We start from the raw sequence: 117,427 nt of genomic DNA on the forward strand, positions 1-117,427 counted from the left end.
ACCCAAACTCAATGGGATCCTCCATTAGATTTTAACCTTTGCTGGATCCAGGAATTAGAAAGGACTCAGGCACATGGACATAGCCAGGATTTTTCTTGGGGGGTGGGGAAGAACCTCAGTTTGCTATGTATTTTTATTGAATTTTATTTAGGGGAAGGCAGCTGCCCCTCCCTTGGCTACGCCCATGCTCAGGCATCATTCAGCCTAACCCCCACCCAAACTTATAACACTATGATGTACAGTGGTACCTTGGGTTAAGTACTTAATTCGTTCTGGAGGTCCGTTCTTAACCTGAAACTGTTCTTAACCTGAAGCACCACTTTAGCTGATGGGGCCTCCTGCTGCTGCCACGCCGCCGGAGCATGATTTCTGTTCTCATCCTGAAGCAAAGTTCTTAACCTGAAGCACTATTTCTGGGTTAGCGGGGCCTGTAACCTGAAGCGTATGTAACCTGAAGCACATGTAACCCGAGGTACCACTTCAATTACATACGTAATAGGAATAAGGGGAAAGCGCTGATTGAAACATTTCTAATACTTACTCTTGTCCATATCTAAATCATGCAAAGCTACATATCAGGTCACAGATTCTGTTTAGAAAACAGTGGGGTCAAACTCCCACTGTTGCCTTGGAACCCAAATCTTATTGGTTTCAGGGGTTATACAGTTTATATCAACAGTAGACAATAAACAAAGAGCGGGTTATCCAAATATTTTCTGTTTACTCTTTACCTCGGATGGTGGTCTCCCACAAAGGTCTATTGGAGATTTTTAAAATATCATGAACACTTTGAGTGCAATTTTCAGTTGCATTCTTCTGGAAATCCTGGTATGGCAACAACAGACGTACCCTCTTGTAGCCCTGCAGGTTTTGTATGTATTTCACATATGCAAAGTGTTTCTTATCATATATTTGTTATAATATGTGTCATAGGTGTATGCATTTTACAAACGTGAAGCATTGCTTATTACATATATGTATATATTAAGCTTTCTTTCTACTTCTTCTTTGGTGATCACTCATAGCCAAGTAAGATTGTCTTCCATAAACAAGGTTTTAACAATGAGGCCATAAGTAACTGTGGAGGCCAATTCTGGATCCACGCGTCCTTCCACAGTGGGGACATTGGTTCCCTGGTGGGAGTTGATCACAGTGTGGATTTGCCAAGCGTGCCTTCCTCTTAGCACGTTAATATACCTATTGTGTGTCCATTGTTAATCATCCTCAGGTGGACCAACTGAAATCAATGGATGAAGTTTCAAGTTTTAAAACACCTGCTGAAAAGGTTTCTACAGTGGTACCTCGGCTTAAGTACTTAATTCGTTCCGGAGGTCCGTTCTTAACCTGAAACTGTTCTTAACCTGAAGACCACTTTAGCGAATGGGGCCTCCTGCTGCCGCCACGCCACCGGAGCACGATTTCTGTTCTCATCCTGAAGCAAAGTTCTTAACCTGAAGCACTATTTCTGGGTTAGCGGAGTCTGTAACCTGAAGCGTCTATAACCTGAAGCGTATGTAACCCGAGGTACCACTGTATTTCGTCAGGCTTATGCAGTCCATCTTTCCATAACAGTTAGTTGGTCTTTGTTGTTTATTTCGTTCCCTAATAGTTAGCTGATTAGTTCTGATTTAAACGCTTTTAAGTGTGTGTGTGTGTGTGTGTGTGTGTGTTTTAACTGTACAATTGCTCTGAACCACTCTGATAGTGCTGCAGTATATAAACCTCTTTTTTTAATAATAAAACAAACTTGCATCGATTAATTTTAATGTGTCTGTGCCCATTAGGGCTTAGTTGACTTATCACCGTGTATTGTAATATCCATTGCACACACCCACAAACACACGCCTCCTGGTTAAAAGCCCACCCTCGTTATCAACACAGGTTAAGTTTATTGAAACTTGGGTTTTACAGCGCTGCGACCAAAGAATAGGACCCTTCTCCTCCCACCCCCCCAACTCCCCTTCGGCTTATGGAACCGGCGGCGAGGGAGCGAGCAAATGCGCGCGCTCCTCCTCGGCGCCCCCACAGGCCGGCGGAGGCTGCGCGGGGTTCGCTCTCCTGAAAAGCAGAGGCGCGCGCGCCGGGGCGCAGCCGGGAGGCGAGCAGCCGCCAGCTCGGTCTCCCAGCCGCCGCGCGAGGGACGCTGCGTGTTTGCCCGGTCGCCTGGCCCTGCTCCGAAGTGGCGGGAAGGCGCCGCGGCTGGCGGAAGAGTCGCTGCCTGTGGGGTTGCTGCGTGTGTTTTTTTGGCGCGCGTTTTGGGAAGGCGCCGCTTCCGACGGGGAGACGGGATAAAAGGAGGAGGCTGGTGTCGCCGGGTCGCCCTCGTGCCAGCCTCGCAGAGAAGGAAGGAAGGGACTCTTCGCAGGTAACAACATTCCCCACTTCTTGTGCCCCCGAGGCACATTTGGCTCTCCTTATAACAGGGCAGTCCCAAGCACGGAATACGAGAGAGAAAGCCCCGCTGGGTTAAGAGGACGCCTACTTCTGAGTAAACGTGTTTATAGGGTTGCACCGCACGCGTGTTGCATGCATCCTGACGATGTCTTGCCATCTCTGCACCCTCCCTCTCTTTCAACCCTTCACACACACACACACACACACACACACGCATCTCAGCAGTCCCTCCTTATTCAGCAGTCCCACAGATGGTTTATTTTATATTACAGAGCCGTAGCTACGCGGGTGGGGGGCTAGCTGTGTTTTGTGCCCCATGTGAAGCTTCCAGAGGGGGCGCCATTGAGGCTTCCAACTCTGTGTGTGTGTGCACAAATGCCAAACTGGCTTTTTGACCTGGGTTAAATAAAGCCTAGTTTCACCCCAGTTATGTGTGTGTGTGTGTGTGTGTGTATAATTATCCCACCCTTCTTCTGGGGAGCTTATTATATTTTACTTTCCCCACCTTCCTATTTTGTCCTTCATGTTGAGGTATATGGACTACTTCTAAACGTTCAGACGATTCTCCTTGGGCATACTATATGTCGAGTTTTCCCCACTCCGCTTCCCAATATCCCTTGACCATTCACACTAATCACTGTAGGAGTATCGTTTTCCCCATGGCTTAGAATCTAAACATTCGTCTTTCCTTTCGAAGCATCATGCCTTAAGTGTGCAGTGTTTCTACACCATGTCCGGAATATGAGGAGACACAGAATCTGAATGCCTGATTCTGTTGATTGAAATAATTTGACAGAAGAGCATCTTGAGTTTAGCAGATCGCTTGGCGCAAGTATTGTGTGGCCCCCATCCTTGCATTTGTTGCACCCAGCAACAAATCATACACTCAAGCTGATTCCCACAACACGCATTCTGCCATTTGTGACATGCATGCAGCTTGTTTCCCTTGACTCATCAACTGAATATGATTTGGGTGTTTTATAACATGCATTTTCATGAATTTAGTAATTTTCTTTGCTGTTGTTTTTTTAAGTGTCCTCCATTTTGCCCAACAGAGTTAGGTAAAGTAAAATTTGTGCCCATGGTATTTGAATCATAAATGTAATGGTTAGAAGTAATCACTGGACGTTGCAGTAATGACATGTGGGAACTCACCCATACTGCCAGAGCAAGACGAAATCAAATGTCGTTGGGGCAATAGCTGAAATCAGCACTGGTATGTGTGTTCTGAGGCAGTGGCAAAGAGCTCTTGCAGAATTTTTGAATTTAGGGAATGCTGTTTTTAAGCACTACTTTTATAAGCATCTGAACATTCCATTTTCATATTCTCACAGCTCTCATATATTAGAATGTTAAGATTTATCGCTATGCAAGCATGTCATAAAGATTTGATCCTATCAGGTGATCTGGATATATTTCTGTGGTGTTGCTTTGAGTGAACTACTTTACATATTCTAATAAGCATCTCTTTCATCTTTTTAGGGCTGAGTCTTCAATCAAATATTTGTTTGCCTGGTTCAAGATGTGAACTATTCACCCATCCACAATGCTCACAGATTACAATTTAATTCCAGCTCTAGCGTTTTCTTGGACAGACTAGGTATATTCAGCTGCAAATATCTTGCTTTCAAAAATGCTTTTCCAGCCTTGACTCATATCCATCACTTCTTTCTAAATCGTGTTTTCAAACTCACGTTGCCTATGTCTTATATGCGTAGGGCTGAATATTGGGTCGCATACCATGAGCAAAGAGATCATGGTGGGCGGATAGACTTGCCTTGATAAAACTAGCCTAAAATAGTCAAGCCGTGCCAGAAAATAATGTGGAGTCCTATTGAACTCACATCTGCACTCAAACAGTCATGGAATTAGCATGTGTCCTAACCTTAATTTATTTTTGCCACAAAGTCTTCTACTGAACACGCTTCAAATAATAATTTAAAGATGATCTACCATAGGTAGGTAGCACAAACTGGCATGGTTTCTATTCGTGGGTGATATTTAGCCAGAATATAACCTCAAGCCATTCAAAACAAAAACAGGAATTACCCAGAAATTCCTTTTTTCCTAAACTTACTGTTGCATTTTTCAATGCTTCGTAAGAATGTATAATCACCCCATTGTTACCTGAATCGCAGGGGAGCAATTATCCTCATATTTTTAGCAATCTATAATGAAACATTTAATTGTATCAGAAAAAGCTGGCTATTCTACAGCACGTAGATGCATTTTTCAATGCTATTGAAATATTATTGAAATACTATTGAATATTAAAGGCCTGGAACACTCACTGAAAGGCAGTTTTAATCAGCAACAGCAAACTGGTGCATTCTTATTAATTTATCTTTCATATCCATTTTTTGTGAGCACTTGATGAAATCATCTAAAGAAATATGGGTGTAAAATTAACTTTTCTGTTCAAATCAATGGGATTTACAGTGTGCCTACTCAGAAGTTAGCCTTATCGAGTTCAGTGGTGCTTACTCGCAGGTAAGTAGGTATAGGACTACAGCTTCCAATGCTCTTAATGGTGGTTTCATTGAATGTTATCATAGAACAGTTGGATTTAGAACTATGCCCAGTGACAATAAAATCATTCCATGTGATTCATACTTTTAATCCAGTAGAGGTCACTGTAGCTCAAGAGGCAAAACATTCAGCTAATTAAAAAGACAAACCAACCTCAGACTTTATATCTGTTGTACTTATATTAACCTAATATTTCACTTCTGTCACCTTTTATTTTAATCAGATTATTTAAACTGCAGGGCGAGGGGATGTGTCTGCTTCAGAGCCACACCTCCCTGTCATTTCACTCTCTCTCTAGGTTAGGCTGCCAGTGCTGCTTCTGCTAAGGAAATCTGGATGCTAAGGGGCCAATTGCAGGTGGGCACAGCTTTCTATAATGTGCCAGAGGACTTCACCCCAGCTGGTGTGTAGCGGGGACTATTTGTGAATCCCCAACATAGTACATCACTTCTGTAAAATGTAATAATATTTTAAGTACAGTGGTACCTCGGGTTAAGTACCATATTTTTTCGCCCTATAGGACGCACCGGCCCATAGGACGCACCTAGTTTTTTGGGGGGGAAATAAAGAAAAAAAATGATCCCCCCCCCCAGCTGTGGGGGAAGCCCGAGCTTTTAAAAACGCACCTACCGTAGTTTTTAGAGGAGAAAAGGATATCTGCCCAAAGTGCGCGGCGCTTTGCTTCAGCGCACTCTGGGCAGCTGGCTGCTATCCGCAGCCTAGGGAGCCCTGCAGGAACTCCAGCGGGCTCCCCGGGCTTGCTGATAGCTTCCTGAAGCCTGAAGAGCGAGAGGGGTCAGTGCTCACCGACCCCTCTCACTCTCCAAGCTTCAGCGAAAGCCTGTATTCGCCCCATAGGACGCACACAGATTTCCCCTTCATTTTTGAAGAGGAAAAAGTGTGTCCTATAGGGCGAAAAATACGGTACTTAATTCGTTCCGGAGGTCTGTTCTTAACCTGAAACTGTTCTTAACCTGAAGCACCACTTTAGCTAATGGGGCCTCCTGCTGCTGCCACGCCGCCAGAGCACGATTTCTGTTCTCATCCTGAAGCAAAGTTCTTAACCCAGTGTAATATTTCTGGATTAGTGGAGTCTGTAACCTGAATCGTATGTAACCTGAAGCATCTGTAACCCGAGGTACCACTGTACAGTGGTACCTCGGGTTACAGACGCTTCAGGTTACAGACTCCACTAACCTGGAAGTAGTACCTCGGGTTAAGAACTTTGCTTCAGGATGAGAACAGAAATCGCATGACGGCGGCAACGGGAGCCCCCATTAGCTAAAGTGGTACCTCAAGTTAAGAACAGTTTCAGGTTAAGAACGGACCTCCAGAATGAATTAAGTTCTTAACCCAAGGTACCACTGTATATCCGTTAACTTTAATCACCTAATCCTATCTCCCTGATTATTTATTGGGTTGTTAAAAAAAGATTAATTCATATATACCATATATGTTAAAGTGGATAAAGGATCAGTGGCAGTGAAAGCAAAGAAGTACCTCAGATTTTCATATTAATTGGGAATGTACCAGTCCTCAATTTATGATCTAGAACTGTTAGCAAGAAGCCTCATCTCATCCTACTAGCCTTGTAGTTCCAGGCTTCAGTAAAAGAAGCACAGAATTATTATAGGGGAGGGGGGATTATAAGGGAGAAGTGAGCTATGCTTGGTAGTGTTCCCACGCCAAGTTTATGTTGTCGTTCCCCACTTACACACACACACACATTTAAACATTAGCAGTTTTCATCATCAAATGTGTAACGTTAATGAAAAACAAAATTTAGGGCTACTGTGGAGTGAGATAATGTGCTCTCGAGCTGTTCAGTGCAGTGGCGTAGCGTGGGGGTGCAGGGGGGGCCGGCCGCACCGGGCGCAACATCTGGGGGTTAGGGTTAGGGGGCGCAAATCCACGGGTTAGGGGGCGCAAATCCACGGGTTAGGGGGTGCAAATTACTTGCCTTGCCTCGGGTGCTGACAACCCACGCTACGCCACTGGTTCGGTGTATGGATGAGTGTAAAGTGTGCAGGATGGGGAGAGCATGGTTAGTGTCCACTGGATGCAGAGTATTAACAGTTCCAGCCTCTAGGCATGTTACTTCATGCACAGAGAGCCAGCCTGGTTGGAAGCAGCACTCGGATCTCTATTGTGCTGTGTGTGTTCTGGGCAATGCTATACTCTGAGCAAATTGTACTCAGAGTGATGCTGGCGAACCCCATACCAGACAATTGATACTGCTGATCTCCAAGAGAGGCAGTCCATTTTAGCGCTTTGTATATAAAGCCACTGGAAGCCGTCACCAGGAATAATGGAGTGAAGTGTCACCAATATGCAGAAGACACGCAATTCGTGTATTTCTTCTATCTGAATTGGGAGAGGCAGCCCAGGTTCTAGACATGTGTTTGCAGACAGTGAGGGACTGGATGTGCCCCAGCAAACAAATCCTGAATCTTGAAAACAATTGTGAAAAGACAGCGGTGTCATGTGTTCAAAGTTCTGGCGTTCAGGAGGTGAGAAGATGGCCTGTTTTGCCTCCTAAAAGCTTCTTTTATTTATCAACAAATAAATATTTGTATACAGTGGTGCCTCGCAAGACGAAAAGAATCCGTTCCGCGAGTCTTTTTGTCTTGCGGTTTTTTCGTCTTGCGAAGCAAGCCCATTAGCGGATTAGCGCTATTGGCAGTTTAAGGGCTATTAACGGCTATTAAAGGCTTACGGGATTAGCGGATTAGCTGCTAAAAGGCTATTAGCAGTTTAGCGCTTTAGAAAAAGGGGTTGGGGAGCAGAAAAAAAACTCAAAAATTTTCGTCATTTTCGTCTTGCGAAGCAAGCCCATAGGGAAATTCGTCTTGCGAAGCGCCTCTGAAAACGGAAAACCCTTTCGTCTTGCGGATTTTCCGTCTTGCAAGGCATTCGTCTTGCGGGGCACCACTGTAGTTCAGAATGTAGCATAGAATCTGAAGCTCCAGCCCTAATACACAATGTGCAAGATATTTAACAACACACCCACCTTCAAATTTGCCTCTTTCTCTGCACCAAATCTTAATTTCTGCAAGTAGTTTATTATGGCTGTCACACAGCATCCCTCCTACTTCCAAGTCTGTATAATGAAACCATGTGCACAGACATTCTCAGAGAGGAATGTTATGCTTGACATAAGGCTGCTGCTAAAAATAATGGCATATCTGCACTGAGTTGTCCTTTTCTTCTATATTTATTTGAGAGATTTTCTGTAATACTCTTCAGCATTGCCAGTCCTGGGTGGGCATTTCCATATGGATTACATCATATAAAAGCTTGGAAATCTAGATAAATTTCAATATGTAAGCTCCCTTGCCACATTTTTTGATATAATCCCATAGGCTCCACAAACAGCAGCCAATGATGTGGTGCAAGGGAATGCCTAGTATTATGATGTCATCACATGGGATTACTCCTTCTGCATATTACCAGGGGAGAGGCAAGAAATGAACATGGGGGGTCCCATTTTAGGTTGCAGCCATATGTTGTATATAAGGCATAGTTCTTTCTGCCTTTGCGGATTTCCAGACTTTGAAACTCTCTTCTCCCAAGGATAGAAAAAAAGCATGCATATTTTTATCGAAGCAAGCAAGAGATAGGCAGGGGATTCTTAGAGGTTCCTGGTACGGTAGTTAACTGCTAGATTCCCTTCAGTGTAATGCTAATGGATGTGCTCATGTTCTATCTACATGTCCACATGTATGTTTATGGAAGTACAGTACCACTTTGGGAGTCTTTAATCTGGACACAGAGGCTCTTGTGTTATGCTGCTCCTAATTTAATATTGCCAACACAAGTCTTGTTGATATGGGGAAAATAGCAAGAGCCACGCACATTATTCTACTTGAATACTGTATTTACATCAAATTTCGGGCCATAAGTAAAATGGCTTTGCGGCTTAAAGTGCCAAGACAAAAATGCAAAATAGCAAGATGATTAGTTTTTACCCAAAATCCACATTGCCTGGACCTTAAGCTTAGTTACTGATGTAGAGATACAAATAGATGGAGAGGAGAGATTTGCCTTTAAGGGGCTGGGAGGGCACTAGGGAACCAAAAGGGCTGCAGTGGAGGCTTAAATCCACAAGAGGAACATGCTCCAGTGCAAATCACTGGAGTTGGGATAACACAATGGTTGAGACTGGGGAAATGAGAGATAGAGGTCAGAAAGAGATGGTAATAATAACTTACCTGAAGGAAGAGATAAGTTATTTCCTGAGTTTCAGCTTGCAGGTGCACAGTCATGACTTGAGTCTTGATAAAAATTTATCTGGTGATTTGAGTCTCTCAAAGAATCAGCCAGCTGCCTCTGTTTTCTGAAACTTTTGGTTCCGTTGTGGATGGGGTGGCCAATAAAGGTGGCCTTTAGCTGGATCTGTCCCCCAGTGTTTCTGGACAGGGACATAGCTATTTTCTTTTATCCACTGGAGGAATTCACCCTGCTTTCTATAAATCCTTCTAACAATGCTCCAAAAATGGAATAAACTCTGGCTTATGCGTCTCACAAGGATCCTGAATAAACCCAAAGAAAGCAGCAAACATGACTAAGAGAAGGAGATGGGAAAGATGGAGAAAGGATCAAGCTAAATCTGAAGAAGTTCAGCTTCTGCAGCCATCCTTGGGAAAAAAGAGAAGCATGGAGAAGCCTAGCAAGCATTGTACCCATGAAACCAAAGAGGTTGGGGATTTGAGGAATGCCCAGTTATAGGCAAGGGACTTCCTGTTGGGCATCTACTCTAATGCAAAGGGTGATCTTGTTAAGGACAGGGCTAGACGCAGGACACAGGTCTATCTGCTGGCATCACAATGCGGTTTTCCCACTGCAGAATTTCTGCATGGTCATGAAAAGATTCCTAAGCCACTCGCAGCATCCTTCTCAAGTGACCACTCAGGAAAGAATGGAATGCAAAAAGGGTGTTTAATCTAATTACCAGCTTGCTGGAGGAAACAATTAGAGAAAACTAAGGGATGCAGGTGGTTCTGTGGTCTAAACCACAGGGCCTAGGGCTTGCCTATCAGAAGGTCGGCGGTTTGAATCCCTGCGACGGGGTGAGCTCCCGTTGCTCGGTCCCTGCTCCTGCCAACCTAGCAGTTCGAAAGCATGTCAAAGTGCAAGTAGATAAATAGGTACCGCTCCAGTAGGTAGGTAAACGGTGTTTCCGTGTGCTGCTCTGGTTCGCCAGAAGTGGCTTAGTCATGCTGGCCACGTGACCCGGAAGCTGTCTGTGGACAAGCGCCGGCTCCCTCGGCCAGTAAAGTGAGATGAACGCTGCAACCCCAGAGTCGTCCGTGACTGGACCTAACAGTCAGGGGCCCCTTTACCTTTACCTTTAATGGCCAAATAAGAGTGTATACTTGCATTAGATATAGAAAAAAAATCTGGAGATGCGTCTAGCCACCATATGCTTGATGACACACCTATTTTAACCTAGCATTTGACACCTGGACTTGCCCTGTTCTTCTGAATAATAATAATAATGCTTGCAACTATGTTGTCCCTGTGACTGCTTGCTCCCATGCACCGCTTGCTGCTCTGAGTTGTGATCACACCAATATGGCTTTGTTACTTTGCAATTGCCCTGCACTCACTGCTCTTGCCAAGCCAGAATAGACACACAATTTCAGGGTACCTGCAGGGTTCCAGCTGATCTGAGCTTCTCAGTAACAGTGGGATGAACAGAAGTCAAAGAAACCCATGTAAATTCCCCTGCAAATAGTAATTATTTTAAGTTTTTCGCCCCTCGTTGAAGCATTAGTGCAGCACTAGCTAGTTCGTCATAGATTAAATTTAGCCCTGCCTGTGTTGCCAGTGAAAGGCAGTGGAATGTGAGATGTGGCCAACCATGTAAACAAGCCCAGCCACGCCTCGAATATCTTCCACTCTAGATTCAAGTGGAGAAAATCATTCTATAAGGCAGAGAGAGTCTGATCCTAGTTAGTTCAGCAAATCGTACTGCTTTAAAATCTTCTAAGGTAAGTCTTTCACATATGCTTGGATGTATATATGTTATGAGCCGTAACTAAATTGTACGTGTCCTTTTCTTGTTACGCTGCTTGCAGTTCTGTTAATCTTCCCTTTGGGCCTGTTATCTTAACTTCAAGCACCAAACTTTACGTTTAATGTTTTGTATATCATTGCTGATTTAAACATTGGTAGAGCTTCAGCTTAGCAAAGCAAGTTTTCTTCATTGCATTAAATTGCATAATACCGTATTTTTCGCTCTATAAGACGCATCAGACCACAAGACGCACCTAGTTTTTGGAGGAGGAAAACAAGAAAAAAAATATATTCTGAATCTCAGAAGCCAGAACAGCAAGAGGGATCGCTGTGCAGTGAAAGCAGCGATCCCTCATGCTGTTCTGGCTTCTGGGATAGCTGCACAGCCTGCATTCACTCCATAAGACGCACACACATTTCCCCTTACTTTTTAGGAGGGGAAAAGTGAGTCTTATAGAGGAAAAAATACGGTAGATTAGCAATATGTTATTTTTATTTTTTTAAATGTTACTCTTTTCTTTTGGGGACAGTCTGATTTACACAGGATGAATGGTCTCTGCACTCTCCAAGAAAACTCTGGCTTATTTTGCCTGATAGTTTTCCTGTCTCCCCTACCCACCTCCTCCCCACCCCTAAAACAAATGGCTGCAACTACATGGATAATTTTACATGGATTATTTTCTTACTAAGAAAAATATTATCATTTTTATTTAATAACAGAATTTCACTTGTTCTTGTCACATATGGATGTGAATATAAAATCTTGTGCTTCAGTTATATGCTCTTTTAATCCAGTGGTATTATATACACATATGTATCAGTAAGGATCAAGCTAAATCTGAAGAAGTTCAGCTTCTGCAGCCATCCTTGGGAAAAAAGAGAAGCATGGAGAAGCCTAGCAAGCATTGTACCCATGAAACCAAAGAGGTTGGGGATTTGAGGAATGCCCAGTTATAGGCAAGGGACTTCCTGTTGGGCATCTACTCTAATGCAAAGGGTGATCTTGTTAAGGACAGGGCTAGACGCAGGACACAGGTCTATCTGCTGGCATCACAATGCGGTTTTCCCACTGCAGAATTTCTGCATGGTCATGAAAAGATTCCTAAGCCACTCGCAGCATCCTTCTCAAGTGACCACTCAGGAAAGAATGGAATGCAAAAAGGGTGTTTAATCTAATTACCAGCTTGCTGGAGGAAACAATTAGAGAAAACTAAGGGATGCAGGTGGTTCTGTGGTCTAAACCACAGGGCCTAGGGCTTGCCTATCAGAAGGTCGGCGGTTTGAATCCCTGCGACGGGGTGAGCTCCCGTTGCTCGGTCCCTGCTCCTGCCAACCTAGCAGTTCGAAAGCATGTCAAAGTGCAAGTAGATAAATAGGTACCGCTCCAGTAGGTAGGTAAACGGTGTTTCCGTGTGCTGCTCTGGTTCGCCAGAAGTGGCTTAGTCATGCTGGCCACGTGACCCGGAAGCTGTCTGTGGACAAGCGCCGGCTCCCTCGGCCAGTAAAGTGAGATGAACGCTGCAACCCCAGAGTCGTCCGTGACTGGACCTAACAGTCAGGGGCCCCTTTACCTTTACCTTTAATGGCCAAATAAGAGTGTATACTTGCATTAGATATAGAAAAAAAATCTGGAGATGCGTCTAGCCACCATATGCTTGATGACACACCTATTTTAACCTAGCATTTGACACCTGGACTTGCCCTGTTCTTCTGAATAATAATAATAATGCTTGCAACTATGTTGTCCCTGTGACTGCTTGCTCCCATGCACCGCTTGCTGCTCTGAGTTGTGATCACACCAATATGGCTTTGTTACTTTGCAATTGCCCTGCACTCACTGCTCTTGCCAAGCCAGAATAGACACACAATTTCAGGGTACCTGCAGGGTTCCAGCTGATCTGAGCTTCTCAGTAACAGTGGGATGAACAGAAGTCAAAGAAACCCATGTAAATTCCCCTGCAAATAGTAATTATTTTAAGTTTTTCGCCCCTCGTTGAAGCATTAGTGCAGCACTAGCTAGTTCGTCATAGATTAAATTTAGCCCTGCCTGTGTTGCCAGTGAAAGGCAGTGGAATGTGAGATGTGGCCAACCATGTAAACAAGCCCAGCCACGCCTCGAATATCTTCCACTCTAGATTCAAGTGGAGAAAATCATTCTATAAGGCAGAGAGAGTCTGATCCTAGTTAGTTCAGCAAATCGTACTGCTTTAAAATCTTCTAAGGTAAGTCTTTCACATATGCTTGGATGTATATATGTTATGAGCCGTAACTAAATTGTACGTGTCCTTTTCTTGTTACGCTGCTTGCAGTTCTGTTAATCTTCCCTTTGGGCCTGTTATCTTAACTTCAAGCACCAAACTTTACGTTTAATGTTTTGTATATCATTGCTGATTTAAACATTGGTAGAGCTTCAGCTTAGCAAAGCAAGTTTTCTTCATTGCATTAAATTGCATAATACCGTATTTTTCGCTCTATAAGACGCATCAGACCACAAGACGCACCTAGTTTTTGGAGGAGGAAAACAAGAAAAAAAATATATTCTGAATCTCAGAAGCCAGAACAGCAAGAGGGATCGCTGTGCAGTGAAAGCAGCGATCCCTCATGCTGTTCTGGCTTCTGGGATAGCTGCACAGCCTGCATTCACTCCATAAGACGCACACACATTTCCCCTTACTTTTTAGGAGGGGAAAAGTGAGTCTTATAGAGGAAAAAATACGGTAGATTAGCAATATGTTATTTTTATTTTTTTAAATGTTACTCTTTTCTTTTGGGGACAGTCTGATTTACACAGGATGAATGGTCTCTGCACTCTCCAAGAAAACTCTGGCTTATTTTGCCTGATAGTTTTCCTGTCTCCCCTACCCACCTCCTCCCCACCCCTAAAACAAATGGCTGCAACTACATGGATAATTTTACATGGATTATTTTCTTACTAAGAAAAATATTATCATTTTTATTTAATAACAGAATTTCACTTGTTCTTGTCACATATGGATGTGAATATAAAATCTTGTGCTTCAGTTATATGCTCTTTTAATCCAGTGGTATTATATACACATATGTATCAGTAAGGTTCATTCTGTTGTATGTGATGCATCAGCCACAGTTGAGCTCTGCTGACCTAAACTGTTTCCACAAATGACATACAAATTCTCCCAGGCATTTAAGCAAGGAGCCTTTTGTATTCATGCAGGATTTTTGTGACTCTGGAGGTGGGGCTAAACATGCTTCTGCAGCCAGACAGGATCATGTTCTCCTTTAGTTCAGTACAGTGGTACCTTGGGTTACATACGCTTCAGGTTAAAGACTCCGCTAACCCAGAAATAGTACCTCGGGTTACGAACTTTGCTTCAGGATGAGAACAGAAATCGTGCTCTGGCGGTGCAGCAGCAGCAGGAGGCCCCATTAGCTAAAGTGGTGCTTCAGGTGAAGAGCAGTTTTGGGTTAAGAACGGACCTCCGGATCGAATTAAGTACTTAACCCGAGGTACCATGGTAATACCATGGTAATACCATGGTCAAGATTCAGCTTCAGTTTACTTCTCTGCATGCTAGCTTTTGTGCATTGAGCTATTTGCAGGAGATCAGGTGAGCACAGACCCTGGTTCTTTGGTAGGGTTAAGCTTATTACACATTATGTCCAGCAGTTGGACAGTGGAATGTCTCTCTCCATTTCCTTCCCCCAAATCCGCGCCAGAGGGTTCCTCAACCCTGTGGAGCAGATTTTGAGGAGGACAGGAGGGCTGCAAGGGCCTGGAGAAGAGGGGGAGAAGGAGGAAGTTCCATTGCACAAGGAAACGTTTTGCACCACTGTAATAGTAAGCGAAGTCCTAGAATTGTGCTCTAGAAAAAGAAAAAATCCTGACAAGTTAAAGTACTTATTTTTACTTAGGGAGCAATTCTTTATTTTTGGTAGTGTTTGTCTTCCCGGCTTTTAAATAATTAAAATAGCCCTATCTTGCTTAAACAGAGAACAGCATGCTCAAGTAATATATTGTAGTTTGTAGCCTCTTATTTCAAAGGAGCCTGTGAGAGGCATTTAATAATCACATCCCACTCTTTTGTGGAACACTGATAAAGGTAGAAATGCATTTCCAATGTAGTGAAACACCATGAGACATTATTAATGCAGTGTCACTGCAAAACTGATATTTAGCACTCCCATATGCTTAACTGGAATTTATTGTTGCTTAGTCGGTAACAGCACAATCATATAATGCCTATTCCTAAGGATGCCTACTCAGAATTAAGTCCCATTGAGTTCAGTGGGGCCTACTTGCAGATAAACAAGTATAGGATTGCAAACTCAGGTGCGCTCAGTAGCACGGAGGTCCTTCCATCAGCTTCAGCTGGTGGCCCAGCTATGCCCCATTTGGCCAGGGATAGCGTAAGTACTGTTCATCTATGCTCTGGTAACCTGTAGGTTAGATTACTGCAATGTATTGTACACAGGGCTGCCTCTGAAGACAGCTTGGAAGCTTCAGCTGGTGGAGAATTCAGCAGCCAGATTGCTCACCAAGACCAAACAAGATCTGATGTGCACCCCCTGTTGTCTCTCCCCCTCCCCCTTTGCTAAAAGGAGCCACAGGTAGAAGATTGGGGCAGTGGCACAATGAAACCCTTTGCAAAAGCATGCCTCTGCCAGGATATAAGAGCTTTTTTCAGAGAAGGGGCATGCCCCAAGTGCTTGTGAATATCTCCACAGTTATGGCTGGGGGTAGGCCCCAAAATTGGGCATTCTGTAGGTGGAGCAGGGTTGGGACAGAGGACTTGCTGGATCCATGACCCCTTTATTCCTTGAAGAGGTCTCAGGATCAGACCTTCCCTCTGTGGCAGCCTGAAGCTAGTATAACAGTTCTCCACGTTATTGGAATGGAAGAGAAGAAAAGGAAAAAGAGATGCACGGCAACGCGGAAACCCCTGCTATGCCAGCCTCCTACTCTGACTTGCCAGGAGCCAGCAGGGCTTTGAAAGCTGCTATTTACCGCTTCGTACCCCTCCACATCTCCACATCCCACTTAGGAATGCACTCATACTCACTTTGTTGTTGAGCCTCATAAATATTTACTAGAAATTCAAATATGGGTTTGGAAGACTCAGGGCTTGTTTGCTGATGAGTTTCTTTCGGGGGAAATTCTCACAAGGATTACATCCGGTCCCTATTGATTGAGTTCTGTAGTGGTGAAAAGTTGTTTCTTCTTCTTCTGAGTGACACCACAAATAGCATTGTGGTGGTGATGTTAACTGATTGCAACACTCCTTGCGCTAAATCCTTAGCTCAGGAGCCTTGGAAAACCCTTTCATGTCTCTCGCGATCCCTGCGGTGAGCTATCTGCAGCTGTTTTCAACTTGCGTATATTGACACAAGGAGTTGCTCATCTGTATTTAGGGCTTCTCAAGGCTCCTACTGTAGATGACAATAGGCTAGTTTGCATGATATGTGCCTGCCTGTCTGACAGCCCTGATGCATGGATGGGAGTGAGCAGACACATCGCCCCACCCACTCACCTAGCGCGTTGTTCCCTTCTTATGCACACTTGGACGGATTGCCCTGCTTCCATCTATACATACACAGGGGGGGGGGGGGAAATCCCCACAATCCATGCACTTTGTACGTGCATAGCTAGAACCTGGACTGATGCCACAAGTACAGATGGAGATGGTGCACCAGAGGGATCAGAAACAGCTGTGGGCACTTGATCCCCTCCAAAAGGTGGGCCACAATCAAAGTGGCTGGGGCTCAAAAGCCTGGCTTTCTTTTAGATGACTGAAAAGATTAGCACCTCAAAGAGTATTATGAAACAGTGTGGTTGTGCGTAAATATTTCACATTAACTTGGCAGGATTCTGAAAGCAAGTATTCTTCCTCCTTTATTGTTGTGCTAGCAGCAGAGGCAGTGCAAACATACAGTGCTAACTTTTAACAGCAGGTAGTGCACAGTAGGAATCATCTTTATCTTGTAAAATTGGTTGGTGATTGTTATTTGAATAGTTGGGCATGAGACTGAGAGCATGGGGAAAGCTGGGGTTTCTGTACCTTCTATATGGGTGGGTTTTTTTTGTAAACTGTTCAAAGGTTCTCTTACAATCCAGTGGTATATACATTTTCTAAAAAAATACAAGGTGTGACCAGAAAATTCGGCGAACGGTCACAGAAATCGGACAGTGAGAAATATTTGAACATACATACCTTACAGGCCTTCAAAGTAGGCCCCCTCTGATACAACGCACAGTTGACAATGTTCGTAGAACTGTTGGAAGCTTCCGGAGAAGTCCTCTTTTCATACTGCTTTCAGTTCCCTCATCACAGCAGCTTGGACATGTGAAATGTTGGAAAATCTTTGCCTTTTCAGTGCAGATTTCAGTTTTGGAAAAAGAAAGAAATCCAGTGGGGCCAGTTCGGGAGACTATGGAGGGTGGGACAACTCAGGAACGATTGCACACGGAATATGCAATTCTTCCGCCATCATTCGGACGGACAAACGCCAATCCTGCATCAATAACTCATGAACTCTGTCGACATTTGAAATATTAAAAAAAATTGTCCAGTAGCAATTTTTTTATATATTTCGACTGCGTCAGACCAACACGGCTACCTACCTGAATCTGTCGACATTTGCTGCCATTCTGCTCGTTGACGGTCTGCCAGACCAAGGGTCATTTTTGATGGTTTGCCGCCCTTCACGGAAATGCGTAAACCACTCATACACTGTCTTACAAGTTACAGCTTCGTACACAATTGTGAGCATTTCGTGGGTTTCCGATGCTGATTGTATGCTCACATATTTCTCACTGTCCGATTTCTGCGACCATTCACCAAACTTTCCGGTCACACCTTGTAAATAAAGTAAATGTGATGGAATCACTTTGCTGACTTGCTCATCTTTCCTTCTCTCCAGCATCCTATTTGTGTTTTTTAAAAAAGGGAAAAAATGCAAGCTCTCTGTATTCAGTTCTGAAGTGCTGTCAAATGTACATTCAAATGGAGTTTTCATTTAAGTGAGAGAAGAAGGGAGAGGAACATGGGCTGAGATAAGTCAGCACTAGATCTTGTTGGGTGGATAGTCTCATCTTATGGTTTCGTCACTGCTTGGCACTGGACTGGGTTGCATCTGAGAGGAGTACTTCTTGTTGCTCTTTTCCTTTTAAAGAGAGAGAGTGAAGTTCTTGCCTAGCTTCCTGACTGCTGGGTCCTTTTATGCTTTCCATGCCGGTTGTGATGGCTGAATGGCTACAGGTTAATGAATGAACAGTAATCTACAGGTTAATGAATGGAAAACGAAAGGGAGAATCTTCTTAATGAGCAATGAAAAGAAGCTAGAAGTAGTGGTTTTCTTTATTAGCAACCAAATTGAATTACCTCTTCCTCCCCCTGCCCCCAAAACTTTTGAACATTTGCTTTAAAAAGCCCATTTCCTTGCTCTCTGGACACACTGTAAGTAGTGAAGTTCTACTGTTGTTAATTCAAACTGTGTAGCAGCTGCTGTGGCTATTATTAACCAGCAATGTGCCTGGCTATTTTCTCAGTGTGTCATTAAATAAACACGTTGTCAAGTCTACTGACTTCGCAGACTCTAGAAATTTACTTTTAATCATTAGTTGTTCAATTTCCAAGTTTTAAACTACACAAACTTAGCTTCCTTGGGGAGTTTTAAGTAGAGGTTGGATGGCCATCTGCCATGCATGACCTAGCTGAGATTCCTGCATTGCAGGGGGTTGGACTGGATGACCCTCAAAGGGTCACTTCCAACTCTACAATTCTATGAGTCTCGTTCATTTTGAATATAATCCAAGAAAGCCCATGCTTTCAAAGCATGTATGTTAAGCAAAATTCATGCTGGAACGTAAATGTCTAAAGATAGGAGTTCTACATGTCTCTAGACTGCCATTAATTTTCAGCCCAGTTTTTTATAGCGGCATGGTTGTAAAATAAAGGTTCAGCCATAGGAGTCGTTGAATCTTTGAGCTAACAATAGTTGTTGCAGCTCAATGTTACACATCATGTTACATTGGTTTTGCAGATTCCTTACTCCAGTCGTGGGGTAGAGTGTCTCCATATTCTTCTTCCAATCCTATTCACTTTAAATAGGACGTGCATGATAGCATCAATATATCCATAAATAAAACAAAACCCTATAAATTACATATTACATCAGAAGGAATTCATCTGATTTATGGGTTGCATCCATATAAGTTCTACTAAGAGTAAAGATAAAGGTAAAGGGACCCCTCACCGTTAGGTCCAGTTGCAGATGACTCTGGAGTTGCGGCGCTCATCTCGCTTTACTGGCCAAGGGAGCCAGCGTACAGCTTCCGGGTCATGTGGCCAGCATGACTAAGCCGCTACTGGCAAACCAGAGCGGCGCACGGAAACTAAGAGTAGGCAAATTGATATTAGTGGGTCCAAATCAGTCATAATTCATTAATTTCAATTGGTCTCCTAGTGAGCCAGATATGTGTCTCTCCCTACCCCACAGATCAGCTTTTGACAGGGAATGAGGTCACCCACCTGTCAGTCATCTGACATCATGATATCAGGAGACTGAAAGTTGGGTGTTCCCTCCTTCATGTAAACATTGACCTGATGGGGTGGGAACGTGCTGGCAAATCAGCACCCAACAGGATTGACCACCACTCCGCTATCCATCAGCTGAAATCACCCATGTGGTTTGGCGTCCCAGCCCAAATTTGACCTCCTGGTGGGCCAGTATTGGCCCCTGGGTCAGAGGTTCCCACCCCTGCCTTCAGCTGTCAGCATTTCGGGCAGGGCCAGCCCACCCATTAGGCAGATTGAGTAAGCAGCAGGGAGAGACTAGAGGACAGAGCTGTGTGCCCCCATACAACCTGCTAGGTACCCCTAAAAGCTAACCTGCTTCCCTCAGGTGTGGTGGAGAATGTTGTCCCATTTGCCATTGTTGAATTAAGGTTCAGCTGTCAGCCTGGTCAGCTTCTGTACACAGTATAGGGCTCTGTCATCTTGTCCTTTGCCTCAGGTCACAAAATCTATTGGATCAGTCCCAAGTTTGAACAGTACAGAGTTGAGAATATGCACAATTTAGGCCTAGACTCTCTTATTCAATCCATAGGCAATATCTCATAATCTAGAAAAAAGACCAACGGCCGTCATTTCTAAAATTTACAGCCAGCAGTTAAAGCAACTTGCATTTTACCGGGGGGTGGGCGGATGGGACAGCACAAAGCAAGCATAATTTTAGAGCTGTTACCTGATTAAAGGAAACCTTAATCATATCATTCTAGATTATTCCATCAAGTAACTTTTTGTATTTTTAATGATGCATGCATTGTCACAGCAGACATCGTCTCAGAAGACGTATTCTCTCCTAAAAGGCAGAGTGCTTCTTTTAAAAGATGCTTGCCATCTGCAAATAATGTTGTGGGGTTTTCCTTCTTAATTGCTTTCCAGTTCATTAGGGGCAATTTTTAAAATCAATTAACGTAGCTAAGTAACTGGTTATGCATTGCAGTCCAAAACATTTTAATGATTTTCTAATGATTATTTTTCTCCTCTAGCAGATGGTACGCGAACAGTATACTACAACAACACCAGGTACTAACCTACAGAGACCAGAAACGCAATATGTCTACAACGTGGGCATCTATGGTTGGAGGAAGCGTTGCCTTTATCTCTTCGTCCTCCTCCTAATCATCATCCTAGTTGTGGATCTTGCTCTGACCATTTGGATTCTTAAAGTGATGTGGTTTTCTCCAGTAAGAGTCCTTCATCATCTTTTTTTTTTTTTTTCATGTGTAACTATTGTCAGAATAAACTGCACTTTTAACCTGATAATTTCATGGCAAACCAAATTGTAAATAATGCATTTGATGTCCCTAAGGTAATAAATCAACTTCTGATCCGTAAAGGGTGCTAAGAAAAGAAGTATTGCAGATTTTCTCATTTCCACAGAAATGCCTGTTTCCTCCCCACAAAAAAGGAAATTAGGGGGTTGGACTTATTTTTTCATGGCTTCAGAATTTCTGGAAAGTTTACATCTCTACGGAACACCACTATAAGGAAGTGCCTATTGTGGTTCTTCCCACCCCACCCACCCGATGCTGTCTTGTTGTAATGTTGTCATAATCTTTCCCCTCTTTTCTCATCTGGTCAGGGTTCCTCTTGTGCATTTTTATCCATAGAATCATAGAGTTGGAAGAGACCACAAGGGTCATCGAGTCCAACCCCCTGCCAAGCAGGAAACACCATCAGAGCACTCCTGACATATGGTTGTCAAGCCTCTGCTTAAAGACCTCCAAAGAAGGAGACTCCACCACACTCCTTGGCAGCAAATTCCACTGTCGAACAGCTCTTACTGTCAGGAAGTTCTTCCTAATGTTTAGGTGGAATCTTCTTTCTTGTAGTTTGTATCCATTGCTCCGTGTCCGCTTCTCTGGAGCAGCAGAAAACAACCTTTCTCCCTCCTCTATGTGACATCCTTTTATATATTTGAACATGGCTATCATATCACCCCTTAACCTCCTCTTCTCCAGGCTAAACATGCCCAGCTCCCTTAGCCGATCCTCATAAGGCATTGTTTCCAGGCCTTTGACCATTTTGGTTGCCCTCCTCTGTACACGTTCTAGTTTGTCAGTGTCCTTCTTGAACTGTGGTGCCCAGAACTGGACACAGTACTCCAGGTGAGGTCTGACCAGAGCAGAATACAGTGGCACTATAACTTCCCTTGATCTAGATGCTATACTCCTATTGATGCAGCCCAGAATTGCATTGGCTTTTTTAGCTGCCGCGTCACACTGTTGGCTCATGTTAAGTTTGTGGTCAACCAAGACTCCTAGATCCTTTTCACATGTACTGCTCTCAAGCCAGGTGTCACCCATCTTGTATTTGTGCCTCTCATTTTTTTTGCCCAAGTGCAATACTTTACATTTCTCCCTGTTAAAATTCATCTTGTTTGTTTTGGCCCAGTTCTCTAATCTGTCAAGGTCGTTTTGAAGTGTGATCCTGTCTTCTGGGGTGTTAGCCACCCCTCCCAGTTTGGTGTCATCTGCAAATTTGATCAGGATGCCCTTGAGTCCATCATCCAAGTCGTTGATAAAGATGTTGAATAAGACCGGGCCCAAGACAGAACCCTGTGGCACCCCACTAGTCACTCTTCTCCAGGATGAAGAGGAACCATTGATGAGCACCCTTTGGGTCCGGTCAGTCAGCCAGTTACAAATCCACTGAGTGGTAGCATAGTCAAGACCGCATTTTACCAGCTTCTTTACAAGCTGTTTGAAGAAGATGGGCATGATACCCTGGTGAGAATTTTAAAAACACTTGAGTAAGAAATGCAGTGAATCTAAAAGCTTGGAGTCTTTTGTCATTGCAGATTGGAATGGGATACCTTTATGTTCAAAGCGAAGGACTTCGGCTAGAACGGGAGTCAGAATTTTTATATCCTTTATATGCCAAAGAAGTTCACTCTAGAAAGGTAAGCAAGTCTGCAATATTCTGCTCGCACACACATTCGGGCTTAAATCCCACTAAGTTGAGCGAGGCTTTCTAAGCAAATACGCTTAGATTTGGGCTGTAAGTCGGGTCATCAACAGGTCGTCTGAAAATTCGCAATGGGTACATGTCATAAATTATCATCTGCAAGACTTATGTAGGTTAAAGTCAGCAATGCATTGTGGGTCTAGAGAGGGAGCTGTTGTCAGTCTGGATTCATTTTTCAATACACCCAGTCACATCAGAAGGTGCTAAAACCAGAGACAAGGTCAAGAGTGACCCTGTCTTGGACCTTAGGATGAAGGAACTGATAGCTCATTATTGTATTTAGCTTGTAAGAGGCTGTGTACATTTAAAGTGCACCCCCTCAAAGAATCCTGGGATCTGTAGTTTGTTAAGGCCGCTAGGAATTGTTGTTCTGTGAGAAGTGAACTACACTTCCTATGATTCTTGGTGGGGGGTGGTGGAGAAATGGAGGAAAATAAAAAGACACAGGTATCATAGGAGCCAACTCCTAGGGTCTGTGGGAGCTTTGACCCCCCACAATAAAATATTTGAGGAGGCTGGGCCCCTGCAAAGTTGATGGGCATTCCCATTCAAATGGTATGTGTGTGCACTGTGTCATGTGATTGATTATGTGGGGCAGGGCTTACCTGGGCCCCCACAGTATTTTATCCAAGTTGGCACCCCTGACAGGTATATTCAAGGAGTGGTTTGAATGCTTTTGAACAGGGCTGAGGCAAGCAGGGCCTGCTTAGTTACCCGTGAGTAAAACGTTACTCATTTACCAAGGCTATCATAGGCTACTTGAGAGCATTGAAGGCACTAAGATGTTTAGCTTTCCCTGTGGTGAATATCTGAAAGTTTTCTAAATTTGCATCTCTTTCTCCTCATCCCTTAAACTAGGACTCATCTCTGCTTTTGCAATCCACTCATAATGTGACTCTAAATGCACGCAATCCTGATGGGAACGTCACAGGCAGATTAAGTGTGGGTAGGTTTAAACTACGTTTCTTCAGTTTGCATTTTGAAGGTTTTGAATACAGTGGTACCTCGGGTGACATATGCTTCAGGTTACATGCGCTTCAGGTTACAGACTCGGTTAAACAGACTTCAGGTTAAACTCAAGTGAAGCCAAGAAACAAATTGTGATACACAAGAGCCTTGAAAACCAGTACAGTGGTACCTCGGGTTACATACGCTTCAGGTTACAGACTCAGCTAACCCAGAAATAGAACTTCAGGTTAAGAACTTTGCTTCAGGATGAGAACAGAAATTGTGCTCGGTGGTGCGGCAGCAGCAGGAGGCCCCATTAGCTAAAGTGGTGCTTCAGGTTAAGAACAGTTTCAGGTTAAGAACGGACCTCTGGAACGAATTAAGTACTTAACCCGAGGTACCACTGTATGCACATTCTTTGTGGTGATCTCATGTCTATCCAGAGGCCATACAAATGGTCTTGGATAGTCAACTCAAGTAGGGCTGCTGTCCAAAAGGAGCAGAAGTGAGAGAGTGTCAAATGCAATTGAATAGCCACATCCAGATATAAGGGGTAGATCATTAGGTTTCCTACACCCCTTACAAAATGGGTGGGGGGATTCATGAACTGACATAAATTCTTCCCTGGTTGGGGTGTCTTGGCATCCAACATCAGGCCTCTGTCTTCCCCCTTGGAAGGAGATCCAACGCCTCCCATCAGGGAACACAAAACTGCAGGACCTGCAAAGCAATTCTTTTAACCCTTTCCTGGGAAAGAAAACCTGAGCTAATTGCTTTAATCTTTGTCTCCTCCTTTGGAGATCTTCCCCAAGCTGTTTAAGCCCTAGAGAGGATACCAGTGTCCAATTTGTACAACAATTTACGTGATAAGCATGCTACACTGATATGGATTAGATATGGACTAGTTAGAAATTAAGCATGCAGTTTTATACACAGGGAGTAGGAAAAATTGAACACAGTGGAATTTTCTTCTGAAAAAAGATGCATAGGATTGTTCCATAAGATTTATTTATTTATTTATAAATAAATAAATAAATAAATAAATAAATAAATAAATGCCATAAATCAAATGCAAGCTGTAATTCTAAGGGGTGATTCAGTTCTACACTATATCCATTCTTCTCCACTTTTCACAGCAGAGTCACATGTGCACATTTTTGCATAGTGTGTTCCACCTAGCTCAACCCCAAAGTATTTTTCCCTTTTATTTGATTAGGAAAATTCTATTTTTTCTCCTAATGAAAGCTGGAAACTGGGACCATAATCTACAGTGCAATCTTATACATCTCTATTCAGACATGAGTCCCACTGTGTTTAGTAGGGCTTATACCCAGGTAAGAAGAAATAGGATTGCAGTCCCAATGCCCTAAACTTTATAAACATATTGTTATAGATCTATGGGTGTTCAATGTTCAGGTTTAATCAATGTTAGAATTTAATTAGAATTGGTACGTTAGAACAGGGAAATTGGGTGGACCCACTTATAAGCCTCTGTTATTAGCATATATGAAAACTAAGTCAGGCAGATATCTTAAATTGTGACCCTTCCTTAATCTTTGGGAATCAACATGAATCAGGTGTTTATTGAACTTAATTTCCTTTGGGGTAATGAGCTGTTAGCAAGTCAGAGGATGAGAGTGCAAATCCCATTTCCAAATGGGTGGGCTTCCTCCCTCCCTGAACACAGGATTTCCTTTAAAAGACAATACCAGTGTTCTTGGGGTAGGAATGCTGTGGACCCCTGCATTGTAAGCTTCATGTGTGTAAATGAACCATATATCCTAAAGACGCCACAGTCTCTGCTGTGCCTTATTGTCCCACAGGAAACAGATCCTGGGTTAAAGTGCTCCTGGTACCCCTGGAATCTATAACGCCTGCTCAGAGATAGGGGTGGTGTGTCACAATATATTGTATCATTGGCAGCTCATAAATGCAACTTAAGAAAAAGCAAATGATAATGGTTCTGTTAAAATCCTAGTAATTCTTGTGTGCTTCTTAGGCCCGGACATGGTACAATTTGATGGTCAGGAATTTCAGATCAAGTCCATGAATCTGGATGGAAAGCCTCTGTTTACAGTGGATGAAGATGAAGTTGCAATTGGTACAGACAGACTTCGAGTGACAGGTTTGCATGCAAGTGTAAGAAACAGCTCAAAAACATCCTTTAAGAAGACGTTCTTCTAAAAGCAAAACAAACTCACTGCTGCAGAAAACAGTCATTCATTAACCATAGGTTTCACTTTCTATGGTATTTTGTTTACTGCTGGCCCCAACTTTAGTTGATGGAGACAAAATATCATCTTCAAAATTTCACTCACACTGTTAAATGAAAGCACTTATTTCAGTTTTATTAATTTGTTGGTAGAATAAAGATGACAGTCTCTTAATTAAATTTCAAGAAGCTGACGCTCATAGGAAAATGATGCAAGTTGACTAACAACCCTGTTCTAGCAAAAACAAGGAAGAGTATTGTGGCAGCTAACAAATAGCACAAGCTTTTCTGGATGAGAGTCCATCAGATACATGTGGTTTCAGGTATATATACAAAAGGGAGGGGAGGCAGGAGGAACGGTAAGTACTGAGGTCAGAGGAAAATGAAATGCAAAAAAATGGAAACAGTGACCATTTAAATAGAGGTAGAATCTACGTGAAATAAGCAAAATGGTTGTATTAGCATATATCCTTATGATATAAACACCACATCATCTTATGTTAATAACCCACCCTCAGGCCACATCGGCTTCAACATAACATGACATCCGTGTAAGATCCTAATATCTCACAATCCTACAAATGAGTCTTTGATTGCTTGGAACCTTCCCTCAATGCAACACAGAATGGGATTTCCCCATCCTCCTCATTATCTCTGCAGCCCCCCCCCCCCAAAGAAAAACTACTTGGGAGTTGGAGGGCCCTTGGTAATTGTTTATGGGTTATCTTGTGGGGTTGCAAATAAAGAGGGAGTTGTCCCCCTTGCACTTTTAGCAGATGGGCCATAGCTTTGCATGCAAAAAGTCTCAGGTTCAGTCACTGGAGTCTGTAAGCCAGTGTGGTGTAGTGGTTAAGAGCGGTAGTCTCGTAATCTGGTGAACCAGGTTCGCGTCTCCGCTCCTCCACATGCATCTGCTGGGTGACCTTGGGCTAGTCGCACTTCTCTGAAGTCTCTCAGCCCCACTCACCTCACAGAGTGTTTGTTGTGGGGGAGGAAGGGAAAGGAGAATGTTAGCCGCTTTGAGACTCCTTAAAGGGAGTGAAAGGTGGGATATCAAATCCAAACTCTTCTTCTTCTCTTCTAAGTAGGGCTGTGAAAAAAATTGGTATAAGACAACTTCCTCTGTTGCTCATATACTCAGAAGCTCCCTATACGGTCAAAGCACCAGTAGGTAGAAGCTTCCAACACATGTTTAGGTAGGTAAAGGAAAAGGATCCCTGAATGGTTAAGTCCAGTCAAAGGCGACTATGGGGTGCGGCGCTCATCTTGCTTCAAGCCGAGGGAGCTGCCGTTTGTCCACAGACAGTTTTTTGGGTCATGTGCCCAGCATAACTAAACCGCTTCTGGCACACAGAGGACCGTGTCTGAAGCCAGAGCGCACAGAAACGCTATTTACCTGTATACCAAATCTACGTAGGACAAAGGATCACAGAAACGCCTTATGACATGTGAAGCAAGTATCAGAGGTTTCCAAGACCATATGCAGTTTGAAAATGCCTTCCCTTAAGGCTTGAATTTGTACACACATTCCACGAAGGTCAGTGAACCTGATGTTTTGTGAGACCTTTATGAGGATCTCCTACCGTACTTTGTTTTTCCCCTTGTAAGGGGAAAGGGGAGCTGTCTCTTCCCTCTGACACCTAACAGCCACAACTGGTTTGTTTCCTCTCTTCCAGGGCCAGAAGGAGCTCTTTGTGAACATTCTATAGAAACACCACTCATTAAAGGTGTTAGAGGTCTTGACAACGCTAAAGAGCTGAGGTAAGTATTTGTCTCAAAAGCAAATAACCTCTTATGCATTATCAGGCCCTGCATGGCCATATACACAGTATGTCAAAATGACAAATAAAAAGAATTGATCTGTACAGGTGTATGTACAGCTTCATGTAACAGAGGAGGAATCTGATGTGATAGCTCTGTCCATGGAATGGGATTAGTTTTACGTGAAAGTCACAAACATGACCATATTAAGCTGCTCTTCCAGAGTTAAAATCGGGTTTTCTCTGAAGCTAGTAACCCAAGTACCTAAAGGAGCAATTCCTTGAATATCAGCCATCTCTGGTCCTACATTCTTCTTGGAGTCAACTCTGGGTTCTTCCCAGTTAGCGTTGTCCCAACAAGGCCTTTTCAGTGGCTGTTTCCTATCCATGGGTGATGACAGTCAGGTATGCATGCAGGAGCCAGGCCCTGTGACCAATAGGACTTTGCAGGACTGGGGCCTTCCTAAGTTTGTTCTGAAGAGGCAAGGCGCAGCCTCACAGGTGAGGCCGATTGGTAACTCACAGCACCTGGTGGTAAAAGCTGGGAAGGGATATAAGGTCAGCATTTCCCTTCAGCTCTTTGCCACAGCAACACGCTTCCTGCCTTGCTGTGTTTGGCTTCTTGCTTCCTGATCCTTGAACCTCGGCTTCGTGACCCGTGGAGCCCTGACTTTGTGACTCCTTGTTTCCTGACCCTTGGCTTCTTGACTCCCAGCTCTCTGGCCCTCGGACTCTTGGCTTCCTGACTCCTGGTTTCTGGACCCCCATTCCTGCTCCCACCCCGCCATCTTGTCCCCGGTTCCAACGTCCTCAGCTGGGACTTTGGTCGCCCGTGAACCAGACTGTGACACAGACACTGGTTTAGAATTGAGGCAGCTGCTTTGGATTTAGGTGGGAAAGAGAGATAGTACTGGATGTCATCAACATCCAAACCCAGAAACTCTGGACAACCTCTCCCAGTGGTTTCATGTAAATGTTCATTAGCACGGGAGACAGAACAGAACCCCGAGGGACCCTGCAGGCCAAGTGTCAAACAGGGGTCGTTCCCCACCTCCAGCACCACTTTCTGGGTTCATCCAGGAAGGATCAGACCCACTCTGTAAAACAGTGCCTCCAAGTCCTGTCTTAGCAAGCTGGCCCAGAAGGATACTGTGGTTGATTGCATCAAAAGCCACAGAGAAGTCCAGCAGCACCAACAAGGACACACAGTCCAAATCCTGGCGTAAATCATCCACCAAGGCAAACCAAAGCCATCTTTGTTCCACAACCGGGCCTGAAGGCAGCTTGAAATGGATCTAGGTCAGGCATAGGCAAACTCGGCCCTCCAGATGTTTTGAGACTACAATTCCCATCATCCCTGACCATTGGTCCTGTTAGCTAGGGATGATGGGAGTTGTAGTCCCAAAACATCTATAGGGTCGAGTTTGCCTATGCCTGATCTAGATAATACATCTATAGGGTCGAGTTTGCCTATGCCTGATCTAGATAATACATCTCCTCCAGAAACCCCTGGAGCTGAGATGCCTGTTTAAAGGTGCATAATGCACTTGTTCAGCAAAAACATGTTGTCTCAAAAAATAGAAGCTGTAAAACAATTTCCAAGCATGGAAAATAAGCTCATGTAAGAGCTGCCCAGTTTGAAGAGGCCTGAAATGCAAACCAACTGCTTAGACACCCACCCACAGGCTGGTCATGCTAGCCAGAAACACAATGGAATGTGTGTCTCAGAGCTGCAGGCTGCCCACACAATGTCCAGATCCAGATCTGAACTAGGCTGGGCTGTTACATAAATTCCCTATGGCAAGAAGCGGCAGCATGAAGAAGCAAGTTTGCTTCTGTCCTTCTCAATTGCCGGGTCTGCCTTGCAGTTTTGTTTGCTGGTGAGGAAATGCACCCGGTTACATTCCCCCACATGTTTAGGGGAATGGCTTTCGGTAGCTGCCAGAATCCGACTGCTCACCACATCTAGAAAAGGATTTTTCTCATGTTTAAAGCAGCAGAGATTCTGGGGTTTCCCTCCCCCCCCCCCTTTCTCTTTCCAGATGTGGCTTGGCTCACTTGCACGAGCTACCTCAAGCTGTTTGCCTTGTAAACTAGGTTCCAGGGCCATGAAGTAGTAGCTGTGCTAAGACTGTGCTGAAAGGCTCTCAAAGAAATGAACAAGGTGAATGGGGGCACGGGTACAGTGATGAAAAAATAGTGTGAAACAAAACAAATACTCTGGTTATAATGAAAGAGACAAAAATTTGAGGAAAGGATGCCAAATGTTTTGACTAGATAAGAGGTCAGCAAACTTTTTCAGCAGGGGGCCAGTCCACTGTCCTTCGGACCTTGTGGGGGCCGGACTATATTTTGGAAAAGAAAAAAAATGAACGAATTCCTATGCCCTACAATTAACCCAGAGATGCATTTTAAATAAAAGGGCACATTCTACTCACGTAAAAACAGGCTGTCTGCGGGCCAGATTTAGAAGGCAGTTGGGCCAGATCCAGCCCCCAGGCCTTAGTTTGCGTACCCATGGACTAGATGAATCACAGAACAATTTTGCCTACAGGCATAGCTTTTGCCCTTAAAAACCAGAAGCAGAGTGCCAAACAAAATAAGTTTATTCCCTGCCTTTCTTCCAGTATGGGGCTCAGTGTGACATACGCAACAGTCTTCCAAACACTCTCCCATCGTGGTACTGACCACACACATGCATTTTTAGTTTTGGTGCTTCCTTTGCTTTCGGGCTACATTCCAGTACTAGTGTTGCCTATATTTGGCTGGATTGTGAATACTTGTTTGCATTCAGAAGTGATGCACTTCCTATTGATTCCTCCATTGCAGAAAGTTGGGCTAGATGACCCTCTGTGTCCCTTCCAGCTCCACAATTCTATGATTCCAAGTTGATGTCAAACTGACTGCTGTCCTTTGCTGCCACCTTGTGGCACTACTGGTTTCCAAGGCTCTTGAGTATCATAATTTGTTTCCTGGCTTCACTTGAGTTTAAGGTTTACAAAGTGAGAATTAATTTTGTGGCTTCTCTTTACAGAGGTTTTAATTCTCAAAGCTTATTCAATCTGTACAACATGTTTTACAGCAGAACCAACTCTCCCCCTATCCAGTTCCTGACATGAGTCATCCACTGGCAACCCAAGCCAAATAGATTCACCTTGAGCACCAGTTTTGGCCCCTAGGCCTGAGGTTTGCTAGCCCTGATTTGAGGGAGTAGCGTCTTTAGCAGGACCTGTCTGTAAGGGAGCTCCCTGAAAGACATTGTGTGCCTCCATCTCTCTCAGCTTCTCCAGGGTTAGCTGCCTTGGCCTTAATGGAACAAGCTCATTGCAGCAAGCCCACACTTTTGCTGCAATACTGCAAAATCTCATGGGAATCCCACCCACTCATTGGCTTTCCACTTTTCTATCCTTGAGTTGCTTCATGTCAAAGATAATGTATTGGATTTATGTGGCGTGGGGAATAGGCTTTTGTCTGCAACTTCAATAACTATCTTTTAAAGATGGTTGTATTTTCACTCCCCTAAGCTCTGTTCCTTATTGCCAAAACCTTTTTTACCTTGTGAACATGGTGGGGCAATTTGCTCACAGAGGAACAACTTTCTAAATATATCCAGGTAGCTAGCTACTCTACAGAGCCTGTGACCCAGGTCGTTGAGTTATGCTACTCAAGTTTAGCTTCTTAAAAAAGGCATGGCACACACACACTGCTACAGTCCTAGGACTATTCAGGCAGTAGAGAGGATTCAGCTGCCACAACTACACCAGGAATCTGGCACAGGCCACCACCACATCATGGAACATTGTCTTGCTGGCTAACAGTAACTTCTAGGAAGAATCAGCTGCCAGGCTAGAATTCTAAACTCTCACTTGGAAGTCAATACCCCATTAAATCGGTATCACTTGCACTAAAATAGCCATCATCAACACCTCTTTTTTATTTAGGCTTTTGGATAATGTGAAGCTATTGTGGCCTGTTGCTGGTTGTTTCATCTGATGCATTCTGTTTGAAATGTTTTTTAAAAGTTTATATTTAAAATTGCCTTACGGTTATTGATTTTACAATATGGTGTTGACCTGCTTTGCATCATGTTGTTGTTGTTGTTGTATTATGATGGACAGGCTTATAAATTATAAATAAATGCAATAAATAAAACCACAATTTATTAAGATGTTGAGATCTTCCTTCTGGTTTCTTTCAGGCTTGAATCGCCAACTCGGTCTCTCACCATGGATGCTCCACGAGGGATTAATATTAAAGCCGAAAGTGGGACTATTACGGCTCTTTCTCATCTGGATATCAAGTTGCAGAGCAGTGATAGCATGGTGAGATTTTAATTATTTCTTAATCTACCATCAACAAGCGATCCATTTACAATTGGTATTCAGAACAACAGCATTGACATTTCAGACATTGGGCTGTCTTCCTACCAGTTTCCTGCTGGTTTTAGTTTCAGCAAAATATGAGAACTATGCTGGCCCTAAGTAATTGGTGATTTTCACAAAGAGCCAACTAATCCCTTGCAGTGCCTGTGACTCCATTTTATCTAAATGTATAGTCACGCTATCTTGATGGTGAAATTGCCAATCAACGTATTCAGAACTCAGAACTATCTAATATTCCATTCAGCTGTTATCAAGTTCCCATTCTAAAACATGAACATTTTCATTTGCTTCATTTCCCGGCAATCATAGAGCATTTTGCACTCAGTTATCTTGCCCTCCATGAAGGAGCTTGGTGCTGTGGGAATAAAGTCTACTGACACAAAGCCCTATTGAAATTTGTCTTTTGCATTGAGGTCTCAGCCATGTTTCACGTCTGGGCTATGTTTGCTAAGGTGTCAGCAACCACACAAAAATTAAGAGTTTCCCCAACTTGGGGAATCGTCAAAGGTTTTGTTTAAATTTGCAATGTGGCTACAGTAGAAATTAGTTTTAAAAGGGAACCTCTGATGTACATTTAATCACCACAATTGAGTCAACGTTTAATTTACTGGGCCCAGCACATGTCAACAGTTCTATGTAGGGCTGGCTCCAGTGGGTTCTCAGGTCCACAAAACTTGCACCATAATAAATTAACCTTTAAGATGCCACCACACTTTTTGGTCCGAAGTTACTGCTACACAAACAAATCCATTCGTGTCTGTCTTTCTTCCATGCAGCTTATGCTTAATGCTGGACTGCGGCTGCCCAAATTGCCGCAAGGAACAAGCGGAGATTCTGAGATATCCTTTGGGCTCTATGAAGTCTGTGTTTGCACAGATGGAAAGTTGTACTTGGCAGTGGCTGATGTCGTTTCCACTTGCCTGTATTATAGTCAGGCTTGCGAGATGAGCAGCTAACACCCCACGCTGCGTGCTTCCAGCCTGCTGCTATTTTCATGTGGGATTCGGTCACATACAGGCAAGCTCAGGTTTTGCATTTGAAGTTGGTGCCCTTCCACACGTACCCATTTCCCCAAAACTATCAGACTTCTTGTGACATGGGAAAATGCATTGGAAAATGTGAGATAACGCTTGCCGTATCTTCGTATAATATCCCCGCAAACAAATCAGAATGAATGTCAATAAACAGCTTGTCTGGACTACTTTCTTTGGCTGTTTTTAGTCAGGTTTTGTAGTAGCGTCTAGAGTCACTGATGCTACTACACAGCACAGAAATGCAACATTTACATTTAAAATCGAAATGCATCAAATTGAATTGTATTCAGCATAGAACTAAGGAGAACATTCCTCCAACCTTCCAGAGCAGATGTGGGGCAGTGCAGGTCACACAGGAGAGAGGGAAAAAGTCCCATTGGAATAGCGTTAATTCAATGCAAATGTTTAGCTGAACACCACCCAAAATATATGGAAGCAGGTCTACCAAAAGTGCATGGGGGCGGGAAGCTCTACAGCAGAAATGGAGAACCCCAGGCCCAGGAAACAAATACAGTGCCCCAGGCTTTTTGCTGGCCCCACTCCATGTTCTTGAGATCTTTTGCCTGGCTGAAATGTGTCCTTGAACTGTGATCACGCCTTTTGCTTGTCTGTCTGGATGGAGGGATGCATGGATGGCTGAAATGTAATCTACTATACAAAGGCCTGGATGGAGAGGAGTGGGTGGGTGGATGCAGAGACCACTGTCACATGCATAGTGGAATGTACTGTAGCTTACTATGCAAAGGATGAGAGTCAGGCCCATTGCTCTGCCCCGTTTTGCCTCCGACCCCATCCACCACTGGCATGCAACCCCTGGAAGACTGCCCACAAAGCAATACGGCTCTCAGATTGGAAAAAGGTTCTCTAACCCTGTTGTAAATGCAGAAAGGGAAAGGTAGATGAGCTGGGCAGTTCTTCCAGGCACAATTCCCCTTCTCTGCTACTCCATATGGTATGGCCATCTGAGGTCCCCTGCTCTGGCTTGCTTCATGGACCACAAAGGAAGAGAAGGTTAGCCCTGAGTACTCTTTCTATCCGTTAGTCCCCAGAAATAACTTCTGCTCATCCTTGTGAGGCAGTGCTCTCCGCAGCATATAAAATGAAACACAGTAGAAAATACAGGTTAAAATTGATTTATCACAACACACATGGAATAGGCTTCTTTCATAATTCAGATTTGTCATCGACCCTGGATTTGTGAACTTTAGAGGTTAATAAATATGCATTTTTAATGTTGCTGGGCTTTTTATATTAAAAAACACAAAGTAAATTTACTATGAACGTCCTATGATGAAATTATTTGTTGTTTTTTTAAAAAGATGTGGGCAGAAAAATATGAATATACTGGAATAGTTAGTTTGAGATCATGATGGCATTAGAATGAAATAGCCTCTGCATGAAAAAGTAAATCTGCAATGGTTCGCCAAAAGCAATTGGGGTAGTAAATCAATTAATAGACATTTTATCATCACAAAAAGAGCAGCAGGGATGGGAAAGAGGGCCTGGTTGATTCACCAAAGTGAGTTCTCCCCCCTCTGCTAAAGGTCCTGGTGAAAGAAGTCTCATATAAATATACATAAATATTCAACACACCAATTTGAAGAATCTTCAAGTTTATTATTAAAATCATTTTATGGCACTTAACAACAGAAATAATCATACGGCTTTGCAACCAGAAGGTTCAAAGCCTAGATTTTCTTGAGATATTTTCTACACTGAAAGCCCTTTTATTATTTACACATTTTCTTAAAGAGCTTTTGTCAACTATTTTGTCCTTCTGTATTGCAATAATTTTGGTTGTAATTTATCTAACCTCATCTTACTCCTATTTTATTTTACATTCTTTACATAAAATTATAGTTTCAGTGTACTAATCAAGTAAATAATTGTGACAGTTAGGTAATAATGGAACATAAATACTATCCACAGCAGCTTTATTTTACATGTTGTCATGATTTTCTTTACAAATATTGAATAATTTACATGGCATTATCAAAAGTATTACAATTTATAAAAGAAAAATTATGAACTAAAAATCAGACATCTCATGTGCCACAGTGTGAGACAAAATCAAAAAGCATAACATTGCAGCACCATTTAATATGTAATAAAAAATTATCCCACCGTATACCAAAATATTTTACGACATTATACTATTTCCAAGGATGGCTCATGAGAAAAATATATAAACAAAACAAAAAGTTGAAGTAAGACGACTACTTAAAAAAAAAAAGAGTTTTGGTGTGCAGTTTCCGTTTCAAAAACCCTAAAGAAAATCAAGTATTTTACTAGGTAATGCACATGCAATTCTCATTCAACAAAAGATGTAACAATGTCAAAAACACATAAGGTATGTTATAAGAAAATAAGTCTTGTGTTTAAGTCATCAAACATTAAGGAATAAAATACTGTGCTGTGTCAAAGGTCCCTTAGCAACCTCTGATGTAATGTTTGATGTAAAACTGCAGCAAATCTATAAATCAGATCCTGCAGATCGTATTACTGTGAGTGAAATGAATGTCCATAGCAAACAAATGAATACACAGAATGCTTCAAAGTGACTTTTCTCCAAACTTTTCAATTCCTTAAAAGAGAGTAACATACTCAGTCTTACATTAGTACACTGAAAAATGACACCACCTCATACCATAAAACTGAACGGATGCAATCTGGGGATACATACATATATATCTCTGCACATACAAACAGATTTTACCGACATAGTCCTAGGCTTTGGTTACATAAAGTGCAGTTCAGCCCTGTGAATTTTACCGTTGTACTGTGTACATAACTATATTTTACAGCTCAGTCTCCCTGCAAATCTTTAAATACATGTTCTACGGTTTTGCTAATAAGAAGCTGTTGCTTAAAACAAGATTGTGTAACATTTAAATCCTGTGTACCTTGGGCTGAACAAGATGTTCACTACCAGATCCGGGGATGTCATCAAACTGTTGCAAAGCAGCAGTGGGGAAGCACAATTTACAATGGAGAAATGTCTGAGAGCAAAGAGCCAATTAATCCTTCTGCCTATCACTTTCCCTTTGCAACATGCCCTCATGTTCCCCAGTCAGGTCCCAGGCGCTCATTTGCTTTGTTACAGGAGAAAATGGGAGGCCACAAGAAAGAAGTGTTGGGCCAAGGAAGGATTAAAAACTCCCATCAAACACTTTTCTACTGTCAATCGTGTCCTTCCCCGGCTGCTTTTGCAGCAAAGCATGTTCAGTGATAGTCGAGTTTCCCAAATCCAGGTCTGCCATGGAACATCTAATTTGGCCCTCATTGCCACAGAAATATATGCATTTTATTTATAAGCTGCTAGGAACTGCATAGCTTCCAAAGTACAGTAACTGCATGAGTAAGTCACATTTTATTCCATCACATTAGTATATAGCTTTTGCTAGCAAAAGTGAATTCAGATCTTATCGCATCTGTGACCGTGATTTCCTCCCCCCACCCCCACCGCACAAGAGGATGACTCCCACCCCTGTCACACAAAGCTGTATGGTTGGTTGCATGACACATCAAACAGTAGCATGCCACCCAAAAACAATAGCTTGGAGAAAACTGGCTGGAAACATGGCATGTCTATATGAAACCACCATGTCTTTAACCTCATACCTTTTGCTGTATAAAATTTTCAAGTTTTATGATAATGCATGCTGTACACTCCATCACTCTCATAGCAACTTCAGAAGTGAACCTGTCATTTGGAATCTGCGGAAAAGGAAGGAGGTCTGGATAGCGAGTTTTTAAGCTATCGACTCCATATGCTTCCAGTGTGTGGACATCGTTTGTAAGGCCTTCAAGCTGTTGGCTATATTCCTCAATCTTTTGTGCCAGTGCAGTAGGTTTCACATCTTTATCAGACTTGCCCCTTACGGCATAATCGGCAGCAATCAAAGCAAGCTTGGTAGACAAGTAACATTTAAAGCAAACCCATTCGTTGGCATTTTTATGAAGGTCATTTCTTGCTGCTGAAAAGTTTGCTCTAGCTTGCCGTAACCACCTACGAGCCTCAACAGGATTTCCAACTGACTTGAACGTAGGTGGCATAAAAAACCGCTGGGAATATGAAGGACCTGTAGAAGATGGACATTTCTCTTTAGACTGTTGTCTTTCAGATTTGTGACTCGTTGCTTCCTGGTTCCATGAAGTATAAAACCTTTGAAATGAAAATTTGTCTGATTGAAATCGAGAAGCTGATGATGAAAATGTTCTTCTGGATGCCCTATCTGCATTTTGGTCAATAAAAGCCTGCTTTTCCAATCTGTTGATCTCATTTTGTAAATGCTTGAAAACTTCGTTGGCAATATCAAGGTTCTCTGCATTTTTGTCTGGATGCCACTTAAGATACAGCCTTCTTATGATCTTTTTCCTTTCAGATTCTGGAAGCTTCCAAGCTTGTTCCATCACAGATGTAACTTCCCTCAAAATCTCTGATAAAGAATTTGCTTTGGCCTTTTTGGGAGAATGATGTTTAGATGAAGAGGAGGAGGAGGAGGTGGAGGATTTGTGGCTCTCTCTTCCGGGAAAATGAGGAGGAATTGTTCTTGGCCCATGCGGTAGAAATTCCGTGGGACTTGTTGGGGTAGATGGTGCACTGCCCCTGCTCTGAGAACTTTCATCAGGCCTTGAGAACTTGTACAAATCAAGAGAGCTCACGATCTTGTACTCGCTGTATCCAATGTCAATCTGATAAATCTTGCCCAGGAAACTGGAATTTTCATCATCTTCCCTTTCTACTTCTTGCACAATGATAGCATATGTATAGGTGGGATGGTACGACCCATAGATATCACCGCCTTCAGCATCGACAAGATAGCCAACGTATTCACCAGGATAGAAAACATTCATTGGATCCATAAGAAGAGTATAGTGGATTTCAGTTGGTATAGGAGTGCCAGGCATAGGTAGTTCAAGCTTTGATGGTTCTGAAGAGTCATACTTCACACCTAAACTGTCAAGCTTCTCACTAATTCTATAAATATCATTGCAACCCAACATAGCAATTAAATAGGATGTATCAGAAATCAGATTATCAGTTGCAGATTTCAGGGTCATTGCTAATGCTAGAAGGAAATTGATGTCTTTGCTATCGGAGTGCTGTATATAGAGCAATATTACTGCATTTCCATATCTCTTTAAAAAGGCGAATGTTTCACTTCTGCTGTGAGGAATAGGAGCAAAACCTTTTACTCTCAGTGTTGTTTGCAACTTCTCAAAACAAGAAACTTTCAAGCCTTCTCTCAAGGTTTTGCAAAGTTTTATGGCTTTCTCTTCATTGGCTAAGAATGCATTGTCATTTTCGTGTTTCATAATTCTAATTAGTCCCGTGATGAACTGTTCAGAAGACAGCAGTAACTGGAGCCTGCCTTGGAGAGAACAAAGTGCTCCAAACTGACAAATTTTGGGTGACTCTTCATCCAACTGCTCCTCAAGGATACTGCTGAGGAGACGGGGTCGCAGCTTCTGGGGAAACAGCATTATCAGTTTGGTGTGAAAACCATGGTCTTTTCCTAAGTAACACTGGCTAAGATCAACAAGCATTTGAACACCAATGTTTCCTTGTATTCTACTTTTGTAATGTGGTGCATCATCAAAAACTAAGATGCTTGATTTCACCAATCTACCATCTTGGCTTGGAAGATAAAGAGCCAGATCTCGCACATTTTCAAGCTCATTTCTAACCTTCACAGAATCATTTTGAAGGCTTTTAAACAGGCCAGAAACAACTCGTTTAACAGTACGCATTTCATTAGGATCAAGCTGTTTTCCTTCAGAGTTCTTGAATATGCGACTCAGAACCTCAACATACTGCTTTGTTGAAATAACATCTTCAGTGCCTAAGTGTTTAAATAGTTGGTGGAAGGTGCCAAGTTCTAATGGAAGTTTGTACAAGTAAGGTTTGAAGTCAGATTCATACTCAAGATTTATTACGACTTCCTCAGGCTTCAACAGCTTCCAACCTTCTTCAACCATTACAAAAGCAACCCCCCGAAGCTGAAACCGGAATTCTCTTTTGTCTGTACTAAGAAATTCATAGATGCTCCTTAGGACTTTAACCCTTGTTTTTACCATATCTTCATCCAAAGTTGTTATATTACATATATTTCTGCAGTTATTTATAACTTTGTCTAGAGGCGGGTCCAAGTTCACATTAAGCATAGTCAAAACCTGCTCAAGTTGTTCCTGTGGACCAAGACTGCTTCCTTCTTGTTCTTTGATACTTAAAGGCGTAGCTTTTTCTGGAAGGATAGGACACGAAGTCCAAAGGAGCTGCAAAACATCACTCTGTTTGAATTTTGGGTTTACTTGGGCTCCACTGAACTTTATAAGAGGGAGTGTTCCATTAACCTCTTGATACTGTGGATGGAATCTTACAATTTCTGCCGGAGCACGTTCTGGACACAAGAATGCTATTAAAGACAATTCTTTAAGGAAGTTTCCAGATAGCAAATCAGTTCTTTCTTGAAATATGTGATGAAGGAGGACATCCACTGTATTCTGCAGTGTATCCTTAGTCCAGTTTTCAGTGTTGGCTCTCATACTGATCTCTTTAGCAAACTGCAGTAACTGCTGCTGGGAAATTACATATTTTAGTCCCATATTTCGGAGAAATGCTACCCATGATGCAAGGAATGCAGCACGGTTTTTTGGTTTTGTGAGCTGCTCCAGTTTCTTAAAGAAGTCTTGGGGTATGAACAGCTTTTCGGGAAGCATAACTTCAAAAACTCTTACGGTCCTATCATAAAAATGTTTTGCAGGTTTTAATCTATTGCACGCATCATGAATTATCAAAAAGCTCTCTAGCTTCTCAAACAGCTGTTCCTTTATTTCTAAAGATTCTTCAATGCTAGAGAGCCTGTTCTTTAAGTAAATCAGATGTTCTAATTTTGCATCATAAGACAGACTTTCAATCTTTGGTAAAAGATGCTTCAAATAAACTTCAAGGTCATCTACTGGAACACACCCAAGTACAGTGTACAGGTCTTTTAAATGGATTTTCTCTTCCAGAAAGGCAGCTGAAGATGATTGTGTCCATCTATCCACCTCAACAGAGGGGATAGTTCTTGTGAGTACATAACATGCTCCACATTTTGAAATGCTGATGTATCGTCCACTGATAGATTTGTAGCACGGAAGCGACCTCAAAATTTTAATGTCGTCCTCAGATGTCAAATGACTTAGGTTGCAGTTGAAGTACATCAGGAGGGCCTCAAAATCATTCTCGGCTAATTTTTCAGTCTTAAATGTTGATGTCTGAACCATGTAATGTATGGCTTTTAAAATGCTTGAAGGGTTGTCTATATTTGCTGTGTGTCCTGACAAAAGGGGCACTAGAGCATTGTCCTTGGAGCAAATTTTGTTCAAAGCAAGTTGAATACAACCAGTTTTCATCAAAGCATGAAAAACTTTATCAGTCTGAGAATTTGGGAACAGAGCTATATGCATAAGACTGAGCGGAAGCAGGACATCGCAATCTGGTACAACAAGCTGATTAGAGGATACGGTAAATTTTGTACCTGGAAGCAATGCCCAGTCCTTCAAAGTATCAACAACAGCATCAAATGTTGGTTTTGCATCTTCCTGGTCATCTTTCACATTTACAGATTCACCAATAAAATGCCACGTGTTCTTCAGCCATGATTCACTTGCAAAATTCTCCTTCCATCTCACACAACCTCTGGTTTTGTATTCTCTTGGCAAGACAGAAGGCAACAAATCAGCAAAGCTGGTAATATCAAAGACTTTTGCTACATTGCATTTCAGTAAAATATTGCTGTACCGCAAGTACAGTGTGTTCATAAACAGATCTTTACGAGACGGAATCAGTTCATGATAGGTAGTTAAGAATTTTGGGCGCTTTGAATCAAAAATTTGCAGTACACTATCAAGTGTAATGAGCAGAGGTAATCCTTCAATGAGGATTTCATTTTCTTCTGTGTCTTTAAAACAGTAGTCAACAAGAAGTTTTAAACTGTGGAAAAGCTTTAAATTTGTCTGCTGAAGTCGACAAGGCAGCTTTCCAATGTGGCAATTAGAATCCGGAGAGGAAAATGTCATCAAAAATGATCGGACATCAGCTGAAGTCACATAGCTCACTGGAATATCTGCATCCACAAGACAGTGATAAAGATTTGCAGTTTCATCACAGCTATAGATCAAGTTGAAGCCAATTTCTAAGAGGAGATGTTTGAGTCTATACACATTTTCTGCTACTGTTTTGCGTGTTGTAATGTTGTACTCTACATTTTTGAGGTGTTGCAACTCATCTTGTAACAAATTGTCAAAGAATGGCCTAGCTTTGCTTGAGGTAGACATATTAACCCATGTAATGATAATTGCAGAATGCAAATCAGAGCCATCGACATTTGGAGCTCGCACAACAGGTAGGAGACGTTTGGATTCCTCATGAATGCAGCTGTAAACTGCTTTCACTAAGCAATACCAATCAGGCTGCAGGTCAAGTCTGTTAACGGGGAAGAAGGACAGAAACTTTTTCAAAGTGTCTTTCACTGTATGCATAGATGTGTTGTGTAGCACAGACACTGTTGGATCGGTACCTTGAAAGTAACGTTTCTTCAGCTGAATCAAAAGTTCTACATAGGCCGGTGCAATCAATGCTGTCATTAAACTATTATTCCAGTCACTTCGTACTCCAACTCCGTTATCATCACGCCACAGATTTCGCCTGGCAGAATCCAGGGCAAAGTGTCCATTCACATGAAATGGTAACCCAGTTTCTAAGGACAGGGGTAAGAAACAAAATGCCCTATGAGGTTTTTTGTAGTTGTGAGTAATACATGCAGCAACTCCCCCTCGGGGGAAGAGAGTAATGTCCTCATTCTTATGAGCTGATACAACACTCTTGGATACCTTTTCAATGTTGGAAAAACCTGACCTGTTGCAAATTAACCAGGCTGTGAGGTTACCTTCAGAGTCTTCAGTATCCATAGTGTAAGTGATTTGTTGCACAGGTATCTTGCTAAGCTCTTTCTTCTTAGTGACACTGTCAATTACAGAAGCATGGAATTGCTTTCGTTTCAGTCTATCGCCATCAGTTACTTTTCCTGTTACAGAATATAACACATTAAGTGCTCCTGTTGTTTTCTCTATTTCACAAATAGAAATTTTTTCCATGTGGTTCAAAAACATCAAGAGTTCTGCTCCATCTGTACGCAGCTTATCTAGAAGATTTTGCACCATTCTGTCTGAGCACGGCACTGGGGAGATTTCGGACGTTTTTGCCATTTCTGTATTGCGAAGTGGAAATCTAAACATTGTGCAGTTTTCTAGTTTAAAGTGATCTCCTAAATAGAGATCCAAGACATCTGAGAACTGTGTTCTGAAATCGGCATCCAGGTCCCTAAACATGCGTCCTGGACTAATTGATGTTGCACCTGGTGCATATCTGGCATGAGGATCAAAGATACAAAGAATATCATTACCAGAAATGAAAGAAGGACAGTCAGTTATGTGATACACGGAATTGAAGCCTATACCATACTGGCCAGTTTTACATGGATTGCCTTCTTTAGTGCCTTTTCCAAGATTCTGAATTCCTCTAATGTCATCTTCAGTAAAAGGCTGATTGTTGAAGACGCACAGTGCAGGCCCTTGAAGTGGAGACCATTTTTCATCAAATATTCTATCAACTGGATGTTGTCTAGGATCAAACACAAAGCAAACTTCTGTAGCTTTTGCATCATCTGCGTTCTGAAGGAGCTCTTTCAGCATTTCTTTTTCTGATGGATATGCATTAAGAATACTTTTAATTCTGCTTGTCAGTTTTTCTTTCTGCCCAAATTCAGTCCCAAGGGTAGTAAAACAAATGTTTGATGCATACCTTTCTAAGGCTTTATGTCGCTTGGGTACTGCTCCAAGCTTTACTGCTACTTCTCTAGGGATGTCGGCATGACAGTACTTTACAGTTGTATCTTTCACTTTGATCCAAGGGCAGTCATTGTAACACAAAGTATTAGCATGTAGAAGGGCAAGCTGAGTATCCGGTAACAATATCTCGCCATACTGTTTTTCACAAAATTCTTGCTTCTTTTCTCTGATGAGGCCCCATATTCCTTCACTGATGATTCTCCTAGAAAGCTGGAAATTTTCTTCAGTCAGTGGTTTAGTTCCTCTTTCCTCATTGATTAACTCAAGAACCAGAGCAAAATCTTCTACTGTAAAAGCATGACGCACGCCTACGCTTTCAAATAGCTCACGAAAGCTGTTTCTGTATTTATTAGCCAGTTGATGGAGATATGGCGCTGCCTCAAAGTTAAGATGAAAAGACACCTTTGTGGGGTCAACATAGCCATTTTCAACAAGAATGAAACTGCAGTTTTTCAGCTCTTCAATTATGATTGCTTTTGTTGCTCCATTTTGTAGCAGGGCATCATGGAGATATTTATAGCAAGCATTGGTGATGTTTTCTTGGTACAAGGTAATTCCATCAAAGGACTTTGCAACTTCTTTCAGCTGGTTTATAACCATAGTAACAGTTGGTTTCTTAAGCAAGCCTAAAAAATCTTTGACTGCCAGAGAAATGTTCCCACAACCTTTAAAGGAATGGGAATTTTCATTCAGGATTGGTTTTAACAGACAAACTATATCTTGATAATCAGCAGTGAAAAGGTCCATCGCTGAAAACATTGTCTCAGGGCCAAAATCAGTACCCTTCCAGTGCAAAGAGAAGCCTGCTGGTTTTGTGAGAAATGGCAGAAATGGTATTGTTTGGAACTTTGCAGCCAATTCTTTAGCTCTAGGATCTCTGCATTTAATTTTTTCATCTATGAGACTTAACAGAATACTGCTTCTAAGACAAGCTGAAGCATGATCAGTCTTGTTGATTTCTGCTACAGATTCGGCACGTTCAACCAAGTCTTCCCAACAAATATCGTCTTTAGCCATACCTAGCTGAACTAATTTGACCAAAATCACGGGGTTAAGGTAATCTTGACTGGTGCCATAGGGAAATCTTCCATCTTCTTTATCGTACAACTTTGCAACTCGACCTTCAGGATGGATCAGTCTTGAAGGTTCCACCAGAGGGTGCTCAGTCAAAGAACAGGGAATACATGGTGTAACACAGAGAATTTCTGAGAACTCACTAACCTTTTCACTCAGAACATAGTGCATTAAAGGATCACGAAGCTCTGCCTCAATCTCTTGGATATTTGGGAAAAAGACTTCAGAAAAGAATTGCCTCTCTGAAAAAGTATTATCTAGTAACACCTGTTTACACCCTGCTTCTTCAAAGCCTGCTTTGACCCAAGATGGAAGGTCTACAGCACAGAGATTTTTTGAGCCAGTTTTTTTAAGGTACTTTAGAAAAATATTAAAAGCTGCAGGTCCTATGTCTGGACGTTTCAAGAGTGAATCATCTAAGAATCTCACATTCTTCATAGACACCCAAGATGAACCATCAGAGAACACTCTGATCCCTTCTTTGCCTTTTGTGTGAGCTATTTCTTCATAAAACCCCTGACATATGACCGAAAAATCATCATGCACTAAGTCAGGATCAGGCCATACTGCATAGTAATTGTAGTCATTTAGCTCCCCACAAACTGCCATGTTGCGTAGAACCACAAGAGCTTCTAAGTAAGCTTTTACTATAACATGCCGCATAAATACTGTGTTCCACCTTCCTTTTGTGTCAGTTTTCCATATCTCTTTTCTGTTTGATGTAACAGCAAAAGAGCCATTAATGTGAACAGGCAGACCTGTTTTGATTCGAAGAGGTAAATAGCAGAACACTTCTCCTAAGTTGCTACAATTGGGTTTCACAGTCCATTTGTGATCCTGTGCTTCAGATAGCATAACCCCAACTGATCCACATGGGACAAGTCCTAGCCTTCTTCCACTTTCCTGTAATGAGAATTTTAAGGCCTCCCCAGTATCCATGCAAGAACATATAAGCCATGTTGTAGAGTCTACTGTTTTTTGTGGCAGTTCATCAGCAGGCCTTTTTGTCTGTCCAGATTTAGCCATTTCAAAGAAAGAAACTGTGTCATCTTCTGGGCCTCTAAAAACTGGAGAATGCAAGTCAGCAATCCGTCTGAACACATGATGAAATTCTTCCACTGTTATCTGTAATATGCACGATGACTTGGGTGATTCCGTAGGAAGCTTTTTTGTGCTACTGTTGCAAGTTTTCATGAGTTTGGCAGCTTCCTTGAGAACACTGGTAACAGGGGAAGTTATTGCTTTGGACAAACACAGATTTTTTTTAATAGTCACAGTCTCTTGAGCTACACCAGGGTTGGTCTCCTCGGACTTCAAATACTTCAAAACCATGGAGTTTACACACTGAGTAAAAATTATCAGTCTATGTCCACAAATGCTAAACTCATCCACGAGAGAATAGATGTCTGCAGTATTGTAGCAAGTACTGCTGACTTCACTCACTTTAGCCTCCTGTTGTGTTCTAAAAGAAAGCCTGAAAAGTGTCCCTTTGTAACTGTAAGGAGCCTCCACCGTCAACGGGAGCTGACAACCAAACACACCAATAAATGGCTTGAACTGATTAGGAAACTTTCTAAGTCTTTTCTGTTGCTTACTCCAATTAATCTTGATCCCAGGATTAGACTTGTCCCTTATATGTTTACTGAGATGATTGATGTTGGGATCAAACATAATCATAAACTCTCTGCTCATGATGATCGGAATATCCGTGATATGGTACACAGAATTAAACCCCAAGCCAAATTTTCCAACTTTGTCAACTTCTGCTCTTTTAAGAGACTCACCCAATCGAGTTATATTTAGAAAGTCAGAGTCAGAAAATTCAGAATTGTTGAAAGACCAGAGAGCTGGCCCATGACAAGCTGCCATTCCTGGATCCAAAAGATTTTCTCTTATGTCATTATTTCTCCTCATGTCAATCAAAAAATTGCACTCCGTTGCATTAGCGTCGTCTGCATTTTGAAGCAGCTCTTTGAAGATATCGGATACAGAAGGGTATTCTTCCAAAATGTTTTTAATTCTTACAGTGAGTGGTTCCCTTTGACCCGACTGCTCAAATCCCATGTTTTCTGGATTTATCAACCTGGTACTAAGACATGGCACATTCAACCATTCTGCAGTTTTCATGGGTATATCTTCATGAACCAAAATTATTGGCTCAACAGCATCATCTAGCAAATCATTTAAGTCTTCAACCTTGATATCACAGTAGCAGCATTCATGGATTGGTTTCATTGTAAGCTTGTAAGGTTTTTTGCTACAATATACAGGAACAGGTGTATTTAAACTAGCTGGAATTTGACAGCTGTACAGCCACCTTATAATATTCAACATAATAGAAAGATTTTGCTTGCTCTCTTCTTCTGTAAGAGATTGTTCACTTTTGAGGTATATTTTCTGAATGACCATGGAAACATGGTCTGGTGTCAGCTGCTCAATTGACCCACAGCATTTGAACAACTGGTGGAATTTAGCCATTGTTTTTGGCACATTATGTAGATACGGCTGAAGATCAAGATCATGTGCTGACTTTATCACTGCTTGAGAAAACGAACAAAAGGTTTTACCAGTCCAGACCCAGGGAAATTTCAAGGCTTTAAATGATTCTTTTCCTTCATCTAAGTGATCATTCATGAAGCCATAAATCTCAAGCAAAATGTGCTGAAATTGATAATAATCTTCATCACTAAATTTTTTAGAACTGTGCCAGTCTACGACTACTTTGAAATGTTTTAACACTGATTTTATGTTAGGTTTGATTGAGATCCCCAGTGCTTTTTCAACATTTGGTCGGACACCTTCCACAAGAGGAACAGAGGAACCTACTAAGGTGGCCTGAGATAAGTCACACATTTCAGGTGGCGAGCACAAATTGCAATGATCACCTTTCCAAATTAAGGAACTTGGGTAATTTGGAGGTCTTTCCTTGCATGCTGGAATCCATTTGATTTTTTTCAACATTGCTTTTGTTTCAGGTGTATGAAGTAATGGATAATTTTTGTTCAAAATCGTTAACAAAGTTCTGGCTTTCCTTCTAAGTGCATCTTGATTTGTACTAGCACAGTCCTTCAAGCTTTCAATTTTTTGAGATACGCTCAAAATGTCTTTCTCTTCCAAGTTGCTTTCACTTTTTAGGCCTATTAATCTCAAAGAATGAAGAGTATCAGCAGATGTTTTAAAAACATGAGGGGGAAAGCAATGTTCCTCCTCCCCATAGAACATATTTTGTAGTACTTCTACTTCGGGATCAAAAAGTTCACTAGCTGACACCATTTTCCCTTCAGAAATTTGAATGAATTTTAGTGGCGTCAGCCAATCCAGCACTTCTGCATTTTCATTTTTTAGGAAAGTTAGATTTTCCAGAATCCATAGCATAACTTTTGTTGCTTCATCGTTACAATAAAAGTCACTCTGAATATCTTTTAAAATAAACTTCATGCAATCTGTGCTCTTTAGCTGGTCTGCTTTTAGTATGTTTACTAAACGAATGGTAGCTTCGTCACTGCTGTCAACTAGTGAAACAGAGAGTTTTATATCAGGTGGAAGTTTGGCAGTGTGATGCAGTACCTTACAGCCTTTCAATGCAGTAAAAGTAATTTCTTCATCAAGTGATTGTTTAATTCTCCTAAATATGATTAGCTCATTAATTATTGATTTTTCTTTTTCCGTAGTATCAGTTAAACTAGCAAGGAAGTTTCTAAGGGCATTTTTGTATGATACAGGGAATGATGCAACCTTATTGGTCAATTTCTGTATGGAAAGTTTTTCCACTATTTGCAAAACTACACTTGGCAATGGGGCATGTATATATTTTTTTAAAAGTGGATGTTGTATAGATGAGTCTAGTTTCTTAAGCACAATCCCACCAAGTTGTTCAATGATGTCGGGTAAAAATTCTGGAAGCTGAGTTTCAGATCCATCTTCTAGAATAATTGGTGATGGAGTCCTTAATCTAATAAGTTCCATGACTTCTTCATCCCCATCTAGTACTGTTTTTGGGATAAGTGGCATGTCATCAAACATTGACAAATCTTCAGAGAAATGTATATACAGGTTCTTCCATACCATTTTAAGCCACAAAACAGATGGGTGCTTTTTATCTTCAGAAAGTGGAAACCATTGTACCACGATGTCTTTACCAGGCCATAAAGAATTTGTAACTTCCTTGATGAGCCGTGCAAATCGTTCAGGGTTGAGAAGCTGCAGCTGAGTGCATGCTCTTCCTGAAATAAAAAATAAAAGGTATTAAACTGAGTGACATTTAGTTAGATTTTTGTTAAAACCATAAATTGCCAGTGAAAAAGAAAAGGGCACCAGTTATTTTAGAGTTGTTCTCTAATAGATCTTCTGCTTGCTAGGAAACTGTCACACTTGGCCTTGCTGAAGGCTTGCTATGATCCACAAAGGGCCATGGGATAGTGTGCAAAGTATTTTAACAACAAGCCAAGACTTCTTCTGATCAAAAAGGTTAGTTGCTCTTTTGAGGCACACCTTTACTACAGCCATGGAAAGAGGCAGCTGCTGGTACTTACCCTGACACCCTACCGACTAATTACATTATCTTCGGATGGCAGACAATAGGACAAGTAGTCTACCACTTCATCATTGTTTCCTTTCTTAGCACACAGCATGTGTGGTACTGTTCTCCATTAGTCCTGCACACTGGCGCAGTTCACGTCTAACGTTAAGCCAAACCATGGCTTAGCAGGAATGAGCAAGCATGGACTTCTGAAGTAAGGATTACGGCTGCTGCACTCCTAAATCTGTACAGAGCAGCCATTTAACCCAATGTGTTAAGCCAGAAAAAAGGGTGGTGTTACTTGAACCATATTTTAAAGGCTTGTTTCCCATCCACCAGGCTCAGGTTGGCTCAGCCAACAGAAACCCCACTACTATAGTTGGGATCTGGTATAATTATACTGTCCTTTCAATGATCACTATAAGTAAAACTTGTATTTAATATTCCACAACACTCTGTGTTCTTGTGTATAGCAGTGGATCTGCTTCTATTTGTCTCTGAAATACTTCTCTAAGCATTCCCATCACCATTTACCAATATGACTTTGCTTTTTTACACTGCCTGCACATATGGTAGAAATCAAATTAATTCCAGACAAATCCAGCATTTTCCCTCTCTTGATTTACTGGTCATTTTACTTTTTGATAAAGTCTAGTACCATTGAGTTGCCATTTTAAAATAGTTTTCTTTATAGATCACAGCAACTGAGAAACTGGAGCCCTTTTGAAACAGAAATTGCCACAGCTCTCTTGGATGTCACTATTTATATATTTATTTTATTTCAGCATACAATTGTTAACTGTGTTCTTATTTTTTTTTAACAATCATTCAATAGATCTTTGAGAAACACCCTGATTTATTTGATTTTTAGCACTGTTTCAAATTTATTCCAACCCATGCTGATTTCCTGGTGAAAATTAAAAAGAAAAAAGACACCAGTGCTATTTGCTCTGTTAGGAAAAACCTTACTTGTACACAGACTGTACACAAAAGGTTGTCCTTAATGGGGCAAAACACAGCTGGGGTGGGGCACTTTTCATTGGGAAAATGCTACAAGGGAAAATGATTTTTTAAAACGCTTCCCAACACAGTGGTACCAATCCATATTAGATCCCCTGCTATTTGAAAAACCTAAAAAGTTAGTTCAATCACAGAACTATTATCATCTATAATATTGCACTCTGTTAACAAGCACCTAAAGTATAGACTGACGGTTGGTCCAGATCAGCACAAGAAACACACACAAAATGCAGACAATACTAGACAAATCCAACATTTCTACCTCTTAAATCAAGACTGAAATTAATACTGTATTACAGGTTGCAATTTGAAAAGGTCTCTCAATGTACACCAGAATAATACTACTTTTCCACCTAATGGATCAGTGGAATTTCTTCTCCTGTTTTTACAAAAAAAAATTCACAGAAGTATAATTGTTTTCATTTTCAATATCCACCATGCAACTACCATTCCAATCATGCAAAGACAGATATGCAAACAACTCATCTTTCCAGAAAATCATTTGACTCATTTTATCACTACACACCTGCATGCTATTTTGCATTCCTTATGCAATCTAAAAGGAAGATCTGAAGAGAGGAAATGACTTTTCTACAGAAGATTTGTTTCTTCTACATTTTAACTGTAGAAGTGAACCACCCTTTCAAAGCACTTTTCCACCACTTCCTTTTGTCCTAACCACTATTTTAGTGTCTTTGCACAGATGCATGGAAAAACAATGCAAGGAGAACAAAATGGAAATTGTAAAATATCTACATATTTACTATCTACAACTCTACTTATGGATGAGCTTTAAATGTTGTAAAAATATTGGAAGTTGCCATAAGATAAATTATGGCAGGGGCAAACAGACTTCAGGCTTATGAGATCTGTTTTACTAGAACCCCAAGATCCACCAACCAGAGGAAGGTGCAAATTAGTCGTGGAGGTGGAGCAGCATACTCAGAATTAAGGAACACACTAAACTTAGGAATCTGTACGCATTACCAGAACTGAGCTCACAATCCTGTCACACACAAAGTATCCCTCCCCCCCCCTTTCTTTATCTCAACAGCCTAATTTAGAAAGGGGGGTAGCCTTATTGCCATTTTAAAGAACTGCAAGTCAGAATCCTTGTTGATCCACTGCAAATCACTCAGAGATATGTGGGAAGATCCCATTGCGTGCCCAGGCGGAACACCCCCCCCCCCGACCCCAGGAGCCACCTGGGTGGAATGAATGACTTGTAACAACATGTTATGGGATTAAAATTGGCTACAACTTTATTTAAACTTTCAAATGTAGTAAGACTTTGGCTTAGGAATTGGGTGTTTATCCCTCCTAGTCCCCAGGCGGGGATCTGAGGCACATCAGGGTTATCATATCTGTCTGGTGAGTGGGCTGGCTCTGGAAGACGTATGTTTACACAGAGAGGCCACCCCCTATTTCACCACAACACGGGGGGAGTGCACTGACAACTTATCAGTGTATGGCCAGTGACTCCCCACAACACAACCCCTTTAACGGGGAACTCTGGGAATTGGGCGGGGAGGCGTTTTGCTACGGGGAAGGCGAAACCTGCCAATGCAGGGAAAATGCCTTCAGGGTCCTTTAACAGCCACCATCGTAAGACCATAGCAGCGCCCGCATACCTGTAAAGAAGTGAACCTGCAATAAAGAGTATAAACAAAGGGAGGGTAGGGCGGGTGAAGCTCTTGAGCCGACTGAGAGCTCCCAAATAAGCTTTACCCACTTATGTACACAAAGAGCGGACTGGAGTGAAGACTACTCCTTCTTGGTTTGCTCTCTCTTGGCTCTGCCTCCGCCCTTCGCAACTGGATCATTTTGAACTGAGGTTTGGCAGGAACCTCAAAGGGCTGTGACAAACGGAGGTGGACCAGGAGCGCTCTGCCGGGAGTCTCTGAGGATTGGGGATGCTGGACGTGGGCATGCAAAGGGCGCCCTCCAGTTATGGGGGAGAATGGTTACACTTCTGCTCTCCCCTGCGATTAAGAGTTTGTAATAAAGGTAACCCTAGATTTTATAATTTTATTTCTTAGACTACTAAGACCACCTGAGGGGTTGAATGGAATCTCCTGCTACCACCTCTTAGGATTATAACATGATTCAGCCATGATAAATTGACACATCCTATGCCCTTTTAAAATGTGGTGGGGGGGGGGTTGGGGGGCGGGGGGGTTATTGGGTTGTTTTTACTTTGATTATATATTTTGTGCTTTTGTGCTTTTATATTTTGATTTTGTTTTGTGAACTGCCCTAAGACCTCCGGTTATTGGAGGCATATAAATTCTATTATTCTTATTATTAATACCATGATTCCTCTTGAAGTGTTAAACTAGCATAAACTTGCACTGTCACATGTGCCACATTATATTCATTCTGCACACATAAGAAATTTATATTTTATGCCATTGCTAAAGTTTGGAGATCTTTAAATCATAAAACTGTAGATCCTAACTTAATCGAATATTGGTATATTTGTTCTGGAAGCTAATTCTCATGAAAAAACCTGATAGACAAGTAACGTGAGCAAAGAACCAACAAAAAGTCAGATTTTCTGTAACTTGGTTCAATTTTATTTAATATGAACTTCAAAAAAAAATGGATACAGACCACCAACTTCTCACAGGGACTTATGGGAATATGTTTTTATTTATTATTTGTATTGTATTTGTTTGGCAAGATGTAGCACTCTTGAAGGCAGGAAGATGTTGTTTGTTCATTCTGAAAACAATAAAAATTGTTTAAAAAATAAATTAATATTTTAGTGTGGCAGCACCTACATTTTGGAACTCCCTGTGTACTAGGATCAGACAGAAATCTTCATTGTACTCTTTTAATAACTGCTTAAAAAATTTTTGTTCAGGCAAGCCTATCCAGACAAATAGAGCACTTCCATGTATTTCAATCTCTTTAGCTTACTGTAATTTTTAATTATCTTTTGAACATTTTAAATACATGTTTCAAATTGTATTTTAAAACAATTTTAAGTTTTAGTCTTTTTGTAAATTAGAGGTGTGGCATATAAATTTTATGAAATAATTCTCTAGAGAACTTGAAGGGCACAGGAAGTGAGATAGGAACTTTTTTGCTTTTTATCTGGATGTCCTGTTTATTGTTGTCTTTCTCTTTTATGAATAAATTGCAATATAATTTTTAATTAAGATACATGTCCTATTGCATCAGCTCAACTTATACACACAATCTTTACAAAGCTTTTATAAATCTATGTGCAGTTCCTAGTGGAACACTTTACTAATTCAAATTTGCTCATAATGAAAACTGTTGTGTATAAAACTAAGTATGAACCACATATTGTATAGCATTCACAAGTTTCTTCAGCTTCTTGATAAATATTCTTATAACCTTACAGAATTTATTTTTGAAATATGTCTTTAAGCAGTATTAGTATAAGTAATTAAAATCTGAAAAAACCACAAGTGAACCAGGGCTGTAACCATTACCATTCTGGAACATGAGTCAAGCAGAACAACCAGTAATCAAACACACACAAATGCTAGACTTTTGTTCAGCAATTACTCAGACAACAGTCCTACCTGAAAATCCCCAGAGAAGCTGTTGGGCTAAAATATAATGAAATGCATTTTAAGGAGGAAATGAAGATGATAATAATAATGACACATGGCAACTATGATGTGTGCCAGAGCAAACTGTAACTGCAGTGATTTGTCCATTCTTTTATACAGTGGTGCCCCGCAAGACGAATGCCTCGCAAGACGGAAAACCCGCTAGACGAAAGGGTTTTCCGTTTTGGAGGTGCTTCGCAAAACGAATTTGCTATGGGCTTGCTTCGCAAGACGAACATGTCTTGCGATTCCTGGGGTTTTTCCCCCTCCCCTCCCCCTTTTTCCCCAGCCCCTAAGCCGCTTAACAGCTGTTAGCTAAACCGCTTGACAGCTGATGGCTAAGCCGCCTAACAGCTGATCTAAGGCGCTTATCAGCTGATCTAAGCCGCTAATAGCCTTTTAGCAGCTAATCCGCTAATCCCTTAAGCCTTTAATAGCCGCTAATAGCCTTTTAGCAGCTAATCCGCTAATCCCTTAAACCTTTAATAGCCACTAAACCGCTAATAGCGCTAATCCGCTAATGGGCATGCGACGCAAGACGAAAAAAACCGCAAGATGAAGAGACCGGCGGAACGGATTCTTTTCGTCTTGCGAGGCACCACTGTATAAGGAAATGGCTGCTTTGGTTGGATAAAAGGGATTCTTCCATACGCACATTAACAATTTCTTTCAAATAACCAGAATGAAAATGTTCCTGTTATACTAAAGGAATGAGTGACCTTTTGTATATAGCAACAACTGTCGAAATCTCTGTTGCAGTTCTACTTTTATTCAGCATGTTGCATTATTATTGTATCAATGCATCTGTTATTTCTTTTGAAAGGTTTTTGTGCAAAGCTAGGCATAAATAAAGACAGTTCCTGTCAGAGTTTGCTAACTTTACTTCTACACAGAACACAAGAAAAATAAGGGTAGCACTCACTAGGATGTGGCTATTTTTCAATATTGTAATCTCAATATTGCATACTGAAGATCCGTACAAGTTGACATAAAGTGAGCCAGTTCTTCCCAGAAAAGTTTTAAATCTGAAGAATGTCTCACACATGATTTTTTTTGTCTATGTTGATCAACATGAACAACAGCACATACTAACTGTAGTAAACAATGGATATATATTTTTCCAAGAAGGATATTTGCTTCTAAATTTTCATTTTTTCTGATTCAGTAATAAACCTGACTCTCATGGATACATAAAATGATTATGGATCATTCAAAATTTCTTTTGAATTACAGTAGAGCTTCAGGTTACGTTGCCCCCGACTTACGTCGCTTGTGATGGGCGCAAACTCGGAAGTACTGGAACAGGTTACTTCTGGGTTTGCGGCGTTCACACATGCGCAGAAGCGCTAAATCGTGCCACGTGTGTGTGTGCGCAGACGCGACGCTTTGGGTTGCGGCGTTTTCGGGTTGCGGCGAGGCCTCTGGAACGGATCCCCACCGTAACCTGTGGTTCCACTGTATTTCATTCCTTTTGCCTTTACTTATGTCCATTCTTAAGTGTTTTGTGTCCTGATTAGCTTACAGGGTATGCGTTTTAGTGGACGGTACTTGTGTCATGTTAAGCCATATAAACATAGTTTACCTCTGCTTTTGGCAGCATCTTTCAAAGCAGCCAGAACTTGTGGCTTCAGATCATCAGCAAGTAATCTTCCTTCAAGACCTGGGAAGAGGGACCTAGTATGTCATTAAAAAGAGAGTGTTGATCATCCATATAACTTGTGTCATTTTTCAAAGGCACAAATACTGTAAATGTAGTACTATTATCCATTTTATCCATTAAATTTTTAGCAAATAAGAAGTTCTTATCCTCTCCATGTTCCATCCCAAGCAAATGATTACGGTATACCTCAGCTAAGATTGTGCAGCAAGACAGCCCCACTGTGGCCACACACCTCACAAAAAACACCATTGTGTCACACCTCTCCTAGGAGGAATAGCAACTCTTAGAGAGGGGAAGCAACTACTATTGAGACTGCAGCACAGGGTTGGGGGAGACAATTAAAACCCTCCCCTCATATACCACAGTCAATCCCTGGCCACCAGCCATAGACAAGTGGAATGCATTCATGATTTTCTAGTATTGTCTAGTGGGTAGGCAAGTACATTAGAAGATGCTTACTAAGCATGCATGGGAATATGGTCATAAAAATGTGCTGCATCTGAGTATGTGGCCAAATGCCAAACCACAGCCTCCATTCCCAGCTCACAAAAGGAAGACATGCAAAGTTCTATGACTCCATTGTACAGAACTGTATATGTTATACTCTGTGAACTATACAGAGCAACATTTAAATAAAAAATTTACACCATTATAAAATATGCTATAAAATGCATGTTATACCTTGGGAAATTTTCTGAAGTTATGTAAATTGCATCCTGATCTGATGTAGATGAAGAGAATGAAATAAAATTCCCATTTTGTAATGGTAAAAGCTCCAGTCCAATAAGCTCACTGTAGTTTCCATCACTAAGCACAAAATCTAAGACATGAAGCTTTTCATCAGCTGGCCCCTTGTGTCCAGATTGCCTTAATACTTGCCGCACTGTACCAGGAGTCACTTTTTTCACAGGTTTTGTACTAGAAACAATCAAGTCAACTGCATTAGCAATATTGTCTGGTACCTTAGCAACCTCTTTCCCCGAGCCCTGGAGGTAGTTTAGCACAGCTTGGGTGTATTCCAAACTCTCATCCATTTCTGAAAAATATACCTCCTCAACCTTTATCCAGTTATCAGTGATGGAGTAAATAACTTCATTCTGGAACAATTCATTCAAAAGAGGTTCTATAATTGGCTGCCAGTGAACTTTTGTTTTGTTTTTTTGTGGCCATAATCTATAAATTCTCTCAGCTGACAGTGGGAAATCTGAATTCTTTTCTGTCTCCATTCGTTTAATTGCTTCCAATACGAGGGTTGCATAGGCTTTGGGGACCACATTGGCCACAAGCAGCTCATTCCACAGGGCTGCTGGATCTCGCCACTGATCAAGCTCTCGCCATTTGATACTTCTTCTGTTATCAGTAAGGCCAAAAAACCCACTCACGTGAACTGGAAGTCCTGTCTTACTTTCCTCGCCAGGAGGTAATGGAAGAAAACAAAATGCCCTTCCTGAAAACTGTGCTGCAGCTCCTTTTCCCTCTCCATCACTTGATAAAGACATTGCTATGCCAATAGTTGGAATATACTTCAAGTCATCAGCCAAAGAGTCCAATTCATTGCATATTCCTCGTCCTCCAACACTGTTACATACCAACCACGATGTCTTCTGTGCATCTTTAACACACTCATCTTCTAAAACTATGTTTATGTGGTATGTCACACATGTTATACTATTACTCGGAACACCTTTACAATATTGGCTTATGGCATTTCCCAGAATCTTGATAGAGTTGGGTCTTTCGTGCTTCAGAGCTTTATTCTCACTGGCAGTGACTCTAAATATTAGTCGCTCAGTCCCATCAGCTTCCCTAACGTGTAATGAGACATCTTGTACACTTTTAAGGAAGAGGAGTACTGTATCTGCATCCGCTCTGAAGGATTCAAATAATTCAAGAACCTTTTCCTTGTTGTACAGATTGCTACTTAACTGGGAAGGCTGCTGGCGAAGAGGGAAACGAAAAAATGTACCAGGGAAATGACCAGTATTGAAGGTTTCCTTAGTGCTTCCAAACACACCAACGAAAGGCTTAAACTGGTCTGTCAACTCATTAATTTCTTTGATGTCTTCCTTTAGATTCCAACATTGACCTGATTCATGGGGTCCAAAAAGTGTTTGATGAGGGTCCAGCATTCCAATTTGGTCACCACTGAATATACTAGGAACATCTACAAAATAGAAGCAAAAAAATATGAACAGCTTGTTTACAAGTCTACAACAACAAAAGCCTTAAAATCCCTTCAATTATTACATATACAACAATCTAACACATACATTAAATTAAGTAGGAAAAGAAGAAACCACTACTAAAAACAGGAAAATTAAACACCACAGAACCCCCAGTCTTCCTCCAATGCTCAGGAGACAAAAATTCTACAAAGCACCAAATAAATGTTTTAAATGAAACTACTTTTGGCAGACTTTTCTTCCCTTTATACAAGCTCATACTTAAACAAATTTTAAACTTGGAGCGAGCCTTAAAGGTAAAGGTAAAGGTAAAGGTAAAGGTACCCCTGCCCGTACGGGCCAGTCTTGACAGACTCTAGGGTTGTGCGCTCATCTCACTCTAGAGGCCAGGAGCCAGCGCTGTCGAAGACACTTCCGGGTCACGTGGCCAGCGTGACAAAGCTGCTCTGGCGAGCCAGCGCAGCACACACAGAAACGCCGTTTACCTTCCCGCTAGTAAGCGGTCCCTATTTATCTACTTGCACCCGGGGGTGCTTTCGAACTGCTAGGCTGGCAGGCGCTGGGACCGAGCAGTGGGAGCGCACCCCGCCGCGGGGATTCGAACCGCCGACCATGCGATCAGCAAGTCCTAGGCACTGAGGTTTTACCCACAGCGCCACCCGCGTCCCTGGAGCGAGCCTTAAGTGAATGCAAAGATGGTGTTCACCCCCCCCCCATGCAACATTAATGCTGCAGCATAAAAAAATGCATTGTAACTACCTGTAATGTGATAAACTGAATTAAAACCAATTCCAAATCTTCCAACTTTAAGAGGATCATCTTTCTTTCTGCTTCTTGCTATCTCCTGAATTCCATGCCAGTCTTCGGGGGTAAAAACTGCATTGTTGAATACATAAAGTGCAGGACCTAAGGGGGGGGGGGGGAGAGACATGGTAAATGTAAAAATATAGGCTCATTTGGAAACAGCATAGATATTTAGATATTTAGAATTAAATTACTGAGTACTATAAAGAATATTGATACAAACGGAAACTGACTTTAACCCCAACTGATTCTATAATTCTGGGCTAGTCTTACATATTTTAAAGATCCAACACTTGTTTCTAACTCATTTCCATGATAAACCTAACTAGCAACAGCACAGATCGATTAAATGGTAGTTTAAGCCTAGAGTCAATTATCTTGAGCCACAAACTGATACAACTGGATTACTAACCAGATAACTCTTTTTGAAAGCCAAATGTTAATTGTAAGCCTAGCTGCAATGTTTGAGTTAGCTATGCTCCTCAGTATATCACTACTCCACAAGAAAACTAATAATTCAGGAAGAAAATTAGATATGGAAAAGATAACTTACCCTGATACTGTGCCATGTCTTTAGACCACAGAGACTCTGTCCCATACTGAGTCTCATCATACAGAAACTTAACTTCTGTGGCACCAGCATCTTCTGCATTTTGAATCAATTCCTGAAAACAAAACAAATATTGAGAGCTATGTAATAACATGCAATAATTAACAAATGGGATTAAACAACATCCGCAGATATTCTACTTGACCGCTGTATTCGCCTCTGCTTGTGATGGAGTGATTAGATGCAATATAGACTAAGATACAACATAGCGGAAGACGGTGGTGTTAATATCTCATTCAAGTTCCAAATGTTTCAATTACTTTTTGTTAAAGGCATTATTCCCATGCTGGTCAAGCATACTTAAGGGCAATATATAGCTAACATATATTTTTTGTGTAAATTATAAGCATTTCAAATTCTGAGATTCTTATCTTATGTGGAACCTATATAGTGACACCTCCTTAAACTACCATATACAGTGGTACCTCGGGTTAAGAACTTAATTTGTTCCGGAGGTCCGTTCTTAACCTGAAACTGTTCTTAAACTGAGGTACCACTTTAGCTAATCGGGCCTCCCGCTGCTGCCACTGCATGATTTCTGTTCTCATCCTGAAGCAAAGTTCTTAACCTGAGGTACTATTTCTGGGTTAGCAGAGTCTGTAACCTGAAGCGTCTGTAACCTGAGGTACCACTGTATATACAAGTATAAAATTTGTCAACAAAACTATAAGCACAGTTCAAATACAACAAAAAGCAATGGTTTTTTCAATAAGAAGCTAAGCAAAAGCAAGCCTCAGGCTTCCAAGTATCCCACTCTTCTTACCCTGTTCTTCACTTAAGAGGGGAAGACATTACAAACTCCAGCTCCTGTCAATAAATCATGATCTAATATATTGATTGGCACACATACACAAAACTAACCCCATGGTTTGGACAAACCATAGTTTCCCATGAACAGTTGAATCATGGTGTACTGTAAAATAACAAACGGAAGTTTCTAATTTCCGTTTAAACCAGGAGGAAAAACAGAACCAATAATGTTATTCAGTACCCCAGTTCCATATTTAAAAATGTGCAAAGCACTGTTCGTTAACATATTTATAGCAAGGTATTGTTTTTCTTACTTTAAAATGTTTTCCTTACTTTAATTTCCTTGAATTCCTTATTTTAAAATATGTTGTTACACTGTACCTTAAGAATCTGTCCTCCTTCTGGATATCTTCTTAAAATATCTTTAAGGAAATCAACAAGTGGTGGAGTTGTTTGTCCAAAACGACCTAGAAATGCAGAAGAAGCAAAATGTCATGTACTTGTTTTAGGGAGAAAAGACACCTAATTGTTACTCTTCAGGACACTACTGCAAATATTAGTTTCAGGTTTGTATGGCAGATTGTTAATTCATAGATTACAGGCTAGGAATGTAACATTATAAACTGATGAAAAGGATAAAATTGCTGAAATTTTTTTGAAAGAAAAATGTATGTCTTAAATCATTCGCACTATAAGATAAATTGAGTCATACAGGAATCTACACTGCAATTTTTTCCTTTAGATAGAAATCTGCTTTTGTAATTTGTTTTGAAAATGAATATATGCAGAGATGAAAAATAGTAAAAAAGAGGAGAAATGAGAGATGCAAGGGTAAAGGGAAGATTTATTGTAATTTACTATACCTCCTCCTTTTAGGCCCTTTGACAAAAGATTTAGAAATACATGATTCTGAGAAGTCTGAAGGTCCCCAACCTCAACACAGTCTGATAACTGAAAGGGAAAGGGTTTTTTTAATGTTGTGCATTCTTAAATATGCAATGTATCAAAAGTATATAAACTGCTTCAACCTGTGAAGACAACCAGTCAACAAATGACCACATGTGCTGCCATAAATATTTATCAGGATATATTTATCAGGCATAGGGAATTTCTGGCCTCTGGATCAAACTGGGCCCAGTAAGGGTCCTAATTTGGCCTATGGGGCTGTCTTCCCACATATTACATAATAAAAGGAAAGCTTTCTTCTTCATCAGTGTAAGTTGCTTCAATAAAATATATAATTGTATCTATTTATATGAAATACAGTTGCATATAATTTGAATCAGAGCAGATCCTCATTATTGTAAACATCATCTACACTTTTAAAGAAATTCAAAGACATGCTTTCTTGAAATATGAAGCACCAGCTCCAAAGCATCAGTTCTAAAAATCTGGGCCCTCAATCAATACACCTTAAGATTTGAATAACTCTCCCCCAGCCATCACAAGTTTTCTGGCTATATCTAACACTATGCAAGCAGCATTATACTCACACAAAAATACATCTTCTTCCTCTTCTCTCCCCATGCCCACGCCCACCCAAGTCTGCTCCAGAAGATACCCCAACCTTCTGGAGCAGATTTTGAGGGTGCACAGAGGGCTGCACAGGAGATCGGTTCCATTAGGCACACAGAAACCAGACCCACCAGCACATCACAAACTACCCTAACAAATGACTTGATGTCCAGGTCTCTTAAAACTATGTGAGGAAGGTTCATAGCTCAATGGCACAGCATCTGCTATGTGTGCAAATGTTTAATTCTCAGCATGCCCAAGTAGGGCTGGGAATGTCTCCTATCTGAAATCCTGGGGCGTTGCTGCTAGTCAGTGTGGACAATATTGAGCAACACTGACCAATGGTCTGATTCAGTACTAAACAGCTTTTCCTATGTTCCTAGCCAATTTGATATATTAAGATGAAACACAAGGAGGAAGGTTGGGCTCAAGTTTTTAGGGAATTATATGCTGAAATCAGAATCAACCATAATTGAAATATACTCCTTACTAATACAACAATTTATAATTTAGCTAATCTGTCAATTAATGCTTTCCTGTATTTCTCAGAAGGAAAGTAACCATTTCAAGACTACTTCAAAAAGGGTATCTGGAAGCTTTCCAGAAGACTAAGGAAGCTTACCTCTCTTCCCTTGTGGTAGAGACACTGCTCAGCTACAGGAAAACCCGTCTCTGGATAAATTAACTCTTTTATGGATGCCACAGACACTGAAGAAGGCACCTCAAACGTCCTGCAGCCCACATAGTCATGAAGCACAGTCACTGTGGCTGTCCTACACCAAAAATAAAGGAGAAGGCATCTTATTTGAATGAATGGAGAAAGGAAACAGCAATACAAAGCCAAGCAGAGCTAGGTATCCTTTCTTATTAGAACCTTATTAGAACCTCTTATGTTCATAGGTGTATCACCTATGAACTACTAAAACCATCCAAGGTAGCGGCCCTCATCACATGCTGTAGTAATTAAAGTATTCTATGCACTGTGTGAATAAGTATCTCTTTCTACCTGTCATAAACCTATTTTCAATCAATTTCACTGAATGACTCTAATATTATCAAAAAGGGGTTACAAAGTCTGCTCCTTAAATTATGAATTTTTTTAAGGAGCAGAATTTGTAACCCCTTTTTGATAATATTAGAGTCATTCATGGGATGCGGGTGGCGCTGTGGGTAAAAGCCTCAGCGCCTAGGGCTTGCCGATCGAAAGGTCGGCGGTTCGAATCCCCGCGGCGGGGTGCGCTCCCGTTGTTCGGTCCCAGCGCCTGCCAACCTAGCAGTTCGAAAGCACTCCCGGGTGCAAGTAGATAAATAGGGACCGCTTACTAGCGGGAAGGTAAACGGCGTTTCCGTGTGCGGCTCTGACTTGCCAGAGCAGCGATGTCATGCTGGCCACGTGACCCGGAAGTGTCTTCGGACAGCGCTGGCCCCCGGCCTCCTTGAGTGAGATGGGCGCACAACCCTAGAGTCTGTCAAGACTGGCCCGTAAGGGCAGGGGTACCTTTACCTTTAAATTATGAATGTTCAGAATCCTACAGCCGCTGAACTCCACAGCTGTTTACCAAAGCACCAAAAGTGTTTGTTTTTCTTTGCAGGAAAGATGCCCTAACCCTTGATCACTTTAGCAGCTATTTTTGTACCTTCTTCAGTTTTATGAAATCCTTTTGAAACAGAGCACAAAGGCTGTATTCTAACAGTGGTACATCATGGTTATATGTTACAGATTGCCTTCAACTAACTTTTGCTATGAGTAGAGTAGAAATTAATAGCCATGATTAACTTAGCTATATTAATTTCAATGGGACTACTCTAGGTAAAAGTCAGTTGATGAAAACCTATATCGTTATGATAACTGTCTTCTTTAAGTTTCCTTCTTAAGAATTACTTTAACTGGCCCTTACACTACCATAATACACCATGTGCAAAATCTGGTCTTTTAAATTTCAGCAGTGCCCTGTGCGAGGCCAAAATTTGGCACCACCCTACTTCTCAGCTTCCGTTGTGCTCTACAGTGGTACCTTGGGTTACATCTGCTTCAGGTTACAGACGCTTCAGGTTACAGACTCTGCTAACCCAGAAATAGTACCTCGGGTTAAGAACTTTGCTTCAGGATAAGAACAGAAATCGTGCTCCGGCACCGCAGCGGCAGCAGAAGGCCCCATTAGCTAAAGTAGTGCTTCAGGTTAAGAACAGTTTCAGGTTAAGAACGGACCTCTGGAACGAATTAAGTACTTAACCCGAGGTACCACTGTATTCACTACCTTATGGTTGTGATGCCCTGTGATGCCCCTTATGCTCAGCACCCTGTCCTGCTGCCCAACCAAGAATGGGATACTCAGCAAGTCCTGTGTCAAGCTAGAAGTTTGACACACTTATAGCAGCAGAAGCATTCTTGGTCCACTGCCAATAACGTCAGCTGCACGAAGCACACATGGAAAGTGAGGGTTGTAAGGTGTGTGTGGATGCTCACACCTCTGCACGGGATAAACAAGGCAGAAAGGGAGGCAGGCAGGCACACGATCGACATTCACTATCCATCGCGTCTGCGGCCCGTGAAAGCTCACGACACAACCAAGCTGCAAGACTGCAAGGCACCACGCGGGACCCGTGTGTGTGGTGTGTGCTTTCCGCCCCCCTAGCACGACACGTGTAGAACAATCCTAGTTCCCACTCCATCCTGAGCAAAAAGAGGGTCAGGGAGAGCCTCGCGGGGGCAGAGAGGAGCCAGCCGACCCCCGACCCACCCCTTTCTCCCTCGCCCCGAGGCGCACAGCCCGCGCGCCGCCCGGCCTCACTCACATGCCCCGCCGCCTCCTCCGCGCCAGCCAGGCCCGCTCCGTCCGTGACAGGCAGCTCGAAGCGGCGCCGCTCGCGCCCGCCAGATTAGAAAAAGACCGTTAGCCGCGACGCCTGCCAGGCCTATCTCTCTCTCAGCCCGCCTCCTCCTCCTCCTGGCGACGCCGGTTCCGCACATGGGGAAGGGGTGGGGACTTGCCCTGAGGAGGACGGGCAGCAACCGTCGGCGGAGGGAGGCGCGAGGCTACTCTCCGCCGCAGGGGAGGGACGAAGGAAGGGAGGAGGGAAAAGCTGGCGGGTGCTGCCGCCGCCGAGGAGGGTCGAGTGGCGAAGGGGCGGGGAGGGCCGGCAAACGCAGGATGAGAGCGAGAGCCCCGTCCCCGCAGACTGAGCCGCAGACGCTTCACTAAAAACAATAGTAACCGTGGCGAGAAATCTCCTCACGAAGCGCTCGCCCTGCGGCGCGGCGTGCGCAGAGGACCCACGCCCTCGTCCCCCCTGAACAAAGGCGGGAAATGCGCGCGCAGACGCTGCCGCATACAGAGCACAGGCCTTTGGTCCGTGTAGCCCCGTGTTGTCCATCCTGGCTGGCAGTAGCACTCCAGCGTTTTGAGGCAGGGGGTCTCTCTCAACCCCACTAGGGAGATACCAAGCGAGGGTTGAGCCAGAGACCTGGATGCAAAGGTGATGCTTTACCCTTCCAGAACCCTCCTTACTGCAGGCACCCCACTTTCTTCTCAGAAAGTGGCTTCTGCCTCTGCTCTGACAAATGCTCCTGTCACCACAGGGAGCTCCTTAATTGCAGCAGGAACATTTTTTAAAAGCCTTCTTTTCATGAGGGTGTACATGGAAATTGCCCTGCTAGCAACTCTACCCAGGACTACCACTGACAAAAGGACAGTATTTCTTTTTTCAGTTCAGTATCTAGACATCTTTGCAGATATTTGGTGGTGGGAGTAGTGTGCAAGTTTCAAAACCTTGAGCATGTTTATTCAGAAGTAAATATGGGAAAGGGGCATAACTCAGGGGCAGAGCATCTGCTTTGAATGCAGAAGAACCCAGGTTCAATCCTGGCCATCTCCAAATAGGGCCAGGAGAGACCCCAGTCTGGAGAGGTGCTGCCTGTCAGTGTGGACAATACTAAGCTAGATGACCCAGTCTTTTGACTTGGTATGAGCTATGAGGGCTCAAAGGCAGCTTCCTATGTTCTTGAGTAAGCCCCAGTATCAACCTGCATCCTTGGCAAGTGCTGCCCTAGAAAGAGCACAATTCTGAAACAATTCAGACAAGGGGCAGCAATATCTTTGTACATACAGTATATGAGCCATTTTAAGTTAACTTTAATGTGCTTTTTTGCACTCTTGTGCATATACCCCCCATATAGAAACACATTATCATGAATTATGAACTGTCAATACCACTTTTGAAACTAAAAACATGTCAAAGGGTAGGGGCACTAATCCTTACTGGAGCAAATGGTACGTACAGTACATTAATTTTCACTCTCTTCAAAAATCACATCCTTGGTCAGGACCTTGACTGCAGCACATCATTCCAAAGTTCACATCACATTAATTAATTCCCACCACTTGACTCCATACTTAAAACCACTCTTTCTGAGCAAGCATGCACAATTTTATTCCATTCATATAACTGCAAAAGAAATACATAATCTTTTCAATCTTGCTTTTGAAAAATGTTAGGCATTCTTAATCCAAAATACAGGATCTTATTTTGAAAATACAATTAGGTCTTTCAAAAAGACATTTAAAATTTGAAATACTGATACATCATTTCTATGTTTGCAAACGTAAAAACACTATTTTTTTACTAACATTCCCTTTTTGACCTAAGAAAGAGTAATTTCAATGGCCAATCTTTCTAGTGTATCCCCACCCCAAAAAGTAGATTGTAATATTAAAAACAAGTTGCGGGTGTTTTTACCTTCTCACAAATAATACTTTAAGCCTAATTTTAAAAAATCTAAGTGAAACCCCAAAGGAATTAAAGTAAGTAGAATGTGATTTCCTGAGCTGGAATTTGTCCAAGTCACTGAATGGAACAAAGAAACTAATTCATATGAATTGCCATGGGATTTAACATGAACACAAGTGACCAAGCATCTGAGTGTTGTCTTGAATAAAAGCAATTGTAAAGCTCATGCTTTATAGAAAGCTTTATAAAGTGGTTAACAGTCAGATCAATTAATAGGCAGTCTTTATAAGGGTGTAAAATGGACTAAGAAAACTGCTGAATACAATGCAAGGGAATACATTCTGGGATTCTATAATGATGATACTGTTTTATGCACATCAGACTCAGTTAATGCTGGAAGGTTATTGAGTACAGAATTGGAGACCCTTTTTAATGTCTCTGGACTTAAGGTAAATTTTCAGAAATCAAAAGTAACATTCTTCCATACTCCCCCACAACTTAAGAAAACTTTATCCAAAATACCTTTTACTTATGGTCACCTAAGCAATACACATTACTATACATAATATCTGTAAAAATTGTAATAATTTTGGTATACAGGCGGCAACCATCATTCCGCTTCCATTCTCCCCTCTTCTGGGTTCAAAAGGAGCCATGAATCGGCAGTCGTGTTATCAGGACACGTGCAAAGTGGTTACCACCTGTGTACACTTCGACACAACTTTGACACAACTTTGTTAAAGTATTCAGAAACGTTTTTCCAAGTGCTTATTGGTTTTTGGTTTTGGTTTTATGTAATTGTTGCATGTCATATGCTCTAATGTAAGCAAAGATAACTCAATGCAACAATGTTAAGCAGTTTAAAGATGCAAATTAATAAAAAAATAGGTCACAAAAATAAAACAAACTGCTGAATAGATCAATCAGCTCTACACTGCATTGTATATGTTTAGTATCATGTTTGTAATGGACAGCATTCTACACTTGGATCCATGTTCAGCAAAGAAGAGCAAATCTCTCCAACTACCAACCTACCCAATCAGAGGAAAATGAGTAAGTAACCACGGGTTCTTTTCTTAGCACACCCACTGATTTCCTGTGCCATACTAAGAATGCCATGATTTTCTGTCCAAAGTCCTTGATTAAAGCTGGAATCATGTGCACAGTGTCTTGTGAATCCCCCTTTCTTCTCTCACCTATTAGCTCTGATAAGGTTGAGATGGAATTGAGAGGATGGGGGGGGGGGGGAGAGGGAGTACTTGAACTGATGGGGGCTTCTGTTCCCGCCTCCCTATCTGGCAGATTTTAGAGCTGACAGCTCAGATTTTCTTTACACAATGCAGGAGTACCACACATGCCCTTCAAGTGGTGGATTCAAAGATTTTTCTCCCTGTTGCATTATTTTGCAGTGTTAACAGAGTAGGTCCAGAAGAGCCAGCCATAGATCCCTCTTGCTGGCAACTATTTAAAGTCTCAGCAATTCAGAAAACAGATCAATATTTTAGTTCAAAAGTAAGATACTTGATAGCCCAATTATTGCTTGTATTCAGACATTTTGGAGTACTTAGAAGAGTTTATAAAGAACAGAATATGAAACAAAGTGTGTGTGTTCTTGTTGTTGAGAAAATGCCAAGTACAAGAAGTACACATACCCAGGGCTGAAGTAATATACATAAATGCAACAGGGATGGATGAAAGAATGCTCCCACCCCTCCCAATAACTATTTCAAATGCAAAGGTACCCTAATTTATAGATATTCATTTAATGACCTGCTCCTTTAAGACTTAAAGTGTGCCGGCCACTGTCGTGGAAATTAAACATCTTGAATCACTAACTTGAATCACAACCCAGAACTGTGGGAGTGGAGTCATCTGCAATTTTGTGGGCTTTATCATAAAACCAAGAGCCCAATGACCTTTTGTTGGCATTAGCAAATTCTTAATGACTAAGGGGTTTTGTACTTATTTAGATCAACCATGTACTGCAATAATCCGCAACTGTATCTTAAGTATTACTGGACATGTCTGCAAATAAGCATATTGGAAAGTTCCGGGGGCTGAATAAATGTGAGCATTAGGAAATAAATTGGGGGTTACTAATGCAACGAAACATCTACTGCAGTAAGAGACCTACAACTGCAGCTGCTTCTGCAGTGCTGGCAGGAAAATGCCAATGACTCAGCAACCACATTTAGATGTGAAACAATGTCCTGCTATTATGGAACTTTTTTGTACTACAATAAACAGTGCATACATTTCAGTCATTTATATCCAAACCTAGTTCTCTAATGGCTTTTATTGCCACTATTTTTAAATTTCATACTCATAGCAGCAGAAGACTTTCATGATGATTCAAGTTACTATTTGAATCACAAAGTACCTACAGTATGGTCAATATGTGATAGAAGTGGCTACATGCATCCTCTAGATTCAGAGGCACCAAATGCCAATAGCCATTGGTAGCAGGAGAGGGGAAGGGCCATAGCCCAGTAGAGAGCATCTGCCTGGCATGCTCAAAGCCCCAAATTCAAACTCTGGAAAGCTACTGGAAGCCAGTGGAGACAGTACTGAGCTGCATGAGCCAGTGGTTTAACACAGTGTAAGGCAGTTTCTAGCCTTTCCATGCTCTTGCCTATACAGCGGTACCTCTGGTTAAGTACTTAATTCATTCCGGAGATCTGTTCTTAACCTGAAACTGTTCTTAACCTGAAGCACCACTTTAGCTAATGGGGTCTCCTGCTGCCGCCGCGCCACCGGAACATGATTTCTGTTCTCATCCTGAAGCAAAGTTCTTAACCCAAGGTACTATTTCTGGGTTAGCACAGTCTGTAACCTGAAGCATATGTAACCCGAGGTACCACTGTATGCCTTGTTTGTCGGGCTGCTGTATTTGTTATTGACCTCATGTAAGCCACTCTGGGAGCCTTTTCAGCTGAAGAGCATGGTAAAAATACTTTAAATAAATAATCACTCAGAACATTTGCTGTCAATGCAAGCAATCTTGGCAGTCCCTAGATGCATGCTTAACTCACATAGCATGGCAACCCTACCCGGCATATGTAGGTCAGCAATATAAACTTCTACTCCTTAGAACATTGTTTGAAAAATAGAATTGCCCTGGAGAAGACAGGATTTGGTTATCCACAATTTGGATAAGAAATCTGGGGGGTGGGGGTGGTTCATGGAGACCCTTTGGCCTCCAGATCATAGAATCATAGAATTGTAGAGTTGGAAAGGATCCCAAGGGTCATCTAGTCCAACCCCCTGCAATACAGGAATACCAGCTTAAGCATTAGAGTCACACCTCGGGTTACAAACGCTGTAGGTTGTGCGTTTTCGGGTTGCGGACCATGCCGAACCCAGAAGGTACCAGAACGGGTTACTTCCGGGTTTTGGCACTCACGCATGCGCAGAAGCGCAAAATGATGTCATGTGCAGAAGCGCCGAAGCGCGTCACGTGCAGATGCAGCACTTCAGGCTGCGAACGCTGCAGGTTGCGAACGTCCTCCCGCACAGATCACATTCACAACCAGAGGTATGATTGTATATATGTCAGACTACACTCTCATCATTGCTGACCATTGGCCATGCTGGCTGGGGCTGACAGCATTTGGAGTCCAATAACATACAGAGAGGACCACAGGTTCCTCATCTCTGCCCTAGATTCCAGGGAAGGCAGAAGAAATCTGGTGCCCTTCATTTCTAGTACATTCACAGGACACTATAAATTTATTTATTTATTCTGACTTGTAGTTGAAGCTTGTTTACCAGTGTAACTCTTACAAAGCAATTGTCATACCACAATAAAATGTCAAGTTGCAGAAAATAGCCTACACTTAAGCACACACAGCAACGAGCTACTAGAATACAAACAAAATTATGAAAATATCAAAACAACTACTGCACTACCTCCCAAAACAATTTTAGAGGCTAACAGATTGGCTTGCATTTTGTTCTGGGTAAATATAATATATCTCAACAACAGCTTACACGCCCATGGTTTTGTCTCTGAGATCAAGTGGCATGAAGGTCTTCCGAATGTGAAGTATTAATAGAAGACTTTTCCTTTGCATAGGAGGTTATCCACCTAAGCTGCTCTGACTGGCAACAACTCTCCAGGCTCTCAGACACAGGTTTCTCACATTACCTGCTAAGTCATTTAACTGGAGGTGCTGCCTGGGCATTGAACTTTGAAACTGCCTGCATGCAATACTGTATATGTGCTCTACCACTGAGCTACAGTACCTACAGTTTGGGGGTCTTCCAACAGCTTTTGATATCAGCTTTTTTGAAAGAGCCAATGCCATCAGCTTTGGGGTTATTCTTGTATGTGAAGCCACTGGATGTTTTTATTTGACTTTATGCTTACTTAAAATTTGATGTATATTAATAAACTCTTAATTGTTGATCATTCTTTTGTTGTGATGTTACAGTGATAGTATACTTTTTATTACATTGCATTCTTATACTATACCAGACTATTTTTTTTGTTTTTTAATGTGAACTGCTTTTAGCACAGATGTATTTGTGGAAAATGTGATATATAAATAAATTGACACTGAAATCAAACCCGAGTGCAGAAATGACAGCTGAAGTCTCATTCAGAACTGAAACGCTTTTACATGTTTGACGTGGGATTAGTATAAGAATTCATGGTTTCCCTAGTCAGGTATTCATTTGTGTGTGTGTTTTTAAAAAATGTTGTCTTGGGGCTTGAGCCAATATCTGGTTTAATATCTCACAGTGGCTATTAATTTATTATTGCAGCTAGCATTTTTGCAGCTGCCAAAACTTACTACCCCTGTGCAGATTCTTCACGGACGGGTGTCATGGACATGCCTGTGATCTAATAGAACTATCAATAGATCTGTTGAATCACAAAAATGCAATGCAACAATTCCAGGACTGAAGCTCTGAAGATTCAGAAAACAGCATGTGGGCCTGAAGCAGGAGGAAGGCCTTCCATTGGCTGGGAGAAAAGATCTTTCCACAGATCCCAATTCCTCCCCCTTGCTCCAACATCTGTGTCCCATGAATTCCAACCTCTGTGGCCAGCTTCTATTTCAGTCTGTGACCAAGGACTAAACCATGCTAAGGGGGAGATCCTCAATTAGTCTATTTGTTGTTGTTTTTAAATGACAGGCAACCATGTCAGTTTGATCAGAGAAGCTGTGCTGGGGGAGATGTTTGACCCTTTTCCCCAGGCCATATTTTCTGAATGAACACCCCCTCCTGCCTGCTACTCTTTGCTCTAGGAGGAGAAAAGTAGGTTAAGCACAACAATTCTTTTCAAAGTGGCAGACTACTACACCTCTGTTTTAGTAACAAAGAAAATGCTGGGAGATATGCCCACAGAAGTCCGGTGCAATATGCAGTTTGGTCCCAAGAAGAACAAAACATCCAAGGTATACATATCTGTCAGGGGTTCAGGAGCAGAGGCACAGGAGAGGGAGGAAATGGAGAGCGAAGGGGAGGAGTCCGAAGGAAATGTCAGCGATGACAGCGGTCCGAGGTCTCTGAGTCTTTCCAGTGAATCAGAGGATTCACAAAAAGGGGCTCCCATGGTCAGGGCAAGGGGAGTGCCCAGGGGTGCACTTCAGGGAGAAGGGGCCAGAGGGGACTCAGAGAGCAGCAGTTGGAAATCCGGACCAGCGTCCACACCAGAGTGCAGTAGGGGGGAGGAGTCCCAGGCATCGGGATCAGGCGGCGCGCTACCAGCGGGAGAACATGAGGCAGGATTGACCACGCCTCCGTCAGGGAGCGAGGAAACGTTTAAGAGGAAGGTTAAACGCGCGCGCGCACCAAGTTCAAATGTACAGAAGGGCGGCACAGCTGGCAGCCCGGGTAGGGAGCCAAGTCCTAAAGCCCGCCGAAGAGAGCGGGAGGAGTCAGGGGGGTCAACGTCTGCGTCGGAGGAGTCCAGGAGGGAGGAGACCCCGGGGGGCAGCAGGACCCAGAGGAGAAAGGAGAGAAGGAAGAGGTGGAGTAAGATTAGAGTCTTAAACTGGTGTACAGGGGGCGGGGATTCAGATGGAGCTTCGCCGGTCTAGACCCTAGACGTAGAGCTGGGGCGCTGAGGCTTGGAAATGGAAACTATACTTCAATAAAGACTTTGATACATTACTACCGGCTAGCGTTGGTCCTCTGTGAGCTGGGACCAGGAGCCAGCTCTGACAATATCCTTTCTCTGACCTTGTGACAGTAACAAAACATTCACATTGTTTTATGTATTGCAATTTCTACTATTCATTCTGAATTCCAGATACAGTGGTACCTCGGGTTACATACACTTCAGGTTACATACGCTTCAGGTTACACACTCCGCTAACCCAGAAATATTACTCAGATTAAGAACTTTGATTCAGGATGAGAACAGAAATCATGCTCCGGCAGCGCAGCAGGAGGCCCCATTAGCTAAAGTGGTGCTTCGGGTTAAGAACAGTTTGAGATTAAGAACAGACCTCCGGAACGAATTATGTTCTTAACCCGAAGTACCACTGTATACCCTGTTTTCTGGTTGTCAGTTTAGAAGGTGGGTGAGCAGCACATGGATCTAAAGCTTTTATCATTGAAAGCCTTCCAAATAAAACCACAAAACTAGTTAAGTAGTCCCCCACTAAATATTTAAATAAGATAAAATAAGCACTTTAATGTTATATCAATCTTTTATAAAACTAAGGAGCTAGCTAATGCTTTCCAAAGGTTGTGCTCACCCAAGGTCAGCTATTTCCCCCCACTGCCCCCCACCCACATATTGATTTATCCATTTTTGTTACATGCATTAAATTAAGGGGGGGAGTTTACTGCGATCAGCAATGTGAAAGGGATGGAGCTATTTATGATGCAAAAATAACAGCAGCAGGAATGATATCATTTCTGATGCATGTTATGTGAAAACGAAATGTGTCATCCCATCAGTGGTATGAAAACAATTGAATATTTGGAGTGAAACAGAAACCATGGATTAACATTCAGCTGTCTCCTCAAATTTGAGAATCCTTAAAGACCCTGAATCAGGGGGGATATTTATAATGTATTAAGCTCTTGGGCAAGGCAATTAAATCCTTGCTGGCAGTGGCGGGGGTGGGTGGGTTGTGCAGTAGAACTGGGCCAATCACAGCAAAACAGACTAGAGACAGGGGCTTGAAATCAATGGTGTTTTAAATTGGATTAATGTCATCACAGAAGTGGTTGCCTGGAAATGTTTGCAGGTTCTTTTACTGCCCTCTTTCTGATCGCCAACCTCAAGTTGAAATATTTGCATAGGCAACACACGGGCCTTTTTGATTAAGTTTAAAAAAATGCTGTGCAGCAACACTGGTCAAGGAGCAGTGTGCACACTACACCAGCAATGCTGGTGTAAACGTAATAAGCATTGAGAGAAATAATAGCACAACCCTAGAGTGAAGTCAAGGAAGGCCATCTATGTTTGTCAGGCTGCAACAAGTAAAAAGGTAAAGGGGCCCCTGACCATTAGGTCCAGTCGTGACCGACTGGGGTTGCGGCGCTCATCTCGCTTTATTGGCCAAGGGAGCCGGCGTACAGCTTCCGGGTCATGTGGCCAGCATGACTAAGCCGCTTCTGGCGAACCAGAGCAGCACACAGAAATGCCGTTTACCTTCCTGCCGGAGCAGTACCTATTTATCTACTTGCACTTTGAGGTGCTTTCGAACTGCTAGGTTGGCAGGAGCAGGGACCAAGCAACGGGAGCTCACCCCGTCGCGAGGATTCGAACCACCAACCTTCTGATCGGCAAGTCCTAGGCTCTGTGGTTTAACCCACAGTGCCACCCGCGTCCCTTTTTGCTGCAACAAGTAGTCAGGGCCTAATTTGAGCACCACAATTGGGACTGAAATGAATCTTGTAGAAATCGAAGCAGTTCTTCCAAAATGGCCATTTGACTTGAAAACATTTGACAAGAAAGCACCCCTTTTGTGAAGAGTTGGTATCCCAGATTACACAAACTTTCGAAACAACCCTGTGGGGGCCAACTAGGAAACCCTGGGAGGCTGAGTTGCCTGTAGTTCTGCAGTCTCCATACCAACAATCACTTGATTTCTTACCTGCCCTTCATCACTGAGATCTATCCCAGCCTGCATCTGTATTGCAACAGTTTTTAGATGCTTTAATTGCTTTATCACTTGTGTGTTTGTCACCTTGGGCTTCTTTGGCATATCCTTTGGGCAGAATATAATAATAATAATAATAATAATAATAATAATAATAATAATAAAAATAATAATAGTCCCAGAGCAGGTTATATAAATATAAAAATACGATATTAAAACCTGTTTAAACAATTTACTGTCAAGAGAGTAAGATTAGAACTGACTCATGATTAGACCTGTTGAAACCAATGAGAAATTATTAATGGATTCAACCCTGCATGCTTAGAACTAATAGCCCAGCTGTGAGTGCTTAGAACAGTTATACCAACTATGCATCAATATGTCAAAAATGCGACATTTACCCTAGTTTTTTAGGCTAGCGTGCAATGTTTAGGATCGTGATGTAGATTCATTGTCTTTTTAGGGAGGCATACATTCTGATCAATACTCAAGCGAGATATGGAAGCTAAAACCCACTGGATAGCTCAGTTGGCTTGAGCATGGTGCTGATAACACCAAGGTTGCAGGTTCAATCCCCGTATGGGACAGCTGCATATTCCTGCATCAATGTTTAGATGATGATATATCACAATGTTGAAAATCAGATATTGCCCAGCCCTACTCATATTGCAGCTGTACCTTGAGATCAGAGGGTGCATACATTTACTCACTCACATATACTCCCAAACCACGGATTTGCCCTGGTTTACAATCCTGGGTTGCAGGGCAAGTGCAAAACCATAGTTTGGTGTTTTGAGTGTAATGGGAAATTGTAATTTCTCACAAACAAGGAAGTAACTAACTAAGCAAAGTGCAAAAGGTCGGGAAGAGGGATAAAAGGGGAAAGTGCCAGTGCAGAAGCACAGGCCCAGGGTTTGTCTCCATGGTACCAAACCATAGTTTGACGTTACATGCAAACCAATCCTGTGTGTGTGTGTGTGTGTGTGTGTGTGTGTGTGTTCACATCTGCCCCATTTTCTTCCCATGGAAAACAAGGAGAAGGATCCGATAATGCTCACAAGTCTACTTTTATCGGGAAGTTTTACATTAGTTATTTACCTGAGGCTGTCATTGTTCTTCATGCTTTCTGTGGCCATGATATCTTCCCACTAGGAATACAAAGCAGACATAGATGCAGCTGTTTCCTTTTTTCCTTCTGTGACTGTACATCAGTCTCTCATCTCAAAAAAAAGAGAGCTTTGACTGATCATGTGGAACATTTCACTAATTTCTTAAGCCTTTCGACCCAAAACTGCGCTGTAGTTTCCCCTTGTCGCTCCTTCTTCAGCTTCCTTCAAATCTTTCTCTGTGAGTAACTCTTCAGAGGGCTTGGCTTTCTTGCATTCATCTACAGATTAAGCAGAGTGGTGCTGTGCCAGGAGCATTATATGGATTTGTTCCACAGCTTGAAGGAACGTCACATCATTCTCTCTCTTACAGTAGGTGAACTTTATCTCTTGCTGATAGTAAGTGAGAATGTGGAAGCTGTTACTTTCTTATTTTCTGGGATCCAAATGTTTGCACCCAAGTATGCCCTGTTTCCTCCTCTGGATTCGCTAATGGCCATGTCTTAACATTAGATCTGTGCTCCTGATGGATAAAAAAGAAAACGAGTATGTCAGAAGATTGGCATGAAATGCAGATTGAAACTACCTCTGAAGGGTATGGAAATGTCATTTCCTCTGAAGACATCACTGCAGTTTCTGGCTATTATGAGTCATGCTTCTAATTATAAATTCCTCCGCGCAGTATTGTGCTTGTAAGCACAGGGAGAGCAAGAAAAAAAGTTAAGGACTATTCTTTACCTTTTACGGTGCAATCTCAGGAAAAATGCAAGTATCCACTTTCTGTAGAAGACATTATGTATTAGTTAAAAGCTAGAGATCTACTTTCTTCTTGTCCCAGGTGATGTACTATTTAACCCTTGCTAACATTCTGTCGCATGGGGGAAAGATCATTTGAGCATATCAGAGAAGGAATATTTTTTACTTACAGGGAGAAAAACTGCTTGCGGGTATATGGTCTGATCTGATCACAGAAGAATGTAGAAAATGGGGTCTTCCGCTGGGTTCTTTGTAACTTATTGACTTAGAAATGAGCAACAGGAAGGCCAAGTTGCTCACTCTATTTATTCAGGGTGGTAAAAACAAAAAGGGATTGTGAAGCGCTCAAATGGGAGCTTTAAAGGGGGCTAAGTGAGCTTCTTATAGGTATTTAGTTATAGGGGCAGGGATGCCTGTAGTATCATCCAAGAGGGCCATTCATATGTTGTTCGGTCCAATTGATTTAAGTGGAAATTACATTAACGTCAGCATGTTTAGGAATATAGCTTTACTTGGGAAAGTGCAATATGTTCAAAACCTTTCCATTGAAATATAAAGATTTCACATTACAAGCATTAGCCAAACATTAATTCAGGACATTTTTCTTAAGCTAATTTTTGGACAACCATACCTGATAAAATAAATTTGTGTGTAATTCTCCTCAATATGCCACATGCACACACACATTTTATTGTTCGCCCTATGTTTATTTTTGTTTTCGTGCACACACAGAAACTTTTGCACAGAATAACCCAGTGCCAGAGAAATGCAGGGTTGGCTCAAATTCAGCCATAGCAATCTTATTAGAATCAGCAAGAATTAGATAAGAGGATTAGATAACAGGTGTCAGAAATGACATGAAGCAAGTGTGATATTTACTAAGCAGTGTAATCAAACTATATACTATTCAGCCCACTGTTGAGTGATCTCTCTTCCACAATCAAAGCATCTCAGTTCCATTATTCAGTGCCATCAGTTGCAAGTAGTTCGATACACTCAATGCAGCCAGTTCACCCAGAGTTGGTATAGATATAAGGCTAGACCACCAGGCTTGGACACTTCCTTCCCTCTTACCCTTATTTATTTTATTTATTAAATTTATATCCCACCCTTCCTTCCAAATGAGCCCTTGCGTACAGCATTGCACTGCTTCCTTACCGTACCCTTTTGAAGCAAACCACACTTCCCCTAGTTTCTGATCCTGGTTTTTAGTGATAAACATTGTTTGCTGGTTCAGATGAAAGAGCAGACTATGATTGGCTTTAAACTGAGAAGGATTGTTCCATCTGAAGGGGCTGGGAGGAGAAGAGGGAGCATGTAAGCCCAATAATCTAATCAGGTCCATAGTGGCTGGGGCAACCCAGTCAAATCGGCAGCATATAACTAATAAATGATCATGATCATGATGTAAGCCAAGGTTGAGGCTGGGAGACATGTAGCTCCCTCGGGGATTGCAGAGATAAAAAGTATGCTCCCAGTGGTCTTATCAGAAAGGGAGTTTATCACTTGAGAATGAAATGGGCAGTGAGAAAGGAGACCATGTGTGCTACCTCAGTTCCTTGGAGGAATGGTGGAATTAAAAACATATATGCTGGATTAAAAGAGGGGATGGTATAGCAAACTGATGGGGCTGGCAATGTTCTAACATGCGCTTTCCCCAGCCTGAGCAGACCAGGCCTATTTAAGGGACCTGTTGCCTGGAGACAATTTTGCCAAAAGGTTTGATATATACACACTACCTTCAAAAGACTCTTGGGATAAAGAAAAGCCCCACTGGATTGGTCTGAAAAGGGGGAAATGGTGCTGCCGAAACATCAGTGCTCTTTATGTAAAGATAATTGCCTTGACTGCTATTATTCTAAGCAGAAATCACTCATTTTCAGAAACTTTGGATGAAACTACATTGCTCATTAAAACATGTGCCAGCACCCCTGGGTCAGACCAAAGAAACTTCAGACACACGGAGCTGCCAACCGTAATGAGTATTCCATTCATTCATGGGCCGGGGAATCGCATCTCACTGTCTCTCCCTCATAATGATCTGGCTGCCAGCCAACCATCCTTTAGCCCCACTGAAACCCTATTCTTGCATCCAAGACAGCTGACCCAATAATGAGAAGCCAAAAAAAGAAAAGAAGGGAGGAAAGAGTTTATAATGAAATGAAATATAGAATATGAAACATATTTGTTTACCGCAATTTTTCTCTAGATGAATCTGTTTAAAACAAAGAAAAATGATTGAGGAAGAATTGTTCAGATGACAGGAGGAACCAATAAAACATGAGAGGTTTTGCCATGGAATCAAATTGCCTTCCCATCCATAGAAGACAAAAATGTGGAATCTGTTCGTGTTTTAGTTCGGTATTAGATCTGTATTAGGCTTGAATCCAAGTAAGCTTCTGAGCATCCTCTGAACTGAGTTCCACTTATAGGGCAGCAGAAAGGGGAGGTAACTTTCACTGAATTCCCCACTCAGTCCCTCTGCTAATCTGCTATGAATTACTGTGAGGACATTCTGGATCAGCATGGCAAATGGGGCTAGGGACTTAGGGGGCAGGAAGAATGGGCAAAAATTGCCTTTCCTCCTGATGGCAGGATCTTCTTTGTAAGCACTCACGCTGTTGGTGAGTTCCTCCCTCCTACAAAAGCACAATGAGCTTGATAGCATACATCCAAATATACGTTTGCATTTATGCACACCTCCATTGTTTTGCTTCAGCATGGTAGAATAAAAGGGAACTCTGAGAAGGTGTTGTAGCCAAGTCCTCAGAACATGAAGCAGCTGACATTCGTTTCTGCGAAAACAAAGTAGCAGGCGGAGTTGGTGGTTCATGAGTGTAATGGCACATTTTCACTATTAAAACTATTTTTTAAAAGGCTTTGCTGGCAATGGTGTCATCAGGGCAGGGCTTTGGAGCAGAAGTCTAGAGCCTCACTCAGCAGAATGAACAGAGCAGCCCTCAAGCATAGCAGTACTGGTCTGCCACATTTCAAAGTATGTAAAGGAAAAGTAATGCAGATTATCATCTGAAGAGGGGATCACCTAAAATGCTATTAAGTCTGGTGTAAAATTACCTAACTATACCATTATACTGTGAAATGAGACAAAAGCCAGGATGGTGGACCAAATGAGTCATCCGTCTAGACCAGTTGTAGAAAGATGCACCCATCATTAGTGAGGCTCGCTTTTTCTTAACTGTCAGAAACTAGAAATGGGAAGATTCATTACATTTATATTGTAATTTTCTGTAGTGGGTCACATGGGAAATTGCATATGTGCATCTACACTATTTCTGCTTTGGGGGGCTTGCTCACTTGCCAGATGAAATATATTGCAAGATATGGTCCTAAATTTTTCAAACTGCCATGAAGAAACAGAGTCACACCACAGTTCAAGATGCCCGGTTGCAAGTTGCAAATATTTTGTAAGCATTACCATAGGCTTGTAATCACAAAACTAAGTAGAACTCAGGAAAGAATTCATTATTAATAAACCACAGGTCTTTTCAGCCAAACGGGGCCCAGAAAATTCCCAGCTGTATACCATTTGCTGACATAAGAAGAATGGCATGAAAGCCCACTCCCCCCCAAAAACACGACCACATGTAGCTACATGGTGTACATATTTAGCCAGGAAATTTAGCTGAGTGACTCTCGCCTTTTGATGTATGAATTCCACATGGCATCTGAAACTTGTACTATGCTGAAAATGTGTCTCTAGCAATATTGGAGATTAGGGCCACAACTTTGCTGCATGCCACAGATGCATTTTTAAAAGAGACACGACCACCCCTCAAAGATTAGAATGTTCAATTGCTTGTCTTGTGTGATTAAACACCATTCCAAGAATGGCAGGTCGCATGTGCTGAAAGCCGATATTAATGACAGCAACTGAATCTTTGTGGGATTTTAAAAGAAAAGTCTTTAAAGAAACTCGGTGTACAATTGGGCCATATTTTTGAAAGTTTTCTTTCCCCCAGAAAAATATTTTTAGTTCTGCAGTGTGTGCTATTCATACTTGAGCAGAGCTGAAATTTCTCAGAATACATTTTTAATAATAAATTGTCTTTGATTTTTCTCTCCGTTACCCTAAAAAGGCCACTTCTCAGAATTTTCTTTAAATATACAACAACATTTTTTCATGGGCGGTGACTGATATTTCATACATAGAATACTGCAAAACTATGCCTAGGTTCCATCCACTACAATCCTGAAGTTAAATCTTGTGCTAATATTTGATTAAGTATGGATCCTTTATTCTTTTTTCAAAAGTATTTTCTTGCACTACAGAATTTTAACCCTAGGAATTTTAGTATTCCAAATCAACTCCTCAATATGCTACTGAATCTAGTTCAGCTTTGACATTGTCAAGAGATAGAAAGATAGAAATTAACAGAATCCAAAACACAACTACAGCTTTCAGTAAGATCTGCATTTTTACTGCAGCTATCCACCCCATTCAGGAAAGCTGCACATCTTCAGACAAAGCGTTCCAGGACTAGTTCCAACCTTTTAATCAACAATTTAGAATAATTTGTAATAAGGGATCATAACCTCTGAACAGGCCTATAGAGAGCTTTGTATAACCGTTTCATTAGCCCTTTTAAATGTGGAAATAATAATAAAAGCAAACATCTGGACACACTTTACCCTTCAGGCCAAGGGGTGTGTACATGTAACTGTTATGGGTGTTGAATTAAAACAGTAGGCAGACACAGGGCAAATGTAGAGCTGGGGGGACAGTCTAGACAGTGTTTTAATTAGAAAAGGTAAAAAAGGTAAAGGACCCCTGGACGATTAAGTCCAGTCAAATTCAACTATGGGGTGCAGAACTGGGGTATTTGTCTCCAGACAGCTTTTCTGGGTCATGTGGCCAGCATGACTAAACAGCTTCTGGCACATGAAACACTGTGACAAGTGCCAGAGCACACAGAAATACCGTTTACCTTCCCGCCACAGTGATACCTATTTATCTATTCGCGCTGGTATGCTTTCGAACTGCTAGGTTGGCAGGAGCTGGGACAAAGCAACGGGAGCTCACCCCACCACACGGATTCAAATTGCCAAACTTAGAATCGGAAAGCCCAAGGGGTTTGATGGTTAGGCCACAGCGCCACCCACGTACCATTAGTTTGTGCCAGAAAGGAATGTCTTGTACATTTATATTTTTTCATGTGTTAGGAAGGAAGGGGGAAATATACAGCAGTATTTCAGATATACAGAGTATTTTCTTGCATTTTATGGTTTGGACACAGCAGAAATGCAGAATTCAACCAGATTATACTTTCTAGCACTATGTACTGTTCATAATTACATCACCGCCATCTACAATTCCTTTGTTGCATTTACTTGTAGATTTAGATTATCAATCAACACAGTTAATAACTTGGTGCAGCTAACATCCCTCATAACCTTATTTTGTTTCAGCTTTGGCCAAGGGTGAGATACCCAGTGTTTTTGACACCATCCAGAATTTATGCATTCATTAATACAGGTTACAACAGGGGTCCCCAACATTTTCAGGCTTGTGGGTATTTTTTTTAGAAATCTAAGATACTGTTGTGGCCACTACAGCATACCCACTTTCCAGAGGAAAAACTGCTCAGACCTCCCCCCCACACCCCAAAAAACAGGGAGACCCTACACACCCCAAAACATATAAAACAAGACAACTCCCTCAAACCCCCCCCCAAAGATAAATAAAAAATAAACCAACCATCCATTTGCCTTTTTAAAAAATAACCAGTTTGGGAATCCTAGTCCAAGTAGCATAGTATACAAAATCAAATTGGTTCAGCACCAACAACAATACCAATAGAATTGTATTTTAAAATGTTGCCTCAGGATACTGTGATCTTGGACGTCATGGTGTGTACACACTGATGCAAGCAAGAAATGGGCAATTTAAATCCAAAATGGGAGCTTCTACCACTCTGGAATATCCTCATCTCATCCTAAGACTATGCAAATAATGAACCCATGGTCCCCCTTACAGCCTAGTCATTTAAGACAAACTGGATACAATCTGGCTCTGCTTTCTGCACCAGCTCCAGATCCTAGAAATACCAGAACCAGCAACAGACAACATTATGTGGGCCTGTTGTGTCTTGTGCCCCACTGGGGGCCTCCTCCTCATTCTCACAGATGCACTAGCCAGCTGCTCCCTCCTAAGGTTACCAGTTCATAGCTCTCTTGCTCACCTTTCAGTGAACTCCGAACCATCAGTTCCAATGAGCTGCTACTACTCATCCATGGGCAACTCAAGCTTACCTTTCCAACTCAATTAGGACGTTGAAACAAGTTTGCCTGTTGTTTTTTTATTGGACGCACTAGATGTTTTGGGATGGTGAAAGCTGCAACCGACAAAATAATTAGAAAAGGGCTAACTTGTCATTATTAACTACTTGGGAAATCACCCAATAGCTTTTGGAACACATGAAGGAATATTTTTATTTTCTTGTGTGCATTTGCGGTTCATTTTGAGCCACTCTATGCATCCGTACCCGAATGTGCAAGCATACATTTAACATGAAAAGATAAAGTTTGAAACATCAAGCAAGTTCGTTCATTTTGCCTACAGTTCAATGTGGAAGAATCTGGATTTTTGTGGCAGCAACTAAAATGATATACAAGCTATGGCTGGCTATAAAGAAGAGATACCAGCTTTCTGGGTTGCTTCCCCAGTAGAGCCATGCAGCATTACTGAGCCATTGCTTTTCTGCAATTACGGTAGCTAGAAGCTGAATAAAAACAATGGTCCCAGGACTCAGCTACATTAGTCAAAAAAATTAGTTTTAAATGTCTTATAAACATGCCACACCAGATGGCGTTGTAGAGCAGAAAACCTTTCTATGTGATCTTACATGGGGTTTTCCCCCCTTTTGTTAAAACAATTTAATTTATGATTTTATAGCGGTTTTCTCTTGTGTGTAGATCCACCCCCCAAAAAACCATTAATATCAAGCTATATTATTCAGTCCTTCCTACAGCCAGTTTCCTTCTATAATGTTTACTCATAAAGTATATTGCATTTAGCAAAGATCCTTTTCAATATTAACTTTAAAAATCCTGTTTCCGGGTTCTGCACATTCTAGTGCTTCCTATGAATCATGGCTGGGAGATTACTGGTGAATACCATTAAATTCCACCCCTTCTCTGTAAAATGACTTCATTGTCAGTTTCTGTTCCCATTGGTGGAGGTAGAGGGTAAGACTGTAATTATTGGTTTCTTTGCAGTTTTTGCTTTGCATTTTTATAGTGAAGTAGTTTTATTTCACTATTTTAAAAGAAAAATTGGGAAAAAAACCATTAAGAAATAAGCTGTTAAAGCTTTCACTACAGCCAATAATCTGGAGGAACAGAAACTGACAATTGATAGGGGGGCAGTTAAGAGTCTCGCCATTCTCCAATAAGCCAACAGTAAGCGATAAAAAACACTTTTAACAGAAACTGAAAAACCAAGAAAGTTTTATTAAAAGCACCAGAGTCCCAAAATACTTTTTCTGCTCATATCATAGAGGCTGCAGCTTTCATTTCAAGAAACAAAAAATCACCACAAGCCAAGTATTTAAAAGTATGGAAGAGCACCATTAGATTTATTCTCCACAAGACATTAGTGACAGTTGCAGAGAAAAAGGGCCACAGAAGCAATCCAGGCAATATAAATGCTGCATAGTAATGAGTTTTATTAAGAAATCTGTAATGACAACAGTTTATATGCTTACTGATATAGTATTCTAGTTTTTGTCATAAAACCCAAACCTCAGTGGATAGCCTTTAACTCATAAGCATTTTTTTTTAGAAAAACAGTCTTCCTCAGCTGCTATTTGGTCTGGAAGGAAAATTCTTATGGGCATCTTATATTTTCATGAGGAATCTCCCCCCTCTTCCCACACAGTGAACCTGATCAAAATCAGGAGCCCCACGGCTGCTATGTGATTTTTAATGTATTATGATGGAACTCTGGTTTTCTGGACTTTAAAGGATTAATGCTTGCCTTCTTGGTTTAATGCAAAAGAAGAAGAGGAGGAGGAGGAGTTTGGATTTGATATCCCGCTTTATCACTACCCAAAGGAGTCTCAAAGTGGCTAACATTCTCCTTTCCCTTCCTCCCCCACAACAAACACTCTGTGAGGTGAGTGGGGCTGAGACTTCAGAGAAGTGTGACTGTCCCAAGGTCACCAAGCAGCTGCAGGTGGAGGAGCAGGGAATCGAACCCGGTTCCCCAGATTACGAGACTACCGCTCTTAACCACTACACCGAACCGAACCAAACTCCATTCACCTCCCTTTGGGAACGTCTGTTGGGCAGCAGCATTATTAGGGCATTAAAAATAAACTCCTGGGAACAATTTGAAGACAAATCTCCAGCAGAGATTCCATTCAACAAATTACAGTGCATATCTCCTTGTGTTTCTCAGCAACTGAATAAATAATTGATTGATAATTGGTTTGTGTGTCCATCAGGTTCTGTAAACTTGTTATCTAAAAAGGTCTGCTTTAAAAGAGTTAAGAATTTGACCCTTATTTCTATATTTGGGGAATCATTTTCCCTCTCTGAAATCTCTCTCTCTCTCTTTCTTTTTGTGGGGGGTGTGTGTGTGTGTGTGTGTGTGTGTACACAGAGAAAGAGTGTGTGCAGCTAAGCCAGTAACCTAAATATGCAATCACAAAGAGGGCAGTTCTGCCTCTATTAATTTGATTCTTAAACAGATTGGCAGCAATCCGGAGCCCTTGGCAGGCAGGCATTTCACATTCTCTTGACAGAGAAACACTCCAAGTGGCTTTGGGTGTCACATGCTAGATGTACCAAGTGTTTGCTTTTCTCATAGGAGAGAGTGAGGAAAACAAATTCAGAACTTTGCACATAGGGCTGAATTGAAATCACTCCTCAATATACAGGTGCAAAAACAGAGGAGCATCATTTTTCAAAAATGCACCATCCAGCTCAGTATTGTTGACACTGGCTGGCAGCATCTCTCCAGGTTTTCATAAAGGGGACATTCCCAGCCCTACCAGGAGGTGCCTAATATTAACTACCTAATATACATGTTTTCAATGCAATTTTCCCAAGTGTATGCATTTTTGCAAAGCAACATTCCTCAATACAGTCATACCTCGGGTTACGAACGCTGCGGGTTGCGCATTTTCGGGTTGCGGACTGCACTGAACCCAGAAGTACCAGAACGGGTTACTTCCGGGTTTCGGCGCTCACGCGTGCGCAGAACCACAAAATGACGTCACATGCATGTGCAGAAGCTCCGAATCGTGTCACGCACATGCGCAGAAGTGGTGCTGTGGGTTGCGAACGCTGCGGCTTACGAACGTACCTCCCACACAGATCACATTTGCAACCCGAGGTATGACTGTACAATGCATTTTTACATGTAATTTTCACTAATCTATGCACACTTTATCCTAGTATAGGTATTTTTGTACACATTCCTTGCCCGAAGAACTACATTGCAAAATTCAGAAACTGTGAAATAGCTAAGTTCACCTTAAACTTTACATATAAAATTACAAATTTACATTTAAAATTTATGTATGCAAAGTTTAAGTACTAAGAGTGATGAATGGGGATTCAGAGAGTCTGAGATGAGGGGATGCTCCCCTTGTTGAATGGTTCCTGGGACATTCAGTGTCCCAGCCCAGTAAAACACACAGATAGACATTATTTCCCGACACTTCCACTCATTAAAAATAAAACGTCTTCTTTGCCATGCCTTGCACAACTCTCTGGCACTGCATAACTTGTCTGAGCTTACTTTCTGCTAAACACTGGAATGGTTCCAGATGCGTTGCCACATTAGTCTGCCACAGCAAACACAAAGAAGGCTCCCATGAAATTTTAAAGATGTAACAGAATTTGCTGTGGCATAGTCCCCAATCAATGTCCTGACCTATTACAATATCACACAGGACACTTTTCACTTATAATCTGCAGTGGGAGCTAAATAGCTCAGGGCAAAACCACAGCAAAGACCTCAGCTCTTCCAAAGGAGGGAATAGAGGAAGAATGAGCAGCAGGACAGGAGCAGTAGATAACTCTGGTTTTTGAAAACGTCCTCTGTAAAAGAAGGTCTACAAGAATCTTATATATCCGGGGTGGGGGTGGGGGGGGAGAAGCGCGGTTAAGGTTTTTGATATAGACATATATTGGAAATAGCCATGGAAAGATCAAATTAGGAAATGGAGAAGCTGACCAGGACCATATTTTATTTAGCAGGGTGGTGGGAACAGGACTTTCCTGTGCACTTCCCAGCCAACAGGCCTGGTATGGGGTGTTTATGCAGAATCCTAGAATGAGGAAACTGCAGTCCGTGGGTAGAAAATACTCCTCTCCAGTGCACTGTGCAGAGGATCATCTGGCTCTTCAGGTCATGTAGTTCTGGTGTCCAGTACGATAGAAGGTTGGGAGACCAACAGTAGGGGGAGCCAGAGCCAATGTAGGGCAGAGCCACCAAGCTCTAGTTCTGTCCCCATCCTCCTCCGTCCTGAATTCTGCAAGGGCGACAGAGACTAAGGAAGAGGATGTTGACAGCTGTGAGAATGCAGGCAGGTGGAGGCTAGCTGAGGGCAGACTGAAGATGGTGGAGCAGTGCCCCATTTGCCCCAATGGATACAGCTCCTATCATTCCTGAGCATTGGTCACACTAGCCGGGGTTAATGGGAATTGGGGCCCAATGACGTCTGGAGGGCTAGAGGTTTCCAATTTAAAACATACCTGTCATACTTCTACAGAAGTTGCATCCTCCCCTTCCCCCCAAGGGACTTTTCAGTCATTTTTCAGAGAAGCGTAAACAACCACCACACTATTCATCCAAGCTTTTTATACTGACTGGTTCTGGTTCTGTCTTATGTTGGAGATCTATACGTTTTATGCCCTTAAACTGTGCTGCTGCTACTTACATTATTGTTATGAGTTTGGGATTGCCAGGCACCCATAATTCCTAGATCTAGTAAGTGTTAGAATTTTACTCAAGGCCTGGAGTGTTAAACTGGGTGACAGACACTGAACCCCTGGATTCAGGAAGTGTTAAAATAGAAGCCAGGATAGTTTCCTGATGAGGTAATCACATGGGGTGAAGAGCCATTAAAGAAACAAAGGAAATGTGATCACCCATTAAGAAAGCTAAGGAGAGGGGGTTCTATGCCAGATGGCAAATGGGTGGGACCCCACCTTGAGCTCCTAGATAGAGGACAAAACCCTGAGTTGAGAGTTGAGAGTTGGCTGTGATGTGACCTTGGGGAAAATTGTTTGTGGGATGGAAAAGGCAGAGAAAGCACAATGTTTGGTTTCTGTTTGAATCCAAGGTTGTGGCTATGAAAGAAAGAAGACCCTCTTAGGATGTTAATGCTGTGAACCCCTCCATCATAGGTTCAGGTTGTATATCCATGGAATCTCACACCACTCAGAGATTGGGGTGGCGAGCAACATAACGTTTAAAGGTATTTACATTTTTAATCTGTACAACACTCTGAAAATCAGGCATAGGCAAACTCCAGCCCTCCAGATGTTTGGAACTACAATTCCCATCATCCCTAGCTAACAGGACCAGTGGTCAGGGATGATGTGAATTGTAGTCCCAAACATCTGGAGGGTCAGAGTTTGACTATGCCTGCTGTAAACCCTAGGATAAAAAAGCAAGAGAATAACTCACAAATTAATCCTCACAGAAATGCTGTGAGGTGGGTTAGTGACAGGCCTAAGTTCAGCCAGCAAATTTTGTGGCTGGGCAGATTTGAACTAGGAACTCCCTGACTGAAGGCCAACCTTGTTGCTAGTATTCATCATAGTGCTTTTCCAGATGTTGAGCCACCACTCCCATCATCCCTCACCAATGGCTATGCTGAATGGGTTGGTGGAAGCAGAAGTCCAGCAACACCCAGAGGGCACCACATGAGCAACCCCTGCACTATAATGGCACACTAGATCTCTAACATCAGGGATGGGCTATTACCTTTCTTCAGAGGCTGCCTGGGATTTGGCTCAAGTTAGGCAACTGCTAGAAGCAGAATCTACACACATCAGGAAGCTTGAAAAATGTGTATTGCCAGTGGGTGAACATTTCCCTGTATAGGGAAGATTTTAATGTGTGGTGTGTTGCTGTGGTTTTATATTTGTTGGAAGCTGCCCAGAGTGGCTGGGACAAGCCAGTCGAGTGGGCTACTAATTAATTACAGTCATACCTCGGGTTACGAATGCTGCAGGTGCGTTTTCGGGTTGAGGACTGCGCCAAACCCAGAAGTACTGGAACGGGTTACTTCCGGGTTTCGGCGCTCGTGCATGCGCAGAAGCGCAAAATGACGTCATGCGCAGAAGTGCCGAATCACATTGCACGCATGCGCAGATGGGGCCCTGTGGGTTGCAAACGCTGTGGGTTGCGAATGTGCCTCCCGCACGGATTACGTTCACAACCCGAGGTATGACTGTAATTAATTTTGTCGGCCTCATCATCATACTAGAATCACAGGTTTCCCCTGTGATTATTGTTCACTCAATATAATTGTAGAAGCATGCATTATAGAATAGTGCCCAATATCCTTAAAATAAATAAATAAATAAATAAATAATAAACAAACAAACAAACAATAAAAAATAAAAAATAAAAAATAAAAAAATAAAAATAGCTGAAGACTGATGTTCTGCTGAGTTCCCTAGGGCTATAACCAAGTCAGCAAGTCAGCAATAAACACCTAGTGTCAGTGAAGTTAGCTCTTTATTAAAAGAAAACAAAACAGTGCAGGCCTAATGATCACAGCAACTCTTCCTAGTAGGTCTTGCCCCAATGAACCAATTGTGAGGACTGAAGGTCCCTGCCTTCTCACTGCTCTCTAAGGTTTCTCCCCAGGTCATTCTCCAGCAGCCTAAGGCTCCTTTGTCTTCTCTCTTTGCTCCGCCCTTTTCATTCCTCTCCATGTTATGGAATACCAGGGGGGAGGGGAGCTGAGTGTAGCGGGGGAAGGGGAGATTCCTTGGCTTCTTCAGCAGCCCAGCGGCAGAGCATATGCCCACACTACCTGGGGCAGGTGTGCGGAGGGCAACTTTCTGGGCACCACAGTCCAGGGGAGGAGAGGGGCAGGGAAGCTGCCACCCACTCTCCTCCTGCTCTCCACCACCGGGTCAAGCCTGCCCTGGTGGCGGAGCTGCTGCGGCTGGGCGCAAGGCATGCCACGGCCAAGTTGGGTGGGTGGCAGCATTGCTGCCCATTGTCCTGCTCTCCTCCCTTGGGTCAGGCCTGACCCAGGGGCAGAGATGCAGCCAGGCACAAACGCCCAGTCAAGGCTTAGCTCCTTCTCGTTTGCAGCCAGGCTCTGAAGAAGGAGCCTGCTGTGGGGGCACCTGTTTGCGCCCCCTCACAAAATTGTGCCCGGGGCCACAGACACCCCCACGCTATGCCTCTGCAGCAGCCCGCCTCTATTCTGCCTCTTGACCCCTCTCTGCTGCTGCCTCTGATTCTGAACTGCTCTCTGCCCAGCCTCTTCCTGATCACTAAACTCTGTTACCTCTTCAGCTTCTGACACCTCCTCCTCCCACTCTGCTCTCTCTTCTTGCTCTGACCACTCATCCCACCGCCCTAGCTCTGAGCCTTCCTCCTCTGGGGGTTCCCCAGCTGGTGTCTTCTACCACTCCTCCGCATCCAGCCAGTCTATGACATGCAGTATGTTAAGGGAAATTGTTTGGGGCTATGTGTTGTGGAACAGGATGAATGCATTGGAATAGGGCCACCTTCCATCACCCTCTGAGACACCTGATCCCACAGGAATCTGCATAAAGACCTATTAGACCTATTTAGGACAATGCTGAAGGGAACAGCCTCATCCTACTCTGTCCCAAATTAATAACCATTTTCAGTGGGGTTTACACTTAGTACTTAGTAAGCCTTTAAAAATAAAATCTTATAGAGGAAAGAAAGACAGGAAAGATAGGATGCCATCCTTTGTTTCCTTCCTTACTAAGTGACTAAGGATACAGCTGGGCCAACGGGAATCCATTCGACATACTATGGGGAAGGAATGGTCAGCTGCAATTAGAATACTCATTACCGAACAATTGTCTCCATATGCAGCAGAAAGCCTATCCTTTTTTCACCTGTTACTAAGAATACATAATTTCATGCCTGTAGACAAAAGAAAATCCATAGCTGAAAGACAGCTGCCAAAACACATGGCATACGGCGAGGTTTCCATACGAGGAAAGGTTAATCTCCAAAATACAATTGCTAGCTTTTTCAAAACAATTTTAAAAATTGGAACAAAAAACTCAGGAACTCTAGTCACATCAGTCATGCCTGACATCTGTTTTGGAAAGATTTATGAAGAAAATCTGCCAAGATAGGGGGGGAAGGTAAAAACATTCACAAAGTCACTGCTAAGAAAAATGACTTGTTATTAAAACCAGGGAGAGGAGGAGAGAGAGAAATGTTCAGTGTTAAAGTCAGTTGTGTAAGGACTATATCAAGACTCTAGGAAGGTACCCATTGTCATTTCAAACAAAGGCTGCATGATGAACCATCAGCCTCTGAGCTGCTGCCCATGGCCCCAATCCACGAAACACTACTGCTACGTGTCTCCTATAAGCCCCACTAAAGTTAATAGAGGTTGCACAGGAGTATTGCCTGATGGGCTGTGTCTGCCTCATATTTTCACAAAAATCTATTTACAAGTCTATGACAATCTTAACATTTTCCTGATTCGGAGTTCAATAAAGACAAAAGCAAGCCAATAAATCCCCATATTCCACCCACCCTTGAACACCCTGCACCTTACAAGTCAAGCGAGCAAGAAACCTTCCTGGATTTACAGGCAAAACAGTGGAGCCCTTGCTTGAAGTAATAAGCAATTCCCTTTGCATTAAGGACAATACAAGCAGGCTAGTGGTGCATCCTATAAAATCTCACCCAAGCAACTGCAGTGACTGAGCAGTTTTCTACCAAGTCAGTACTTACATCAGCAGTGGAACAGGCAGCATCAGCACTAGCCGGCCACAATGTTTTACTGTTTCTCTATAAACGCCATCCACATACCGACCAGAGGGTTATATCATTTCTTCCACGGACGGTTTGCGTTTGACTGCAACTGCAACTTGAGAAGAAAGGATGCCGTTTGTGAAATCAGCTGTTTTCCCAGAGCCATGCATGAGGGCGGCTGCTGCTTTAGCCTATCTAAAGTAGATCAATGCAGCAAAGGCTCTGGCTCCCCCTTCCTTCCTCTCTCCCCCCACCTCCTGGGTTTCTTTTTTAAAGGGCTATAGTATCACTAATCTTGCACCTCTATACAGATCACAGTCAACCAGAGCATCTGTTACTTTAAAGTTGCAAGGGCAAGATGTCACCAGAACAATAAAGGTTTAAATTTAGTCACTAGATTATTATACAGTAAATGAAAGGCTTCTTCTCCTTTCTGTATTTAAAAAATGACATATGGAAATTATTTTGCACCAACTATGCTTTTTGTTTGTGTCCTTCTTTCTCTTTTTCCAGCATAATCATTTTTATATACATTAATAACAGTTTAGTTCTGTTCCAGCATTACAGTACAGCGGTACCTCAGGTTACATATGCTTCAAGTTACATACGCTTCAGGTTACAGACTCCGCTAACCCAGAAATATTGTTTCAAGTTAAAAACTTTGCTTCAGGATGAGAACAGAAATTGTGCTTCAGCGGCACAGCAGCAGCAGGAGGCCCCATTAGCTAAAGTGGTGCTTCAGGTTAAGAACAGTTTCAGGTTAAGTACGGACCTCCGGAACGAATTAAGTACTTAACCTGAGGTACCAGTGTACAGTCATACCTCATGTTACGTTTCTTCAGGTTGTGTCCTGCAACGACCCGGAAGTACTGGAATGGGTTACTTCCGGGTTTCACTGCTCACGCATGCACACAAGCACCGAATCGCACCACACACCCGCTTCAGGTTGCAGGCTTTTCATGTTGCGAATGGGCCTTTGGAACGGATCCTGTTTGCAACCAGAGGTCCCACTGTATTGCTTTGGAATTCAGACAGAGGAGTCAGGAACTTCCTTCAGCCTGAGGGACACGTTCCTTCATGGGCAACCTTCTGAAGGAAGACACAGAACAGGGCAGGTGAGGGGTGTCGCCTGGGGAAACATCTTAGCTTGTGAATAGTCTCACAGAGGCTTGGAAAGCTGTTTTTGACCCCCAGGCCGAAGGTTCTCCAGCCCCACTCTAGAATCATGACCAAGGGTCATCTAGTCCAACACCCTGCAATGTAGGAATCTCTGCTGAAGCATCCAGGACAGATGGCCATCCAACCTCTGCTTAGAAACCTCCAAGGAAGGAGGAGAAGGTATAGCTCAAAACAAGGGTTTTGTCGCTGGAACGTGCTGGTCAGAAATCAGACAGTTAAAGATACTGTAGAGTTAGCAAAATCACAATCTCTACAGACTTGGTTGAATGTCAGGCCTAAGGAACAGAGCAACTCATTCCTCCATGAAAATCAGTTGCCGAGACAGTAAGTCCCCGCCTCTAAGCCCGTCTAAGTTCCCTTCTCTCCAGGGGTTTTCCCAAGCAATCAGAGACTGCCTGTGTGCAGCCAAACTCTCCCCCACCCCTTTATGTGTTTTCAGATTCTGGGAGACCAGCGGGGAGGTGAGCTTGTCACAGCAAGTGGGGAAGATACTCATGACTCATCACCAGCCTGGTTCATCTCTGCCTCTTGGCTTATTGCAAATCTTGTAACCATAGTTTCCCAGTTAGGAAGTCATGGAAAACTATGGCTAATATAAATCTTCTTAGGGTTAATTGTGGCACACCGAGAGCATGGAAGGGGCTGCAGGTGTGGGCACAAGGTGCATATCTCAGCAAATTAGGTCACGATATGATGATCCAAACATAGCCTGTGTGAGGTTGCCCTTGAAGGCAGTCTGGAAACTTCAGCCAATCTAAAATGCTCATTTGCTGTCCAAGGCCCTCACAGGAAGTATATTTTGATTATTGTGTGACAACTTTACTGCCTTCAAGAAGCTGCTGCCGCCATTCAATATAGACAATACTGAGATATATTGGTTCATGTAAGGAAGCTTCCTACGTTGACAATGCATAGTTACCAGGACAGCTGTCAAAAATCAAATAGTGAAAGTCTTACTGCTTAGATAGTGTGTGAACATTCTATTGCAAGCCAGCCAGAGACTGGGTGGCATGTAAATTTCATAATTTCCCCACTCAAATCTGCTGTCGGTAATAATTGCACAAGGAGATGGGCCAGTCTACATCTTGGGATCTATCACGGCATAGCCATGCTGGCTGGGGCTGGTGGCAGCTGTTGTCCAACAATATCTGGGCAGCACCAGCCAAGGAAAAGATATCCTAGGAGGGTTTATTGCTGGAGCACAATACATGCCTAGATGGACCTTTAGTTCTCTCCAGTAATGATCTTATGTTTTGCATCCTCAGTTCTTTCCTCCTATGTAAGACTGCAACTCAATCCTGATAAGGCTAAGGCACTGTTAGTGGGTGGTTCCCTGGACCAGATGGGTGGGAGATTGCCGGCTATTGATGGGGTTACACTTCTTATGAAGGAGCAGGTTCATTGCTTGGGGGCTTCCTTGCTGTCATTTGAGGCTCAGGTGGCAGTGGCCTGAAGTGCCTTCCATCAGCTTCAGCTGGTGGATCAGCTACGTCCCTATCCAGACAAGGATAGCCTAACTACTGTTGTCTATGCTCTGATAACCTAAAGGTTAGATTAGTGCAATGCATTATACGAAGGGCTGCCTCTGAAGACGGTTTGGAAAATTCAGCTAGTGCAGAATTCAGTGGCCAAGTTGCTCACCAGAGCAAGATGGTTTGAGCATATTACACCGATCCTGGTCCAACTGCACTGGCTACCAATTAGTTTCCAGGCCCAATTCAAAGTGCTTTTAAAGAGATTTAAAAGGCTCAGGACTGCAATACCTCAAGGACCACCTCTTTCCATATGAACCTACCCAGACCCTGAGATCATCTTCTGAGGCCCTTCTTTGTGTGCCTCCTCCTCGAGAGGTCTGGAGGGTGGCAACATAAGAATGGGCCTTCTCTGCAGTGGCTCCCTGTCTGTGGAATGCTCTCCCCAGGGAAAATCGCCTGGGGCCTTCATTACATACCCTTAGGCGCCAGGCAAAAACGTTCCTTTTTAACCAGGCCTTTGGTTGATTTGATTGACAACCTATGCCCTTTTAAAATATGGGTTCTTTTGGGGGGGGGTTATTGGGTTGTTGTTTTTATTTTGATTATGTATTTTGTGGTTTTATATTTTGATGTTATTCTGTGAATCACCCTGAGACCTCCAGGAATAGGGTGATATACAATAATAATTGTATTATTTCTGCTCCACTTGTACACCTTTCTGCTCCACTGCATGCCCAGCTTTCTGCCCTAGCCATGTGAGAGGTCTCTGCTGCAGAGGTTTCCATGACAGTGGGGAGGAAGCAGATCTTCCTCTTGGAGGTCAGACCTATCTCTCCACTCTCAGGGAGGGAGATCTCGGGTTTCCTGTGCCCCTGCATTACCCTCTCAGGGACCATAAGGTTACAGGATAAGAATGATAGCAACAGTGCTGCGCACACATTCAGTATTAAACTGCAAAACTATAATTTGAAATATATACATGATTTTGTCCCAACTATAGAAAAGCACTCGTGGTTATTTTAGAGATTTAAATTATGTATTTACTTCAGTTCTCCTGCTTAGCTACTTAAGAAAGGGGAAATGTTTTGCAGTCTTTAGCAGGGAAAGCTCCTGACCCCTCAAAAATAATGTATTTGTATCTTTATTCCAAAATCTGCAACACAATGGGGGGAAATCAACTCACAGCGTTATTTTTCTCTTGCAAATTCTACTAATGTTCTTGCAGTGCTAACCCTACACAGCTGATGTGAGAACAAAATCTCCAAATGCTGCTGCCTGGCTTTTGTCCACTAGAGGTCTGTGTAGGATTGCAGAAAATTAAGCTGAGTTTGCTGGGATGGAGTCTAATAAACAGCCTTACAATACCATTAGTGTCTTAGACGAAAATAATCAAGTATTTGCATAAAACTGATAAACGAAACAGCCTTTTCGGTGTGCAGATATTCTGCTGTCAAAAGCTAAGTTGTGTAATGATGGCTATTAATCTTCATTCACTGAACGAAGTCATTTGTACCCACAGGAACAAACAAAAACTGTACTAATTTTCCCTTTTTTAAAAAAAGAAGTCCACAGAAGCTGCCTTGCAGAGTTATCACAGGCAAATCGACATGTGAGATTTTTATGCAGTGACTGCCAGTGTTTAAAAGTTAAGTCATACATTTGATAGCATTTTGGCTTGTCCCCAAATGCCTCTGAGCCAGGGTGCAATGTTTGCAACAATTCAAATATGATAAAGGGAGAGAGGTGAAGAGAAATAAGTGCTAACATTAAAGAACATACACGTAGCCCAGATAGAGGATAAAAGAGGGTATAGTAAAGGTAAAGGTAAAGGTACCCCTGCCCGTAAGGGCCAGTCGTGTCCGACTCTAGGGTTGTGCGCCCATCTCACTTAAGAAGCCGGGGGCCAACGCTGTCCGGAGACACTTCCGGGTCACGTGGCCAGCGTGACGAAGCTGCATCTGGCGAGCCAGAGCCGCACACGGAAACGCCGTTTACCTTCCGTTATAAAGTGGTACCTATTTATCTACTTGCACTTAGGGGTGCTTTCAAACTGCTAGGTGGGCAGGAGCTGGGACCGGACGACGGGAGCTCACCCCGCCGCGGGGATTCGAACCACCGACCATACGATCGGCAAGTTCTAGGCACTGAGGTTTTACCCACAGCGCCACCCGCATCCCTAAAAAAAGGGTATAGATTTGCATAAAATTTCCATCTTCATATGTATAGCTACAAAATTTAGAAATCACGACTGAAATTTATATAGAAAGACCAGACTATGACTAGGGGACCTGTGTGCCTGTTTACACTACTATCTTTATATATATATATATATATATATATATATATATATATATATATATAAAATTTTTTAGCATACAAAAATTTTAAAGACATACCACACAAATTATTATACATATGTCCTTGTTTGGACTTCCTTAAGCATCTCTGATAGCCTTCCGTCTTGATTATTTCTCCTGCAATTCTTAACTTAATATTGCCTTTACATTTTGTAGCAAATCATTTCTCCCTTTCCATTTTTACAATATTTCTTAAATTACTCCTCACAGAACTTCTTGTAGTCTGCTTACACTACTCTCAGGTGCTAATGGTTGTTCTCTCCTTTTCTTCCTCCTTATGTTTCAAGGAACTGTAATCCAGACTTGGACCAGACAACCCTTCAAATAGAGGAATGTCCTCTGTAAAGCAGAGCCGGTGGCTAACCTAGACTGTTAATTTCATGTAACTTTATGGAACCAATGCTTTTGACATTTGTAATTGTTTTTACTGAAAGATTGTGTTTTTGGTTTGTATACTGCCTTGTGTAAAAAGGTAAAGGTACCCCTGACAGTTAGTTCCAGTCATGGACAACTCTGGGGTTGCATGCTCATCTGTTTGGCCCTAACTATGAATATCTTCTGAAAAAGAAAAGACTTTTATTTTTGCTGTAATTTAGCATTTTTTGGATGAGGATCTATGCATTTTTTTCTCCGAAGTAAGTTCAATAGTGTCAAATAGGGCTTACACCCTAGTTTAATATTGCTTAAAGTAGTATTCTACCACTTCCCTGCATCGGGGAATTTTTAATGTTTGATGCTTAGTTGTGTTGGAAGCTGTGTTGGAGTGGCTGGGGCAACCCAGCCAGATGGGTGGGATATAAATAATAATAATAAAAAAAATTATTATTATTTTAAACAGCCAAAGCTTGCCCCAAAGAATCCCAGGAAATAAAGTTTGTTAAGGGTGCTGAAAGTTGTTAGGAGACCACTATTCTCCTCACAGAGTTAGGATTCTCAGAGTAGTTGAATAGTCAATTCCTCTTCCCCAGGATGGCTGAAGTTAAAACATTTTGCCACATAAAAAAAATAAAAATGCATCTTCATCTCAAAGGCTGGTGGCAGCTAAGAATTGAAAGCTAATAGGAAAAATACTGAAGTACTATGCTGAAGTAGACATACACATATTTCAAGGATCAGAAGGCATGTAAGTTTAAGCCAGAGTTAGATTAATAGTGTAGTAATCACAATAATACAGATCAGAGATGCGGAACTTCTTTCAGCTCAAGGTCATATTCCCTCATGAGCATCCTGCAGGCGGCACATGCCGGTGGTTGGTGGGGCGAGAGAGAAAAGGTGGGTGGAGCAACAGATGTGATTCTCATTATGGCATAAATTATATACTGTACTCTGTGAATCTGCCTGCCAGCCATGCAAACAAATGCAGTACTACCTTCTTCATTGGATCAGCAAGGTATAAACAATAGGAGACCTCTCCACAAAATGTCCTGTGTGATCCACAGTCAGCAGCAGAGATCCTGCATTAGGGAGTGGAAGAAATATATTTTAAAAGACCAAGAATCAAAACAAAAACAAAGCATGTTAATGACAGGCTTGTAGCCATCACTATGGAACTATTAGTTGTTGAGCAGGGAGGCAGAACTCAGGAGGAGACCATATGGCTCAGAATGGAGAGCGCAATCTGTTGTTTCAGCTATAAATGTCTTTGAATGCTAGCACATGGCTGTGTTTGAAGGCTTGGCCACTGTAATATAATATTTTTGGGTAACGCTGATCCCCAGGAAACCCTTTGTGTAAAATTAGCCATCTGATATTCATAAAAGCACAGAATGGAGAATTTTTTTAAAATGATAATTAAAAACCAATTATTTTTAAAACTGGTAATAAAAATAGTGCAAGCACAAAAGGCTGAGCTGCTAAGAGGGAGCAAATGGAAACACTTTTATGGTGTGTAAAGAAGATTAGAATTAATTCGCTACTGAATCTAGAAATAGCCGTTGATTTAAATTACAGGCAATCACATATAACCTACAATTTAGAAATATGTTTCAATAACCACAATAATAAATTAATAATGATGCAAAGAATCAAAACTTAAGTCCTGGGTGAGTAAATTTCTTGCACTGTAATAAAGGCAATTCCTTGCATTGTATAACAATTTGCATTCCATAAAATTCAAATTGGAGTACAATATAAGAAATAAAGGAAGCAGTGAAAATACATTTAAAAATCAATATGAATATTTAATATGAACATAATGCAGACCACCTGAATAAAGTTTGCAGACCACTAGTGATTTCATAGTTTGGGAATCCCAGAACTAGATCCCTCTTCATAAGTCACAAGCACTTTTTCCCAGCTTACATAGCTGATCAGAGATGTGAATCATGGGCAGGAAAGCACAGCAAGTGATAAGGCCAGTTCACATGGTAAGTTTTAAGAAAAATATGGCTGTGTGTGTGTGTGCGTGCCTGGACTCACCATGATTCCAATGGCAAATATATCATGTAGATGAGCTCTCTATGGACTCAGCTACATTAGTAGAAAAAGTTATTTGAATGCATTATAAACAAGAAACACCAGATGGCGCCAGAGAGCAGGAAACATTTATACATATTTTCCATAGGGTTTTCTTCTAGTTTCTGACTTATTCATAGCATTTTTTTCCTTTGTGTAGATCCACCCACAGTTTTGCTGGTAAGAACTAGGAAAGGAGATGTATCACAAAGGAGACATCTGATTGACTAGCAGGGAAAGGAGGAAACCAGACAAACTCAGCTGGAATGGGATTGGTAAGGGACTTTAAGTTCTAGTATGCTTATGTTTTCCAGATCACCCCTACCTATATTCTTGTTGAACGCTTAGGTATTACAATATTCAGAGGTGCCTCATCTTTCATTACCAGGTGCCAGGAGCAACCTATTGAGGATGACTCTTTCTTGTAGGTTTCCAAGGAGCATTGGGCTCTGTGGCCTGTTTGAAATAGAGTGCTATTTCCAGTATATCTGAAGGAGCATCTCCACCCCCATCGTTCTGCCTGGTCACTGAGGTCCAGCTCCGAGGGCCTTCTGGCGGTTCCCTCACTGCGAGAGGCCAAGTTACAGGGAACCAGGCAGACGCCCTCCCATAATGTCAAAGCGATAAACAACTACCTGACATTCAGAAGACATCTGAAGGCAGCCATGTTCAGGGAAGTTTTTAATATGTGACATTTTAGTGTATTTTTCATCTTTGTTGGAAGCCGCCCAGAGTGGCTGGGGAAACCCAGCCAGATGGGCGGGGTACAAATAATAAATTATTATTATTATTATTATTATTATTATTATTATTATTATTTGGCCAAAAAAGGTGTGCATTACATTTGAGAAAATATGGTAACTGTACTAGTAACAACTATCATTGCCCAGTATGGCACAGCAGTTGCTCTGTACATGGCATTGTAAGGATTGCCTTTTGACTCTGGCCAACCAAAGGTGCATTATTATTATTTTCTCAAATGTAATGCACACCTTTTTTGGCCAAATTACGTGACAAAAATTAGGGCGCGGATTAAATTCAATAGCGCATTTACATTCACCAGCAAATACTTTTCTGCTTTCAAGGCTTTGAAAATTGAGGTGCATATTAGATTCAATGGCACCTTAAATTCATGTAAATACGGTATATCAACAAGCACAGCTGAACCAGGCAACCTCCTTGTTGATTCAGTACTTAGGGTTACTGTTCAGAGGAAAATACATAGGAGCCTCTACTCTAAATCCCACCCTTTCTCTTTCTTCTGGAGAAGTATATGACTGTTTTAAGTTGGAGTAACCTTGATGGCAACAACACCCTCTCTGCCTAAAAGTGAATATTGAAGAGGTTGAGCGAACAAGCGACAGCATATGCTCAGTGGGGTGGGCTGTTTGAATTTTATTACCTTGGCAGAGATCCAAATTTCCATTGACTGCAATGCGGTAACCTTACCCATTCCAAGGCATAGCAGAGAGCCTGTCCCATAAATGGCTTAAGAACATTTTCAAACACATTTCAGACTTCCTCTTCAACGTTTTGAAAGATAAGGGAGTAATGTCACTCGAAATCTCACACTGAGCCTTCAGCTATGTTTAGAATAGTACTGCAGCAAAGCTTAGAAGACTGTGTTATTGCTGCTATTGTGAGTGGTTACTTTACTTATCTTGTATAACTTTGAACTTTGGCAGCGAGGAATTAAGAGTGCTCAGCTCTTGCCTCAGAAGGCTAAATTAATTCAGAATTGCCTTTACTCCATTTCGCAGCCTTTTGTCCAGAGTAGTCTACATTTTTAAAGATCTCTACCCATCTCTGGCAGTGTTTGCAGTGAATTGAATCCTATAGACCCTCAGTTGGTGCCGCTGTAGTAAACGATTGCGTACTAAGGGTTATATCCAATGTAGAACTAGGTTAAAACATAGCTGTCAACTTTTCCCTTTTCTTGCGAGGAGTCGGAATAAGGGAATTTCCCTTAAAAAATGGGAAACGTTGACAGCTATGGGTTAAAATCAGTGTACTTGTTGTGTACATTGTTGTCTGTTACAGAAGATTGTTGTGCAATGGATTGCACAATAAAACCAACAGTTTCACAACAAGCTTTTGCTAGCAGCAGTGGAAAAAGCTGATCGGGCACCTGGGGCTGCGCATGTGCCCTGTGCCCAGGGGTGGGGCCAGAATAGAATAGAATTTATTATTTATACCCCGCCTATCTGGCAGGGCCTCCCCAGCCACTCTCCCCAGCCAGGGTAGGACACTCCACAGGGCCTCTGAGGAATCTGCCTGCCTTCTCCCACTCAGCTGCCCTACAGCTGAGGAGGAGGCAGGTGGGCAGACTATTTGGGGCAGTGTGGAGCTTGCGGGCACCCAAGCCACCGCATCAATCCCAGGAGAGACCCCTGGCTCGGGTGCGCTGCAGGCTCCGCAGTGAGTGCCGCATGGCATTTTGTCGTCCCCCCCTCAGTGGTGACACCTGCGTCAGCCCGCCGCCCACCGCCCCCCTTCCTCTGTCCCTGTCTGCTAGTGCAACAATTGCATTCAATTCCTCTGTTGCACAACCTTTAAACACTGGCATCCACTAGCACAAGAGCTTTTGTTCTGGCAGACATAGAATGTTGGATATAGACCATTATCAGTTAGTCTTTAAGGTGGCATAAGACCCTTTTTTATTTATAATACTATGTGTTATTCAAATGCTACTTTAGAACAAGCAGTTCCTCCAATAAATGCACTATTATTATTATATGAGGAAACATCCAAAATAGGTGATTTATTAATAGCTAGAAGTCTCTTTCAGTTTTAACCAATGAAATATATGCAATGACAAACCTAGTCTTAATTGCAATGTAATTTGAGGTGGGGCAAATTTTTGACACTAAATCTTTCATGTTACGAACCTTTTTTTGGCAAGGCAAGTTAATGCTGAAGGAAAAAGAGAATGTACACTGATCTATTTCATTTGGTAATTTCCCAACATCTGGACACCTGTTTTTAATTTACAAAATTGGATTAGGTTCAGATCATCCTAAAGGCAAACACACACACACACACACACAGTATCCAGCTATAATAAATTTACTAAATAATATATGCACAACTTCAGATATTTTCTATAATGAAGATTAACAAACTTGACCTGTTGCTATTCTAAAATGTGAATTGAAATTTATTCCATCATTGTTTTCAATAGCACCGAGGTTGCACAAACACCTCACATTTGAAGCACATTTAAAGCAGATTTGCCCCTCAAAGTATCCTGGAAACTATAGTTTCTTAAATGTGCTAAGAACTGTCCTTCTGTGATGGGTGAACTATAGCTCCCAGGATGGAGGGGAATTGTTAATCCTTATAAATAGTACAGTTTTACCTCGGGTTACATACGCTTCAGGTTACAGACTCCGCTAACCCAGAAATAGTACCTCAGGTTAAGAACTTTGCTTCAGGATGAGAACTGTGCTCTGTGCAGGATGAGAGCTGTGCTCTGGCAGCGCAGCAGCTGCAGGAGGCCCCATTAGCTAAAGTGGTGCTTCAGGTTAAGAACAGTTTCAGGTTAAGAACGGACCTCTGGAACGAATTAAGTACTTAACCCGAGGTACCACAGTATAGAGTTGTAGAACTTATGTTGAGAAGGACTCAATTTGAATCAGGGGTCTGGAATATCTGGAATATATGAAGAATAGTTTCTCTGATTAAGTGTAAAGTGAATTTCCCTTGTGATTAAATACATGGTGTTAATAACTTACATTGACTTTATTTACATGATTTCAGCTTTACATGGATCACCAAGTGATCCCTCTATCTACATCTGAGGGAGGGGGGGAGGGATGAGACAGGAGAGACCCTTGTCTGCCAGACTCTGGAGGCTCTCATGGGAACCTAGATCCATTTAAATCTGGTTTCAAGCCTGGCTATGGGACAGAGACAGCTTTGGTCTCCTTGCTGGTTGACTTATGCTAGGAACTGGTAAAGCAGAGTGTGTTCATGTTGGTTCTGCTGGACCTCTCAGCAGCTTTTGATACCATTGACCAAGGTATCCTTCTGGGCTGCCTTGCTGGGATAGAACTTGGAGTCCTAGAGCACACCCAATCTGTGAGCCTGTGTATTTAGGGGGGGTATTACCCCATCCAGAACAAGATGAATCACTTTTCCCTGTTCTGCCTTCTAACAGACCAAGAACACCTCTGGATTGAGTTTCAGTTTGTTCACCTTTATCCTTTCCATGAGTGATGACAGATGTTGTTGTTGTTGAAGAAGAGTTTGGATTTGATATCCTGCTTTATCACTACCCGAAGGAGTCTCAAAGCGGCTAACATTCTCCTTTCCCTTCCTCCCCCACAACAAACACTCTGTGAGGTGAATGGGGCTGAGAGAGACTTCAAGGAAGTGTGACTAGTCGAAGGTCACCCAGCAGCTGCATGTGGAGGAGCAGGGAAGCGAACCCGGTTCCCCAGATTACGAGTCTATCGCTCTCAACCACTACACCACACAGTCAAGAGGATGTTGTTGTTTAGTCGTTTAGTCGTGTCCGACTCTTCGTGACCCCATGGACCAGAGCACGCCAGGCACTCCTGTCTTCCGCTGCCTCCCGCAGTTTGGTCAAACTCATGCTGGTAGCTTCGAGAACACTATCCAACTATCTCGTCCTCTGCCGTCCCCTTCTCCTTGTGCCCTCCATCTTTCCCAACATCAGGGTCTTTTCCAGGGAATGCGTGATAACAGACACCAGTTTAAAACCAAACCAACTTCCTTGGATTTAGGTGGAAAAGAGAAATAGAGTTGAGTGTTACCAGCATACTGGTGACACCAAACCCAGAAACTCCGGACAGCTGTGATGTGCCCAGAGCAGATTCAAAATTCTTATTTCTTTGTAAGGCATGTAAAAATTCATCCTAAGGCTCATAGAATTTTTGTTGTGATTGTTGTTCTTTGCCCACCCTTCACCATGATATCCCAGAGCTAGTTACAACAATTCAAAGAAGTGTGAACTAGAATGAGAAGAGGCTGCTGTTCCATAGTCTTCCGTACAGACTGCTATGTATTACCAAATAATATGCTCTCTTAGCAGTTGGCCTGGGAAGGTAGTGGAAAAATGTTGGTCGTACAGTCCAACAGAAGATCTCTTCTTCATTTCAAGGCATCTTAGGTAGCAATCCTGTACATCAGTTGGGATTTTGCTATTGACTTTCAAAGGAAGAAGACTGCATACATAGGAAAAAAATATTATCTTAGTGTTGGGTATAACAAAAAAAAAACTTTAAGCAAAATAACTCTTGCAAATTCTGGACATCTAGAAGAGCTCATTAGCTATGAATGTGCTTAGAGGATAGGCATTGGAGAGCAATATACAGTACTTCCTAGTTTTAGTAACATTGTCCTTCCGTTTGCCAGACCTCCAGGGCTCACCTGGAGTCTTCATGTTTGCCTTCCTCTCTCCAGGTGCCCAGTGAAGGGATTGTCTCTCCAGGAGGGCAAGAGGGTGTTTAAAAACAACAACACAAGATTGTGCATGCAGCTTGCAAGAGCTGGCTGCAAATTATTGCATAGACTTTCCTCACCTCCCTTCTCATCTCTCCCAATTAACCTCCATTTCTGCAAATTATTGCATAGACACTCCATGGCATCTGCCTACCTCCCTCTCCTTGGCTCAGTGGTGGGAGGGAGCTCAGAGGAGTAAAAAGTACTGGGTTGGGGTCAAGAGGTTGGGTTTATGACATGACACAAAGTGTAGGGCTGCAGAAGCAAGCAATGTGTGATAAACAGCAGCAGGAGCTATGGCAACTCTGGCCTTTGGTTTGTCTTGAGCAAGTCCAAGGAGGCAAGAACAAAAAATGGCCAAGGGAGTCTGGAACATTGAGAGACAGGAGGGGAGACTGGAGAGTCTGGACTGGAAGAGGCATTTATTATATATTTTCATTTGAAATGGGGTGGAGACTAGATGGATCATTTGGGTGAGCAGATGGGGTAGGGGCTGCCCTGGAGACAGAAGAAAACAGAATTCTAGTTTGGGAAGTTCCTAATTCCATTCCAGCTTTTTTCCCCTTCCACCTCCACGGCAGCTCTCTCACACCTGCCCCCCTCCAAAAGAAATAGTCCAGTTGGGAACCTTAGGAAATAACTTAGTATGCTGAAAAGAAAGTGGTGAAAGTGGGGCAGGAAGTGTGCTTAAGAAAAAATGAGTTTTACAAGCTAAAATCTGGATTGAGGATAGAGTTATATTGATTCACTACAGGGGCTTCTGCTAGCCCAGTGTTGGGGATTGAACCTGTGACCTATACCCAATTATGTGCCAGCAAAACTCTTCAATCCAACAAGGAAAGAAAACAGTATTAGTGCTAGTGGTTCCTAATCCATAGTCTCAATTTTTTCATAGATGATGAGAGGGATATGATTGTCATATGAGGTGAAAAGAGGGAGGGATGTGCCACTTACAAGCTACAGAAACAACGGAGCTAGGCCACAGAAGGTTCAGATGCCACTGACAATGACATGATGTTAGCCACACAGACCCCTGACCATCACCAGGGGACACCCCTAAATCTCAGGTTTGGGGCCTAAAATCTCAGGGTGTGGGATGCTCCTTACCTGGCACCCCGATTGTCTCAAATACGTTTACTGTTGTTTTGTTTCTGCAAAGACATCCAAACTCACAGTTTTGTCAAGAAAGGAACACACACATACAGAAACACAAGTTCTCATGGGTAATTTATAAATGTTGGGCCCTCACGGTCTACAAGTTAGTATTGCAGCCATAATATGTGAAGATACTGTCAATGAACCAGAACTCACAACCCAGGGAAAGTGTGGAAAAGTCAGACAGCGGATTATGCACAATAACTTTTGAGGCATTGTTTGTTTGTTTGTGAACCCACCCGCTCCAAATATCATTTTCAATGGAGTTATTTCTGGAACTCTGTTTCTTGCTCACATATTCACAGTCAGTGTTATTGTTTAGTCTCTCCTAAAGTTGAGCTTGACAAACTCAAGCGGAAAAGTGCATCTTTCTTTACATCTGATCCCAACACTGTTGTGTATGTTCTTATATGTTTCTCATCAAAGAAGAGCCCTGCTAGATGGACCAGTGGGACCACAGTCCATAAGGCAGCTTCACATGTTCTTAATCTCTGCTTTTTATGAACACCACATTCAAATACATGGAGTTTTTTTTAAACGTTCCTCTCATGTACACAGTTAGAATTATTTCACAATACAACATGTTTGATCTTCCCATGTCACTTGAAGTGCTGACTTCTTGGCATTTTGATTTAAGGAGCTTCATAAATAAATTAGACTGGATTTCCCCCGTGCCGTGCCAGCTCTTGAAGCCCTTCCAAGGCAGTGACATGGAGACTTGATCCTGGAGTTATACCTCCGCGAGCATTATTGGTTCAACAACAAGGATTAAAAATGCAGGATTCCAATACAAAACAAGTTGCTACAAACTAATAGCTTGGTAAGGCAACACACTGCCTTCAAGCAAGTAAAACTTTTTCATCCTGAGGGCCACATTTCTGTCATGGACTGACTAGCTAATGCTATTCTAGGCTGTGTCAACAGAAGTTTAGTGTCCAGATCAAGGGAAGTAATAGTAGTGCTCTATTCTCCCTTGGTCAGACCACGCTTGGAATACTGTGTCCAATTCTGGACACCACAATTTAAGAAGGATGTTGACAAGCTGGAACATGTGCAGAGGAGGGCAACCAAGATGATCAAGGGCCTGGAAACCAAGCCTTATGAGGCTTGGAGGAGCTGGGTCTGTTTAGTCTGGAGAAGAGGAGGCTGAGAGGAGATGATGATAGCCAAATAGCCAAGGCTGTCACATGGAAGATGGAGTAAGCTTATTTTCTACTGCTCTGGAGGGTAGGGCTTGAATCAATGGCTTCAAATTACAAGAAAGGAGATTCCAACTATACATCAGGAAGAACTTTCTGACAGTAAGGGCTGTTTGACAGTGGAATGGATTCCCACAGGAGGTTGTGGGCTCTCCTTCACTGAAGGTTTTTGGGCAGAGGTTAGGTGGCCATCTGCCTTGGATGCTTTAGTTGAGATTCCTGCATTGCAAGGGCTTGGACTGAATGACCCTTGAGGTCCCTTTCCACTCTATGATTCTATGAGTGGACACAGAGGAATGATGGGAGGTACCATCTGGAGAACCCCCCAAAGGAAGACGGAGAGGAGGAGACTTAGGCAGCCATGAGAAGGTAAGGACCTTTAGTCTCCACAACTGCCTCATAGAGGCAAGACATACCGAGAAGAGTTGCTGTGCTAAGTGGGTCTGGCTCCCCTGGGCAGACCTTCTAATAAAGAACTAACTTCACTTTCTCAGTGTGATTTATTGCTGGCTGGCTCCTGACAATTCCATTCTGACAGACTCATGCTAGTGGTGGGCGAGGCCAGAGGCAAAATTGAGCAAAACAACCAATGTAAATGTTACCTTTGTACAGTAGGCCATTTTCTACACTCACTCACACAGTCCTTACAATCCTCCTTCCAGACGAGGGGTCATTATCAGTGTTCAAGGACACATTCCAGATAGGCTTGTAGCCTGGGAAGAGTTTTGAGGGCCAGAGTGAGAGATGGAGGGCCACTATTGGCCCCCAGAACCTGAGGTTTCCCACTCCTACTTTACAGGGCAACACAGAAGCACTAGTTTGATGGAATCTGTGACAAGAAGTGATTAAGTAGTCACGTGGTAAACTAGAAAATTATTCCTCAAAATAAGCGATTTTAAGCGTCAAGTCACCAAGAGCAAAGAGAAATATTGATGTGACATGTTCTTTGATAAAACAAATGGTATTATGGTGGGCTCGCACGACTCCCCCTCCCCCAATTCTCCTCATGTAAGATCCATGCAGAACTGGAACGGAAGGCAACGCATCCTCAGATCATGTGCCAGCATGAATCTGGCACACCTGATTGTTTTAATGTTCCTGAAGTTGTTTTGGCCTGAAATCTAAACAACTGTTGGATGTTTTCCATAGTTAAGCTCCCCATGGAATTCATGCCAAGTTGGCTAGGGGGAGGGGAAATAACCTTGGAGAGAAAATTTTGTGACTCTGCCATTACATAGTATAATGGCAACACCGGTAACTATTAGTCAGCTCTCCTTTCAACTAGGGCTTAAATTATGACCAGCTTATAAATTGTTTAAGTATATAGCTTGTCCCATCCTAAAGGCTTTGGGAAGGCAATAAAGCAGAGAGGGGGAACCATAAAATCCCTTAAAGTAGAGACATGAAGTAGACAGCCTCATTAAAAGGCAGCATCCACACTATGGAGCTCCCTTCTGGTTGCTATTAGATAAGCGTCAACCCGATTAGGGTTTTGACACGTACTGGATACATTTTTATTTAGACAGGCCTTCCTAGAATGGTGATCGTAGCCATGCCTAGTGTCAATTTTAAGAAATGTTAACCCACATGCACCAAACATATAGGCAGAAATCCCAGGGATCTATAACCCAATCACTCCGATTGTAGTTTTTTGCAATCCATTTTCATTTTTACCACCAGGAACAATGTGGTGTTTGTTGGCCACCTCACCGCTCACTCCCTAACTCCACATTACTTATGAACAAATTTAATTGCATAGTGGACCCCATGTAAGAAATAGTTGGCAATATGAAGGGGAAGACAACTTACCTCTGTGGCTAATTCTTCTAGCTTCCATGTTAGTTTATTTTAGGCATGTTTAACTTATGACTAATCAAGCATATGGTGGTGGTCTACTCAGTGTAGACCCATTTAAATTGATGGACATTACTTAATTCTATTAATTCCAGTGGGTCTACACTGAGTAGACTAGCACTGGATACAATCCGCATTTCTTCACAGTTTGCCCCATGTGGAATTTATTATTAAAATGTAGAGCTCCGGGAAAATTCAAAAAGGTAACCTAATCTAAGTTCTTCTTCGGCGATCACTCGTAGCCGAGTAAGATTGTCTTCCATAAACACGGTTTTGACAATGAGTCCGTAAGTGACTGCGGAGGCCAATTCTGGATCCACACAGTGAGGACATTGGTTTCTGGGTGGGAGTTGATCACGGTGTGGATTTGCCAAGCGTGCCTTCCTCTTAGCAAGTTTCTTCCTTGCGTCCTGAGTTTGAGTGTCTTCAGAGCCCATGACACCTTTGGTAAAGGCTGTTCTCCAACTGGAGCGCTCGCAGGCCAGCATTTCCCAGTTGTCAGTGTTTATACTACATTTTTTTTAGATTTGCCTTGAGACAGTCTTTAAACCTCTTTTGTTGACCACCAGCATTACGCTTTCCATTTTTAACTTCGGAATAGAGTAGTTGCTTTGGAAGATGATCATCAGGCATCCGCACAACATGACCAGTCCAACGAAGTTGATGTTGAAGAATCATTGCTTCAACACTGGTGATCTTTGCTTCTTCCAGTACACTGATATTAGTTCGCCTGTCTTCCCAAGTGATTTGTAAAATTACTATATGCTTGTGAAACATGGACCACTTATAAACGCCATCTCCAGCTCCTAATCTAAATATCCCCATGGCATACCAATGCCCCCAAGTACATGTGCTTATTCTCATTACTCTTTGCCACATAATTGTAAATAGCCACTTGGCTCATCACTTGTGGTGACTGAGAATTTGCTTCCAGTTATGGAAGCTTTTATAATTGGCTGGAAAGGAGTTGCTTATTATTATTACTTTACTTTCAGGATGTTGATATACCACAAATGGCAGGTAACACAGATATGTGTGGCCCGTTGGGCTAGTAAATTTTGTGTGCACTTGGTAACTTTTGTGGATTAATTGAAGAGGTTGCATTATTAGTTAGGAAATTTACAGTTCTACATATACTGGAAAACACTGATAGATCACAGAGGTCTTCACATGTGTTTGTTTTAACAATACATGTCAAATCCTAGTCATCCCTTATTATTACAGCTGGGTGAAATGGTAGATTAAAGGTCCTGATATAACATAGCAAACAAATATCAAGCTCTGTAATGCAGTGCCCAGATTGTAGAACTCCCTCCCTAGGGAAGCCTGCCCAGCCCCTTCCTTTCTTGCCTTTCAGCAAGTTGTAATAACATTTTTGTTTCATCTGCCCTTTAGTCTGGGGTGTTGGTTGTTTCTTGATCCCTGCTTCTAAAGTATTTTAGTGGCTATAATTCTAATTTTCTATTTTTAAAGTACTGCTTTTTTGCTTAATGTTTTGTATTTTATTGTCTGCTTTTAGGAAACTTATAGCCAGAGACAGTTTATTTTTATACCACGTGTTCCACAAATACACTGTAGTCAAGCAATTCACAGCCAAAACAAAAAAGATTCCTAAGGGTGTCAGAAAAAAACAGGAAAAAAATCAGCTGTCCCCAACAATGAAAATGGAGTAAAATGTGTATTTAAATATATGTTTTCACATGGATTTTAAACAAATAATCACAGATTTGTGTGGAAATGAGATGGAATGGACTTACCTGCAAAAATGACATGGACTTAAAATAGACTGATCCATACATCTCTATATTCTGTGGACTGTTGCAAGAATGATGAACAGTTTCCAAGAGAGAGCAGACATGCTCACTGTTTTAAAAAGTGCCCACAGTAGCCATTATAATCTGTTCCTGACATGGAAACATCAATGACCTCTTTCCCAGCCACATGGTAAAAATTCATTAAATTCAAAGGATTTAAAAAAAACATTATTATTGTTCTAACAGACTAACTTTCATGTAAGGATTGTGATGCATTTTCCATAAGCTATTATTAATTTTGTGATTTTGCAAAATCTATTGTTGTATTTCACATCCCCCTGCTTTGCAAGGCGAATCACTCTTGGAATACAGGTCTGATTGTCTCACCTCAAAAGGGGTATTATAGACCTAGCATCCAAAATGATCAACTTAACTCTATGAGTAACTTCTACAATAAGCCGTTCATTAGAAGAAACACAATTCCTCTAAAACTGGAATATTGCTTTGAATATGTTCACTCCAGTTGTAACAGTTCATCCTTAATGACTGCTAGCTGCTATAATTTTCTACAGTTGACTGCATAAGAGAGGAGGATGAATATCAATGAACTCCAAGCTGCAAGCAGTATCAGCAACCAATATTTTCTTTTGGTCAGTTAAAACACTTCAGATAGATAGTTAACAAATTCCTTGGCTGCCATTCAAACACGCAGAAAAGGTTCTGCCTCTGCACCTCTGTCATGGAATCTTAAATATCTTCCCACAAGGTATCAAAGAACAGCATCATTAACTTTAATTATAAGTCATCTTGAATTAAAGGGAAGTAAATAACATGTATATTTTAATTCTTAGTTTCTGCGAAAGGTTGTGGTTAAGAAAATAACTTGACAGAATGGAGACAGGGGGTCTGAGATGTGTACTGCCATGATCTATCCTGCAAATTGCAAACTCAGATAATGCCATCAGAGAATCCTAGCTTGCTTGCTTGCTTGCTTGGTTTGAAGAGGAAGAAGAAGAAAAAACAGTCTCCTTTCCTGTGGAGACATTTCTGTAAACATAGATGGCAGCACGGAGGCCAAAATGTTCCATCCTGTCCCTGTCCCCAAATCGTGCCTTCCTGTGTACTCAGCTCTCAGCTGTGTAAGCTGCCTTTCATGCCGCCTCTACTTTTACTGTTAGCTTATTTGTTCTTGGAAGTGTTGCATCACAGTCCCGTTTCTGCCAATGCAATGTCAAAAGGCCATTGTAGCGAATCCCAGTTGCTTATTTACAGTCACAGCACCCTACCTGGGAACCTTTTTCAATGCAAGGGCCACATTCCCTCCTGGGCAAACTTCCAAGGGCCACATGCCAGTGGTGGGCAGGGCTTGAATCAAAAGTGGACAGAGCCTTTTGTAATGTTGTCTAGTTTCTACTCCACACAACTCTCTCTGTCCTTGATCTGGACAAGAAGAGGCATTATCAGAGTTCAAGGACACATTCCAGCTAAACTTGGGTCTCCAGCTGTTGTTGGACTACAAGTAATAATAATAATAATAATAATAATAATAATAATAATAATAATAAACCTTTAATGTCACTACACCACCTCTGTAGGGACTTCCTGTCCATGGCCGTCAAACCAGCGTACCACACTGTTATACAGTATGAAAGGACACTTTCTACTGTGGCCCGGTAGAAGGAGATAATCAATTTTTGTTTGACATTCTTCTTTTGCAAGACCCTGAGGAAATGGAGTCCATCATCTCTAGCTAGCAGGACCAGTGGTCAGGGATCATAGAATCATAGAGTTGGAAGAGACCACAAGGGCCATCGAGTCCAACCCCCTGCCAAGCAGGAAACACCATCAGAGCACTCCTGACATATGGTTGTCAAGCCTCTGCTTAAAGACCTCCAAAGAAGAAGACTCCACCACACTCCTTGGCAGCAAATTCCACTGTCGAACAGCTCTTACTGTCAGGAAGTTCTTCCTAATGTTTAGGTGGAATCTTCTTTCTTGTAGTTTGGATCCATTGCTCCATGTCCGCTTCTCTGGAGCAGCAGAAAACAACCTTTCTCCCTCCTCTATGTGACATCCTTTTATATATTTGAACATGGCTATCATATCACCCCTTAACCTCCTCTTCTCCAGGCTAAACATGCTGGGAATTGTAGTCCAAAAACAGCTGAAGACCGAAGTTTGGGAAACACTGAGTTAAACTAGAATACTTGGGGTGCAAAGCAGGGTCAGTGAGAGGAGGTGTAGCCTGGAAGAGTCCTGAGGATCAGTGAGAGGCCTGGAGGCATTTGGCCCCCAAGCCTGAGGCTCCCCACCCCTAATGTAGAGTTAGCACTACCAAGAATCTTGGCCATTCCAGCTCTCTGGGGGACTAAGCTGATGAGATGGGAACTGCTTCAGTTTTTAAAAGAGAGCAGTAAACCTTCAGCAAAAATTAGGACACATATCAGACAAAATAGATAACAAGATAAATTTAATGTGTACAGCAAGTACCTCTTTGTAGTTCTTTAGACCAAAGCCAGAAGAGTACCAGGTGTCTGGGGGGAAAGAAAAGAGATAGTAAGTGCCAGCCAAGCATGGCTGCTTATTGTCTTCTTACTTGTTTTGGCATTTTTAGAGGTTATATGAACACTCCCATGAACACTACAGGGTTGAATCTTCTACCACAACGTAAAAGAGAAATTATATAGCACATTGCCTGCATCCAGCCAAGCTCAATCAACGAAAAATAGTCAATTCTATCATGATAAAGCATATTTGTGTAAGTAAAGGCATTAATTTGTTGAGGAATGTTATTATAAGCATGAAGAACATCAGAACATCAGAAGAGCCCTGCTTGATCAGATCAAAAGCCCACAGAGTCCAGCACCCTGCTTAGCAGATTGCCCAACCAAGTGCCTATGGGAAGCCTGTAAGCAGGACATGAGGACAACAGCCTTCTGCTCATGAGTTTTGTTCCCTACCATGAACTGTTCAAAGGCGAACAGTGAAACTTATCTATAAGAAGAAAGACATTAGAAAAGCATTCCAACTTCCTTTCCATTTTCTTCACTGGCATATTCTACCTTTGAACAAAAAAAATAACATAACTCTGTAGCAAATACTGATGCTCTGAAATGGTGACAAGAGCAGTGTCTTACACTAAAAATTCAGCAGTCTGCTGCTACTCAATAAGTCATCTTCAAAAACTTAAGCCTAGCTCGTTCTCTGTTTGTTATATTAATAGACACTGTTGATCTAACGCCAATAGCCTGAGGAAGTCAGTTTATGAACTCAATTGCACCAAAGTCTCCAGAAAGAATGTTACATTATTGAAGTTTTGCATGCTAGTACAGAGCCTCTTAAACACCATCAGATATGAAGTTGTAAGAGAGTTTCCTCGTGTTTTCCCATCTTAGCTTCATTTTAGATGTAATTTAGGATGAGCATGAGCATAACATAATTGTGTTACTACTGCATGCTGTAAACCAGAGGTGTGGAACCTGTGGCCTTCTAGATATTGTTGAAATAAAACTCCCATCACAAACCATTGGCCAACAACATCTGTAGGGCCATATGTTCTTTCTCCCTTCTCCAGACATACCAAGGCAAGCCAGTTAAAGGCCAAATGCAATGCCCAGAAGACAATCCCTAAAACATTTGGGACAGTCACCTAATGGCAGTTACCTAAATATTTGATGCTGGAAGAGGGGAATCTGCAAAAATCAGAAATACATTTACCGGTACTTACTGGGATATTTATATTTTTAAAGTTTGACAGTGTCTAGCCTTGTCTATAATGGTTGTGCATAGGCTTGCTCATCTGTAATCAAAGAAGCAGAGACAGAATGCCACACATAGAACCTTCAGCATTACAGCCCTTGGGTGGGAGGGAAGGTTAAGTGATCGGAGGCATTTGACAATGGAACAGATTGCCTTGAGAGGGAGATGGTTGTGTGGACTACATGGAATTGGCGGAAATGACTGGCAGAATCCGAGACCAGGGAGAAGAGTCGGTGGAAGAAGATTGGAAAAAATTCAAAGTATATTTACAGAAATACTGCAAAATTAATGAATGTTAGAAGAATGCTGGAATGAGGTTATATGGTTTTAGCAGAAATGTTATAACGAATTAAGCAAAAACTGATTGTTAATGGGCCAAAGTGGAAAATTTAAAGTTAGATTGTGTTAAGATAAATTATAGAACAAAAAATTGAGAAAGATGGAAAGGATTTGCTGAAATAGCTAAATTGAACTAGAATACAAAAAAGGGAGGTGTGAGGAGGTCGATGAAACAAGTAAATGAAAGGTAAAGATATGGAAATATTGGATGTGTTTTTAAATGTTTTTGTTTTTCTTGTTGTTTTAATGTATTGGGTTTTTTTGTTTTTCTTTTTATTTTCGATGTACTGTTTGTTAAATTTTTTATTGTTTTTGTTTCCTTTTTTTCTGTAGCTATTAAACTTCTAATAAATATTATTTAAAAAAATGGAGGGGGGGAAAGTGAGAGGGAGATGGTTGTGCTGAAGGCATCTAACCAAAGGATGGATAGCCATCTGTCAGGGCTACTGCAATTGCAGCCTGCATTTTTGATCCTCCATTGAATAGGGAGTTGCATTAGATGACCTCCTTTGAGGTATTGAGCTTGTTATGGATAAGTTGTCCTCCTATTGAAACATCAGATTTTCACTTGGGCTTTTTTCAGGGATTCATCTTTGTTTATGAATATACAGGTAGCAGGGGTGGCCAACAATGCCTTTTACCAACTTCATCAGCTACACTCATTCATGAAGAGGTCAAACCAGGCCAAAGCAAAATTTTTGTTTCAGTTCCTTTCTGAACTGAACAATCTGAACAATATGTTGGGCTTCCCATGAAGGAAATCTGGGAAATTAAGAACATAAGAAGAGCCTGCTGGATCAGGCCCATGGTCCATCTAGTCCAGCATCCTGTTCTCAGAGTGGCCAACCAGATGCTTATGGGAAGCCCTCTAGCAGAATTAAAGTACAACAGTGTTCTTCCCTCCTGTGGTTTCTATCAACTAGTATTCAGAAGAATACTGCCTCCGACAATTACGTAGAACATAGAACATAGCCATCAGGGGTAGGGCTTATCCAAATTTTCATTTCCTCTGCTCTTTCCAAGCATGGCCCACAATTTAAAACTCCATGTCCAAGCACCCTTGCTTTTGCTCCAGGGTTTACCCCATGAAAACCTGCTCTTAAAGCTCAATCAGAGCAAATGTCAATCCAGGGAAAACCTGCTCTGATTCAGCTTTAAAGAATGGGCTTTCATAGAGAAAGCTTGGGGGAAACCAAACCTCAACTCTCAGACATGGAGCGTAATAGCATGGACCTCTGCCTAGAAAGAGTGGGGCAAAAAGTAAATGTAGAAAAGCCCATAGTAGCCATTGATAGCTCTATCATCCATGAATTTATCTAATCCTCTTTTAAAGCTTATCCAAGTTGGTGGCCATCATTGCCTCTTGTGGAAGGGAATTCCATCGATTATCTGCTCTTCTGTTCTTTGTTCTTTACTTTTAATGGTTACACTGATTTTTCTTTGATTTTCTAAATTCTCTGCTTTGCAGAGAATAGCAAAAAGGCCATAAACTCAGTAGCAGAGCATCTGCTTTGCATTCTGAAGGTCCCAGGCTTCAATCCCCAGCATCTCCAGGAAGGACTGAGAATGTACCCAGTATTGAACCCAGGAGAGCTGCATTCCAGGCAGTGTAGACAACACTGACCTAGACAAACCAATGGTCTGAATTGGTATAAGGCACTTTGCTGTGATCCTATGCTATTACTGTATAAAAACGAATAGATAACACAGCAGCCATATGATCAGGATAATCCAATTGAATGTTAATGGTATATGGTAGAAGTCCCACAACATCTGCAGAATGCCAGTTAAGCTTCTACCATGACAGATATGCTGGTGAACATCCTAGATGTACCAGTGGAACACTCTACCAGGGCAGTTGTTCCACCGGCAAAGACAAACCAGCAGAATGGGGCACTGTTGGGGACTTTTCCACATGCTGTGTTTCCCCCTTCTAAACTGGATGAGTACTGAATATGGCAGCTGATGCACCAGCATATCTCCTTTCACTGGCCCTTCCCTCCCGGGGGCTGGCATAATTGGAGTATAAGATTACTCAGTAAGACCACCTCAGTAATCTTACTAATGTGCCTGAAGAAATACAAAATGTTGTGTTACAGTATCATAAATGACTTTGATAGTTAGATAGGAGAGGACAATGTGCTACTATCGCTTTACTGTCTTTTGCAAGAGAATTGTGTAAAGGCTAAAATGCACTCAGCATATGATTTGAATGACTGGGTAGAAAGATCCTGGGAAAGATTCCGAATGCCTGCAATTTTGTTTCAGCCTCTGTTACAAGCTGCATGTAGATCTACAGGAAACCATGTAATCTCAGATTTCTCTCTGTGTGTTACAGCTTTCTCTATGTGTTACAAATAGCCATGACCCATTTTGGAAAGTATTCATAGATGTTTGGACAAAAAATATAGCTGCAAAGTAACCTTTTATTATTTAATAACCTTTAAGCCAAGTGGACAGAAACAGGATAACAAGGAACTGGGCTGGCTAGACTGCCAGGCTCCAGATGTATACTTTTTAAACCATTCTGTAAGCGTGCAGTATTATTATGAATACTAACAATTTTCAAATTGTAATTTTCACCTTCCCTCTTAAAGTTTTAGATTAAAATACTTGAAATGTTCTGGTCTTTGATTTTTACTTAATTCCAAGATTATTACCTCTTGCAAATTGTAATTTTCTCAGTTGTATTATTATACTTCATGTAGTCAATCGCAGGTTTCTCATAGCTGTACTGTGTGGAATTATTATAAGGTACAAGCACATTTAGACTAAAACAGATAGGAGCAAGTCAAGTGCAAAGTGTATAAAAACAAAACAAAAAACTGACAAAAATATACCACGTTGAAGTCTATTATTTCAGTGGGAGAGATCTAAGAAGATTCTTAGCACATCCGCTAAAGTCGTTGTATCTTAACAGTGCTTATCTCTGGCAGGATCGTGCCCCAGTTTTAAAAAGAAAATAAATGAGATACTGATTACATTTTAGTTCAAGCTATTTAAAAATAAGCCTGTTTACAATCTAAGTTTAATAGAGACCATATTAATTCTAAAATATATAGTGTTTCCATTGATACACACATGGAAAAAATAAAGCATATAAAAATTTTATGAGCCTCTATCAAGAGTTATATTAAAGCCACTCCTCTGTATAAAGAATTCATAGCAGGGGGTGGGGGAGACTTTTGAGGTCATATAAAAGTTCACACAACACAGGAGTCAAGGCTAGGCCACCAGGAGGCTGGAAACAATCAACGTCGTTTATGGTCTTTTGACTCCAGAAGATCTCAGTCAGGCTGCACTAGACAGAGAAATGGGGAGCAGGAAGAGGACCACTGCATTGGCTCTGCTGGGCAACCAGCTCCATTGGGCTCATTTCTCCCTCAGCTGACACCTAGGTGCAGCCATTCCAACCAGTTGGCCATGAGAATGGGATACAGGGTAAGTGCTGGAAGCTGCCCAGAGTGACTGGGGAAACCCAGCCAGATGTGGGGGGTATTATTATTAGTAGTAGCAGTAGCAGCAGCAGCAGCAGCAGCAGCAGCAGCAGCAGCAGCAGCAGTATTATCTCTGCTGAAAGACCAGCTCCATTTTACTCTTGCTCTTCCTTTCCATTCAAGCTGGTTGTTCTAAGAACTTTGAACTTCAAGAATTAGTGCCCAGGTTTTCCCATTCCCTCTTCACCCACATGGCAGCTCATCCACATCATGCTGGTGTTTTATTAGCGTATCCCAGTTCTCAAGAACAAACACTTATCCACAGCCAATTAAAAAAAAACCAGAACAGATTCACACAGGCAAAAACCTTTATATGCGGCGTTTTAGAAGTGGGTATTTTTAATGTATTTCTCTTTCCCCTTGGTTTTAATGTATTTGTGTGGGGTTTGTGGTATGTTTGGTTGGTTGTAAATCGCTTTGGATTAACCCTGGCAAGATAAAGTGACTGTAAAATTTAATAAATAAAATAAAGCTGCGAAATGCAACATTATCAAGGGGGTGAAATTACTGTCCTTACTAGGGAAGTTTAGGGAAGCTTTTAATGTTTAACAGGTTATTGTATTTTAGTGTTCTGTTGGAAGCCGCCCAGAGTGGCTGGGGAAACCCAGCCAGATGGGCGGGTTATAAATAATAAATTATTATTATTATTATTATTATTATTATTATTGGCTCATAACCACACCTACTTATACATATGGCTTTTGCTTACAATTATTGGGGAGCCTTTGGCTCTCCAGGTGTTATTGGATTAAGGTAAAGGTGGCACTGTGGGTTAAACCACAGAGCCTAGGGCTTGCCGATCAGAAGGTTGGCGGTTTGAATCCCTGCAACGGGGTGAGCTCCCATTGTTTGGTCCCTGCTCCTGCCAACCTAGCAGTTCGAAAGCACGTCAAAGTGCAAGTA

At 42.0% G+C, this 117,427-nt stretch overlaps 2 protein-coding genes across 9 annotated transcripts; one reads left to right on the top strand and one right to left on the bottom strand.

Annotated features, from left to right (window-relative positions):
* The first annotated feature begins 2,065 nt into the window (after positions 1-2,065).
* SGCG (sarcoglycan gamma) lies at positions 2,066-32,954 on the top strand. Of its 3 annotated transcripts, XM_083436806.1 has the most exons (9): positions 2,066-2,387; positions 3,877-3,994; positions 20,474-20,668; positions 22,285-22,386; positions 23,310-23,397; positions 25,399-25,524; positions 27,288-27,372; positions 31,570-31,693; positions 32,530-32,954. In XM_083436806.1, the coding sequence occupies exons 3-9, from the start codon at positions 20,474-20,476 to the stop codon at positions 32,707-32,709; spliced, it is 900 nt and encodes a 299-aa protein (XP_083292932.1). In that variant the 5' UTR covers positions 2,066-2,387; positions 3,877-3,994; the 3' UTR covers positions 32,710-32,954. The 3 variants fall into 3 exon arrangements, with proteins under 3 accessions (XP_083292932.1, XP_083292930.1, XP_083292931.1); XM_083436804.1 differs by lacking the exons at positions 2,066-2,387; positions 3,877-3,994 and adding an exon at positions 13,020-13,163 and having other exon boundaries at positions 20,471-20,668; XM_083436805.1 differs by lacking the exons at positions 2,066-2,387; positions 3,877-3,994 and adding an exon at positions 13,020-13,163.
* Positions 32,955-34,383: 1,429 nt separating this feature from the next.
* On the bottom strand, positions 34,384-90,292 carry SACS (sacsin molecular chaperone). Of its 6 annotated transcripts, none has more exons than XM_083435936.1 (10): positions 90,016-90,292; positions 61,029-61,179; positions 59,755-59,842; positions 59,273-59,358; positions 58,085-58,196; positions 57,487-57,633; positions 55,226-56,708; positions 54,467-54,558; positions 52,855-52,881; positions 34,384-47,981 (listed from the first exon to the last, which is right to left on the bottom strand). In XM_083435936.1, exons 1-10 carry the CDS (start codon positions 90,036-90,038, stop codon positions 36,403-36,405), a joined length of 13,788 nt encoding a protein of 4,595 aa, XP_083292062.1. In that variant the 5' UTR covers positions 90,039-90,292; the 3' UTR covers positions 34,384-36,402. The 6 variants fall into 6 exon arrangements, with proteins under 6 accessions (XP_083292062.1, XP_083292061.1, XP_083292064.1 ...); XM_083435935.1 differs by lacking the exon at positions 90,016-90,292 and adding an exon at positions 74,302-74,417; XM_083435938.1 differs by lacking the exon at positions 90,016-90,292 and adding an exon at positions 63,203-63,721.
* Positions 90,293-117,427: the final 27,135 nt, after the last annotated feature.

This window comes from Podarcis tiliguerta (genome assembly GCF_965153285.1).
Source record: "Podarcis tiliguerta genome assembly, chromosome: 4".
Classification (NCBI taxonomy): Eukaryota; Metazoa; Chordata; class Lepidosauria; order Squamata; family Lacertidae; genus Podarcis; species Podarcis tiliguerta.

Excerpts from the sequence above, each read along its gene's own strand:
- SGCG (XM_083436806.1), top strand. The coding sequence starts at position 20,474 with ATGGTACGCGAACAGTATACTACAACAACACCAGGTACTAACCTACAG. Across the intron at positions 25,525-27,287 it reads AGACAGACTTCGAGTGACAG|GGCCAGAAGGAGCTCTTTGT; the intron begins GTTTGCATGCAA and ends CCTCTCTTCCAG. Across the intron at positions 27,373-31,569 it reads GACAACGCTAAAGAGCTGAG|GCTTGAATCGCCAACTCGGT; the intron begins GTAAGTATTTGT and ends GGTTTCTTTCAG.
- SACS (XM_083435935.1), bottom strand. The coding sequence starts at position 74,339 with ATGGCCACAGAAAGCATGAAGAACAATGACAGCCTCAG. Across the intron at positions 57,634-58,084 it reads AGACATGGCACAGTATCAGG|GTCCTGCACTTTATGTATTC; the intron begins GTAAGTTATCTT and ends CCCCCCCCTTAG. Across the intron at positions 52,882-54,466 it reads AGATGCTGCCAAAAGCAGAG|CCCAACAGCTTCTCTGGGGA; the intron begins GTAAACTATGTT and ends ATTATATTTTAG.